We start from the raw sequence: 144,179 nt of genomic DNA, 5'->3' as shown, positions 1-144,179 counted from the left end.
GACTAAAACTACAACAACTAATTGATTCTTTTGATTTGTCAGATGACTTGCCAGGTTCAAGTTGGCCTAGGTCAAGGAAAGTTATTATTATGTTACCTTCACGTCGGACAAAGGTCGCATTGTACGAACACGCTAGTAGAAAAAAAAAGAACGAGACAATATACTGGTCCAAATTGAACCACGCAGATTCCCTCTTGACGTAATATCGCCCGGTTGTCAAGTATCACTACCATTGGGAATACCAGATTTCACAGCATTTGACAACTACCGTATTTGATAGTATCACTTTTATGTGTAACGATATGTTCTGTGAATCTCCTTATTCGGATCGTGTTTTGCAGTTCAAGAAAACAAGCGATCACGGTGTTTTCGCCTTGAACACGCGAGCGTGACCATGTCCTCATTGATTCACACATCCTATACCATTAATCCTTTATAATTCTACAATTATTTTTTATTGACACAAGGTGGTTAAAATTCGTCGCACTTTGATTGATCACGAGAAAGCACGGAGATCGTTATCATTTGTCTGTATGTTCGTTATTTGTTTCTCTTTCGAATCAAAACTGTTTTTCGCTTATTTCTACCGTCGTGCGTTTTCATTTCACTAAGAATTAGGTTTTATTTTTTTTTATTTCTACTACCCACGCAAAAAATATATCATCCTGAACAAAAATGGAACGTTCCATTTGAATACTAGAATATGATCTGCATAATACGACGTGTAAATCTAAAAGTACACAACATTCAGTCATACAGGGACTTTCGGTCTATTGAAAACAACATTAAGAACGCTCATTAAATGTAATATATTGCGATATGACACGAATACAGATAGAGACGATAGGACAATGGAGCGATTGCATATAATAAACATCGCAATTAGCTGCAATTAAAAAACGGTACAAACTTTCGGCCTATTGCAAACAACATTAAGGACGCTCATTAAATGTAATACATTGCGATATGAACACGAATACAGATAGAGACAATGTATTCAATGGACCGATCGCCATTGATAAAAAGCGCAATTAGTTGGAATGAACAACAGTTTCATATCTGCAAAGTATGCGTGTTTACTGTCACTCATAAACTTGTGATGCATGAATTATAAGTCGTTTACAAGCAATATTCAACATCCTCATTAATGTAATTTATTGCGACTTGAACAGGAATACAGCTAGAGACAACACAGTCAGTGAAGCGGGAGAAAGGTCATGAAAAAAAGCACACAATTAGCTGTGATGAAAAACATGTCAACGATTGCTATTTTTCTACTGCAATAGCTCCACAAAATAATAAATACATCCTATATCAAGGGTCAATGATTTGCTATTTGTCTACATATAATTCTGCATAGTTCCCGGTTGCCAACGTTCAGCCGTATGGTACCCTCTAACGACACCATCATACAGCTGAATACATGGCCAGCATACCTGCATATGAGCTTATTAGTTGTACAAGTACATGAGAAATTTAAGGCTTGTGTTGGGGTTTATCACGAAAGCTTTGTTTTCCTTCCACGGGAATGTAATTTCTTCAGTTCAGAAAAAAATAAATATTTTACACCACGTGGCGCCAGCTATGGCAAACAAAGCTGAAGCACGCATCATACGGAATTGAAGCTTCACAGGTGGATTCTTATTTTATTTCTACCATTGTCTTTCAGTTCATGCTATAAAGACATTATTGTATAGTTAGAGATAGTTTCAAAACAGTCCAAATACAAACTCTTAAACAACAATTCTACATTGCAATAAAACTGTACATCAAACACTGAATACAAAACTGTGCGAATGCACGCCATTGGATGAGATTTACATAAAGCGGAATAATTATAAGTTGGAAATGAGAAAAACTGAGGGGAAGTATAGTTATTTGCTCGGTTTTGTTATATTGAAATTACGCACATCCGGGTATATTTTCCTTCGTTCATTATGAGAACGTACGTCGATATTGAATGGTGTGAACGTATTGCAGAAAGTTAATGAGCTGTTTAATTTTTAAAGTCACTGTGGATGCCATTATTACGTAACGACTACTTACTGTGAAGGTAATTTTTAAGACATGTAACGTCACGTCTACTTACTGTGAAGGTGATTATTACGACATGTAACGTCACGACTACTTACTGTGAAGGTGATTATTACGACATGTAAAGTCACGAATACTTAAAAGGTATGTCGTTGTCTCGTGGTAGAGGACCGATCTGTATGTGGTCTACTTCAGGGAAACGCTTTGTTCGAAAATTGGGCAAGCAGTTATGGATTTATCTTGCATGTTGCGTCTACAAGTTTGGCAGAATATCATTGACGACTTGCTTTTTTACTGGAGGGGGAAATAACTAAAATTGTTTTCGCTTTCTACGGGTTTTGTACATCAAGAGAACTTTCAAATTGTTGTGTATTTCCATCGTTTTATTCATTACCGCTTCACACCGAACCAATTCTGTCATCGGATCGCTTATTTGAAATAAAGGATGTGTTTCAAGAGCGGGTCAAAACCTTTCACCAGTATTGAAGTATGTTACATTGTATTGCTTAACTGAAGAATGGCACCTTTTGATGTGTGAATTGACTCTTATCTATTTAACATCAATAAACCACCAACTATTATTTGTATCGGATGTCTTAATGTTTAAAATTACAAGAAAGGCAGAGACAAAAATAATATTATTATGAAGAGGGTGCTCAGCACTGCCAATTCACACCACACTTACGAGGAAATTGTCTCTCGATGAAATATTCATTGGGACGAGGCAGTATGCATGTGGTTTCTCCCAGCGATCATTTACAATTCTTCGATTCGTTTTTTCCCCAGGCGGAAGTGAAATAATCTCTCTTTTCCGGTTGTAACTTGTGTATAGTATACTGTTCTAGGCAAATAAGATCTTGGTTAGACCACACATACTTTCTCAGCAGCAGACGTATTTGGCACTTGCGTGTATACCCACATACTACAATGGACCATTACAGTGTTTATTAAGGTATCAGATGATCCTTGATTTTAAGCAGGCACATTACATTAACATTACAACAACTACATATTTAATTATACTATTCAATTATATTATTGACAATTCCATAATGTCTCTTACACAGGCATAGCTGGGCCAAAGCGAGTATGCAAGCCATCGCCGCTACACATTGTTTGTTTCATATATAAACACGACATATGACCTTTGAATATAATTAATCCCAGGGACGTAAAGACCAAGATATATTATTTACCAGGGACTTAAGCACCTAGGACAAATCGTACAGCTACCAGTCTACAGCTTTTTTTAAACATCAGCATCCGCAATTGTTTCGTGCACGTTACGGGATCTCGGCACGTGCCGAAATGTTTACCCTTTCATGTTTGAAGAGGGATTGCAGCACTGGGTTCACGTTTGTCCGGATCCACATCGAAACCCACTCGGCTCGTACAGAAATCACGCCGTCATTCGTCGATTTGTTGTTTGACTCAAACATGGAAAACGATACAGGTATGATGAAAAGTATAACCTTTACTCCTAACTACATTAAAGAAATCAATGGATTTCCATGTACGGTGAAGTATTGCCCAACTAAAGTAAACCCAGCCGATCTCGTGACTCGTGGCATATCAACACGTGATTTACAAACTTCTAATTTGTGATATAACATAAACTTAAAATATCGAAATAATCAGCACAACTTTCTACTATAAATGTGTGACATCACTATGCCAATATACGGGACTCTCACTTGCATTTTATTCACATTTCCTACTTTATAACGGTACGGTCAAATATGGCAACAACAGAGGTCAACTACACACGCAAATCTACCGACTTTGCACTCACTTGACACAACTTTGCGCGTCGTTTCAATAGCTTAAATCCATTATGTGCCGTCCGCAAAAACTAGTTGTACATTGGAAACATTCTATAAACTTAAAATATCGAAATAGTCAGCACAACTTTCTACTCTAAATGTGTCACATCACAATAACAAAATACAAAAACAAATGCTTGATGTCTTTTTAATGTTTGTGACGAAAGCCAAAAAAGTATTTCACCAGCTTGAGTGCTCAGGTAGTCTCCTATGCAATTACTAGTCACGCCCAATTGGTCTTAACGTTTCAGACAGTTCGATCACTTGACCAATTGGCTATTACGGTCATTTGAATTGTATTCGAATTGGCGGCCTTTTATTGTTTGGAAAGGTTTGAAAATTGCATTTGCTAGCATTTGTTTCTTTGGTAAGTTGACCTATGATTTCTACGTTCTGCATCAGTCAGTACGAAAATAAACGAGTATTTACGACATATTTATTGACTTTTTTCAAACATTTAATGATGGGTCTCGGTAATATAACAACATAGGTCGGATTTCCATGTAAATTTTCCAATTTTGAAATCACATTTCACAACTTTGTAAGCAGTTTGTTATTTATTTTTCGTTTTGGTGGTGTTATTATCTGCTAATAAAAGGGCTTTTCCAACACATTTGGGAATTTTTTGTATATTTTTAAATGCGGGGTCGATATAACAATGACTTTGTTCAAATATATTAGCAAACCCACCAACTTTTCAAATGCTTTTCAAATCATTTTAGGCTGTTTTAGAACATGTTACGATCAGGGCATGTGGTACTATGTCAATATACGGGACTTTCACTTGCATTTTATTCACATGTCCTACTTTATAACTGCACGGTTAGATATGGCAACAACTCAGGTAAAGTATACACGCAAAGCTACCAGCTTTGCACTCACTTTGCATGGCTTCGCACGCCGTTTTAATAGCTTTCATCCAATATGTGTCGACAGAAAAAAACTAGTTGTACATTGAAAATACATGCAAATTGTAAAACATCCAATACACTTAAAGGGGAACTAAATAGAGCCTATTTTGGTGTTTGTATTTATCAAGTTATGTATATTGATAATAAATTTGAAAAAAAAATTAAAAAAATGATTATCTTCAGAGTTATGATGATTTAAATATGAGAAACCATAAACCTGCGAAGGACTTCCGTTTGCGCCATCTTGCCATAAAAAAACGCCCTCATGAGGAATAAACAGGTAAGATAACAAAGCATGATGACGAAATAGTATCTGATTAAATATAAGCAACTTAGGGAGCCATAGCTGGCTGGACTGGTGAATTGACTTCTAGTCTAGGTTGTTTCGACTTTTACGTTAATGTTATTTACAAGCGTATCAACATACAAACATTATGGATGTGCGATTGATCGAAACAGGCATTTTTCTTTGTTTTTTGCCTGTCAAATAAATGCTGTTTCCAGTACTGCACTGTGCGGCGTGCAAATTATTCAAAGTCTGGATGCTGGAGTATGCTAACTTGAGTTCGTAGGGTGGTGATGGAAACATTTTCGTCCATGTATTCACGGGGCTGCACTGGCAAATCATGGGACAAGTGTCACAGGAACACCAAGCAGATTGTTCACAGACTTCCGTGTAATTTGAAATAAAACTTTCATCCGAACAAGGGGCATCGTCGACGATATACTCTCATCACTCACACTGGACTGATCTGATCTGAATCGTCACAGTATACCGTACTTCCCTGATCATAAGCCCGGAGGCATGAACACGGAAAGGAAAAGTAAGGGATGAGCTTGTACTCGAGGACCAACTCAGAAAAAATGATTTTCTTTTGGGGTTAAACACTGTAACCATCTTGCAAACAACGACAAATTATCCAAAAAAAATATTCGTTCACCACGCCGGGCTCGGGAAAATAATACTTATTTTTGAAAAAAAATGCGTCATTGATTTGAACGATACTTACAATGAAGAAACAAACATGTTCATAAAAAACACGCACATTTTATTACAATACGATTTACATACCGTCTGAATTTACGGTGAAATAATGGGTGGGTCTGTGAGGAAACGGTGGACGAAGGCGTTTATCATTATCTTCGTTTTGGTATGTTTTCGATCGTACGCAAACTCTCGATGCAAAACAATTTTCCACCATGAGGTTTTTCAGCACGATTTGACCTGGAACAACTTCCTTTGACATAACAGGTCATGTCTTTCATTAACCAATCAAAATGATGTGTCGTAATGATGAAATTTTCCGATTATTGACGATGATTTTTTTAGCGCAATGCGGAAGTGAATTACCGCAATGTTAAAATGCGATCTGTAGCACTGATTGCAACGAAAAAACGATGATTTTTCCCCTAAAAACTAGCGATTCGCAATTTCCGAAATATAAACGACGGTTAATAGTAACCGTGGGTAAACTGAGTGTGGAGGAAGAATTTAAACACCTTTCTCGGTCGCCAACATGTCTCATCGTTCAAACCCTAGGCCTTTCATGATAGTCTCAAAGTAAACCATGCCCAATATCCAGGTACACGCCTTGACGATCACATTTTTGTCTTTTCGAAAGCTACTACTCAAAGAAATATGGATTACTCCAGAATTGCAACATCGATGTTCATCCTGAATAAATGACAGAATAGAAACGATGCGAATCACGTTGTGTATGTTCGCCATGCACTCTGAACTTGAAATTAATGCGAGTTTTCTCATAAAACTAAAAGCATGAACCAAACTAACATGCCAATCACGATTATTATGAAATGAAACACACCTTTTACACGCATATTTTAAAGAATATCGTCGACACCCAGTAAAAACACTCTAGGCTTATAATTGTGAATGCCCTCAACTCGATAAATACCAAGTAAAAACATAGGAATGGGCTTCATACTCTGGAGGGGCTTACGATCGGGGAAGTACGGTACTTTAACGCAATTGGGCTTTCACTCTCAGAATACTGTGGTTCAAACCGTTGAGTGGAAACCCCAGAAAACACTAAACCAGTTGAAAAACACTAAACCTATTGAAAAAGACTAAACCTGTTGAAAAAGACTAAACCTGTTGAAAAAACACTAAACCCTTCGTAAAGGGCGAATTATGGATATACCATGATCGTTCAGTTGAGTATTTATGAAAAGAAAGCTAAAGAAAAATCCCTTTATGATCGAGGCCAGGGCCGCAGCTGATTTGGCAGCAGGACGCCCTCTATGTTATATACTAGTATATCGCGCCCCAAACCAAACATTTTATTTTATTTATATATTTACATATTATGAACACAGCAATTGGCATATTTTTAGATTTGAAATTCCTGAAACTACATTATGTCAAATTCAGTCGTTGTTGTAGATAAACATCGTGCACAACATCGTGACATGTCAGAGGAAATATTTAACAATACATCAATGCCATAGGTTTTAATCAAATATTCACTGGACGATTATGGTACACCCATAATACACCCTTTACCTCGGGTTTAGTGTTTTTATTGTCAGGTTTAGTGTTTTTCGACAGGTTTAGTGTTTTTCGACAGGTTTAGTGTTTTCCGGGGTTTCCACTCAATGGGTTCAAACGCATATTGCTCTAACCCAAGTTTTAAAAAGCACATTGTGCATATAAAAGTTGAGTTTATACTAATAGTACACAATGCTTGGCAGCATGAACGGCTATGTACAATGGCGTATACGAATGCGATCAGATACTAAAACGTCACAGCTTTGAAAAGTACCCGGATGTTAAATATAATGGCCTCCATGGCAAGCACTTCAATGCCTATCCAAGCTACAGTTATAATTAAAACAAAATTAAACCACTGCAATATTATTTCGAATACAGTTTAGGTTATGCACAACTATGAATTAAGGCCGCATTTAGGTTCGCTTTAAAGTATCAAAATAATCAGTACGACTTCCTACTATAATTGTCTAACATCACAATAATGAAATACAAAAAAAATGCTTTATGTGTTTTTAATGTATGTGACGAAAGCCAAAAAAGTATTTCACCAGCTGATGAGCTCAGGTAGTCTCCCATGCGATTGCTAGCCATGCCCGATTGCTCTTAAGTTTTGAGACAGTACGATCACCTGACCATTCGGCTATTATGGTCCATTACATTTTATATGAATTGGCGGCCTTTAATTTTTTGGAATTCTTTGAAAATAGCATTCGTTTGCACTTGTGTCTTTTGTAAGTTAACCTATGACCTCTACGTCCTGCAGCAGTCAGTACGAAAATAAACGGGTATTTACAACATACTTATTGTCTTTTTCAAACTTTTAACGATGGGTATCGATAATATAACAACATAGGTTACATTTGCATGTAAATTTGCCAACTTTGCAATCACTTTTCTCAACTTTGTATGCAGTTTGTTAATTATTTTTTGATTTAGTAGTGTTATAATCTGCTAATATTAGGGCTTTACCAACACATTTGTTCATTTTTTCTATATTTTTAACTGCAGGGTCGATGTAACAATGCCTTCGTTCAAATATATTGGCAAACCCACCAACTTTTCAAATACTTTTCAAATACTTTTCAAATCATTGTAGGCTGTTTTAGAACATGTTACGGTCGGCTCATGTGACACTATGCCAATATACGGTACTTTCACTTGCATTTTATTCACATTTCCTCTAAAACTTCACGGTTAGATATAGCAACAACTCGGGTCAAATATACACGCACAGCTACCAACGTTGCACTCACTTTGCGTGACTTCCCACGCCACTTTAATATCTTACATCCACTATGTGGCGACCGCAAAAACTAGTTGTACATTGAAAATACGTGCAAATTTTACAACATTCTGTACATATGACCCCAGCACGTAGGCGCCAGTTATGTAGCCTCAACGTCCACGTGTGGGGATAACAGTGATAAGCCACTGATTCAATCCACTTTTAAAATACATAAAATACATAAACAACCTCGGTCAGATTCCAATTTCTAAACTACTTGGACATGACCCAGGGCAAACACTTTAATGTGATAGGTCCGGGATGGATCAAGGCAGTTTCACAGTGACTCATACAAATTCACTCACCATCAACAACAATAATTGCACAATTATACACGTGTTGCAAGTATCAACAATAAACATGGCAAATCTGTATTCTCCACTCAAAAAACATTTCACAATAGCATAGAAATACAGGTAGTCATAAAAAACAATTAAAATACATCAAATGATAACCACTTTCAGCCCAACCCACTTTTATAGAGCTCTGAAAACAACAATCACTATCGATTCAGTCCCTCGTCATGTGTTACGTGTGTACTCACGGCAAAGTGCTCAACGCGCACGTAGTTTCCAGCACCAGGCTAGTCAACGACAAAAATCGGCGAATTCCAAGTTATCATCAAGTCCCGTCGATTACTCAGCATACCATCGATGGAGGGGCCCCTTAGCGAGTCTTCTGTCGGATCCAGGTCGGCCTCCTTCTTTCCTCAATTTCCGCCACTTCACTTGATTTTAACCACAGCTATGAAAACGCCACTACCACTTTCAAAATGTCGTTCGCGCGAAGAGACAGTTTGACAACCTCGTTCACAGGTCACACTTTATAGCCTCTCTCCTTCACGTTCCACACGCCATAAACAGCCCACACTTTAGTCGGCCTTTCAAATACATTACATTCATGACATTCGAACAGAATTCAAATTATCAAAGTAAAATAAAGATACATAATCAACTAAATTCAAACAAAGACTTCTCGTCTCATTGGAGGAAATAATTAACAAAACACAACCCCTATACTTAACACACACAGTGCGATTGTAATGCTAAACACAGTTATCAGCTGACTAACTAATGAATAACCATTCGAAACAAAACATATACGATCGCCACCATACGTTGTGTGGCCATAGGTAATTATAATCCCATGAAAACACAAACTCTACACTACAAAATCCTTCATCGCAAAATCAATGCGACAACCAAGGCGGTATTGAAAGCATTACCGTAAAACGCACAATGCCGTTTCAGTAACCCAAACACTCTTTTTACAGTGATTTTATATTATTTAAATTAGTAAACAATAACATGGACCATGTCCGGGTTATACTCTCCCCCCACAAATATGAGCATCCCCGCTCACTGCAGTCGTGAATTCTTGTCTTCGTGATCTTGTGTCTTGCCTAATGGTCCTCTTCGGCTCACCAGGATTTGGTGCCATTGGCCCCCAAATCTCCATCGAGTGCTCTTGAATCTTAGGCCCTCGATACCCTCATCTCCATCGTGCACCTTTGAATCTTGGTCTCCCGATTACCTCGTCGCTCCATTGAATGCCTTTGAATCTTGGCCCCTCAATCACCCTGTGTCTTCAGATCACTCCACTTCTACCAGCTAAATTACACACTTGAATCTACTATTTAATACTAACATGAATGCAACATATGCATAAAGTATAAAGGTAATTCGTAAAAGTAACAAAGTGTACTTGCACACTAAATAAAGCCTTATTAACATATTACACAATGTCATAACCCACATCTCTAGGGCCTAATTCCTTCCCTTCAAACCATCCTTTAGTCAAAGAAATCAGATCATGCAACATCTCTCCTGCAAATCTTTTCTGCTGTGACCATCCATAGCGCACAGGTGCTTTTCGTGGTCGGCTTGATCTCCTCACAGCTTGTACTTCATCTCCAGTCATCGCAGTCTCCGTTACAGTTACTACTTCAGTCTCAAGAATTATCACATCCTCATGGCAGGGGATTCTCTCTGGCATAGTCTTGGCCATGGTATCTCTAGAATTATCATCGGATGCAATTCGTCTGCTCTTGCCCAATGATGACATCACATTTTCACCACCTGAAGAACATGCCGCAGGATTTTCAGTACCTCTAGACATGTCATTGGGGCTACTAATGTTATTCATTTCTTCACTCTGTATCAAATCATCACTCACTGTATCAGGCACAGCTATCCTCTCTGACTCTACATCTTCCATATGCTCTGGTGTCTTAGTTTGCCACCAGTAAACAAGTTCCTCTTCACTAGAGGTGTCACTACTTGAACTTGTACTGACTGGTCTAGTTTTCATATGGGGGTTCCTGGTAGTCTTTGTGTACGTCTTCCTCATGGGATGCTCAGGGTATAGTATCGGTAATGCATTGCATGGTAAAAGTAAGTTCCGATGCAGCATTCGGGTAGCTCCCTCTCCTCTCTTTGGCTTGACCTTGTACACGGGTAAATCAGTTTTAACTCTCTCCATCACTAAATATGCCTCTTTCTCCCACTTATCTGCTATCTTAAGTTTACCCCGTAGGCCAACATTTCTCACAAGCACTCTATCTCCCTCCACTAGTATAGCCTCTTTAGCTTTCCTGTCATACCTCTTCCTATTGGCATCTTCATGCTTAGCAGCTTCCTTGGTGGCCACTTCATATGCCTCCTTCAGCCGAGCTTGCCACTTACTCACATAGTCATCAGATCCCTCATCCTCACTCCCTCTGGGTTCTAGTCCAAGATATACATGTATGGGTAGACGTGTATGGTGCCCATACATCAAATAATATGGGGAATGGCCGGTGGCATCATTCCTTGTACAGTTATATGCATGCACCATAGAACTCACATGTTGCTTCCAATTTTCTTTCTCCTTATTCTCTAGTGTGCCGATCATATCCATTAGTGTACGGTTAAACCGTTCACACTGAGAATTCGATTGCAGATGATACGGGGTAGTCCTAGTCTTAGCTTCTTGCATAATTCAGCAATAACACGCGACCCAAAGTTCCTGCCCTGATCAGAGTGAATTCGTGCCAGGAACCCGTAAGGAAGCAAGAAATACTCCATCAGAGCATCAGCTGTTGTTCTTGCTGTCTGATCCTTGGTAGGTATAGCGATAGCATACCGCGTAAAGTGGTCGGTTATTATCAGGATATCCTTAACACCACCCCTGGAGGGTTCAAGTGTCAGATAATCCATACATACAAGGTCGAGTGGTTGGGTAGACGTCAGATGTCCTAGAGGTGCTCTAACCCTGCCCTCTACAGTTATTATTCATCTCATACATCGTTCACAGCTTTTCACCTTCTGTTGGATGTCAGCCAGCATTTTGGGCCAATAAAACTGTGTGCGTAATAAGTCAGTTGTCCTCTCAATCCCAGGATGACCCATGTCGTCATGCAACGCTTCCATGGCCGTGCCACGATAAACAGCAGGCAATACCAGTTGGAAGTATTCATCACCATGAGGGTCAACTTGTCGTCGATGTAGAACACCGTTCCGATAACACAAAAATTCCCATTCTCGCAGGGCAAGCTGAGTCATCCTGTCCTCATTACCACGTTCTCGCAGAGTTGGTTTTCTCTCTCTGTCCACATACCAACAGACTCTCCCTATCACAGGGTTCCTTGTTGCGCAGTCCTCCAGTCCTCTGCTACCGCAGCAGGTAGGGATACTTGATCAGCCCACCTGTTTATGTCTTCACGAGCCTGTGCCATGGGGCTCGGTGACATTCCCAACACTTCAGCTGCAGGCAAAGCAGTCACCAGCTGACTACGGCTGATAGCACTGACTGTCTGCGGATTCATCTTTTTTCGCTCTCACTGGGTGGCAACCAAACCAACCAGTGGGATTGTACTTCATCATCCGTGGAATATCTTTGACTTGGTCTTCGTGATAATCTATCGGCGTCGCCGTTAAATCTCCCCGGTCTGTACTGAAGCTCAAAATCAAACAATGCCAGGGCTGACAACCACCTGTGCCCCGTTGCATCTAGCTTTGCTGTGGTTAGGACATACGTCAGGGGATTATTGTCAGTCACCACTGTAAACTTCCGACCATATAAGTAATCCTTAAATTTGTCCACTACAGCCCACTTCAACACCAGAAATTCCAGCTTGTGTGCTGGGTAATTGCGCTCACTTTTTGATATTCTGCAGCTGGCATAAGCTATCACCCTGTTTGCTGTACCATCATGCTGGTAAAGTGCCGCACCCAATCCCAATAGGCTAGCATCGGTGTGTAGCTCAAAGCTTTTGTTGTAATCTGGATAAGCCAAGATAGGTGGGTTGGTTAACCAATCAATTAGTGTATCGAAGGCTGTCTGGCACTCATCATTCCAGATAAAGGGGGGTTTCTCACATTCTCTCACACATCTCAACTTTCCAGTTCTGTTTACTCGCTTATACAATCCGTGCGTTAATTCATTCAATGGCTTGACTATTTTAGCATACCCTTGAACATATCAACGGTAGTAACCAGTCACTCCCAATAGCGTCTTAACCTCCTAAGCATTCTTTGGTATTGGCCATGTTCTAAGCGCCTCTATCTTTGCTGGATCAGTCTGCACACCTGCTGCAGATACCACATGGCCTGGGAATTTAACTTCATCTCGGAAGAACTTACATTTTCGGGCCTTAAGTTTCAGTCCTCCCCTCACAAGTCGTCTAAATACTTCACGCAACCGACTCAGATGCTCATCAAAATTATCTGCGTAGACTATGATGTCATCAAGATAAACGATACAACCATTATACAACATATCACCAAGGCATCTCTCCATAATACGTTGAAAACTAGCCGGACTAGTTGCTAACCCCATGGGCAGCTTTAGACACTCGTAATGACCCACTGGGCTTATAAAGGCAGTCTTTTCCACATCATTTGGGTCCATTAAGATTTGCCAATATCCCTGAGTCAAGTCACAAACCGAAAAAACTGTAGCACCCTTCAAAGCATCAAACGTTTCCTCTATCCTTGTTAGAGCATATGCATCTTTTATGATCTTGGCATTCAGATGCCTGTAGTCAATGCATAGGTGGGTACTCCCATCTTTCTTTCCAACCATCACAATAGGAGCTGCATATGGGCTGTGCGAGTCTTGAATTACCCCACTGTCCAGCATACCCCTCAATATATGCTTGAGTTCATCATATTGGGCAGGTGGCAATCGTCTATGTCTCTCTGCCACCGGTATATCATCTGTTAACCTGATACGGTGCGCTTCAATCTCACAGGTACCTAAGTCATTCTCCGACTTCGAAAAAACAGTCTGTTCTTCAGTGAAACACTTCTGTACCTCTTGAATCTGACTGTGTGACAATTTTGACTTAGTAAGGTCAAACCTCACACCATCTATTTCAAATGTATCTTCACCATCAGACACTCCATCCTCTGGCTGGCTCTGCATAATCGCTGACTGCTGACCAGGGCTACCAATCCAACTTACTGCTCTGGCTTCTCCAATAACCTGACCCGGCCTTACAATTATGTTTTTATCTGTAGTATTACTTAGGCGAACCGGTACCTGAGACTTCTTTTTAAGACATTTAAGAACTCCAGTTGTTGCACTAGTAGCAATGTTACTGGGAGTGTTTCTACTTGGCTCTACAGCAACAATGTATTCGTCATGTGCCGTGCCTCCTCGTACACTTCCTAAAACCACTCTGTCACTGTCTGGTCTGATGATTAATGGCTTCGGCATAGCAGCCTTCACATCACCCAAATACCCATCTTCTCCTATAAAACGCTCATGGGCTGCCAATATGCTGCATGTATTCCGTCCAACTTCCGACATTCTCATAGATTGCACAGTCTTCCCTCTGTAAGACAGTGTACTATTATTCATAAAACAATTCAAAAGGTTGGTGCCCGCAGTAACTGGTACATTTCTATTGTATTCATTATTGACGGCTACCAACACCAACGTCTCATGCTCCTCAAGCGAATCAAACAAAGCACAAGGAAATGCCACAGTCACTTCAACATATCCCAAATAGGGCAAAGCCTCTCCTCCGGCTCCAGTGACCCGGAAAGTCTCATCTAGTAACATCAAAGAAATCAAAGACAACTTTTTCTTATAGTAGTCTTAAGATATAGTGGCAACCTGGAATCCATTATCAATTAAGCAGGGTACCAAGTCACCATTAACATACACTGACTCCTCTGGGGCTCTGCCCACCAGTCTCTTCCAAACGTCTTCTTTCATCATAAAAGGTTTCCTTCCCTGCTTTGCTGCAATCAATTGTTTCACCTTATGTTTTCTGTGCCATGCCTTTGATCCTTGATTCACTGAAGGGGGTGGTCCCTGTTGTTCCTGTCCCAGTGTTGCCTTTCTTTTTGAATGAGGGCAATCAGGGGAAATGTGGTCTTTCTCTCCACAATTATATCAGGTTACTGGTCCCTTCCTTCTGACTCCGCCCCTAGAGCGACATTGTCCACGTAGGTGTCCCAACAATCCACACTCATAGCAGGGCCCAACCCTTGCTGGTGCAGTCATGTTCACGGCTGGCCCTTCCAAATACACTGGAGTAGGCTGAACCAATGGGTTTGCTACATCCAATGGCGGTGCCATAACAGGTGGTGCCTCCCTCCGACCTACCATTTCCTCTTCCAATTGCGACTGTTTAACCATCATTTTATCTATCTGCTCTTTTATGAGAGAAACAGCAAGTATAGTAGCCTGAAGATGTTTCATTATGTTATCAGATTTATGATCACTTACTGTGACTGTGCATGTTTAATGCTTGCTGTTTTGGTTTTGATGAGCACATTATAGCATAATATTAGAACATAAATCAGCTGTTCCCATCAGAAATGAAATCCAAAAAATCAACATTTCCATTAGGTATCAGGTCCATGTCATTAGCTTTTAAGAACATAAGCAGTACTACATTGTCAACCAATATAACATGCTAGTTTGCATCAAATAGTAAAGGGAACTCAGAGAACTATATTGTTATCCATTTCCTATGGGACCAGCATAACTATATTCCAACCAATGTAGCAATATGTAATAATCAATGTAATATGTAATAAGACTAAAAATGTAAATTCCAATTGTAGTGCAAAATTTGTTTACTGACATCACATAGGAGTCTCAAAGCACTACACAACCATTCAATAGAACTAGGCTAAATAGTACCTTAACCATTCAAGGGGCCATACATGTGAACATATTATTAAACAATAGCATGTGTATGCAACAAAAATTATGGCAACTATGTGATAATTGGTATGTTTAGAAACATGTTCGCAAATATTTTGAAAAATGTCATAACAGAATTTGGGGAAATAAAAACACAATAATTTGTCATGTATACATAGAATGTACGTTGCATTACTAAAACCTATCTGGCTAAACAGGGAGCTGACAAAACTATCTTACTAAATGAACAATGTTTCAATCTAACAAATCAGAAGATGTGTACCATTTCAATCTGACATGGTGCTGACTGTGTTATGTCCTCATCTAATGAGACAGAAGATGGACAGCATTTCAATAGAATGGGAGATTAACAATGCTATATATTCATGCAAAACGACAGAGGACTGACAGCATAACATTCCTGTCTAGAACCTTATGGGTCTGACAGTGCTGTGTCAATTAAAATAGAGATCCAACACTACTATTCCATGATCATATACTACAAATGTACTACACATCCATAAAATAGAACAGATAAACTAATAATGCTATGTTCCCCTTTTGAAGAAACAAATGGCAATGGTACATCTCTTATTAGTAACGCGGTGGATTACATTCTCATACAATAGAATGGGTGACCAACTTTGAAGAGACAATACTACTCACTCATTGGAAAGAACAAGAACTACCTATACATTCAAATGAGCAGGGGAGTTTAAATTAATACACCCCCCTTATGGTAGAAAATAGTGAAACAACGCTACTTTTTCATAGCTCTGCCGTTGACTTCATCTGGCATCTGGTGTCCGTCAGCCATCATCCACATCAAACTTATACTTTTTTTTACTTTTTTTTTGAAAATTACAAACCATTGATTCGCTACTTTGTGTTTATGTACCTTGTGTAGACCTCGCTCAGATTTGTTCATTTTGTGATGATGTCTTCACTTCTCCGATTTCGATGAATATTTCTGTAATTTTTTGTGTAATTGTTTTGTTAACAACCAAAGGTCCATTTATTTTGATATTATAGGTACCTCAGATTTGTTCATTTTCCAATGATATTTTCAGTTGTCTAATTGAAATGTGTCCACCAGGAAAAGATGATTATGAAAGAACGCCTGGCATCCATGGCACGATTTTATCTCCCAGAGGTGGACAAGTGAAGTCTTTGGGAATTTTTAGGACAAATACAATTCTGTGTATCCCATACCTTGTTTCTGTATCCATGTAAAGGGACCTTCATACTTGTTTACAAGATAGTCACTTGTGATGGGAAAAAGCTAGTAAGGCCCTTGGACTTGAAAGAGACAAATTTTAAAGAGGTTAGATTGTAAATAAGCAGTGGCTGGGGAACCACCATTTGTTTCTGACCGATTAATATTATCATTCTTCTGTCACTTGTTGTTGCTCCAGTGTCTCAAAAACTTCCAATGCTACAGTCACCAAACTTAGTATGTAGATAGATACTCACGTGAAGTTGTACACCTGAGTAATTTCAAATCGATTGATCACGTGACCTTGGTGTTATGTTAGTTTGAAAATTTCAATTGCCTTTCATTTGCATATTAGCTGGCGGAGCCAAACACCCTGTTTAACATTCAATGCATAGTCCTATGACTACCTATATTCAAAATTCAGCTGTTCTAACAAAGAAGATGAAAATGTGATGCATAATATTTTTTTTAATTGAAGCTGGAAATTCGAAACTTAGGGATTTGTCTAGAGAATAGAAAATCGTTCTCGGAATTGTGACGGGTCAACTGGTTTTGTGGCCATCTTGGATTTACCCTAAACTGGGAGTGACAATTTTGACCACATTCTGAGGACCTAGATTTTGAATTTCTTCTAAACAGGAAAAAGGTTTTTTTTACTTTCTCGGAAGATGAAACCTGCATTATCGTGATGATGCTTAAACAAGACATGCATTAATCTAATATTCTGATAAGTTGAATATTGGTGGTAGTTGACACATATCTTACTGTCATAGCTGGGAACCACCATAATTGCTGCTTGCAACTATATTTATCATCATTAGTTCACCGTTTTTAAACATTCTCATTTGAGAACAGTTGCACTGATAGCATTCAAATTTGGCATGTTGGTGAAGGTTTAGGAGTTGTGATGCATATTTTGAAATTAGACACACACATCACATGAACAAATCGTCATCATGGATTTAAAGCAAAAGTGCCAATGCCTAATTCATCATGGGAAAGGGAGAGGGTCCTTATTATCATCTCTGTATACTGAATAGCGATGCTTGACGGAAAATGCTAATCATAATTTTTGTTTTGAATTAAAAATTCATTCTAGAAATAAATAGCCAATGATGGTCATGGAAGTGGGGGTGGGTGTGTTATGTGACCTTATCAATATACATACCTATAATAGCTTAGCCACTGTTGTATATTGAAACAAGGAACCAGTACTATAATGAAGACATATATTTGATGACCATATATGGTCATGTGACCTCATTAATATGCACAATCGTATTATGCAAATAGGAACATGTAACCAGTGCTATAATGCAAGATTTGACTGAAATATCAGATGCCCATGTATGGTCATAATAATTATAGTAATCGCTGCATGTAATCACCTGTGGAAACAAAATCCGCAACTTCTCTCATAAAAGTTCACGGCCTAAAAATATATACATTTTGTGATGTAGCCAGAATGGGTTTTTAGTGTTAGTGTGATGACTTCAACTCCATGTACAATTTACTTTGGAGATGTGTGTCTTACCACTTCATGTTCACAATATATATCCACAAATATTTACAATATTTAATAAATTTTCCAATGTGGTTATTTTTCAGTTGTTTGTCTGGCTGAAGATGATACGTAACTCTTTCATACTGACTGATATTGATCCAGCTGCGTGACCAGAGCTCATTTTGATTGGTAGTAGAGCTGACTGAGCAAACAAATACAAAAATGAAGGGAATCAACACACTGTTATTGTTTTTGAAATTAAGCCTATTTACCCGTGAAATGTCTGGTATTATCACATATGCATACAATTGCTTATAATTTCTAAAAACGTAAGAGTTAAAAAAATACGAATTAGATAATTTTGAAAGGTATTTATTTTTTGTCATTTCACTTTTGTAAAACATAATATAAACATAAAAAATACTTTCTTTCATTTATAATACTATATCATATTAACACCAGGTATAAGAATCTAGCTCATCAACTAGTTCACTGGAATCACCAATATGTTATTTGCATACTTCGGTCACAGATAATGATTTTTCTCTTAGGAAACCTTATCGATTCAGCTTCACTTTAAAAACACTCTAATATATAGATGCACCAAAAACAAATGACACAATCAAGTAGGCTATTGATCTGTACATCGTTTTGTGAAGAAATAATTTCAGTACCTGTTCTTTTCTTCGCCCTACAGCCTCGTGAACCAGCATGTATTAGTATCACTGGAGAAATAAACGTGAACTATGCAATATTTGCCAAATATGCCATTTTTCTTTAATATCAACTGTTTTGTATTTTGCAGCTGCATTAGTCCACCAAGAGATTTTGAAGGAATGTAAAGCGATGATAAAAGATCAGGTTCACATCTCATAGAAAACATTGCTAGTAAATTGCCATGATGGTAACAGTTCTGAAATGCAACAGTTGAAGGAAGTACTACACAAGCGAAGAAATTAAATACCCAAGGTAATTCCATTTCGTACATGTATTCAGCATGCATATGCTGACTTATACTTTAAAAAGACCGTCTAATTAATTACAATATAAACTACTAATCTTCAGCACGAAAAACCAATGCCCAGAATATGTGACAGCATACTAACCTCCAAAGAGAAATGGGTTGGTAATAATGTGTGTTTCCCAGTTGGCTAGAATATTATAAGCTAATTAAGGAATTGATGGACCCTAAAGTGCAAGATGATTTTCTGAAGACAGCCACTAAATGTATACATGTGAGCTGATTTATTTATATTTGATCTGTGTAATTGCAAATAGTTTTTAGTATAAGTATATTCTTCTTGGCATTATCATTAGTCTACTTTTGAGAACAAGACATTTTTTCTATGTTATTGTACGTATTGCAGATTCACGATGATTCAGTTTATAACTTAGGACTAGTAGATGATATCAATATTTAATAAACAAGAGTATTAATATATTTTTTTATTTTCAATTAAAAAAATAGGATTGTTGATAGATAGTAGTAATGTTATACAAACTAAATATAAACTGTAGGATTATTCATGGTATCTTATATTATGCGGTTAATCAATGCTTTAATAATATTGCTCATCTGGTTCTTAAAATATCAGCTTGTTCACCTCAAAGGTGTTGTAAAAGTTGGGAAAGATGCTGTTGTTTTAGTACCGCAGTGGATGTGTAGTAGAATACTGGGTACATTTCTAGCATCAGGGGAGTTCATATAATTCGCAAAAAAAATACTAAAGAAAATGATCCATGAGCGACAAGATATTTTACGTGTATTCGATGAGACAACTAACAAAGATTTGGTTGTGGAGTTGTTAAGTGTATTTGAATTGCTGTTTCTCTTCAAATCTAATACTGAAGGCAATTCTGCAAAAGAAATCTTCACTATCTCTTCATTATCCCCAAAAGGATTTGACTGATATGCTGGAAATTGAACGCCATAATGATTACAGATTCATGGCAGATTATATGGGGATATCACATTTTGACAGACGAGTTATGAAAGAACATGTAACAATGAAAAACAATTGCGTGACAGAACAACTATTTGATGAGTGGTCTCGGATGTGATGTGGGCAGAAAGGAAAAGAGAGGGATGGAGACTATGCACCAAAACAAAATTTAAAACAATAGATCTACTACGTTCACTGTCTACTACGTAAGCACCATACAAAATCTACTTGAAATCAAAAAGAATTATCCGCAAAGTAGAGATGATTCAGAGGAAGCCATTGAATCCATGTTCAAAGCAATAACCATACAAAATACTACCATTTTATAGCAATTTTTTTATAGAATAATCTTATAACTAATGTAAAAAAGTGGAATCACAGTATAATATTGTCACGGAAAAGGCATTTTCTTTAAAAAGTATAAATATGCTAATGTGTTCATTTATTTTGCTAGTTTTTGTCTGAATCTCATAATACACATATCATACGTCACATGTGAAGTCAAAAGTATTTTACATGACTACATCATAACTGATTGCCAGAATATTAAGTCAATTCCTTTTTCGTAGTTTTTATTGTGAGCACGAATTTTTTGACCTTAAACAGTTTCAGTATGTAAACATGTATATTTTAATTCAATATGTATTTAGCAATTTCAAATAAAGTATATATAATTTTGTTCCAGTTGTTTAATTTCTAATTCAAGGAATCGCTCAACCTCTTCAACTTCCCTGAGATGTTTTAGGTCCTCTTCTCTTGCTGCAAGTTCATACTTTTGTCTCTTCACAGTATCAAGTGTTATTCTGTGTTGATTTACAATACAAAATAACCATATGGAGTTTCAATACTGTAAGTTTTACAACTAATTATACTTGAATGTATATGAATAAACAAGAAAAATAACATGCAATTGATTATTATTTTATTTATCTTCTATCCAGAAATATATTATATTTGACTGAGTTTAACCACTAGTTGGTTAAGTTATTTTGATTTGTCTATTAAAGTTGTCAAAATTTAAACATGGCAGTTTTTCTCACCGTTGCATGGTACATCCAGAGATTATGGGCAATACAATTAGAAATTTTAGTTTCTCACTTTTCCGGCAGAAGGGCTGGAATTTTGCTAATTAGTGCATTACCGGTTTTGGAGGAGAATATTCTAGTTTTGGAAGTTCAAGTAAAATTACCAAAGACGTTGTATCATATTTCTTATTGTCAACAATATCTGTGATAGAACAAGCTACATCAAGAGTTCATAAATGTTCATCTTTCTGCTAAATAGGATGATGATGCATAAAAGCGATGGCAAGTCATCGCCAGAAATGAACCATACAATTTTTGACAAGTAGGGATTTCCTGTCTATCTTAGTGCGGTGACTATAATTACATGCAAACTTGTTTAAGGCAACAGATGATGTCATAGACTTTAAAAGGCTATTGTTCAGTCTAATGTTTTTTATGTTAAGTAGTTCACAGCTTAAGGTTTGGAACAATAGTAAGCGAGGTAATATTTTGTTTCTGTGCTCACCTAACCATTTATCAGTAGGCAGTGTTCAACATATATCAGGCTATCATCATGCCTTACTGGCACTTAATGCGATGCATGTTATTCTGAAGGCAAGAAAACCCCACATTTATGTGAGTAAAAAATATGTCACAAAGAAGGTATACAAAATGATATGCGTAGCTGTGTGAATAAGCAAAGACTGGTGCAAGTGGACTCTGTTCACCTAAAAAGGCCTTCATATACTCAAAAGAAGAACTACTGTTATTGCTGTTGAAATCGTGTTTATGTAATCAATTAATAAAAAAAACATGCTTCAAGCATTTTAAACACTTCCAACCCAAGTGCACAAATCGTAGTGTAAATTATTCTAGTTTTAATCCTTCAATAATTCTCTCCCGTAGTTTTCCCTTATTTCCAGAAACTCCAAACACATTAACAGTAACAATCATATTAGCAGACTCTGTGGTTGCACTGCAAAATGATTGTCAATCACTCAAATCATTGTTAATAAGACTTTAACATTTAATTGTTTCTTCAGACAAACTGATTGACCTATTCACAAGTCCGACATGAGACCATACAGAGATTTGACTGCACATCAGATGTTCGCCGCAATTAGGGATGTCGGTGCAGCCGATCACAGCAGAGCAGACTACATCATCGTGTGTATTCTCACGCACTGGTCACGTGTTGGAGTACACTGTGCAGTCAATCACAGCAAGGCAGATTGCATCATCGTGTGTTTTCTCATGCACGGATCACGTGTTGGAGTACACAGTGCATCCAATCACAGCAAAGCAGATTGCATCATCATGTGTGTTCTCACACACGGATCACGTGTGCAGCCAATCATAGCAAAGCAGACTGTATCATCATGTGGATCACGTGTTGGAGTCCACGGTGTTGACGATAAGCACGTCAATATAGATAAATATTCTGGTTTGCTGAATGGACTCGCGTGCCCCATTCTCATCGTAAAACCAAAATTGTTCTTCATTCAAGCCTGTGAAGGTACAGATGAAATGGCAGCTTTGTAGAAACAGAGCAATGGCCCATCTCTTCATGATCCAATCTCTAAACCCACTGAGGCCGATTTCTGTCTATGTTATTCAACCGTTCCTGGTTACGTATCATGGAGAAGTATCACTGAGAGATATTATTAAATAAATATCTTAGTAGAAAATATACTAGCATACAGCGACCAGGAAGAATTATTATCTCACTAATGTAAACAAGGAGGTTGGCGACAAACTTGGCACACAGTGTACTTACTTGGAAAGTACGTTGAGCAAGAAGTTTTATTTCTATAAATGAGGTGAATGTTGCAAAATATGCACAACCCCAAATTATCAATAATATTTTCAAAAATACCAAGTCGATTGTTTGTGTGTGGGTTATATAGCCGTTAATAAGCTTCATTGAATTAATGCACATTGGGTCATTTGAAATCTATAATCGTATTCACAAGTGTGCAGCAGGGCCGACTTGCCAAACTCGGCCGTTACCTTAGAAACCTGCGTGCATGGCTTTTCATCGCTTTTCACTACGGAATTTCGAACAGACAACCAGATAGATAGGAATTTTTAATCGCTTTACACAACTTTGTACGCTATTTATTAACATTATACGCACAGTTCTTAAGGCCGTCTCTTAATACTGGCTTCCACTCGTCTTTTGAGTATTTTTTTCAAACTTTTAACAGTGTGCCCCAATACGATTATCAATTAAATAAAATTTCCAATCAAATCTACGAACTTTTCAATCGTTTTGCACAACTTTGCACGCTATTTTTTAGCATTATACATTATTTCCTAACTATGAACTGCTGGGTTCAGTGGAACAAAAACTTAGGTCAAGTTATCAGACAAATTCACAAACTTTCCAATCATTTTAAATTCATTTGAATTATAAAGGCAATATTTGTATGATTATCTACAAAAAAGAGTTTGTCATATCAGTCACAAAGAAAACACAATAAATTGAAAAATGTAATTTTAATGTGTGTGGAAAAGAACAAACACTTTCAATTAGTGATGGTCTCTCATGCAAGTACTAGCACAGCCAAAGATACTTGACATTTCTTGGTGGCAGATCACATGACCACGCTGCTATCGAGGACTGCTAAACTTGAATCAAAGTGGTGGCCATTTAATGTTTCAATATTAATTAATTTCGGATTGATCTATGACCTCCAGATTAATCGGACAATATTTCGGCAGCTTGAGGGCCGTTGGCTGGATTTTCATCGCTTTTATTAACTTTCCACTACGGGATTCGAACAGACATCAAGATAGATCAAATTTCCAATCAAATCTACCAACTTTTCAATAATTTTGCACGACAATGCACGCTATTTCTTAACTTTTTACGTTTAGCTCGAATGTCAGTCTGGTAATACATATCAGGCTCTCTTTCTGTCATATTACATTATACGGGATTATTCATGCCCTTGCGACACATTTTGACATCTGCTCAAATAATCTGCTCCAAGATTGTGACTACCTTTTAATAGCCATCATCAGGTAATTGAAACCAGTCTGTTTTAAAATCATTTAGTTTTACAGAAGAATTTGTGTCGCTATACATAGCTCGTATAGACTTGTACATTTTACCGTTAATTCCGTTAATAAGTAATTTGTATAGCAATGCGTCTCTATCGACACTGTCAAACGCTTTTCGTAAATCAATGAAAGCGGCAAAAGTTGATAAATCATGGGATATTCTATTTCTGATAATAGATGTCAAAATATAAATATGATCTTCGCAATTTCTATTCTTTCTGAAACCATTTTGCTCATCTACTAAAATATTATTATTTTCTAAATACCTTGTGATTCTGTTATTAAGCAATGCGCTGTAAAGTTTTGATAAAGTGGACTGTATGCTGATGCCCCTATAATTCATTGGAACTCGAGGGTCACTCGACCTCACCTTAAGAATTGGACAAATTAATGTTTTTTTCCATATGCATGGTACTTTTGCACTGTCAAAAAAAAAAGTTGAAAAAGATGCGTTAAAATGGCAACAGAACTATCATTCTTAAGCACTTCGTACGGGATTTTATCTACCCCAACTGCCTTCCCTGACTTTGCTTTTGCTACCACTGTCTTAATTTCTACAGTAGAGAAATTCTTATTTAATTCAGAATTACTATCATACAGTGGACCATCCAAATCATTTTCTAGGACCAATTTATGATGTAAAATATGTTCGTAGAAATTAGCGTCAAATCCATCTAGATCAGATTGATTATAAAGGGATGAAAAATCGTGTTTCCACTTATTTAAAACAATGTTATGATTACTTGTAATATGACCCCCGTCATCGTAAACTTCCATTGGGATATCTTTACGTTTGTAGTACTGGAGCAAGACAGCCCCCAACCCAACTTCATATGCATCAGTTTTATCAAAGTTTGGTAATTTTAATATTGGACCCTAGAGAGGGCACTCTTTAATTGGTCAAAAGCGAGTTGGTGGGAATTTTCCCATATAACCTTGTTAAAACAATTTTCTTTGCCGAAATTGCTGCTCCCCTACATGATTTAACAAAGTGAGGCAAAAACTTTCTATAATAACCCAAAGACCCAAAAATGATCGAACATTGATTTTAGTTACAGGACGAGCCTAATTAAGTAATGCAAATACTTTTTGCATCCACTGTTCTTAACTCGCCAGCTCCAACAAGGTGACCCAAGAATTCAAGCTGTGTGAACCCAATGTAACTTTGAAGGTTTGACGGTCAACCCCGCTTCTTTTAGTATTAATAGTGCAGTCGTTTTAAGTTCAAAATGGACCTTACTGATAAATAAATATGTATCAAGTTGAGTTTGGTATCATTGGAAGCGCAATTTTAAGCTGAGGAACATACCTAAAATCCACCGATATCCACCCATGGGAATTTTTTTGTCAATTTTACCAATGGCACTTGTTTTGCCTAAAATTAAATACTGGGAACTGAAACATGGAGTTCATGAAACATGATCGATTTAAAGTTCAAGTTGGAAAAATATACAAACACCTTGTTGATCTTTTTTTTAAAAATGATTCTGCTGTTATAATTGTGTATTATTTGAATTTGTCAGCTATTATTAATTTTATGCTATTCCACGCATGCGCAGTTGATGTTCTCACCCTTTAGCTGGATACCATCTTTTACGGAGCTCATAAAACTAATATTATTACAGTAAGTGGGCCCATTGTCGGGAAAAAGATGATCCATGGGCCTTTGGATTCTCCTTAGAACACATAGAATAGATTTAAAGGGCACCAATCGTCCTGCAGCGCGCATTTGACTTTTGTACACGTTGTGCACGTAATAAGGGACCCACAACGCATGCATAAATTCTTATTTATATACACGTAATTTGAACGCGTGCTGCGGACGACCGTCACCATTTAAAATATGCAACTGTAACCGAATCATGGCATACTAACGTATAGGAGCAGTGTTGTGTCATTCTGTTTTTTTTTTCATCAATCAATTTTTATTCACACAATAATTGTGTTACTTTTTATTCACATAAAAAGTATTTTGCTTATCCACCTCTATAACTGAAGTTATCATTTTTGCAGCTCATTGTGATGGCGTGCAATACTGAACAAGGGAACTGCATAATATGCCATGGGGAATTTTATAGTGTAACCAACAAAGTTGAACTTACAAAGAAGGGACTTCTCACCCTCATCGAATATAGTCAAAAACGTAATGATACATCTCTGTATAACAGCCTTACATCTAAAGCTCATGGTAATAGTTCTGTGGTCAAAGTACACAAGAACTGCACACGAGACTATACAAACAAGAGACGAAGCCTTCGTCAGTCTGATGACAGAAAAGACCTCTCAACACCAAAGAGATTGCGCTCACAGGATGCACATTTTCAGTGGAAAACAAAATGCTTCTTTTGTGCTGAAACCATTGATGAACGTCATCCAGAGATCCCTTCTCGTAAAGCAAGTTTTCTTCCCTTCAAAAATATTATTCTTGGACAGTGCAAAATACGAGGATATGGATTGGGAACAAATGTGGAAACAAGGTTGAATGGATGTTTCGATTTACATGCAGCAGATGCTGTCTATTATAAGCTATGTCACACACATGCTAAATAGGCAGCTTCCTTCATCTAGGCAGGTTTCTGAGAGTAGCAGGGGAAGAAAAGCAGATGCTACCATGCTACAATACTTAAATATGCTGTGCATTTGGCTTGAAAATGAAGCAGAAGAGGAGCTTTACACATTAAATAAACTTGCGGTAAAGATGTCTGAATTTGCAGACGGCGAAAGTGTATACTGTGCTAAATGGCTGAAGCAAAAACTTATTGATTGATACAAGGATTCGGTGTACTTTGCAGAAGAAGGCCGATTGAACATAGTATGTTTCAGGAGTACAACAATTTTGATTATCAATGAGAAATGGTACAGTGATAGAAAGAACAAGGTGCAAGATGAGTCAGAACGTATTGTGGAGACAGCTGCTAACATTATTTTGTCTGAGATCAGGGCCATGGAGTACAACAATGATCAATACTCTACCGTAGAGGACATATCAAGGCCAGAAAAACAGGAGTCATGCATACCAAACTGTTTGCAGAAGATTTTGAAAGTTCTTGTAAAATCACCTGTGAAACAAAAGAGCATTGGGCAATGTATTGTGTATTCTGTGTGGCCAAGATATGTCATACCTTCGATATTGTTTGGTTTGGGTGTTGAAAGGGACCATTTCATTGGTTCGAAGTGGCCCATTAATGAACTGAATATACTAGGATTTTCCATTTCCTATGATGAAGTAACACGTTGTAAACAAAATGTTGTACAAACATAAATGTGGAAGACATTTTGAGCTGCCATCCTGCTGGTAGTTTTACTCAATGGAAAGCTGACAATGTTGATCACAACATTGTTACAATCGACGGCAAACATACTTTCCATGGAATGGGTATTGTGAGTGCCACAACAGGCACATTTGGGATTGAGAGAATACCTCAATGGCATTCCATACCTAGGCAGAAATTGTTGAAAGCAAATAAAGCCGTTGCCAACAAAGGAGTCAATATATCAGTTCCTGTAAGCCTGGCTTGTCAGCAACCATATTTAGGCCCCTTGAAAACCTTGATTTATCATACATTCATCCAGTTGGCCTAGTTTGGCATTCTGGAAATTACTTCAGAAATATGAAGGATCTGAGACCAGGTTGGTTTGAATTCATGCAAGATGCAAGCATTGGAACATATCCACCAAAAGCAGGTGTCCATCTTCTACCAATAATAGACCTGAATCCATTTGACCAGCATGTCTTTACTCAACACTGTTGTTTGTTGAATCTCAAACCAAGAAACTAAATGTTACCACACAGTGCATCACATTTGATCAACTACTTTAGGTTAAAGCTATGAATGTTATACAAATCAAATCAATACACATCGTCTGCCGATTGGGTAGATTTCACACTTTAATGAGTTTCATGGACAGTATTGGTACTATGATGAGAGGATCAGGATTGGAAGAAGCACTGGAAACTGTCTATGGAGAAAATGCTGTTCAGCATATGATGTCAGGTAAAGCCGTTTCAAGAGCACTAAAAGGACACTTTCTGGTGGAGGCTGCTTTCACCAATAAGCTTGTATCACATTTCCTACCCCAGCAACTTAAGGACAACCCTGTTCAAGAAGACGATACAGAACACCAAGAAGGTTCTAGTGCCAATAGCAGCGATGACGAAGCTGATGAGGAAACAACAAACGGTTTTGCATTGGTTATTGATGATTCTGTAGCTTACAAGAATAAACTTTTCAATGAGGAGGAGACCGAAAATTTAACTCAATTATATGAATTAGTCAGAGCTGGGAAAGCCAAAGATGCTGATATTTTGGGGTCTGCAGAACTAAAAAAAACTGGAGACAAATTTGAGAGCTCTGAAGAATGACCTTAGTTGGGAAGTCGCGTACTGCAAAGCTCTGGCTTCAGTATATGGAATATGTTGAGTTGTTTAAACTCTTCATTCGACATGAGAGGACTGGAAACTGGGAACATCATTTGATTGAAGTCAGGAAGATGATTAACCTATTTGCTGCTACAGAACACATCAACTATGCCAAGCATTCCAGGCTTTACCTGCAGTTCATGTTAGATCTTCCAAAAGAATACCCATGGCTATACAACAGATTTGCTTGGATATCACACGGTTCGGTGAAGTGACAGGTTCTGGGCAGGATTATGGACTGATTTAATCATTGGGCAAGTGTTGATGTGGTCAATAAAAAGTAGAGGTGGTTTGACTAGAGGTCGTGGATTTACTGAATCTGTGCGATTGATGTGGGTACACAGTGTTCATGCATGTGGTGAAATTCATAATGCCATGACAATCCTCACAGGTCTCCAACATACAACGAGTGAACAACATATTGAGCTAGGAAATTACGGATAAAGTGAGACAATAGTGATTTATTGAAGATCCAGAACTGGTTTGATAAGTTTGAAACTTTTGATCCCAATGAACCAAATTTGAGAAGTATATTATCAGGAATTGTTGCCTCGATTGAAAGTAGGGTTAATTTTGATAACATTGAGGAAATAGGAGAGGCCATTCAAAAATCACTTGACAACATGGCTTTGCAAGATGCAACAATAAAAAGAAATAAACTTGCCAAAACACTAGAAAGTCTTAAAGTCAGTATTACAATTGACAACAAAACAGTGCACATCGATCCCATGGTTCTCATCGCTAGACTGATGCTTATACTTCAAAGGGAGGCTGATCCTTCCCCATACTTTGCTGATGAACTAACATCTGTTCCTACAGCTCTGTTCAAAGACAACATTATGAAAAAAGCCAACAAAGCACTCCTGACTAAAGCTTTGATAAGTAACACACTACCTGAAAATGCAAATACAGTGACAACAGAATATGTTCTCGATGGTGGAGCCCTACTGCATAGAGTTCGTTGGCTACCAAACTTGATCTATAATGATATAGCATATATTGACATGAAATTTGGCCACTGTTACATTGTTTTTGATGGTTATGAAAGTGGAGCCAGCACTAAAGACCATGAACACCTGCACAGAGCAGGAAAAACATCTGCAGATATCCAAGTATGCAGTGACTTACCAGCTTTCAATGTCAGTGAGCATTTCTGTCTAACACTAATAACAAGGCACAGTTTATTAAATTACTTGGTCAAGCCCTAGCAAATGACGGCCATCAAGTATAATACAGTAAAGGTGATGCTGAAACATTAATTGCATCAACAGCATTACAATTAGCTGCTTCTGGTAAAAGATCTACTGCGGTGGTAAATGATGCCGATGTCTTAGTCTTGCTCTTGTACGACTGGAATAAAGAAATGGCCAATATCTATTTCCGTTCAGAAGCTACGAAAGACAAAAATAACATTGTTCCAATTTTCCCCATTGAAACCATGTCAGATTCTCTTGGCAACAATCTGAAGTCTTTCATTCTTTTTGTTCATGCGTGGTCTGGGTGTGACACATCTTCAATTTTCGGTCAGGGAAAAACCAGTATGTTAAAAAGGCTAAAGAAATTAAAGCAACTACAGGAGACATGCTCTATATTTGGCAGTGATGTTGCTACACAAGGACACATATCTGAAGCAGGACTGGCACTGTTTGCGCTTAGCTATGGTGGAATTGCTGGAGACTCCCTGGCTCATTTGCGATATAAGAAGTATATCGATATGATTGCTTCAAGTAAATCAAAATTTGAGCCACGGAGGTTGCCGCCAACAGAGAGAGCGGCATATTTCTGCTGACTGCGGGTTCATTATTAAGTTCGAGTGTGGAAGACATTTGATAGTTGTCATGAAAACTCATTGGAGTGGGGCTGGAGAAATATTAACAATCGGTTGATGCCAATAATGACAGATAAAGATGTAGCACCGGAGAATTTGCTGATAATTATCAAATGCAAGTGCAAAATTAACTCGAAAAATGTGTGTGGTACAGACTCGTGCTCTTTTCGAAAAAGTGGGCTAAAATGTGTTGCAGCATGTGAAGGGTGCAGAGGTGATAATTGTTATAATGCTGAAGAGCCACTTGTTGAAGAAAATGACATTCAATAAACTATTGTATGACCAGATATTTTAGACATATTTGTATTAGAAAAAATGGTTGAGCTAAGGCTTCTATTTCTCAAGCATGTTCTTATTATACATCTTAAATAATTTTGTTTTTTCATACACTGTGATGTCGTGAATTCGGATCTCTAAAATATTATATGTCACATGATTTCTGGTTTAATTTTATGAGCTTCCAGTGAAAACAACTTGTAGAAATGGCATAAGCATGTTTCATCATTGTATATCTGTAACAAAACTTACATCCAGAGCTTTTACATAGATGACTTGCAAATCAATCTCGCCACGGCATCTATCTCGCTTCTAAACTTTTAGTAAAACGGGTGCCTTTAGTAAACTAGCCGACTTGGTACAAATTTATTCCCGGTTCCACCCTAAAACGACTGCACTATAAGGTGTTCTTCCCACGTTTCATTATAAATCAATATACCATCTACTAGGTGGACCAAATTCTCTACATCTTTTAGGACCAACCGCATTGTTCGACTAAAAGTTGCGGGACTATTAACTAAGCCAAAGGGTGTAACTTTATATTGGAAGAGACCCATGTGAGTTAAAAATGCTGTTTTTGGTTTTTTGTCCTTCGCCAGATAAATTTGCCAAAATCCCTTGGTGAGGGGCATTTATAATGTCTATACAATAATCCCTTATTTTCATGAAAACTTACTACTGTACTAGAACCAGTTTTGGCCAACTCACGGGTCTTTTTTAGTGAAGGGTCAGTTTGTTGCTCTTCACGCAATATTTTTCTGGTAACTGTTTTACCAGGTTCTTTGGGTACTATGAGAGGCCGTGTCAAATGATTGCGGGCCTTAACCTGTGCACGGGTCTCCACTCCGCCGACCTCTGTTACCTCTGATACCAGAGGGGTAGAAACCTTTGTTTTCCCCTTTTCAGGGCTCACATTGATGCTATCACTTGAATCACTCCCTTGAACAGAGGAACTGGGGACTATTTCCACAGTGCCCTGCTCCTCGAGGTTGATAGGGTTCGTATTTTTTAGGGGAGTTGCACCCATCAAATGTTCAGTTCTCGTTAAACCATCACTGATTCGAACTCCTTTTGGGTTCACAATACAATTGATCTCTCAGAAACTGTCGTATTTTTGTATGGGAATTGCGCCCTCAACCATCCCAGTTCTTTCACTACGTGAAATGGTGATAATGTACGCCAATGCAAATATTTATTTTCCCCTGAATACATGCAAATGCTTGAAAGCTTGGTGGTATGGTAGTTTGCAGTGCCATATTGCTTTTACACCCGATGATCTAGGGCCTATAAGTTTTATTATAGCATTGCAATATGGTCTGTCTATCGTTGTGTATAGTGTATGTGGTGAAGCAGTAAAGCCAAGTCTGATATTTTATTCGTGACGCCCCTTCTTTCTCACGGTACTTCTTTCTAGACAAATGTATCATTTGAGAATACAATCGTACATTATGACACACTACGTGAAATGGTGTTAATACATGCCAATGCAGGTATTTATTTTCCCCTGTATTCATGGCGAATACATACAAATGCAGGACAATACATATGAAAACAGGAAATAATAATAAATTTCTGTATTCATGCCGTTATTCAGATATAATTGCACTTTTGAAAATACATGGTGAACAAACTGTAAATATCAGTGAATAGTGTTTGTAAATACATGGCTTATTGACGATTTATTTAGCAATATTTCTACAAATATATATTAATTTGTATTAACCAAATGAAGATAAATATATGGCTTGCATATAAATTAAACACATCTGAATATCTGGATGGTTTAGAAGTGAGTAAGGTTTAACGGATGTGGGTATTACTTAAGATGGAAGTAGCGCCCCACCCCCGAGACACTATATTGTTGTGTACCACTAGTGGTGGAATTTCCCGGCACATTCACTGCCACTTGCTACACATGTTGGTATGATTAAACATATTTTGACTGTTTTTTAAATGTTATTCAATGAGGTAGGACTTTGTCTTAGATTTAATTTGATATGTGTCATCATTGGTTTGTTTAAAATGTCTCTAGAGGGAGTGATTGGGCCTGCCAGAAAGAGTTGTATGTTTTACCACAAATTCTGCGAACAGGACATTGAATGGTCATTCAAATGGCTAAAAACGTCAGCTTACTGCAATGATTGAAGGCATAGAACACTGCTGCCTTGACATTTACGCAAGTTTTTTCTATGGTTTCTGAATAAAAAATGATATAGGTGGCTGTGATATTTCATCACGTGACATAGCTTATTTCATTACTATGACAATAAAATAAAAGAATCTTGTAAACTGAATAAGCTTTCACATGGAATATTGATATATTGTCTAAGTGCAAATATGATTACATCATAAGAATGGGGGAGATAATTATGTAGCTATGATGTGTGTAGCATTTGTAGCTTCATGAGTTTTTGGTGGGAAGTACCTATTTTGTGGGATAATCTGGGATATAAAGTTCTCCCAAAGATAACATTCTCAACCTGCAGCCTCAACATTTTATGTCTGATTTCATATTCCAGTTTAATGCACTACATTCACAACTTGTAAATCAATCAAAGAGGAATCCATTTTCAGTATTTTTTCTCACTCCTTTATTTAAAAAAACACAACACTGTAATTATATAATAACTACTTGACTAATGAAAGATACAGTGGCTAAAAACAAAGTATCAAACATGTATAACCACATGCATGAGAACTTGCACATACCAATACATGCATTTCAATGGATTTTTGTACACAACAAAGTTGAGAAGGATGACACTTCATATTATAATTTTCAGATAATGCAAGAAAATGTGTTCCTTATAAACTCTTGTGGTACATGTGGTCTTACATCCAAACTACATTAATTTATTCAAAAATGTAATGCCCATCTGAGGTTGTTGCAAGCCAAGCAATTCATATTAGAGTGGCAGTCATTGTGGATGTAATGATTTGATTTACAATTTCTAGCAGATTTCAATAAAACCTTTATTGCTATGAGTTTTAAATGAACATAATCATGTTTCAAAATTAATATTTTTTATTTGATTTCATCATCTCATCAGTTTGGACTAACAATTCACAAAATAAAAACAACTCAAAATTAATTCAATGTGCAACTGAATCCAATAATTTAAAATCCAATAAGGTCTGTAATAGCACCTAATATGTCTTTACCACATATTTGGTCACATATGGACTATTTTGCCAAAACAAAATAAAATTATGTACAATGTATATATAAATTTTGGTCACACTATCCTGATAGTAAAGTATTAAAAATTAATTAAATAGGTAAATTTCTCTAAGTTGAAAATCAAAAGTATATCTTTCACAACTAAACATCTAGGTACATCCCTATTAAGTTTGATCGAATAGTTATTGAAAAAATAAATATGTAAATCAACACAATATTGCACAGTGCATGCCTCATAAGGAAAAAATAACATGCATATCTATACCAAGTTGTTCTATCCTTTTTATTTTTATTTATTTTTTGAGAAGATCAGAAAAAAAGATGAGACAGAATTGCAAGATATGACTTCAATACTTTGCCAGGACTATCACTATGGCTAACCCGAACTGACAGTGTCTGACACAGAGAGATGGAGCTCCACAAACATGGGCAATTTTACTGCCCCCATCCCCTCCTGCACTTAATAACAACAATTCCCAGCGCCAGCCCTGTACATGATATACGAAATTTAATTATTTAAATACTGGAGTCGATGGTACAACCACAGTAACATTTTCACCATTTGACCTACAATATGGAAATTGTATTTGGTGTTGAGCAGAAATGCAGTGCCCCATTATTCGTTGTATTGGAACAAAGGCACCACACTCAAAGTCTGTTCCCCAAACTTCAACATGTGATAGTAAGAGTAACATAGTAAGAGTGCATGGGATGTTTCTTGTACCAAGAAACCTCAGCAAGGATGTGAGACACTTTCTTCCTATTGCCATCCGAGTCAGTCAGCATAATCTCACTCCTAATAAAGTTGGTGATAAGCCCTGGTCTTGGCTGAGCACTTGCATCTATCTCAGACACATTACCAATCCACTTGGCAAGAGGAAGTTTCTCCTCTAGAAAACTTTGTGCAATAGATATTGTCACAGTACTTAACCCTCTTGTACTACTTTGCCTACATCTTTGTATACAACTCAGAGAGTTCAGATACATCATTTTCATCAATGTTATATGCACGCTCTGGTGGCAACACTACTATACTACAGTCTTCAGTGAAATTACAAAGACTAATATCAGGATTTACACAATTCAAGTACACTGAATGGCCTTGTTCAACTGTTTTCATCTGATGTAGGGTTCCTCTTGATCTATCATCAGTAAGGATATTCTGTATTTCACTGTATATCAAACACCTGCTGACCTTGCAGAACTCGTCGCATAGGTTGAACTGTTATAAAATGGTTCTTTTGGTGATAAGACCCCAGAATACCATTGAATCTTACGTATGAAAAGCACCAAAAACTATATACTGGGCCAAAATACTTAGGTGCATAAGCAAATGCATTTTCATTGTGCATTTATTATTTCCATAACTTGTGTCCCTTGTATATTTCTTCCATGGAGATTATCCTTGTGCAAAGCAACTTGCAAGCATCAACAAACAGTTGCCAACACTTGTAATGTTCTTTGGAAAATAACATCTTTCAGGGAAAATAACGAATATACACACACCCAATTTTTCCACTGATCAGCAGTGAAGCCTGAGAAGCCAGAAGCAATTTTGTTTGGAATTCTTCCAATATTTGAAAGGACTTTTAAGTTTGTCCATACGTACTTGAATCTCATCCATTCTTGCTGCATCTATAATTCCTGCTTCTTTCCATACTTTTGTTACATGTTTAGCGGTACCCAGAAGCAAATTATGTATCGGGTCCACAACATGAAAACGAACAGGCTTGAAGTAATGCAAAGAATTCAAACTTGTCCACCGTGCACCAAATTCTTGTTCAAGGTTTGACTGCTCTGTTGGATTCGTTGCATGTAATGTTTTCAAACCATAACACTTATGTTCACTTTCACTTCTTTCTGGGTATGTCTCAACATTAAAGTTTCTGTAATCAGCCTTTTCTCTAAAAGCTGCACATGGGAATTCGTTTAGGCATTTACTGCAACCTGAAATAAAAAAAAATAAGTACATATGCCTGGAAGGTTCATGACATATCATTCTTAGAAGAAATCACTTTTGACCAAAAATGTTAAAAATATTCACTAAAAATCAAAATTTGCATATTTTGACAAATTTAACAACTTTAATTGGGAATCAGTCCAAGTACATTTGGTCAAGTGGTTCTGGAGAAGAAGATAAAAGTGGACGTGGACATAGACAACGACGAATGATTAGTCATCTTTAATGACAGTAAAGCTTAAAAAATGTGATAATAAGTCCATTAAAACTAGGTGGGGTAGGTAACCTATTTTTGTTTTGGCTTGTTATGAGACCCTACCCCTCATAACTGAATCTAAACGCTGACATAACTTGTTCTAAGAAAAACCTAGATTTGTTTGTACTTTTCTCATATGACAGCAAACTTATTTCTGGTCAACTAGTAGTTGGTATCAAGCGCACTCTATTTTTCATAATTTTCTTATCTTGCTTAAAAAAGTTTGCTCTTTTCAAAAACATGTTTTACTATACGCATATAGTATAATGCCTGAAAACAGTCTGTTTTTTTCATTAGTTTATGCTTTTAATGTGCTATTAGGCTACCCAGGCCAATTCTGGTAAGCTAACCTACTGTTGCATCATGGCATTTAATTTGTCACAACTTAAAGTGCCTGTGCAATACCCACCCTCACGTTTTCCATTTTAGATCTATGCCCCACTGAAATGGGCAGTTATTGATTTTTTTGCTGAAAATGATTACTCGTATCCAAGTAAATTTGGGATATTTCTCGTGTTGTAGCCACGCCCACCTATCCCGAAACGGTCGACTGTTTCCGGATTTCCGACTCTCGCCGAAAGTGCGCCACCAAATGCCAAAATGTGAGAGGAAGTCATACCCCTGAGCCGTAATAACACTGGTCATTCAGTATACTTTTAAACGATATACATTTTTCGGTCGGCGTTTTTTGTTTTCTACTTTTTTTGTCTATTTTATTGTTTTGAGAGAGAGTTTTTAGATGTTGTGTTGTGGGCAGCTGCAGTGAAACGTATAGTCACAGTGTAAGTATTCACACGTTTCTAATCGATCCAAAGGTGCAACATCAGTGGAAGAAAGCCACTTAACTTCAGATTCCTTTTTTTGTGGAAAAACTGTTCTCGTCCATGAAAAAACAACTAGGTTTAAAAAGAAACGCCGACAACATAAACCTGGCGCAACACTTTTGAAAGAAATAGATTCCGGACCATGATCACCGAGGCGGATTTCAGAAGAGAGAGAGAGACGACCGGCAAGTGTTTCAAATCAGTTGACTTTTTTGCGATCCTGATTATCGTTTTATATAGACCATTTAGTCCCTGTTAAGTAAATGGTAGCAATAATTTTGACAGTGACACGAAAACGGAGCGTCGACAAACAGGAAATTACACAGCCCTTACACACTGCTAATTGTTTTCATTTTCGAAGGCTAAAAGTTTCTGAATTGTTTGGTGATTGGTGTTGAATGTCGAATTCACACCTTTGTTCTTTTTTTACCTCCATGCTTGCAGCTTGATCTGCGCACAGGGACTGTGATCTGCGTAATAATTTATGAAATAAGAATCCGGGCTTGGTCAATGTATTTCCACCAAATAAAGTTTTAATATGATATAATTATGACAATCACGCCATGGATCACGCTAACTCGAATCCACTCTGAATTTATCTGTATGTGTGTCGATCTCGATTATTGTTGTTATCCAATTAAACGCCGCTTTTAACGCACTTACCCTCGTCGTGACCCGACGCGTTCACCTATTTCAACAAAATTTCAATTTATTTCCACGCGGCTGTCATTTATTTAGTAACTGTGATTTGTCGTTTTTTTTATTACTTTATAGTGATCACTATAGTCTAATGTTTAGAATGTCAAAATATGTTCTCTTTTATTTTAATTTTGAAAGTTTTACTCAGACAATCGATGAAATAAAACAGTGTAGTGATGTGCCTAGTAACCTGCTAAATAACGAGATAATTATGACGTAAAATTCTATTTTGTCCAGCGACAGTGTACAAACGTGTGCCGGTAACTGTGACGATCACGGTGACTAGCTACACCAGAACGGACATATTTAGCATCTAACTCAATCCCATGCAACAAACAATGATGCTATGTGTTCATTATGGTCCATTCTTCCTCGAGGAACAAGTACATAAGTGAAAATTTAGTCAAAGACGAGAAAACAGCACAAGAATTTTGCCTTATTTACACGTATCGGCAAAGCAAGCTGCCATGCGATTTCCCCTTCTGACGTCACAAGGGGAATTTCTGTATACAAATAAGAAGCTAATGAGGAGCCTCGTTTTAAAATACACAAAAATAAAGTTGCCGTAGATTGAGTTTAAAACACATTGTTTCACTCAAATAAAATAATTCATGCTTAGAAACATAAAAAATAATAATATGGTTGTATCAATGGATAATTTTAGGCGTGAAAATAGCAGCCATTTCACAGGCACTTTAAATAACTTGGCCATTTTTCAGGCAAAATCCATCGATGTCGTCCTGGATTCAGTTAAGGGGTCAAATTCACCTATTTACAAAAGGCTTTCATAAATATAAAACATAATACAACTTTACTGTATTAGAAGCCAGCGATGCTGGAAACGCATGTACATAGAATTTCTCTAAAATGCATTAAGTCGTCTGAAATACTCTTGCTGTACTCACAGAACAAAGAATTATTCTTTCTTTTTATGTAAAAAAGCATGATTCCGCCATGCACACATTTTTCAAAAAATGTCTGTCATATTTTATCAATAATGCTTTTTATTCTTGTACTAAAAAGATGTAATGAAACCGGAAATAAGTTGGTGGAATAATTTTAACTGAAAATTTATAAACCAAATTGCGTTACATCAATACATAAGTTTAAAAAAGTGAAAAACAAAACATGCTTACCTATTTTTGAATTACTAGTTATCAAAACAACACTACTCTTTTTTTCTGGGGGGTGAGGTTACATAAATGGACAAGTGTTACGATTACTAACCTCGGAGTGCACCATGCCAAAGAAATCCTCTACATTTCCGAGTAGCTGGAATATCACTTGATATACACATCAGAACAGCTTTGTATATATTTCCCATACTGGAACCATCGTTCATTTTCACACCAATGAGAAGTTGTTGTAGTTCATTTGCTAGTAGGTTGTCTTTCTCTCCACATGTTGCAGGCAGCCACAAATCCAGGTCTTCTAACAAATGTTTTCAGTGATGTTATTAAACTTCTGTAACAATACACTTTCTTTGGATACAAATATTCTTGGCCATTTTTTCCCTTCACTTTTTTAAGTAACACTTCTCCACATGCCTTTTGACAGGATTGGTGCTGATGCTGAGGAAATGCAATATGCCAACATTTCAGCGACACTTTCTGACCATTAGATTTTATTTTAAAGCAGTTTTCAAATGGATAAATACTCTAGCACTTGGGACAGACAACATATTGTGTGAATGCATCTCTGTCAAGTCCTAGAAATTTCCTTATGGTGAATAATGTACCTGGTAAAACCTTGATGAATTTTGTAAGTCCATAAACGTTGAAAATTACAGCCACTGTCAGCAGCAGATGTTTGATGAATGTTACAAGGTATTGAATACCTCTATTAGACACTACATATATTTTCTGCCAAGAAAGCAGAAACAGCAATATTGCAGTCATCAGATGAGAATGATTTGCTGGTGTACCCCCGGTAGGATCAGGCTGATTTGGTAAATGCTCATTGAACTACATGGCCTCATAAATGTCAGCATCATCCACCCAGACTTCTGTATGCTTTTCATTTAGCAAAGGCTTATTCCCTGATGCGTCACGACCATTATTATCTCTACAGCTCTATAAAATAAAATAAAATAAAATAAAATAACATTATTAATTTAGAAATGTACAGTTAGTTGGCCAGGCCTCGTTTATTTTTTAATCTCACTGCCCAAATACCCACTTAACCAAATTCAGCATGAAAACAGCAATGTTGTTCATGCTTAGTTGGGCAGGTGAAACCTGAATAATTCCTGCCCATAGTTCCCTTTTCGGGCAGGTAAAAAGCCCCAATTTTGAGTCCTGTTGGCACTGAAAAAATATATAAAATTCAGATAAGATAAAAATGCGCATATGTTTGTCTAGTAATGAACAAGCTAGGCGGTCCAAACACAGCGCCACCAGAAGTGGGTCATTCAGCGTACACAACGCTTCACTCATTCAGCTTTTGCTTATGAACCGTTCGCACTCAATTGCATTTATTGCTGCAATTTAAAGTGATAATCTACAATGAATTCTCGACGACGCCTTGGTGCAACTGCACCAAGCATTCAGTTCTATAATGGAAGACAGACCGCCACGTTTATTTACTAATAGCACCAATAGTAGTCTCAATAGTGGCTCATTATACAATACCAGTAATCCATCAACACCACCCATGCAATATACCGATTTAGACGCACAGCCAGCCCAGTTACCAAGGTGACTAACTCCACGACAGCCACTGCAACAGCATATTCATAACGCAGCTACTGGATTTCCATCATCTGACTAGAATCCAGGTAGTGAAGAATTATTGTCTGTTTCTATTCTTGTGTCATTCTATAAGTATTCGTTACCGTTTTATTCATTGTTAAAGGTGTGAACAGACAATCTCAACAGCAAGTGTTCCTTTGTCTGAGTTTATGTTTGTTTGAGTTTGTCTTTGGTTTATACATAATTCCCTTGAAGTAGTGAAAATGGTTGCAAAAAATCATTTGGAAAGAAAAAATAAACCAAAATATGCACCCATTCTTTTAAATGTAATATTTTATAGAACTATTAGTAATTTTTCATGTAAATACCATTCGGTGATTCACAGTGCAAGTTTATTGAAGTATGCCTGGCTTCCTGTTTTATCTACTGATGAAAGGGTCTGTAAAAATGGTCTGTAACATATGTAAAACTACTCCCCTATAGTTCATATAGATGGATAGAGTAGATTGATGTAGTAATTAAACCACGGTAAAGTTTATTTTTATTTTTATTTTTTAAAGCTTCATTGATAAGTCAGTTTCCATAAATTTATGAAAATACAGTTCCCTGCATTAAGCTGTTTTCCATTAATTCATAAAAATACAGTCCCTTGCATTAGACTATATTTACAATATCATAAATACAGAAAAGTACACTGCTTGTATCAGCTTGTATTCATATGAAATATAGCAATAATACAGAAAAATGCAGGACTGCATTCAGCATGAATACAACTGAATGTAGGAAGTGTATTGTACCTGTATTAAAAGAGTGCAATTACATGTGAATACAGCATGTATTCACATTATATTAACATGAATGCATTGTAACATTCTCGTATATTTTAGTGTATTTTCTGTTAATACAAGTTAATATGCAGCATAGAGTCTGTATTTTCACGTAGTGTTTTTTTGAGCTTGTTGCCCCCTAGAACCGATTATTAAGTCTTACATGGGAGCATCTATACAAATAATGTTAACAGGCCCAGTATAATATGGAGTTTGTACATCTAAGCAGGCAATGTCTGCATATTTATTTGTTCCATCTATTAGGACAATAGGTGATTTTCCGAACAATTGCGAGATCTCGCGAGATGCATGAAAGACGCGCGTCGAACGTCTGCCGCAAAAATCGAACGATTTGATTTTGAACTAGAATTTCTTTATTTCGCAGCTTACATTGACCGGCCGATCTTCGACAGAGGAATATTGCTTCCGAATACCCTCACTTAATCGAAATTGCCTATCATCAAATGTGGACAGCACATTATTAAGCATGGAAATGTCCCCGAAATACTTTCGCGTTTGTCGAATCCCACGCGATGTTTGACGCGACTACGACGCTATGACCTTTGTTTGTCCTGTTTTTACGTTCGATTTCACGCATAACGCGTGATTCTCGCAGTGTACGGAAAATGGTCTATTGCCCGTCTTTCGGCAATAAATTGTGAGGAGAGAACCAAACCACTTTTCCACTTATGTCCGTTAGCACGCCCTCTAGCGACAGGCATAGAAACAGAACTCCGAAATTTGGCAATGTCCACACTCATTAATCCACTTATGGGGACCACGCGGAAACTCTGTACCATATCAGATTCCGATTTTGGGGCAGGCAGGGAATCGTTTTGCATATAACAAAGAGCTGTTAATCCAGCATCTCGCCCTTTTTGGGGTTTATTACTCTCAGGTTTCTCAATCATACTTGCACTAAATAACCGTTTTCCATCAATATTTGTTTTTGACCAACAATTGGCTTGCTTATGACCAATTATGACAACGATGGCAGGTGACTTTGGTTTCACCGGTTTGTATATTGGCGCCAGGCCGACTTGTCTGGCTGTTTTGGTTAAACGCTCTGGACACCAGTGAGCAGGTACAGCGAATATTACAACATTCGCTGATATGAACGTATACAACTCATCACCAAAATACTACAGAAATAACAATGAAATTAACTGACTAGAGTCCGACGACGTCTCCAAGGAAGCGACCGAAGTTCATTATAATATCACAAGTGTAAATAAACAATGTGTTTACAGTTGTACTATTGTACTAATAACTTAATAAAATATAAATATATATGTATCGATACATCTCATTGAAATTGGCATGAAATTCACCAATATAAATATCACTTCTTGACACATTCAAATTGTGATTACTTTTATGAGTGGTCGATAACTTGACCACTCGGCTATTATGGTCGTTTGGATTTTATTCGAATTGGCGCCAATTTAATGTTTGGAAATGTTTGAAAATTGCATTGGTTTGCACTTGTGTCTTTCGTAAGTTGACCTATGACCTATGACCTTTAGTGCTGCAGCAGTCACGACGAAAATAAACGGCGATTTACGACATATTTATTGAATTGTTTGAACTTTTTACGATGGGTCTCGATAATATAACAACCACGAGCACATTTTCATTTATATTTACCAATTTCAAAATCACTTTTCACAACTTTGTAAACAGTTTGTTTATTATTTTATGCATTGATAGTGATATAATCTGCTAATATAAGAACTTTTCCAACGCATTTGCTCATTTTTTTCTATATTATAACCGCGGGGTCGTAAAACAATTACGTAGTTCAAATATATCAGCAAACCCACCAACTTTTGAAATGCGTTTCAATAATTTGAGACTGTTTTAGAAGATGTTATGGTCGGCGCATGTAGCACTATGCCAATATACGAGACGTTTAATTGCATTTTATTCACATTTCCTCCTTTATAACTTCACGGTTAGATATGGCAACAACTCGGGACAAGTATACACGCAAATCTACCAACTTTGCACTCACTTTGCACAACTTTGCACGCCATTTTAATAGCTTACATCCATTATGTGCAAACCGCAAAAACTTGTTGTACATAGGAAGAACGTGCAAATTTTAATATATTCTATAAACTTAAAATATCCAAATATTCAGCATGACTTTCTACTATAAATGTGTGACATCACAGTAATAAAACACAAAACATGCTTTATGTCTTTTTAATGGTTGTGACGAACGCTAAAAAAGTATTTCACCAGCTGGTTTGCTCAATTAGTGTCCCATGCAATTACTAGCCAGGCCCGATTGATCTTAACTTCAGTGAGAGTTCGATTACCTGACCAATCGGCTATTATGTTCATTTGAATTTTATTCGAATTGGGGGCCATTTAATGTTTGGAAATGTTTGAAAATTGCATTCGTTAGCACTTGTGTCGTTCGTAAGTTGACCTATGACCTTTGGTGCAGTAATCAGTATGAAAATAAATCGCTTTTTACGACATATTTATTGATTTTTCGAGCTTTTAACGATTGATCTCGAAAATAAAAAAACAATATGTCGCATTTCCATGTAAATTTGCCAAGTTTGAAATCACTTTTTATAACTTTGTAAGCCGTTTGTTAATTTTGTTTTTATTTTGATAGTGTTATAATCTGCTAATATAAGTGCTTTTCCAACCATTTGGTCATTTTTTCTATATTTTTAACTGCGGGGTCGATAAAACATTGACTTAGTTCAAATATATTAGCAAACCCACAAACTTTTCAAATGCTTTTTAGGCTGTTCTCGAACATGTTACGGTCGGCGCATGTAGCCAATATACAGGAAATGCACTTGCATGTTACATTTCCTACTTTATAACTTCACGGTTTGATATGGCAACAACTCAGGTCAAGTATACACGCAAATCTACCAACTTTGCACAACTTTGTGCGCCGTTTTAATAGCTTACATCCATTATGTGCCGACCGCAAAAACTAGTTGTACATTGAAAATACGTGCAAATTTTAAAACATTCTATAAACTTAAAATATCAAAATAATCAGCACGACTTTCTACTATAAATGTGTGACAAAACAATGATAAAAATACAAAAAAATGCTTTTTCATGTTTGTGACGAAAGCCATGAATGTATTTCACCAGCTGGTGTGCTCAGGGAGTCTGAGAGAAAAATACTCGCCACACCCGATTGGTTTTACCTTTTCAGACAGTTCGATCACCTGGCCACTCATCTATTATGGTTATTTGAGTTGTATTCGAATTAACGGCCATTTAATGCATAGAAATGTTTAAAAATTGCATTCGTTAGAACTTTTGTCTTTCGTAAGTTGACCTATGACCTCTACGTGGTGCAGCAGTCACTACAAAAATAAACGGTTATTTACGACATTTTTAATGACTTTTTCGAACTTTTAACAATTGATCTCGATAATATAACAACATAGGTTACATTTCCATGTAAATTTGCCAATTTTGCAATCATTTTTCACAACTTTGTATGCAGTTTGTTAATTATTTTTTGCTTTGATAGTGTTATAATCTGCTAATATAAGTGCTTTTCCAACCATTTGGTCATTTTTTCTATATTTTTAACTGCGGGGTCGATATAAGAATGACTTAGTTCAAATACATTATCAAACCCACCAACTTTTCAAATGCTTTTGAAATCATTTTGGGTTGTTTAAGAACATGTTATGGTCGGCGCATGTGGTATTATGCCAATATACGGGACTTTCACTTGCATTTTTTACATTTCCTCCTTTATAACTTCACGGTTAGATACGGCAACAACTCGGGACAAGTATACACGCAAATCTACCAACTTTGCACTCACTTTGCACGCCATTTTAATAGCTTACATCCATTATGTGCCGACCGCAAAAACTAGTTGTAGAAATTACGTGCAAACTTTAAGACATTCTATAAACTTAAAATATCAAAATAATCAGCACGACTTTTTACTATAAATGTGACATCACAACAATAAAATACAAAAAAATGCTTTATGTGTTTTTCATGTTTGTGACGAAAGCCAAACAAGTATTTCACCAGCAGGTGTGCTCAGGTTGTCTGCCATGCAATCACTCGCCTCGCCCGATTGGTCTTAACTTTTGAGACAGTTCGATCATCTGACCACTCGTCTATTATGGTCATTTGGATTTTATTCAAATTGGCGGCCATTTAATGTTTGGAAATGTTTGAAAATTGCATTTGCTGGCACTTGTGTCATTCGTAAGTTGACCTATGACCTCTACGTGCTGCAACAGTCAGTATGGAAATAAACGGCTTTTTACGACATATTTATTGACTTTTTCGAACTTTTAACGATTGGTCTCCATAATATAACAACATAGGTTACATTTCCATGTAAATTTGACAATTTTGCAATCACTTTACACAACTTTGTAAGCAGTTTGTTATTTTTTTCCCTTTTAATAGTGTTATAATATGCTAATATAAGGGCTTTTCCAATATATTCGATATTTTTTTTATATTTTTAACTGCAGTGTCGATATAACAATGACTTAGTTAAAATATGTTATCAAATTCCTTTTCTCCTTATACAAAAAGGAACTGTTATAATTTGATTCTGTTTACTTAGAAACTAAAATTGTGATTTCATGCGGGGTTTGTTTGCCAGTCGCTAATCATAAATATTGTGTCAACATAGTGCAATCACCTGCAAATTTGAATGCAATTATTAATTATTAGAGACATCAATGTTTTATTGAGTTTTTTTTATTTTTTACGGAGTTTTAAAATTATATAATGTAGTTGGAATTATAATTTGTAGTTGGAAATCAACAATGCAATGTACGACGTGAACCAATTCCTGATGATGTATTTTGGAATCCCAAATTCAAAGATTATACGCCAATGATAATTCCAGCTACACCCGAGATTAAAGATAATACATAATCTACTTCTTCAGCTGTGAACTTAGATCTGTGTCTTGAAGTTTTCTTTGAATATACTACATAAGACAAGTTTTTAAAAACTCCTAATCAAATCTTGGCAGATAATCCGACTTGTCGTTTACCAGACTTTTCAACACTGATATTTCCACTACGGGATTCGAAGACAACAGGATAAGTCAAATTTCCAAACAAATCTAGAAACTTTGCCATCTCTTCACACAGCTATTACTTAACCTTATACAAAAAGGTTATATGCCCATCTGTTAATACTGGCTTTCACTCGACGTATGAGTAATTTTGGAAACTTTTAACTCGTGGGTCCGTCACAATAACCACTTAAATGCCATTTCCGATCAAATCTACAAACTTTTTCACAATTTTGCACGCTATTGTTTAACATTACACGTTGTGCTTATATGACGGTCTGGTAATACATATGGGACTCTCATTCTAATTGTGATTACTTTTTCTAACTTTTTAACTGCTGAGTTTGATAGAACAAGAACTTAGGTCAAATTGCCAGACAAATCAAACAATTTGCCAATCGCTTTTTACAATTTTGTTCGAGCTTTTCATAAAATTAGAATAAACATTTCTAACTACAATAAGCACTATTTTTATGAAATTACTTGCACATTTTTAAATTTATTTGAATATTAAAAGCATTTTTTTACGATTATCTACAATGAAGTTTGTCATAACAGTCACGACGAACACATATTAAAAAGAGAAAAGGTAAGTTTAATGTGTATAACAAATTTAAAAAAATATTTCACTTTGTGATTTGGTCAGACGGTATACCATTCAAATACTTGCACAGCCACAGAAGGTCAACATTTCCTAGTGGCAGATCATATGAAAAATCTGCTATCGAGGGATGCTGAAGTTTAATTTAATTGGTGGCCATTTAACGTTTCGAAATGTTTCAAAATTGATCTTGATTGCACTTGTAAATTTCGAATTTGACATATTGACCTCCAGAATATATTAGAACAATATTTTGGCAGTTTGAGGGTCGTTTACTAGGAAATGATTGAATGTTGCAATATTGGCTCAATCCCTGCATTGAATTCCTCACAAATTGCAATATTGGTTCAATCCCTCACTATTTTCATTTTTGTTTTTGACGTTATCTATCTTTTTTACCTCAGTAATGAATTTCACATATGGCGGGTTGTACCTCGTCCGGTTGTTTTGAGTTGGCTTTTATGCAAATGAAATAATTGTAATTAAATAAATGGTTGACGTGGAACGTCTTGTGACGTAGCTCCGCCCCGAGGATAGTATTTTGTCTGGTGCACAAATCATGTTTTTTTGTCAATTGCCAAAAAACAGGGTGTAGTTCATTCTATTCGTTTTAAGGGGAGTTCATTGATTATAATGTGAAAATGAACTTGAACTCCAAGTGTGTGATAATATTCACGTACCACCTCTGTGCCGTATATCAGCTATGTTAAAATAGTATCGATTCCTCATTATATATTCATAATCTATAACCTGTTGTCGCTGGTGGCGCTCTGTATAAAAGCTTTATCTTTTGACTACTTAACACTTTTGCTGGTTGTATATCAACTATAGTTAAAAAATACCACATACATTAACGGGTCAATAAGTCACGAAATATTTGCTTGATATTAATTCACATTCAATATGTGAATATATGTCATCTAATGATATCAGTATTCCACATTTCAGGCAAATTTCTGGTATATCACCATGCCGTTTATAATGATGACAAGTGAAATACAATTTTAGGATGACATTGGGCAATTCAACTCTGAATTGTCATAATTCAACAATGGTTACAAAACCTTTATAGGTATAGTGCTTTATTTTGGATAGATCTTTCAGGTGTACAACAATTTTTGTACTAACATTTTTGAAGAATATTTTCAAATCAGGAGCCCTTTCCCTCTACAGCAAGCAAAACAAGGAGGTTTTTCGAACAGTAAATTATTTTAAAATACTATCGATACCTCAATATAAATTCACATATTCTCCAACATTTTGTAACTGGTGGCGCTCTGCAAAAAAAGCTTTATCGCTCACGTGATTGTTTAAACATTTTGCTGGTTGTGTATCATCTCGACATTGAACAAAAACAACTACATAGAAACCCAGGTCAGTAAATCATTAATATGTTCTTGATTATATAGTATTCACGTTAAGAAATGTTATGTTAAAATCTTGCTTTTGATACATTCCCGTCACTATGTGTCATCCAACAATATCAACATTCCCTGACTCAGTAAGACATTTCATGGAAATTTCAGGTATTCCCACACATGCCGATAATAATGTTGGCGAGTAAAATAACTAATTTTTGGGTGAAATTTAGGAACCATTTATTATATTCCATGTTTGAGATGTTTGGCACCGATGATCAATTTTGTCATTGATTGCATGTGTAGAATACGATGTTACCATGGAAATAGACTCCTAAAAATTCTCTCGCGCGACAAAAAATTAACAATTCGACAATAGAAGCCTATTTTGCAAGTTTGAATTATTTAGGGCCAAATGACACATCATGTGTACCAAAAATAGCGAATTTGACATCATGTGGAACTGATGCCCAAAGAAGAGACTTCCAGTTCTAGATATTGTATGATATGTTTAAAACACATATATGTATATATGCGCTTGTTAACCGATATATATATATATATATATATATATATATATATGTCATGATTACCAAGTACAGAGCATGTAAAAAAGAGAATATGCACAGAAAATTACGTCAATCTCACTCCATATCTTCCCGTGTAAATTACAGGAGAATTTATCATCACACTAACTTTCTTGCCAATATTAATTCAACACCATATTAGTACATACGTCTATCGACAATTTAGATATTGTTTGCTTATTTGTTTGTTTGTTTTCAAAATTCGAACGTTTTCTTTAATAATTGATTACATTTAGTATTACCCAGTGACGTCACAACATTTGGTCTATGTTTAACTATAATCACTGATTTGTAGGCGTTTATAGTAATCGCTGTTGCCATTGGTTACAGGTTCTCCCATTCAAATCAACAATGCAGAATACTGGAATCATGCACCCTGGTAAAAGTAACGACTATGTAACTACCAAAGAGCCATCAAGCGTTCCTAACCCACAATTCATTGCGGACAAAACTGATGCCATACAAAACCAAGATAATAAATCGTCGAAAAATAAAACCTCGTATTGGAACGCATTCGTCGGTCTTTTCATGGGACTGCTTTCTGGTGCAAGTTTCGCGGTATCTGACATATTCGCGCTACTGTGTATCAAGTTGGGCTACTCGCCAGCACAGGCTTTGCTCGTGAAGTCATTAGTAACCATGGCAGCAGCGATGCCGTTTCTCATTTACAAGAAAGTTAATATTCTAAAACTGTCTCGGAAGGATACTTTGCTGAACGTTGTTAAAAGCTTAAGTGAAAATGCAGGTGACTTCTTCTACTATTATGGCTTGGATTTCATTGGAATGGGAGACACGACGTCAATTGTAGTAGGATCGTTGCCTATCTTCACACCTATCTTAGCACGTCTATTCATACACGAGCATTTCCGGTTTCATGACTGCATTAGTATAATAATCAACATTGCCGGAATTGTACTCATCGCACGGCCTGAATTCATATTTGGCGATACCACAGACGCACCAGCAATCGGATATATTTACGCTATATTAACTGGCCTCGGCTTAGCTATCGGCACTGTGTGTGGTAGAGAAATGTCCGATGGGCAATCTTTGCTAGTAGTTATATTCTATAACGGGTTATGTGGAGCTATACTTATGTTAATTCTAGTGTACCCGACGAGTAGTTATCGTATGTATGTATTGATACCTCAATATCCCATAACGATTGCATATATGGTTGCCATGGTAGCCTGGTATATTCTTTATCTATACACATACAACAGAGCGCTACAGCTGCTGAGTGCCGGCAAAGTAGCGCTGTTGGCCAACGGCTCCATGATTGTTGGTTTTATAGCCGATGTTACTGTGTTTAATAGGGAAATTGTTTACTTGGAATTCATTGGAGCTGCACTGATTATTCTAAGTGCCGCGGTTGTTTGCGTGCTCGTTTGGTTTGAAACAAGAAAAGAATTGAATGAAAACACTAAACTTATTAAGAATTAAGAATCCAAATGTAAATAATATTAGTATTTCATTGTAGAGTATAATTATGTTTTAATGATTTGATCCTCTCTAGTAACGGGATAAAGAGCACAAAGCGCAGTGATAATAGTTTGTGTCAAAATATGTTTACAATTAATCGTTTTAGCATTTATCAATACTATGAGAATGTTTTTCGGTTCACTGTCAATCTATTGTCCATTAAGACATTATTAAACACTTATTTCCGTCGACATTTCGTTGAAAGAGTTTTTTTCTCAAAAAAGTCTTCTATACTCTACCGTCTTCGGGTTCACTGTTCCAAATACCGTGGGTTTCATTGTCAAATCTCGTGACCTTCTCGCTTTCAACGAGATATTGGCGGTCATTCACGAATAAGGTGAATATTGTGAAATAAATGTCGTCATCTTGTAACCTTATCATGGCTGGCTGTAATATACTTCTTTTGAGTAGTGTGAAGACACCAGTATAATACCATTTCAGTCAACAACCAACCAATGATCAGACATGTAGTTCACGATATAATAACTCTTTATTAATACCGGGTTAATGGAAGCATCGTCTCGCAAGACAATCATAGCATTAGACAACCTAAGTACAAGATTACTAGCCCTTAAATAGGCCATGGCTCGTAAATCATAAGAAGGTTGGCTTTCATTTGGGAAAGCCAATGAAATATTTCTAAATGGTATATTCTAACTGTCCATCGCCATACATGGCTATTTGATTTCGGGTAAACCCTGGATAATCAACTTTGACATTCTAAACTAAATAAAATGTATACGCCTACGCATCGACTTACATTTTACACTATTTAGCTGTGAAAAACATCATGACACTGACACAAATAATAGGTGGTGATCGACTACACTGGACTGCACGGCAGTTAAATTAAAATGCACCTGAAGAAATATACAAAACAGACAACATTTATCGTCTCATCTTCAAAAAAACTCAAAGCGCGGTGGTCGTCGCGCAGCGCGTGTTCGAATTTCGTGTAAATAAACAATGTATTTTACACGCGTTGTGTACGTCGCTATGAGTCCCATATCGAACAGGACACGGCACGACGACCAGCGCTCTTTAACATTGTGTGCATATTGGCACGGGCAGAACATTGAATATTTGTAACGGATAAGAGAGCAATTGGAGGAAGAGATAAAATAACAACCTCTTTGATGACAGGCTGCAACAGTGCACGTAACATATTTTACATTTATATTTCTCGCATCCAGTGCATCAGTCTGCCACAAATAATTACTACCACGACAGAAAAGGTGACTATTACAAATCACGATTTGAACTATTTTTATCTGCTTTAAATACAATCATACCAGCTATATTTGCTGGCATTTATTCACTGCAATAAAAGAATGAGTTACTAAAAAACAGAATAAAATATTTAAAACATTAAGTGCACATTGACTAGTTTTAATTTCAACTTGGTTCTAATGTGAACCGCTAAATATAATGCATATAACCAACCAAATGACTGTTTTACTGATCCATCCTAGTCAGCACCAGCCCCATCTTACACACACACATACGTACAATTGCACAGAAAAAGAAAATCTATAAAACAGCACAATTGAGTCATAACATAGTTCTAATCTAGTTATATTTATATTGCTTTCATCCAAAGCAAAGAGGGAAAAAGTATTATATAAAATTATCCATATTTCATAAACATAAATAAATTGGAATTAATTACAACTAAGGACGCAAGTTTTTTCTCAGAATTGGAGGGAAAAAACAAAGTAGTTTCCATAAACAATCATAAATTAAAGGATGATTTCAGAAAAACATGAAAAGCAGCATGGGCGTCGACATTTGAAGAAAAAAATCAAACTTCACTGCATAGACTAAATTTAGAGGTTAATTATATTTTCCTTATAATATATATGGCAAAAAATAAACACTGTGTATGGTAGGATTTTAAGTGGAGACACTTGAAATATAGGTCATTGAGAGATAAAATTTGAAATGACATAAAGGAACACGCATCATAACCAATATTACAGTGACACATTGAAAGTCGTCTAGTGTGGGATTCAAACCTATGCCCCCCAATATGCAGGATTGATAAGCTAACCGACCAGTCGACTTCACTTGCGATGGAGCTATTTGGGAAATTGTCCATGGGAGTGAACTGTACTTACAAAACTTGTATACCCTTTATTGCTACTGGGTTTAACCAACAACTTTAAATGGCAGTGTTTGATTTACTTTGGTTTTGCTGTAGACTGTCGTCAGTCATTAGGCCTAATTTGTTAGTATACTGAATCGGAAAATGCTGAAGTCGTTTCCAAGAAGACCGAAGGCCTTAGGTCTGTTCTTCTCTGCATAGTTTCCTTGATTTTAATTATGCATGTAAGCGAATGACGTCACTGGTATAATAATAGGCGGAGCGTGGCTCAGCACGTCAGTTATTTTCCACTACCTTTCGAAGCATTAAGAAAGGCGTCTTTTCCTTGTAAATATCAATTCACAACATTTTGCTGAATTCCTTATATGCCATGTTTTTCCGGCACAGAGAAAGACATGTTTTATTGTTCATTTACTATATTTATAAACAACAGAGGTCAACTTTCTATTCCCGGTGTACAGTACGCAATAACGTGTCTGTGATTGGCTGGTCGCTTTGTGACGTTGCATGAACTGTCAATCCTTCTCTGTTCAGTACCGATGGAAAACTATTTATTGTCGCGTGAAGGCGTTTACAAGCGTTAATAGTCTGCAGGCCTCCGGTCTGCGCTGAAATGCCTTCGGCATTGCTTCTGCATTTTTCGATTTAGTATACTAACAAATTGAGCATGAGGAATGTCAACAGTCGAATTTTGTTGGTATGTCATGAGGTCACGGGGTCGGGTCAAATATTAAATCAAACACCCAATATTAATTAATATTTTTACTAATTTGAGGAGGATAATTTAGATTGATGGGTAGCAATATAGTTCAATACAACTTTTTGCATATATCAAGATAAATGCACTGTCACACGCAGCGTAATATTACCGTAATTGGTATAGTACAGGTGTGATGGTTCAAATACCAAAATGGCAACAGTAACAGAAAGACTTCCCTGGCGGCGATGATAAAATACGAACACGGAGCCAACAAATGAGGTTTCAACTGGTACTGGTATTATTATACTCTGCAAACATCAAGTACAATAACGCGGTAAAACTCCACTACTCCAATAACTAGATACTTAAACTCCAATACAATTCAACGAGATCTCCGATCTGAACTCAATGCTGAACAACTCCCATATATATATATACTACCACTGTCTATAAATAGACCATTACATCAGCATACATAATGAGCCTGGAACTTACTACAAATTTCTAGAATGTTCCATTACCTTCCATTGCCTCCTACAGTGTTCTATTACCTATTCAACCAGCTTCTAAAAAAATATAGAGTATTCCACCCAGACACAGTACGGTTCTAGAACATTCTCAGTGACACGGAAGTGGTAAATTAGTCGTATGCGACATACACAATGTCAGTCTTTCACATAAAACGCCACACATAAACTACATGAAAACATAATTTATTGAGCACAACAACATTTTGCTTGGTAAGGTTTGAATCTCTGCCAGTATCATCTGCAATAGTTCAGTGCAAAATGTGGCCTTCGCCACGCCCCCAATGCATATATACGGCTAGTATGGGTTGGGGGCGACAAAGACATGCACCTCATACACCACCAGAAGGCTGGAAATAGAAATAATAGATTCTATAAACTAACAAGTATTGTACAATAACTAAAAGCCCAGGACGTGACGTAGAGCTGGTCATAGAAAAATGTAGTGTTGTGCTGCCGAAGCATCGCCAATGCATTGTTTGCTGTTTGCTGTCTTTGGTACGTTATTTATTACTGAACACAACAATTTTAGTTGGTCGAACTATTTATGTAGCCTAACACTTGAACAGGTCACAAGTCGATTATTTGTGTTTTTTCTTTGTACGGTACGGAGCCCGGAGCTGTACAACTTTGTCCGTAATGCAGCTACAACGAGAAATTGTAATAGACAATGCATTGAAGAAAATATCTCCAGTATTGTCAGCCAGAGAGGGCGCACTTAAATATACTATATAGCATCTGCCTTGGTGTAGAGGTGAGGCAGGAATGCATGAGTGAAAAGGTTGTCAAAGCCTATCAACTTCACAAAAATTGAAACACACTGTGGAGAGTAACAAGTCACAGTGTAAATGGAAAGAGAGAAAACTTGACTAGATAATGTAAACAACGAGGAGAACAATTATAAGGATTACACCAGACCAAGAAAAAGAAATACAAGATGGCGGAAACACTGATCAACTAATTGGGGATGGTTTACAGAATAATGTGGAAACAATTGAAATAATCACAGGTATATAGTCGGATCACTCGGCATTCCAACTGAGATTGAAATCTTCCCATGCTAGACGCATTCCATGTGATATTTAGTTCCAGTCCAACACTGGATGAAAGGTGTGCAAATATATGAACGAAAACATTACAAATTTGAATAATCAAGATGAAAGGTCAAATTCAAGATATGATACATTTCTCTTAAATACAATAAGGAAAAGGCCAACAATCTTAAAGAGAAATTATAAGAATGTGAAAATAAAGTAAATACATTAAATGTAAGCTGCTCGGAAGTATCAAATGAAACAATATCAAATGAACTAAAAAACAAAATGGAATTGGATAAAAAATACAAGTACATAACAGAGGAGCAAATTATAAGATCAAGGACGAACCGGTTTTTAAAAATAATGGGATTGAACAAATAAATAATTTTTTAGTTCAATGAAAATAATTGCAAATAAATCAATTAATCAATTAAAATTGATCTGAATCATATATCAATTTTGTTTTACTACTTTTGCTACTTTAATACTGCAGAAGGGAGAATGGAATGTTTCTCAGAGTAGACAACCTAACATATAAATAAATATTATGGTTTCGATGTAAAATGTAAAAGAAAATGTAACGTGTGTTTATAATATTTGATTGCATATTTATAAATATTATTTGGGTTTCGGAAAAAGTTTTGTTTCTTCACTTACACCTTCTTTAGTTTCAAAGCATGTAAACACAAATGCAATGATAGAACTGAGAATTACAAGAACAGCACCGATTATTTCTAAAATAACTACTTGTTTATGATATACAATGATATCAGCTACAAAGCTGACAAAAATACTGATGTTCCTTAGAATTGTGGTTTTACTAACACTCTGTAACTGCAAAGATCTGTTGACGGAGTACAGGTAAGCAACAAACAATGCTACCATTGCTACTAGATATGTAATCGTGATAGGATATTCATATATCAACGTATATATCCGATCACTACTTGTAGGATACACTAGAATTAACGTGATTATAGTACCACATAACCCATTATAGAATACAACAACTATCAGAGAAAGATCATCAGACATTGCTCTAGAGCAAACAGTACCAACAGACAGCCATATTCCTGCTAAAAGGGCGTACACATATCCGAGGAAAGACGAATATGTGTTACTGCCAAATATGAATTCAGGTCGTGATATTAATATGATACCAGCAATATTAATGGCAATACCAATGCAATCTCGGTTTCTAAACTTCTCTTGTATGAATATGCTGGCAAACACAGGTGAAAAAATTGGTAATGTTCCTGCTGCTATTGAGCTTGCATCTCCCATTCCAATCCCATCCATGGCGTAGTAGAAGGCTAGGTCTGCTCCGTTCTCACTAATACTTTTCACAATGTTCAAAATAGTGTCTTTCCGTTTGAGTTTCAGAATATTAATTTTCTTGTAGACAAGCAACGGGGTAGTTATTGCCATCATCATCAATGATTTGACAAGTAAAACCTGTGATGGTGAATAACCAATCTTGACACATAACAGAGCGAACACATCTGAGATAGCTAGAGTTGCACCTGACAGTAATCCCATTGTAATTCCTAGCAGTACTGTCCAGTAGTTGTATTTCCGGGGTACGCTTTCATCTTTTTGAATGACAATATTTTTGTCGGTGATAGATTGTAGTTTCAGGAAAATGTCAGACATCTTGTTATTTTGTTTCAGGTTTGGAATACACCGAATTTGTTGGTGAATGGCATCTATTTCCGAGAGCGGAGTTACATGACTTTCTACCTTGACTATACGCACATGTATCATGTATTGCTATGCGCGAGCTGCCAGCTGTAGAATGCCGATGGAAGAGCCTGTAAAAACAGATAAATTCGTGAAAACAGCTCAAACTCAACAATGAGAATCCAGGACAAGCAAATTGATATATGTCACACGTGTAGGAGTAATCTTGGCATACTGTTAAGAAGAATTTCAACAACTCGTCCAAATCAAATTTTTTGTAGTTTTTGTTGTTCGTTCGTTTGTTGACTGCTAGACGGTGAAAATATCACAATGTTCACTCCCGAGAATAGATAAATGAATTACAACTTTTACTATCATCCCATTAATCAATGAGAACTGTAAAAGTGTAGAAATAAAGTAATAAAACTGACAAAAATAGTAAATATTCGACCTAGTGGTTATGAAAGATGACGCTCCACATGAGGGATAACAAACCACATCCTAGTTCATACACATTCTCAATATGAAAAATATGAATGTTAAACAAAATATTACGGCAAATAATCAGTTCCCATGGAAACTGGTGCATATGTGTTAAAATATTCGATTTCAACACAACTTTCGAAAGATATGAATCCCAAATTGGTGTCAAATAAAAGGTTTTGAATTATACATTTGACAAAATATTAATTTATTCAAATTAGGTCATTCGATAAGTATTAATACTATTATACAGTCAAATAGTTGACTACGATACTGCTGGCAATACAATAACTCTGACCCAAGTAAATAAGCCAATACATTTCATTCATTTTTTTCTTTCACACAGAAGGTACATTAAGACAGCTAGACATCCCCAGCCTACTCTGTGTAAAGGACTCATCCATCACTGATGCTTGCCACACTTCTGGAAGCTGAGTCACTTAAGTAAAGATGAGACTCAGAATATACCATCATGAACAGGCTTTAGGTACTTATTATTTATTCGATCACAATATACTCAATACTGCTTAGCCTAGTACAACTGGCAGACGAATTGGGCCAATCACACACCCTTGTTGCAGCTGATATCTGTGTAAAAGCGAAAGTAATTTACTCTGCCAAACCACCACACTATGGCTATGGGTGTTAGAGGGATATACTTGAATATAGCTATTATTACAAGTATTGGGATTCTGTACAGTGATACTCTCCCAACTCGTTGAATTTGATGTATATGTTGTTGGCACTGATCGTAGAACTCTTCAAGAAAATCCATATGCAAGAGGTGTTCGAGCTATAATGTTAGTACCAGAAGCTCCATTTCTTAACTTCTCGTTTGGCCATGACGTCCTGGATCAGTAAACGAGGGGGACATTTTGAAGCTTTTGACCATGCCCAGAAGCTGGCATAAATGCAGCATGCCTTTGCTGTGAAAGATGCAACATCTGCCATCATATTCTCAAATGAACTGGACAATCATCTAGATATAATTGTAGAAGTGATTGTGATTTCAAAAGGGCTGATCGAAAGTCTGAAACACTTGCTTACTGGGACACCTTCTTGAATGGCGGTGATATACTACTACATATGATGAGAGCTGAGCGTGTAGAAAATTCTCAATGTTGTATGTGAAACAATTCATTGGTAATGTGAAGCTTGTAGACATGCATATTCTATATATATATCCACATATTTTGCAGATATGCAATCATAGGATCACCCTGAAAGATTGATGGTAACTTTGTTGCCAGAAGGTCAGCCAACTACATCTTCAACAGTGTTTCAACAGACCAAGGCCTGGAACAGACTGTTGATAGATATAGAAAATAGCAGTGTGGTGGGCTAAATGATGAACGCAAAGTATGTAAAATCGTGAAAACAATTTCTAAATACCAAAATCCATTCGATTATAAGACCATTACTTCACAGCTGATCAATATTGCTATAGGATAATTGGCCTCAGTAGATTTAAGAAGAAGGCTAACACTTCCTCACAACAAGACTGCTGCAAAACTCTAAAACAAAAGTTTTGGGGATCCTGAACCTCGTATAAAAACAATCACTTTTTTGCAGACATGATGACAAAAACGATTGACAAGTTCATGGTTCATTCGGAGTAGCTGTTTCATCAAATTCTTGTTGTTTCTAAACAGCCAGGCGTGAATCTGCAAACATTCCTTGAAATGAAATTGCAACAGTGCGCACTCAACTCTTCTATGATGATTTACCATGAGAAAATGTAAAAGTCCGACACGCTCGAGTCAACATGTGAATAGGTACAAAGCTTGAGAACATGGCTGGCCACAACATATATTATTGATGAAATGGCACTCTTACAGACTCTGCAGGAAACACGTTTCAGAACGTTTGGTGACTTGGGGCAACAAGAAATGCAGAGTTTGACAGGCATACTGAATGGTTACTTTGGTCTTATGGCCACAGAAATAGTTTTTGGCGGGTATGACAACGTTCAAACAATCAAGCATGCTGAAAGACAAAGACGTGGTGGAGAAACAGGAGTCACCTATGTGATCAAAGAGAGTCGAAATGTACTCAGGTACAGAAACTTCATGAAGGTTACTGGTAACAAAGCAGCACACTATTGTAGGGAAAATAGGAAATGATCTATGTCTATGTCTATCTGCAACACATGCCCTGACTGGCTGTGATAGTACAAGCCGCTTGTTCAAATTTGGAAAGCGTATAGCATATACTAAACTCGCGACCAATAATCCTGCAGCATTGACAACCTTTGGAAACTCAAATAGTTTGAATGATGAGGTTTATGCAATGTGAGCATATATTCTAACTTTGAAAGGAAAAACAAAAGTATCATGTACAAATCTGAACAGGTTGTGATATGTGCTGGCCAGATAAGCAGACAAGTCTGCTGGTCAGTTACCACTGACTGAAGACATCATGTAGACAGCATGTAATGTGAGCCAAATACCAGGCAACGATATGATGTCCGAGTCATGACGGAATACTCTGGGAACCATTTGGGTATGTTTGTGTAAACATGTGTAATTTCTATGCTAGCGAAACATAGTGGATAAGTTGTTTTACGAATGATCAGTCTAATAGAGTTATTATGGTACATACATGTACAAGTTGTTGCAGGATTATTGATATGATGTCCGAGTCATGACGGAATACTCTGGGAATCATTTGGGTATGTTTGGAAACTAGAAGATCAACAACTTATGCCAGTTATGTACACTGAAGAAATAACTCCAACAGAAGTACGATATCTAACACACCTTTACTGCACCGACAAAGACTGTAACATAAACAGTGTCAGTGCCATGCCATGAATATACAGCACCAGTCGCGATGTTGAGTCAGACAGTGACAGTATTGATTAATTAAAACTAACAATTGATTGTTTAATTGTGAATATTGGGTTTCAACTTGTTTCTAATCACGTTGTATTGTACGAGCTGTATTCTGTTTCAAAGGAACAGTTATGACAAACTAAATTATGAGAAACAAAAAATCTGAATATATGGTCGATTAAAATATATAACATATGTACAAGTATTTGTTCAATTTGTTAAAATCGGAGACACAAAACACATATTCTGTACTTTTTCATGAATAGTTTTTGTTTTAAATACAACATACTTGTTATATTTTACAATGATTGTTTTATTTTATCTGAAATAGTGTTTAATTGAGTCGAAAAAATCATAAATTATAAATCCAGAAAAAACATAATTAATGATAATCATTATGCAAAGTTATGCTAATTGTCATACATTTTCTTATCGATGAATACGATTATTACTGCAATTTAGTTTGACACTAATTTTACATTTCCATCCTAAGAATCAATGCAGTTTTATGATAAAATTAACCTTACAACAGTGCAGCTCAATGTTGTATTGGTTGTCTTTGAAACAGGCCATTTAATGTTAGTGACCCAACTATTTCCTCTACGTGCAAATTTTTTTGAAAGTTGAGATGTTTGAGGCCAATAAAATATAGGATGTGGTTTCATGTGGGTGTTGCTCTCATTTTTGGGCTCATAATGGGAATGATCACTGGTATAACCACACTGCACGAAGTCTTGTCTCACATGCTCATTTGCTAATTGCAAATGAGTCTTTCATTAATTCTCTCATCAAATAAAATAAAATTAATAAAAGTAGACGATTTTTCACTTTGTATATGTGTAACTGTGTGCGAATTCCATTTAGAATATATTAATGCGTTTTCTTTCGTTTAAATTTAAATTATGTTGCTATCAAATACATGTGAGATCATTGTTGTACATTGTTAAATTAACACATATCTTATCTAAGCCGCACTTCATGGCACTCTATAAATAACTATAAATAAGGCATCTTCATAATTGTCTTGCATTGATATTTAACATGTTCATTTGGTGAAAGTATTATTTTGGCATATATATAAAAGTTAAGCCATTAAGCCAATGCCACACAAGTACCAAGTACAGTGACTGTGATACATCTCCCTTTGATAGCAAATACATGAAAAAAAGTAAGAAAAAGCGGTGCATATTCAGCTTTAGTTACTGAAAATAAACCAGCATTTTAAGTTGCTTACATATATGTCATTTTTCTGACTACGTGAAAAACAGATATAACATTATAATGTAACACGGTGGAAACTCGACATCGATCCATAACCATATCCATATTATATCTTACAAGACAGACAAGATTATAGTCTATCACTAAACGTGGCATATGTGTAAACCATCATATATTCACTAGTTTTGGCAAAATATATATTTCTGAGACGTATATATAAGTCTGCTTTGGACGTTGGAATATTTTACAGATATAGTCGTATGTAATTGCGTTTTTTTATATACACAGCCTAATATTAGTTCGCCAATGCTGGAATTCTAATGAAACACTTTTCCAAATTTAACTTTATCGGCATTTATGCGAATACACAAATTAATCATCACATGCTGATTAATATGTTTTGCCTTTAAACGTTAATGTTTTCTTTGGGCTAAAAACAGAAGAAAAAAACAGAATACTAAATATAGGTTTTCATGTTTTTTCATGCACGAAATATAAACAGACGGAAGATTGAATTGTTTTCCCATCAATCAAATTAATCCCGCGTTATGTCATGTGACCACTAGTGAGCTCACATACATTTACTGTTCCATGAACAGCCTCAAAACCACAATTCAACAGCATTTTTCATTTGTTATATTTATGCCTGGTGTTGCATTTGTATAGTTCAACATATAAACATTGTGATGTGTTTATTTGTATGGAATATGACTACTGGCGGATCAACCAGGTAATTGGGCCCACCACCTATGGAGGAGGCAGGGCACAAGGGCAGCCATGGTCGTAATAAAAACACACATTCCTCGAGGTCAGCGCTGAGGTGGGTATGTATTAGAATTGCCACAGCTATCCAAGTAACGAACAAAGGAAACATAATTAAACTCAATGCTCACTATCACGTACGATTTTTTATGTCACTTTTTTATGTTAACTTTATGTCAAAAAACAATTGAATTTACTGCAACACGCCATTGGAATTCCCTTCCTAGCACAATTAAAAATGAAATAAACAGACAAAGTCAGTGAAACGACGAAATGTCTACTATAATTTCATTTCATATGTTTTTATTTATATATATATAAACACATATATATTTGTAAGTTTATTGTTACTCTTCTGACTTTGTATGATTGAGTAATTGACAAAAATGCTTCAATCAGTATATTTTCTTTTATCTCTTTTGTTAATTTAATACGTTGAATCTATTCAATTATTTAAATGTACAACTACCTGTATATAACTTAGTAATATTATTATTTACTGTTTATTTTGTTCATTCTTTACAAAGGTTCATGGACTAGACTAGTTCTAGGGAACTATTTTCGTGATCCTCACTATAAACAATTTATATAAATATCTAAAAATATATATTTATTTAAAATTCAAATTATACACTTATTTACTTAATTTTATTTACTCATTTGTTTATATATCACATTTATTTGTATATTATTATATGTATATATGGTTATAGTGAAATAAACTTCATCCATTCATTCATTTGTTTTCAAATGTTTAATAATACACCATTTAACATTGACCTCTACTCATTACTTATCAGGTATGCTCACAATTACATTCACTACGATTATTGCAAAACACTGAACCTTTCTAATAGCCTTTTTTTCAGAAAAACCTATAAGTAAACCAATGGCTTTGTTGTTAGATGCTCTACATTTTGTAGTTGATATTGTAGGTTCGACCCCTTCCGATGGCAAACTTCTTCTATAATCGAAAGTCTATCTCCTCGTCAACTTCAGACGTTGCACCTCGACTGACGCTGTTCAGCACTAGTCAAAGAGCAAGATTTTATTTACCATAACGGCTAACAAAATATGCTACAGTTACCCAAGTAAGACAATGCTGATTTCCAAAATATGCTAAAGTTTTCTGTTGCAATTACACCCCGCATATGACTACAAGTGACCATTTGACCAATCACAGTATACACAATTAGACATCAAATTGTCGAGTGTGACGAAACATTAAAAGATACAATCTCAGAGTCAACAAACTAACATATACACATATACCATAGTCTAAGTGTAAAATCGAAGAAAATGTTGTAATGGTGATTACATACGTTTTAAATATGCAGTTTCAGGTGTTTTTATTTTTATTTGGGTTGCCGGACAAGTTTTGTTTCTTCGTCTATTTTGTCTTTGGTTTCAAAGCACGTAAATACAAATACAATAATAGAACTAAGAATTACAAGAGTAGCTCCGATTATTTCTAAATTAACCACCTGTTTATCAAATACAATTATATCAGCTATAAAGCTGACAACAATAGCGATGTTTACTAGGATTGTGGTTTTACCAGCACTCTGCAACTGTAGGGATCTGTTAAAAGAGTGTAAGTAAGCACCAAACGATGCTACCATTCCTACTAGATAAGCAATCGTGATAGTGTATTCAGGTATCAATGTATATATCCGATCATTACTTGTAGGGTACACTAATATCAACATAATTATAACACCACATAACCCATTATAGAAAATTACAACTATTAGAGAAAGATCATCAGACATTGCTCTGGAACAAACTGTGCCAATAGACAGCCATATTCCTGCTAAAAGGGCGTACACATACCCGAGGAAAGGCGAATATGTGTTACTGCCAAATATGAATTCAGGTCTCGATATTAATATGATACCAGCAACATTTATGACAACACCAATGCAGTCGCGGGGTTTACACTTCTCTTGTATGAATATGCAGGCAAACACAGGTGAAAAAAGTGGTAATGTTCCTGCTGCTATTGAGGTTGAATCTCCCATTCCAATCCCATTCATTGCGTAGTAGAAGGCTAGGTCTGCTCCATTCTCACTAATACTTTTCACAATGCTCAAAATAGTGTCTTTCCGTTTGAGTTTCAGAATATTAATTTTCTTGTAGACGAGCAACGGGATAGTTATTGCCATCATCATCAATGATTTGACAAGTAAAACCTGTGATGGTGAATAACCAATCTTGACACATAAAAGAGCGAATATATCAGAGATAGCTAGACTTGCACCTGACAGTAATCCCATCGTTATTCCTAGCAAAGTTGTCCTGTAGTTGCTTTTCCGGTGCAGTGGTATGCTTTCTTCATTTTCCTTCACATCATTTCTTTCAGTGGTAACTAGTAGTTTTGAGAACAATTCAAACATCTTGTTTTCTAGGTTGAGGTCTGTAATGCACAGTATGTTAGTGAATGGCATTTATAGGTACATGAATTACAACTATCACGTTCTTGTACGCACATGTATATTCAATATAATGCATGCATTAATTATAAGCTATAAATATTCATCACCTGGTAACTACAACCAGAGAATAATACAACAGTCGAAAACTCTCAAGAAACTGTATCTAAGGCTTTTGTTGAGACTTACCAGAACAGATTACCCTTATGACATGGGTAAATGTGGTTGTTTAGGATTGTCTCACACTTATTTCACAACGTTAACCATTTTTGCTGACTCTTGGACGTTCTGAAGATTATATTTCTTTTCACTAGTGTAAGGAAAATCAAACATATTTGTTTTCTATTATCTTTTTTTTACTTCTTAGAATCTATTATCGTTTATAATGTAGAATTGGGTGGTACATAAAGTAAAAAGAACACATCGTTTCTTGAGTTTCGCCCTCTTACGACATGGGTGGGTGGTGTTCAAGTAACCCAAGATCAAATAAGATACCAGCATAAGTTATCACTGTACAGTCATTGAGATTAAACCTTTTAAAAAAACGGATGTGTGAAAATTACTAGTTTTCCCTTTCCTATTGTAGTTGTGTTGTCTATTCCAATCCTATTCATGACATGATCTGCTCCATTGTAACTAACACCGATAGCAACATTCAAAATTCAACATTCTGTGCGAGTTTAAGAAAATTATTTGTAGATAAGCATTGCGATAGTTATTGCCACCATCATCAATGATTTGACAAGTAAAACCTGTGATGGTAAACAACCAATCTTGATGAACAACAAAGAAAAGCAGTGATAATAGACCCATTGCATTTCCCACGAATGGTGTTTAGTAATATGAGGTTATCGAGAGGATACTGCAAAATATGCACGAAGACAGTACAGCGGGAGTATCGATCGACGCTGTCTGAGTGCATACTTTGCACCATCCTCGTAATAACCTTTTTATTATTATATAGTTTTCCCTCCAAGGAATACATCATGGAAATGCCGAAATCCAAAAAGTTTAGAACAGAGTCAGCGAACATCTTTGTGTGGAGTCCGGTCAAACCCTGGTGGCAGCCATGTTTGTTTTTATTATTAGAGGACGCTTACGCGCGTAATCATTCCATATTTGGAGTTCGCATTCCCTTATATGATAGGATGAAAATGCCCCGTAAAATACCGCAAAATTAAGGCACGCTGTAACTTATGGCGTTACGGTGACAGATGTATGATAATATTGTTTATTGTTCACTATCATCACTCGAAATGTTATTTTCTTGTCGGTAGCAAGAGACAAACATATTATTTTCGCTGGTAAATAAAGTAGAAGAAACATCGTTCCGTAAGTTACGCCCTTTATCTTCAAAGCGTCCCTGTGACATATAAAGATGTAAGTGTCGCAATTCACAGCGACGGTGACTGTACACGTCACAAGTTGTCGTTGTGTGGAATATTGCTTACGTCAAAGACGTCACACAAAAGCTTCGTCGCTAGGGGGCGTGACTTATATAAACAATTGTCAGTCTCTGCTAAACTACATACTTGTGTGTTCGGTTTGCGTTTTGTGGAAGCAAATATGTTCAATCATATATACAATATTTTAGGCATACATTTGCTCATTATATCTGACAATGTTATAAATACAAAACACAGCTTTTAACAAAAGAAATGGTTTAGGGAACAGGTTTAATTGGTTAACATAGTCCTTATGTATAGCAGTAATTTGTGTTCCTAAGATCTGATAAAGTTTGTTGGCTGCAAAGGACAAGGTGACGTCACTGTTATGAATCACTTCTGAATCACTTCGCCGACTTACTATGTTCTATTAACGATAGCAATAACTACAACTTTGTCATGTTTGGAATATCCATATTGAATTTGAAAAGTGGTATTCAAAGAATAACTTTAGGTAAATCAACAGAAGCTAATGGTATACTTGCGGACAATTTGATATATTCTGATACTAAAGTATTATCCATTATGTCTTGTGGTCATTATTGTTCACTATGAGTCACGCAAATGTCAGACACCATAATGGTTCTTAATGTAAATACATCCGGCGATTGGATATTATTAAATATAGTTTTATTACTATTGCTACCAGTATTTCTAAATTATATAAAATTATGATTTTGTCTAGATGTGATATGTATTTGACTATTGACCATCAATTTTGGTTTAAAATAGGCCACTCAACCGATGCGTTTATTTTTTATTTTAAAATAGTTTATTATTTTTTTTTATGAATGTTATAACAGCTTTTGATAGGGTTAATCCTTGTACGGTTTTTCCAAAGGCTGTTGATAGGAATATGCTTATTTTTATTGTTAGAATGCTAATCTTTTTATATCGAAATCAATTATTTTCTGAGCGATTGGGATCCACTACGTCTGCACCTTGTGAATTTGAGTGACGTCAGACAAGGTGGCAACTGTATATGGTTGGAGCATAGAAGGTACTCATGTTAGGACCTTCCATGGGTGGAGTGAGCAATCACTTAGTAAATAGACAAGTTGGTTGTAATTTGGGTGGTTAGTGAATGAACCATCGATTTTATGCGGACAACATCGTGGTGATCTGTCCTTCTGTTAAAGGATTGTCTGGTTGATGAATGTAGCATGTATGCATGTAGTGTTATTTTTAATCCTGTTTCTATTTTTCTACTTCCATCACAATGTAGAAAAGTATTCAGCGTATTTCTAAAGTACACTGTTTTTATGCTAGGGCGCAGCCTTATTCATGGATTTGCCGACTGCTCATCTATCGAACCAAAGATTTTTCAGGGTTGTATATTGTCCACCCTGATCTAATTATTGTATAGCAGGGTGTAAAGAGGGTCGGCATGGAGTATTTTCATAAGCTGTAATCAATCGCATTTATTATCGTAATTTAATGCAATTTAAATAAATAAAAAACGTAAATTCGTAGACATGGGCAAGGTATAAAATGTAATCAGTTATTTTATTCGTCCGTAATTTGTACAAATTGATAATGATATTTATGTTTATGACGACGAAACTGATGAAATTAAGCAAATTAAGAACACATAGAGGTATGGCCAAGGCCAGTATATGTACCCAAATAATGTTACTAATAATTGTATTCACTCATCTACTTTGTCATGTATTGTGTAGAATGTGAACAGTCTGAAAACTAAATGGACCAATCCTGACTTTCTGTTATTCTTATCTAAATATGGGGCTATGACATTATTTTTCTAACTGAAACATGGAGCGCACCTGAAAGCAAATTTGAAATTAATGGTTATGAAAGCTATCACAATTCACGTATAAAGCGCATGCGCTATGGTCGTACTTCTGGTGGCATTAGTATCTTATATAAAACAGGGTATTTTAATGAGGTGAAATTGTTAAACAGTGAAGCGACTGATAGTATTGTCTGGTTTCTTTGCAGCACTGGTGATTCGAAATATTGTTTTGGCATTGTTTATTTTTCACCCCAGTATTCTAGCAGTTATTCTAATGAAATAAATTTTCAAATTTTGGAAGATAAATTGGCAAATAATATATCTAAATATCCGGAATATAAATTGTTTTGTTGTGGCGACTTTAACGGCAGAACGGCAACGAAACCAGGCTTTACTGAACAAGATAACAGGGATTTTTTCGCTGATCAAGTAAATATGCCAGAACCAGAGTTACCAAAAAGGTCTTCCCAGGATCGTGCAATTAATCCATTTGGCCATTTATTACTAGATTTATGTAAAAACTCTAATTTAAAAATTCTTAATGGCCGATTATTTGAAGATAAAGGACTAGGCCATTTTACATGTATTAAACCTACAGGTGCCAGTGTAATTGATTACGTCCTAACATGTTATGACAATTTTGAACTGTGTAGTGATTTTTCCATAGTTAGTAGACCCGATTCTGACCACTTACCAATTATATTTACACTGAAAACTCTAACCCAAAGTGAGAACAAATCCAGCTCTTGGTAGAAAGATTTCACACTTATTTCAAATATGGGAAATACTATTGAAGCTGCTAATATTTTATCTGATTTGTTATTTAACGCGGCTGATGGCATGAAACGTAAATGTAAATTGCCACAGACTATAAGAAAGTTTGATAAGAAAAGTAATTGGTTCGACGATGACTGCAAATATATGAAGCAACAGACCAGGAAAGCCCTAAACCAGTTTCGAAGTTGTACATCTGTTGTTAATCTTGTTGTTAAACTATATTACTCACAGAAATAATTATCGTATATTGCGAAGCGACAAAAAGAAATTAATTAACAATATCAAAGAACGTGAACTTTACATCTCTGCAATCAATCAGAATACAAAGGAATTTTGTAATTTATTAAATAGTAGGAAAAGTGGCCCATCTACAAAAATCCAACCATGGCATGTTTATTTTTCTCAACTCTTTACGAGTACAGATTTGAATTATGGGGATGATAGTAACATGTTTTTAGAAGAAGTTCAAGACTATCTTGATAATTTATTAATTTTGCCAGAGTCAAATGCAGTTATTGACTATCAGATTTTAGATCAAGCCATTACAATTGTGGAATTGGAACATGCCCTTAGTCGGTTAAATGCAATTAAGACAGCTGGTATTGATGGTTTATCGCCGGAAATATTTAAGCATATTCCTATGATTTTTAAACAATTACTTGTTAAACTTTTCAATACAATAATTAATACTGGTATATTCCCTCCACAATGGGTGCATGGTTTAATTATTCCTGTCTATAAGAAGGGTGAAAGAGATTCAGTTAATAACTATAGAGGTATTACATTATTGCCTTCGATTACAAAAGTTTTCAGTGATATTTTATATCATCGTCTGCTTAATTGGGTGAACTTGCACTATCCTATTGTGGAAGAACAGGCTGGTTTCCGTAAAAATTATTCATCAGTTGACAATCTATTCATTTTATCAACCATTATTGATCGTTATTTGTCATTAGGAAGTAAATTATACTGGGCATTTATAGATTTTGAAAAGGCATTTGATAGGATTAACCACACCTTATACTTTTATAAACTAACAAAATCGGGAATGGGTGGCAAACTATTTAAAGTATTGATTCAGAAGTCCATGTACCAAGATATCAGGGCATGTGTTCGCTCCCCGGTAGGTATTTCTGAATTGTTCAAATGTGAAGTAGGAGTCCAACAAGGCAGTGTTTTATCGCCACTCCTTTTCTCTCTCTTTGTAAATGATCTTGGCGAATCAATACAACACAGCCACGCCGGAGTTTATATAACGCCTATAAAATTATTTTATTTGTTATTTGCAGACGATTTGGCAGTTTTTAGCTCTTCCATTATGGGTTTACAACGTCTTCTGAATAATTTGGATCTATATGCAAATAAATGGAGACTAAAAGTTAATATTGAAAAATGTAAAGTAATGGTATTTAGGCGTGGGGCAGATTGAAATCAACTGAGCAATGGTGGCTTGCAGAACATAAACTAGAAGTTGTTTCTTATTATAATTATTTGGGTATAGTATTGTCGAGTTCTGGGCTTTGGAACGTCAGGATCGTTGTTTGCGATTAAGAAAAGTATTTCGCAATTTGACGGTATTGATGTAAATATTGCATTTAAAATCTTTGATGGTAAAATCCTACCAATTTTAATGTACGCTAGCGAAGTCTGGGGCTTTCACAATGGCAATCAAGTTGAAATTATACAAAACAAATTCTGTCGATTTATATTGAAAGTCTATCATAATGCACCAAATTTGGCTATAAGGGGGAAGTTAGGTAGGTTTACTATTAAAACGTTTAGACTAATTAGGATTATTAAGTACTGGCTTCGCATTTTATCATTACCTCGACACAGACTGGTCTATTTATGTTACATGTTTCAATACCATGAAGCAGAAAGGGGTAAAAAGTGTTGGGCCCTGAATTTTAAAATGTTACTTCTTTCTTATGGCCTGGGTGAGGCATGGTACAACCAAGGGGTGGGGAACTCTGAATACTTTGTTAAGCTTTTCAAACAGCGATGCTTGGACATTGATATTCAAAATTGGCAAAGTGGACTTGAGCTATTTCCGAAGCTGTGCTTTTATAGAAAATTTAAATATATATTTGGTCAGGAGAATTATTTTAAAACAGTCCAAAAAAACTGTTACAGGGAAGCATTGTGTCGCCTAAGAATTTCTGCCCATTGTGTACGTATTGAAACTGATAGAAAATTCCATAATACACGCACAGAAAGAATTTGTATTTTATGTAATACCAATTGTGTAGAGGACGAGTACCATTTTTGCATTATCTGTCCGTTTTATCAAGAGTTGAGATCTAAATACATCCCAAGTTATTATTATACACTTACCTCACCCGAAAAATTTATATCACTATTACAATTACAAAATGCAGTAATCTTGCGTAACATTTCTAAATTTATTTTTCTCGCCACAAAAAAACGTAATACAATTATTTTGGTCTGACACTTCATGTTCTTTTCATATTAAATTGTTCTTTTTCAGTCACTGTAAAATGACATTGTCCTCTGTAACATGTTATGTAATTACAATGAGTATACCTTAAGGCCGGAGGCCTACAGTATTATGAATAAATTTATTATATTATTATTATTATTTGTACAAAGATATTATTTTTTGTAAGCGTATAAAGCATTTTCCAAATAAATGTCGTAATTAGTACGCAATTTCCAATTTTGATTCTTAAATATAAAATATCAATAATATTATAAAAATGTACAATGTAATTAGAAATTTGCTTTATCTATAAAGTGTAAAAAACTATTTTCACTGTAAATGAAACTTTCATTTATTTCCTGTAACCTGTACCAGCTATCGCCCTAGCCCCCCCCCCTCCCCTCCCCTCCCCTCCCCTCCTGTGAATATAATGTAATTTGAAATGTGTTGACATCACCTGTTTGAAATGTTAATCTGTAGGAACACACCTGGCTGTGACTGAATACATTTGTACCGAACTTGCTCGCCCTCTATCATTCTCCCAGCATTCCAAGCTTTCCATGCATGTAATAGTAATAGTACTAAAAATTTTCTACGAAACTTCGGGATTGTGATAAAACCACACTCTTTAAAAAGCGGTGGTCGTCGCGCCACGCATGCAGGAAATGTGGGGGTACGAACGAGAAGTTAATAAACCTTAAAGCGCGGTAGTCGTCGCGCTGCGCATGTGTGAGATATATGGGTCCAATATAAACAAAGATGGCGACTTTGACTGTTTCGCAGACCAACGAGTACGAACTGAGACGTTTCCAAATTTTAATTAGGTAATTTTCATGTGATTGGAAGGTATCGAAGGAGTCACTGTCGGTAATCAATGCAAGTCGCGCCCAGGTCAAACCTCATACTTGTGATTTCCATTTGAAGAACGCATTGGATTGTGGGAAAATCAATGTTTATCAACACAAATGTCACACATGCGCAGCGCGACGACTACCGCGCTTTAACTATATAATTTCTTTGGTGATTGGAAGGTATCGAAATACTCACCAGTGGTTATTTGTGCACGTTGGGCCCAGATCAAAACTCGTACTCGCAATTTCCATTAGAAGAGTGCACTCGGTTGTGGGAAAATCAATGTTTATCAACACAAATGTCACACATGCGCGGCACGACGACCACCTCCCTATAAATTAACTGTAATTTAGTTTGATTCAAGAAATTATGCCTTGTCAGTGAATTCCACTGTTTTACCTCATATAGCCCGAAAACACTCATGAACTCAATGCAGAAATGGGGCTATGGGTGAAACAAAACAACAAGGACCTCTATGCATTACGTCAGCATATTTAATAAGCTGAACATCCAATGATATTACGTCATATGTATGCGAGATGGTGAAGGATGAGTACGTATATCAGCAATTCATGTCCGATTTCTGAGAAGGCAATAGCGCCATCAGCGTGAACAATGCGACTTTAAAAGACCTTTTAGTATTACGCAGCTACGGTGTTTCCCAATGTGCGCGCATAACGTTTTGGGGTGTAACGTAGCTGCAAGCGTGATAATGAGCTCGCGGGTGGACCAATAGACCATTTTCCGTTTACTGCGAGAATCACGCGTTATGCGTGAAATCGAACGTAAAAACAGGACAAACAAAGGTCATAGCGTCGTAGTCGCGTCAAACATCGCGTGGGATTCGACAAACGCGAAGTATTTTGGGGGACATTTCCATGCTTAATAATGTGCTGTCCACATTTGATGATAGGCAATTTCGATTAAGTAAGGGTATTCGAAAGCAATATTCCTCTGTCGAAGATCGGCCGGTCAATGTAAGCTCCGAAATAAAGAAATTCTAGTTCAAAATCAAATCGTTCTATTTTTGCGACAGACGTTCGACGCGCGTCTTTCATGCATCTCGCGAGATCTCGCAATTGTACGGAAAATCACCTATCGACGTGACAATAAATAGACTTCCCTTTTATCGAATATCAATAGACTGACAGGTTTTTATTTGAACCATGAAAAAGGGAAAAATGCGGGTGTCATGGTAGCCTGACATGTAGCGCCCTCGCCGACCCACCGGCATCAGACCTCACTATGCAAGGGAGCGACTCACTCGTGCTCGTCAGCCTGCAGCTAGTGTCATGTCTCATTACCTCCGGGAAATTGGTATATTAACGGTATTGGGGCCTTCAAGTGTTGGAATTCTGTAAAATATTTTGTGTACGATCATGCCAAAATTGCAAAGGATGAATCATACTTTACGTTTTAGGGACTGGTCATTTTCTTTGGCCGGGGTGCCGGGGAATCTGATTTCGCAAAAATATGAAAAGAGTCTGGGTTGCAACTTAGACATTAGTAAAAGAAAACTGTTTCTCTTAAACACTTAAAAGATTGTGCCATTGATATACGCAACTGTACTTTGGGCCCTGTACTCTACGAGAAACAATTCCAATACTAGTATGCCTATATTTCAAATGGAATATCCTACAACATTTTTACGTCATTCGTGAATGCGGTACAAGTGTGCACACAAGCAAATGTCAAAAGGTCAAATGTAAACAAATTATACACGGACCTATATTTTTGAATAAAAGTGATATCACTGTATATGAGTTTTGCGACTCTTTGAGAAAATAGTGAAACACGACCCGTTCAATTAAAAAAAAAAAACTTTATTTTTTTGGTAAACCCGAGGTAATAAGGGGAGTAGAGGTGTGGCTTTTGACACTTTGTACATGAAATTTGAGTTCTATGAATGAATTCTGTCGATAAAAATAACTTGTATGTGGTGCGAAATTCCCTAAATATCGGGTATAAAACGGGCTGTGAAGCAGGCGACAAACGTCCGCTTTGCCTGGCGACATTTCGCCTCTAGAGGGCCAGTCAAATGATGTCATCAGTGAACAGTGATAATTGAACCCATTCATCCTAGTACGTCAATCCCATAAAAAGGCTACTATGAAAGACCTTGTTAACTGACAAGTTAAAAGTTGAAACATGTCGAGGTGTTGTGTTATGAATGCCATAACGATTCATGTTTAGTTTTTCGAAATCCCAAATAAAAAATCACGTTGTTGGTTGCGAGAAATTGGCAGAAGAACTAACCTGAAAGTGTTATCATGATTGGTTCTCCCACAAGCATATTATGTAGCGCGACAACGTTTGCATTTTTATTTTGAAAACTGTCACACAAGGCGGGGCACCCCCTCGGTGGGGGTCACTAGTAGGAACCTACTTAATTGTTTCTTATTGGACAAGGAGCCCGTTTTAGCACGACTTGAACTAGTGTATATGGACTTGTGTTATGCTCAGTATGTATTAACTACGTGTTTTTTTGTCAAATGAAATAAGATGCGTGTTTGTAACTTTGTTTCATGAGGGATGGGTTTGTATTTTGAATTTGTTGCAGGGAATGAACTTTTACCCTGATTTTCACCGCAAGTGAGTGGCCGCATCCCTTATAGAATTAATACAATTCACTAGGACGGAATCAAAGTCTACACCGATAAAGCCCCTTTCACAATTGGTGCCAAACAGACTACAACGGCTTGCGACTCGAAATTTTTCCCGTTGTACGACTCGTTGTAGCCTTTGTACCACTTATTGTACGATCCAGATGCGACAAAATGGTCGCATCTCGGTCGGGGAAAAAAACCGTGCTGCTCCGATATTTTGAGCGAGTGACGCGATGAAAAATAATAGCACGACAAGGCAGTACGAGTGTTGTGCGATTTTGCACGCACTCGTAAGACCCCGAACGAGTGTTGCACGAGTATTTTCATGTCCTACGATGATGCGTCCTGTCGTACGAGTCCGTTGTACCACCCTAAGACTATTGGAAGACCTGTCTTGCCCCCTTTGCAACGTTGTACGATTTTTTTTCACCCCCAATATAAGCTCGAGAATTCCTGAGCTTTCATCCCAAATGTCTGGACCATCCATACTGTAAACATGGCTGCTGCTCGACCAATAGCTCCTGGGAGGCTCTTGCATTTGCTAAGACTGAGAAGGCACTGTATACTAAATAAATATAATATTTGTGTTTCAAAACATGCATGGTTACAACAAAAATTACGATTCTATATTATTATTAATAATAATCCTAATATTACACTGGACATATGGTATGCATCCATGCGATTTAATTGTGTCCGATGTTACAGCGGCCGTCACCGCAATAATTGGACTGGGTATCACCCAGGACAACCATATGTTAGCATTTGTTTCACTAAATGATCCGAAGTGACCTGAGCCATCGTATTTATAGGCCAACACCTCGCGCGACAGGTGGTGCGGTGTGTCGCACAACGGGTCGTAGCCTTGAACGATCGGTTGTAGTAGTCGTACAACGGGTCGCTAGGTCGCGCGATATATGGCGCTACAAAACGCATATGTCGTGCGACTTGGTCGCATCATCGTTCAACCGTTGCAGCCGTTGTACGACTGTTGCACCCGGAAACATGAAAATAATGGCACGATTACGTCTAACGACTATTGTATCCTGGTGCAGTGGTCGTTCACCTCTCGTACGATTTTATATATTGCTTGCGACTCACAGACAACACTTCTACATCAGGACGGAGAAAATATTTTCGAAAAAAAAAAATTATCGCACGAGTGAGGCGCCAATTGTGAAAGGGGCTTAAGGCTTGGCAGAACTATTCTCTCCCAAACTGATTCACCTGCATTTCCATGATTGGTTTGCACTCACGTTTTATATGAAATTGTTATATTACAGTGCATTTCCCCTAAGTGTATAAACACTATTATGTGTTTCCATATATCATGGTACTTTTCTTTCCCAAAACAAAATAAATCAAAACAAGGCAATCGCGCACATGCGTTATTAGATCAAATTAAATTGTTTTGTAACCACCATCCAGTTCACAACTATTTCTGTATTAAATAATGTTTTATTTAGCCACAAATACGTTCTACTACATTTTTGTATAATTATACTCGTTTCGGAGAATTCTAACAAATATCCGCTTGGTTGAAAGCAAGCATACTATTCCTATGACTGAACCAGTTGGACGTCTAGTAGTAGTGCTTATAAGTGAATTGAGTCGCACATCGAAACTATATATACATATATATAGTGCTCAGGATATATTAGCGAATTTCGTTGTGCAATTAATCATGAAATCGACAGACCAGACCATATATATATATATATATATATATATATATATATATATATATATATATATATATATATATATATATATATATATAAATATAGTGCTCATTTTTATTCGTATTCAAATTTTTACACCTCGTCTTTCAAACAGAAAATTGTATTACGTGTCCGAGTCGAAATTATTATAAAACAGGTAAATGAATTACAAATTCCCCAGCCCGTTCATTGTACGATACTTATCGAACACATTATACAACCACACATTGAAATCACGGCGGCGATTTCGGTAGTTTTGTGTACCATTGTACCATCGCTGCCCTAAACAAATCGCATTAGGTTCGATAGCGTTCATGCATTTGAGTTGTGACCATGCTTTATCACACTCCCTTACGCTGTATAAAGAGAGTTTTTTTTTTATTTAATTGTATTTTACCAGAGGTACATTACTTGGGGTTTGCAACTACGGTGACATGATACCAAGATCCCGTTACAATCTCACTCTCGCATAAGCGTTCCAACTCAGAAAAATGCGAATGCGCATGCCCGAGGTAACTAAGATACTGGGATGTCCAGGTGGATCAAAATAGATGCTCACGATATGACGGATTACGATGTTTTCTGTACATTTTTGATGTATCACATTTTTTCACTTTGAATGTGGTAGTACATGTATTATTGTTTTATTACAAACCGCCTATGTCATGTCAGAAGGTCGTAGCATCAGTCTCGCTACCTACGAGATGAGACTTGAATGGTATCTTGACATGATGTCACCATACAGTACTATGCGAGTTGCAAACCCCAAGTAATGTACCTCTGGTTTTACATAGTACACTGTTGTGTTACTCGTGACTGTGTTTAAACTGTTTTATTTAGCTGTAATGCCATGCAAATTTGATGAATAAGAGTAGGTCCATTAGAAACGATTACAGAACAACTGTGCGAAATAGTTTTCCTTGCCTTAGTTTTGTGTTATTTTTTGCTTGTTTCCAAGAGTAATTTGCTGTAAAATTTGAAATATTTTTCTCTGGGAATTAGGCGTGCACGCGTGGTATTGATCCCTGCAGGATGTTACCAAGGCAAATTTTTTTTGTCTAATTCTGTTATAATTCTGATACTCTGATATTCTGATAGAGTATCTTATCGTCAACCCCCTAAATGAACTTTCAATTCTGCTGTGGCTGGTAGATTCTTTTTAAATAGGTGATTTTCCGTACAACTGCGAGATCTCGCGAGATGTACGAAAGACGCGCGTCGAACGTCTGCCGCAAAAATCGAACGATTTGATTTTGAACTCGAATTTCTTTATTTCGTAGCGCACATCGACCGGCCGATCTTCGACAGAGGAATATTGCTTCCGAATACCCTTACTTAATCGAAATTGCCTATCATCAAATGTGGACAGCACATTATTAAGCATGGAAATGTCCCCGAAATACTTTCGCGTTTGTCGAATCCCACGCGATGTTTGACGCCACTACGACCTTTGTCCTGTTTTTACGTTCGATTTCACTCATAACGCGTGATTCTCGCAGTGAACGGAAAATGGTCTATATAATATATTGTAAAATATATATAGTGAAAAGTTTAACCAATAATGTTTGACACACTTTGACTATCAATGGTATAACTTTGTTTTTGTTGCAGTATAGAAATGCATCCACGCAACATTCCTAGTTAGGATTTTTCCACCAAGAATCAACATCTCCAGAACACCCGTTGTGATGTCTGGCGCAACTAAAAATGTACGCATAGGGAAAAGAAAGGCCCTGTAGCTGCAGCAATGTGTGCGCGAATAACAGTTTAATTCGAAATCCAGTTTGTTAGTTGCACAAATACAAACATCGCGCCGTGATTATCGACAAAACATTCATAATATTAGTACTAACATTCCATCAACAAGGGACAGTGCGTTACTTTACACTTGTCAATGATGACTACGCCGAGTGGTCGTTTCGCTCTGCCTTGGTGTTACCAGTCAGATTGACCTGCTCACCAACCTACCGGTTACTAGCGGGTGCGGGGGCATGCTCCCCCATACAAATTTTGAAATGTAGAATATAGAAGGAAATATAGAAGAGTTCCAGCTTGATTTTGGAGGGTCGATGCCCTGCCCCAAACATTTTTTTCAAGGGCATTTTTTTCTGGTCCAAGCTTTGTGACACCTTACTTGGAATGTCAGTTTTCAAAAAAAAACAAGCCATGCATGGCACAGTTCCAGTTAGTTATCAAATTTGAGATATATAGTTATGTTTATAGTAATATAGCTGGAATATAACCATGTCAGGAATATGATTTTTTTAACATTAAAATGATTGACATTTGTATCTGACCGTCAAACAAGTACTTGTCCATATTGAGATATTGCTCTGGAACAGCATTCAAAATCAGCCATTTTGAATACATGTATATATATATATATATATATAACATGATGTATAACGAATATATAAAATTTGAATATAATCAGTCAAAGTGTTTAAAGAGATATGGCTCTCGAAGCCCAATCATTAAAACAAAATGGCCGCCAGACAGCCATTTTGAATCTGATCTGAAAAATAAATGTGCATCAGAAACCTGTAATGTACAAAATCCATCTATAAATGCCAGAAATGCTTGATATTTGATGATTTTTTTAGCACAAAAATGGCCACCATTCGGCCATTTTGAATAGGATCGTCAAACCAATATATCTGTCTATCTATGACATGATGTACCGGTATAATGAATATTTAAAATTTGAACATAATCAGTGAAAGCAAGTCAGACATGTGGCACGAGAACCACATTCGTTAAAACAAAATGGCCACCATTCGGCCATTTTGAATCTAATCTGAAAAACAAAATTATTTGCATCAAGGTCCCATAATGTCTAATGTATACACCAAGTTTGAAAAAAATCCATTTGTAAACAGCCGAGAAATGCTTGATTTTTATGATCTTTTAGCACAAAAATGGCCGTCATTCGGCCATCTTGAATGAGATCGTGAAACAAATTGACGTGCATATAATATCATGTATGATGTATGTGTGAAGTTTGATTGTGATTGGTCCAGGCATTTCTAAGATAAAGGTCCGGACGCACGCACGCACGCACGCACGCACGCACGCACGCATGCACGCAGAGGTCAAAACACAAGTCCCCGTTTTCGGACTGCGTCCAAACGGGGACTAAAAAAAATCGCCTCGCCGCCATTTTTTTCCTGGCCTTATCATAGTTTGTATATACCAAACAAACAAACCTGATCAAATATCAAGTATTTTTTAACCTTAGGCCAGACTTTTTTTTTTCTTTTTTTACATTAGATTTGTGCGATTCTCAAAGAATTATAAGTGAGATCATTGATCGGAGAGAAGAAATAAAATAAAATTCCATGTATAACCTTGTTTCTCATCTGCGCGAGACTTTGGTACTTTGATCATGATAAGCCCACAAAAATGCAACTTGGGTTTGTTATGTGGCGGGCGAAAAAAAGATGAAGATAAAATTAATTTTTTTTAGCAATTTTTTGCACTTATAAGTCGGCGGGCGCGAGAAATTATGCTGAAATAAAATTTTATTTTTATTTCATTTTCGGCTCTTGTTCATTCGGCGGGTTCACGAAACAAGGGATAATAAAAGTCTGGCCTTATCAATCTGCATGTAAAAAGGTCCCCTGGAATTATGACCAAAAGCTGGAGGTATTTAAGTAGATCATAAAGTTTTTGTTGATTCATCAAAAAAGCAATGTACGTTATAAGGAAAATTGTAAGGGAGATTGACAGAAAGATTATTGTTTTTCTGATTAATTTTATTTGAACGCCCTCTGTTGAAAAGGACCTAAGGTTACCTGCATCAGAACTGAACTGAAGTCACTCTGTGGACTACGTACGGTAATACCGGTAAGCAAATACAAATTTTATTAGAAACACAGATTTTATTTACTTCACATGTACTTGGACTAAGAATGACAGACTACACTACGCAATTTTCTCAGACTTGCAACAATTCGTTTCTCACAAAAGTTGATCAAAATGTTTTTGGATCAATAGGTTTTGCCAACAATGGAGTCAACTTTCACTTCTGCGGAAGATGCAATTATAGCAGAAATTGCTCCAACATGTCAGAGAATGTGGAATTCTTCATTAGATAGTCAAAGAGGGTCTTTTAGGTGAATTTTCGCTAGTCGGAAGATCACAGAAAATCAACTATTTCTCTTCTTTTTCATCATTTTTGGAATCCTCATCAGTTTCCACATCCATTGTTTCTTCGTCTTTCTTACTCTCAGTAGTTATTTTTTCTTTAATTTCAGATTTATCATCCCCGTTATTTTCCTCCTCAGCTTTATCTGACTCCTCAACCTCCATTTTCTCTTCATCCTCGTTCTTCTTCTCTTCATTCTTCTCCTCCTTCACGATTTCCTTTACTTTATCTTCCTTCCCTTTTTCTCCATCATTCATTTTATCTTTCTGTTCTGCAGTCTCCTCTTTTTGCTCCTTGCCCTCTCCATCTTTAGTCTCATCTTTTTCCTCTTTACTGACAGCATCGTCTTTCTTCGCTTCATCGTCCTTTTCTATTTTTACTTCATCTTTTTTCTTCTCTGTCGTGGAAACCATCTCTGTGGTTTCTTGAGCTTTCAACATTGGTTCATCAGAGTCTGCTTGTTGTTCAGGTATCACTTGTTTTACTGGCTCCACTACATTGTGTGGTACCGGTGGTGGCAGTGGTTTTAATAACTCCTCCCAGTTAATTTCTATCTTCTGCTCGCAAAGCTGAAAATAAAAGTTTACGCACACGAGTTTAAAAACAACAAAAAGCTCAGTAAAAAGAGTTAATAATTAAGACCAGAAATTAATCTGGAAGCGATATCATACTTGGCCAGTCTAAACATTAAAGCGGGAGGGTCATCAACTGCGCACATGCGATAATTGAGTTCCAAGCGACGATAACACACACTAAAAACACAAAGACTCATGGTAGACGCTTGTTTGTAAACAATGACACGCTATGGCCATCTGACACATGCGCAGATGACGACCCCCCCCCCATCTTTAAAAGGTTTTATAGGTTTGAAGAGTATGCAAAATTGTCTGAGTTGTTCTTTAGTCGAAATAAAAGTTGTCAGTGAATGAGTGGGCAAGTTTGCTAACTTGCTACCCCAAATACTTCTGGAACTTGCTGTAAATACTTTCAATAACTCCAATCCTCATATGAATCCGAATATAAATCCTCATATGAATCCAAATATGAATCCGTATATGAATAGGAATCTGAGGCCAACTACAGTTCTGTACACAAATTCACATTACAACCTACCTTTTTCATTGAATGCTGAAACTGTTCACTACTTTCTTCAAATTTCCTTTTCTTTGCCTCAAACTTCTCTTCAATTTGTTGGAGTTCACTTTCTAGCTTTTTCTACAGTGTAAATTGAAATTGAATATAGGTCATTAATATGCATGGAACATTTGATAAACAAAAGCTAAAGAATGATATTAAGTGAACCACTAATTTTTTTGCAACTCAACAGGTGATGCACGAAATGCTGGAAATGTGTATGCAAATTAGCTCATCAATATGCATAGATGTTATTAATTAGGCAAGAAGACTCACAATGAAAAAAAAACCAAACATAATTTACAACTAAGTGGAGCATAAAAGACAGTTAATTTCAAAATTAGCTTATTAATATGCATAGATAGATGATTTTAATCAGCAAAAGTTTTTAATATGCAAATTAGTACATCAACTGCAAGTTAGTTTTGCAATATGCAAATTATACCTGCAAATATGCCAATTTAATACAGTAACATGCCAAACAGAACAGCAATGCGCAATGTTCTCCCCAGAAAAATGAAATAGAGTATCGGTTAATTTACATAATAATAGACTGTTAATTACTTCTATTGTGTTCATTGTAATACTAAATTGGTTCTATTGTTTATCCATAATTGAGAACCCCTACTCTTTAATGCCCTGGGGAGAACCCTGAATGCGTTCATCAGTTCAGCAACATACACATTAGTATGTAAATTAGCTCATTAATATGCACGCTTAGTTTACCTGATGAAGCATGAGTGACTGTACTTGACGTTTTAAGACCTGCATACGTGCGTTGGTAACCACTGATCGTGGATCAGGGACGACTGCATCACTCAAAATCTCGTTAATTAACCGATGATTTCGAAGATAGCGAGATGCTGATATATGCTTCACTGTAAAACCATCTTCTCCATCTGAAAGATCAAAGATAAATAAATAAGCTGGAAAGTAAGATTTCAAGCAAGAAACGTTTTTTTATTAGGTTATTAAAAGTGGGGTGTTAAAAATTTATCTGTGATTCATACATTCATAATCAGATTCTCCTTGGGAAATAACCTATTGGCTAATTTATATAACAATTGAATATGTTAATTGTCTAGGTAAATAATTAAAAAGATGGAGGACCTCCACTCTATAATGCCCTGGGATAACCCTGAACTTATACATCATCTGAAAGCTTAGATATAGTACATACAGTATGCCATACCAATATACCTCCACTGGATGACCTGATAGTGAATTTTGTAGGTCAAAGGATTCTAAATTGGTTTTACTGTTCGCAACATTTCTAACTTCACATTCATGTTTTATCAACAAAATAACCTACTGTAAAATCTGTATAAGAAGCTGCGGCTTCTATTAAAATGGTACAATGCAACAGAGGGAATGCGGCTTCTATTAGAGCATCTACACATATGGGAAATGGTGAATTTTTGTTCTCAAAAGAATGGGTGCCATTTATATTAGAGATACGGCTTCTAATACAGGTTTTACAGTAATTAGGAAATCAGAGACCACAAGATTTTTGTTTGTGCCTCAATTCACCCATACAGTCATATACAACTTTATTTTTTTATTTTTTCTTGAATTTTTTTGAATCCTTACAAAATTACTCATGTTCAAAGCACTCTGTTCGACAACCATTCTGAACATGTACTTTTCTTTAAAAAATATGCTGCACTTAAAATTGATTAAATTTATCAACCATTTTATTTGCAATTTGGTATTTTAACTAGCCATTTTTAACATTTTTGAGTTGTTTTAAATGTAACTTTACCTGCATCTTCGTGGTCCTCGGCTGGCTGGATACTCATTCTGGGTTCCGGTTTGTTTTCATGTAACTGACCATCTTCTGCTGCTTGTTGAGCTAGAGAGAGAAAAGACACAGATTAGTAGGTTAACAATATTTCATGTGCACTTAAACCAGCACCATACGTGAGTGGGCTTGAACTTCAGAGTTGAAGGCATAAATTTTCAAGGCAAACTTATTTGGCATCACAGCAATGTTGTCTCAGTGAAGTTCAAGCCTTACTATACTATGAAGAATGACTGATCACTCTCCAAATCGATACAATTTTGAAAAATGTTTAATACACAGCTTCCCAGACCACTTGGCGTTACTGTGTTCTGAAAACTAATTGTTAGCATCCGGCCTATATTTAAAATTACAAGGCCTGATGAACCACAAAGTTCACACGAAAAGAGTTCTTTTTGTACCCCCCATCCCTAATCCTACCTTTCAGCACTCCCCATTTAATTGCACATGCACCTCCAAAGGACATCTATAGTTATCTAGAGGGGCATATACAAATGAATTGGGTAACTGGGAGTGAGAGTGAGAGTTAGGGTTAGGGATGGGGGGTACAAAAGGAGCTCTTTCCATTCACACATCCTAGCATTTTAGAAGAAGGACAGAAGTTGCACAACACCCCACCGCCACCCCTTTGTCAAATTGCAAGCAGCTCTCATTGAGTTTTTATACATAGTACAAACATAGAACCTTTAAAAAAGATTAAAAGTGAAATTACAAGGCCGACTGTAGTTGGCATCGCTGTTTAAGCAAGTTGACTGACTGAAAGCAAAAGATGTTTTATTCCTACGAACAACTGTTGGTTGACTTAACATCAGCCGAACGTTGCAACTAAAAAATGGAACAACTACTACCGTATTATCAACGTAAACTACAGATGAGCATGTAATAGGGGATTTTCCGTACAATTGCGAGATCTCGCGAGATGCATGAAAGACGCGCGTCGAACGTCTGCCGCAAAATCTAACGATTTGATTTTGAACTCGAATTTCCTTATTTCGTAGCTCACACCGACCGGCCGATCTTCGACAGAGGAATATTGCTTCCGAATACCCTTACTTAATCGAAATTGCCTATCATCAAATGTGGACAGCACATTTTTAAGCATGGAAATGTCCCCGAAATACTTTCGCGTTTGTCGAATCCCATGCGATGTTTGACGCCACTACGACGCTATGACCTTTGTTTGTCCTGTTTTTACGTTCGATTTCACGCATAACGCGTGATTCTCGCAGTGTACGGAAAATGGTCTATGTCACCCTAAGTCTTTAGCAGAATCCTTACCCTGCGCAACTCATTAATCGCTACTTACCTCGTCCTTTTGCTACAATCCATGCCTGGTACGCTGCTGAATTATGATATGCTTTCATCGCTTCGTTATAGTCAATCTGAAAAAAAAAACAGTATCGCCAGTTATGAGTCATGTGATCAGAGAACGTTATACAAAGTTACAAAGCTGTGCACTGTTACAGTCACATACTGAGTGCATTTATTAGGATCCTAGGGTAAAATTCTGTAAAATACTTTATTTTAGCTGGAATAAATTTTTGCTGAAAAGACTTTTTAGGTGTTTTGTATTGAATTTATTTTCACTGATGTTTGATGAGTTGAATGTAAAATATAGGAAAAGAGGTAAATTTGCTGGATTTTATTTTCACTGAAGCATTCTTTCAGCGAAAATTAATTCCAAGCGAAAAATAAAGTATTTTACTGTATTCGACAGTCCGAATTTATGCACATTGCAGAGAAAACAAATCAAGGATTCACCGGGTTCTGACCATGTGATTTCAATTTTTAAACAGAAACAAAAATGCTAGCAAAGAAAATTCGAACACATGATTAAACAGGAAACTAAAACGATCGCCAGCATTGATCGTGTTGAACGGCATTACAAATGTAAACCCACAATTCCACAATATACTGTAAAATACTTTATTTTAGCTGGAATTAATTTTTGCCGAAAAGCCATTTTTTGTGCTTTGTATGAAATTTATTTTCACTGATTTTTGACAAGTTACCGGTAAATGTAAAATATAGGAAAAAAGTGTATTCGCTGGATTTTATTTTCACTGAATCATTCCTTCAGCGAATATGGCGAAAATTAATTCCAAGCGAAAATACTGTATTCTACAGTAATACTGTAAACTTCATTACTTTCGCTAAAGGAATGAATCAGAAAAAATAAAACTCAGTGAAAATACTTTATTTCCTATAATTTACATTCTACTCATCAAAAAACGGTAAATAAACTCTATAGAAAACTTTCAAAATTTCTCTTAAGTGAAATTAATTATTAGTATTTTAGAATAGGTATAATGACAGTTGGCTTGTAAGAGCTGTTCCAAAATTCTTTGAAAAACTTAAAGTTCAGCTACAAGTACAAGGTCCTCATCTATTATTTCTGACATTGTAGGACAATTACAAATCATAGAGATACAGTACAATTCAATACAAATCATCATAGCCAGCCTAACGAAAAAAACTAAAACTAAAAAACAAAAACAAAAATAAACATTTCAAACATGAACAGATTGATTGATCAGCTTAGTCTCAAATATCACCATTTCTACAGTTGATGGTTTCCATGGATATGAGTGAAGGCAACAGATCGGACAAAAATTGGCGACATAAAACCAACCTTTTCTGCTTCGTACTCATCAATGAACACTTGTTTTTCATCTTCGGTCAGCTCTCTCCACATCTGTCCAATTATTTTACCAATCTCCCACAGTTTGAGTTCGGGATTCTCTTGTTTTACTTTATCCCATACTTTTCTACTGTATCGCATATACGGCATCAATGGCTTATCTGGGGGCTTCGGTGGTTTGGGTACTCCTTTCTCATGCTGTGGGTATCCAACAAAAATAAATACTGTTAGGGGCTTATCTGGGGTCTTTGGTGGTTTAGGTACTCCTTTCTCATGCTGTGGGTATGCAACAAAAATAAAGACTGTTATGGGCTTATCTGGGGGCTTTGGTGGTTTGGGTACTCCTTTCTGATACTGTGGGTATGCAACAAAAATAAAGACTATGTTATGGGCTTATCTGGGGGCTTTGGTGGTTTGGGTACTCCTTTCTCATGCTGTGGGTATGCAACAAAAATAAAGACTGTTAGGGGCTTATCTGGGGTCTTTGGTGGTTTAGGTACTCCTTTCTCATGCTGTGGGTATGCAACAAAAATAAAGACTGTTATGGGCTTATCTGGGGGCTTTGGTGGTTTGGGTACTCCTTTCTGATACTGTGGGTATGCAACAAAAATAAAGACTATGTTATGGGCTTATCTGGGGGCTTTGGTGGTTTGGGTACTCCTTTCTCATGCTGTGGGTATGCAACAAAAATAAAGACTATGTTATGGGCTTATCTGGGGGCTTTGGTGGTTTGGGTACTCCTTTCTCATGCTGTAGGTATGCAACAAAAATAAGGACTATGTTATGGGCTTATCTGGAGGCTTTGGTGGTTTAGGTACTCCTTTCTCATGCTGTTGGTATGCAACAAAAATAAAGACTATGTTATGGGCTTATCTGGGGGCTTTGGTGGTTTGGGTACTCCTTTCTCATACTGTGGGTATGCAACAAAAATAAAGACTATGTTATGGGCTTATCTGGGGGCTTTGGTGGTTTGGGTACTCCTTTCTCATGCTGTTGGTATGCAACAAAAATAAGGACTATGTTATGGGCTTATCTGGGGGCTTTGGTGGTTTGGGTACTCTTTTCTCATGCTGTGGGTAAGCAACGAAAATAAGGACTATGTTATGGGCTTATCTGGGGGTTTTGGTGGTTTGGGTACTCCTTTCTGATACTGTGTGTATCCAACAAAAATAAGGACTATGTTATGGGCTTATCTGGGGGCTTTGGTGGTTTGGGTACTCTTTTCCCATGCTGTTGGTATGCAACAAAAATAAGGACTATGTTATGGGTTATCTGGGGGCTTTGGTGGTTTGGGTACTCCTTTCTCATGCTGTGGGTAAGCAACAAAAATAAGGACTATGTTATGGGCTTATCTGGAGGCTTTGGTGGTTTGGGTACTCCTTTCTCATACTGTGTGTATCCAACAAAAATAAGGACTATGTTATGGGCTTATCTGGGGGTTTTGGTGGTTTGGGTACTCCTTTCTCATGCTGTTGGTATGCAACAAAAATAAGGACTATGTTATGGGCTTATCTGGAGGCTTTGGTGGTTTGGGTACTCCTTTCTCATGCTGTTGGTATGCAACAAAAATAAGGACTATGTTATGGGCTTATCTGGAGGTTTTGGTGGTTTGGGTACTCCTTTCTCATGCTGTTGGTAAGCAACAAAAATAAGGACTATGTTATGGGCTTATCTGGAGGCTTTGGTGGTTTGGGTACTCCTTTCTCATACTGTGTGTATCCAACAAAAATAAGGACTATGTTATGGGCTTATCTGGGGGCTTTGGTGGTTTGGGTACTCCTTTCTCATGCTGTTGGTATGCAACAAAAATAAGGACTATGTTATGGGCTTATCTGGAGGTTTTGGTGGTTTGGGTACTCCTTTCTCATGCTGTTGGTAAGCAACAAAAATAAGGACTATGTTATGGGCTTATCTGGAGGCTTTGGTGGTTTGGGTACTCCTTTCTCATACTGTGTGTATCCAACAAAAATAAGGACTATGTTATGGGCTTATCTGGGGGCTTTGGTGGTTTGGGTACTCTTTTCTCGTGCTGTTGGTATGCAACAAAAATAAGGACTATGTTATGGGCTTATCTGGGGGCTTTGGTGGTTTGGGTACTCCTTTCTCATGCTGTTGGTATGCAACAAAAATAAGGACTATGTTATGGGCTTATCTGGGGGCTTTGGTGGTTTCGGTACTCCTTTCTCATGCTGTTGGTATGCAACAAAAATAAGGACTATGTTATGGGCTTATCTGGGGGCTTTGGTGGTTTGGGTACTCCTTTCTCATACTGTGGGTATGCAACAAAAATAAGGACTATGTTATGGGCTTATTTGGGGGCTTTGGTGGTTTGGGTACTCCTTTCTCATGCTGTGGGTATGCAACAAAAATAAAGATTATGTTATGGGCTTATCTGGGGGCTTTGGTGGTTTGGGTACTCTTTTCTCATGCTGTGGGTATGCAACAAAAATAAAGATTATGTTATGGGCTTATCTGGGGGCTTTGGTGGTTTGGGTACTCTTTTCTCATGCTGTTGGTATGCAACAAAAATAAAGATTATGTCATGGGCTTATCTGGGGGCTTTGGTGGTTTGGGTACTCCTTTCTCATGCTGTGGGTATGCAACAAAAACAAGGACTATGTTATGGGCTTATCTGGGGGTTTTGGTGGTTTGGGTACTCTTTTCTCATGCTGTTGGTATGCAACAAAAATAAAGATTATGTTATGGGCTTATCTGGGGGCTTTGGTGGTTTGGGTACTCCTTTCTCATGCTGTTGGTATGCAACAAAAACAAGGACTATGTTATGGGCTTATCTGGGGGTTTTGGTGGTTTGGGTACTCTTTTCTCATGCTGTTGGTATGCAACAAAAATAAAGATTATGTTATGGGCTTATCTGGGGGCTTTGGTGGTTTGGGTACTCCTTTCTCATGCTGTTGGTATGCAACAAAAACAATGACTATGTTATGGGCTTATCTGGGGGCTTTGGTGGTTTGGGTACTCCTTTCTCATGCTGTGGGTAAGCAACAAAAATAAGGACTATGTTATGGGCTTATCTGGGGGTTTTGGTGGTTTGGGTACTCTTTTCTCATGCTGTTGGTATGCAACAAAAATAAGGACTATGTTATGGGCTTATCTGGGGGCTTTGGTGGTTTGGGTACTCCTTTCTCATGCTGTTGGTATGCAACAAAAATAAGGACTATGTTATGGGCTTATCTGGGGGCTTTGGTGGTTTCGGTACTCCTTTCTCATGCTGTTGGTATGCAACAAAAATAAGGACTATGTTATGGGCTTATCTGGGGGCTTTGGTGGTTTGGGTACTCCTTTCTCATACTGTGGGTATGCAACAAAAATAAGGACTATGTTATGGGCTTATCTGGGGGCTTTAGTGGTTTGGGTACTCCTTTCTCATACTGTGGGAATGCAACAAAAATAAGGACTATGTTATGGGTTTATATGGGGGGCTTTGGTGGTGTGGGTACTCCTTTCTCATACTGTGGGTATGCAACAAAAATAAGGACTATGTTATGGATTTATCTGGAGGCTTTGGTGGTTTGGGTACTCCTTTCTCATGCTGTTGGTATGCAACAAAAATAAGGACTATGTTATGGGTTTATCTGGAGGCTTTGGTGGTTTGGGTACTCCTTTCTCATACTGTGGGTATGCAACAAAAATAAAGACTCACTATGTTATGGGTTTATCTGGAGGCTTTGGTGGTTTGGGTACTCCTTTCTCATACTGTGGGTAAGCAACAAAAATAAAGACTGTCATGGGCTTATCTGGGGGCTTTGGTGGTTTGGGTACTCCTTTCTCATACTGTGGGTATGCAACAAAAATAAAGACTCACTATGTTATGGGTTTATCTGGAGGCTTTGGTGGTTTGGGTACTCCTTTCTCATACTGTGGGTATGCAACAAAAATAAAGACTCACTATGTTATGGGTTTATCTGGAGGCTTTGGTGGTTTGGGTACTCCTTTCTCATGCTGTGGGTATGCAACAAAAATAAGAACTGTTATGGGCTTATCTGGGGGCTTTGGTGGTTTGGGTACTCCTTTCTCATGCTGTGGGTATGCAACAAAAATAAGAACTGTTATGGGCTTATCTGGGGGCTTTGGTGGTTTGGGTACTCCTTTCTCGTGCAGTGGGTATGCAATGAAAATAAAGACTACCGGTATGTTATGGGCTTATCTGGGGGTTTTGGTGGTTTGGGTACTCCTTCCTCATGCTGTGGGTAAGCAACAAAAATAAAGACTGTCATGGGCTTATCTGGGGGCTTTGGACATTGGTGCTATGTTACGATATAAGTTGTTATGACAAATATTCCCGTTCCTAGTTGTTACATTTACTGTATTTTTTTAGTGCATCTCCAATATAAAGGCATGTACTGTATACAGTTGATGGTATAACTTTACTTTCAAGCTATCAGCTGGGTTTACTTTCTCATAAAAAAACTTGCAATTTTCAAAGAGAGCACTATTGCATGCATATTACTAATATGAGACATATTTATGCAAATTTCTCGGCACAATTTAAATACATGTATGTGACAGTTTTGAAAACAATCTAAGGTAACTTTCAGTCAAGTAAATGTAGAGTTACAGTTAGACTGTACTGTATGATTTCAGAGGTACATGTACATTACTTGGGGTTTGCAACATGTATAGTACTATGACAAGATACCATTCAAGTCTCATCTCTTAGATAGCGAGACTTAGGCTATGACCTTCTGACATGACATATATCAATGTTCAAGGTTTGTAATAAAACGCGTCTTACCACGATAGTGAAAAAATGTAATACACTGTACATCGAAAATGTACAGTAAATATAGTTCTTGTAATCCGTCATATCGTGGGCAGCTATTTTGATGCACCTCGACTACCGAGTAACCTAGTTTAAGTTACCTTGGGCATGAGCATTCGCATTGTTCTGAGTTGGGAACGCTTATGCGAGAGCGAGATTGAAATGAGATCTTGGTATCGTATCATGTCATGCTACTAGCAAACCCCAAGTAATGTACCCCTGATGATACTCAATATATGATCTTTGTTGAACCGGGGGATACCCCTAACTACTTGTGTCAGTGATATTTCATATTGACTTAGAGGGCGCACTGCTCTTGTAGCAGTGATACTGTGTGACAACTCTAATGCTTTTTTAACTGCAGTTGAGTTTAAGCTGCTCTCTGATTGGTCTGACTGTTAGGTGTAGGGATTGGGCAGCCAATCAGGTATAATATTGTAAATAGATTTGAATTGACTCTAAAAATTACCCAACAAGACTCACTCTGGTATTAGGAACTCCAAACTTGATAGAATGGAATGCTGGATGGTTGTATTGGTTAGTCACACCTGAAAACAGACAATCAGAAAATAATTTTAAAGATGTATGTATGCAACACAGGGTTCTCCCCAGAGCATTACAGAGTGGGGGTTCCCCAACTGTTTAATTTTGGATAAACATTATTACCAATTTATCATAACAATTAATACAATATATGTCATTTATATACTATATTGTTAGGGAAATTGGCCAATACAATATGTAATTTTCCAGGGAGGAACACTGCAACAGATCTGGTCAAACTGAAAAATACTTTATTTTCGCTTTGATTTTATTTTCAGTTTTTGCTGATGGAATGATTCAGTGAAAATAAAATCCAAGGAATACACTCTTTTCCCCAGATTTTACATTCGACTCGCCAAAAATCAGACAGTGAAAAAAATTCCATATAAAACACCCGAAAAGTCTCTTCAGCTAAAATTAATTCCAGCTAAAATAAAGTATTCTACATTACTATGTGTTCTGTCACAAATGATGAGACAAGAAAACTTGGATGGGAAATGTACAACCGGTGTTGGCGTCTATGCACAATACTGTAAAGGGGGTAATTATTCACTGGGTTTTAATTTAGCTTATTTCGCTGACTGGAGAAATGCGCTAAATTAAAACACAGTGAATATGTAAAATTTAGCATAGAACACATTATCTAAATGACGAAACCGTGAATTTAAAACCCACTAAATATGCCTGAAATGGTAAATCAGTGAAATTTAAACCCAGTGAAAATTAGTCATTGTACAGTATCAGAAAATTGTCTCTGGGTTGTAGCTAATTTGCATACTGATTAAAATAATGTACATGAAATCATCATGTAAATTTGAGTTTTGAATGAGGGGCACCTAAGCAACTGTGAAGTCAAGAGTTATAACTCTCCACACAACAATACATCAACTCGAGTTTATACCTTCTTTTTTAAGGGCATTTTATTATGTGCTGCCCTCATGGTTGATGATAATATTGTGTTTGTATATATCAATCTCACCAGTCGCAGACGACAAATTAATGCTCAATTCATTATCAGGAATCACGTGATATTTCAAAAAAAAATCCAAAAACAACTCCAGAACTTATTTTTGAGCCATGTATATGAAGAGGTAATATTTTTTTTTTAAATGATACTGATAGTGTCACAGGCAAAACCGGAAGTACAAATAAAACCTTCTTTGCGACCGATTTAACTGGTTATGTACACTAAAACACATAAAAATAAATAAATAAATGCATAAATTACAACTTACGTGGTGGTGGTGTCCCGGTTATAGTACCGGAACGCCCGACATTTCGGTAACCCTGGTACGACATGCTCTGAGATCGGCTGTTGGGGATCCCGGTCGGCATCGCCGCTGTTTTGCTTAACGATTTTTACAACTAACGCAGATAATCACGTTATCAAAACTTCTCCAGAGGTCACACAAAGGTTGGTACACAACCCCCGTTCGGCTGATTTCGTTTAAAGTGTGACCAGCTTGATCTAAAAACGAGCAATCTTGATATAAACACAACCCGCAAACAAAGAAGAGTTCGCTTCACAAAGCTTGGGAAGCCCCAATGCAATCCCAGAATGCACAGCAAAAAAGACTCTCAAGACAGTGTTAAAAACACATAGTAATGTAATACCATTTATTTATTATCTAATTCAATATGGTTGGTAAAACTTTACATATTTCATACAAAGCGTTATCAACGCCATCGAAAATCATTAAAACATTACCCGGGATGATACAATTAAAGAACCAAAGAATTTCATCTAAGTGTCTTTTCTCACTGAGTTAGGCGGTTCACATGAAATGGCGGCGATGGCGGTCGTCTTTCAAAATGTTGATTTTGCTGAGAGCAACAGATTGTGATGCGTTTGAAGAGAATCAAAACAGTGTTTTTTTTTGTTATAGCCGACTGGAAGTATTTATTCTGAAGAAAGTAGCGTATTTTACGTGATTAAAGCCTTTTTTGACGGTTAAATATGTAAGTTGTCGAACACAGTCGTGATAAAAAAATTTATTATTATTGTGCTGTTCGATCGACCAGAAGAGTTCTGTGATGTGATCGAAAACATTTATTCAACAACAACAACTGATGATGATGTATAATCATGGTTGTAAACAGTGACTAACCAGGGTCAGTTGTAGACTTACGATTCATCTATACCTGTTGTTGATCATGGTGGTTTCGATTGACGTTGACATTGGGGTGGGGGAGGTGACTGGCCAGTTTACTTAGCTATTATTGTTATTACTGTAGTCACATTTGTATTTTTAAAGAAAAAAATTCCTTTTGTACCCCACCCCTAACACTAACCCGATGTTAATTTTAATATGAATTTTTATTATTGTAACGAATTATTTGGAGATTGTGGAGAATACTATTAATTTTTTATGAAATTCCTATAGAAATTGTTCCAAAAATGTAAGTTTTTTGGCATTTCGTAACCAGATTTTCTGAAATCCGATGATTTTTCTTGAATCTTCTGCCTTCATTCTTTATTTAATTTCAATTAATACATATATACATTCTGTTCTAATGTTAGCTCGGCAAAGTTCAAGATGGCTAACGTAATATTTGTAAAGGCTGCCGTACAAACAGATGAGTTAAGAAAATCATATAAAGTAAGTCAAAAATGAATTAGTTTTTGGGTATTTTCACCCTTAATAATGTGCTTTTGATGATGTTCAATGTTTGATGAAGTTAGGGTATCTCAACGCCGTATTTACTTAGATGAAAGACATTTGAACTATAAAAAAAAAATTCAAGTTCAAAATCAAATCGTTTGATTTTTGTGACAGACAATTTGTACATACCTTTCGTGTGATATGCTAGATCTCACAGTGAACGAAACATCACCTATTCTCTTGTCTCAATGTCTTTATAGAAAAATATAGAATTTGCCTTGAAAATAGACGTCCCATCAGCTCTTAGTTTAAACCATGATATAATGTTCCTGGTGAGGCGATGGGGGGGAAAAGTGTCACTGGAGCATTTATGACTGTCATTGTTTTTGTTTCAGGCAGTGGACAGAGCTGGCCTCCCCTGTCAGATGGTGTCAACAGAGGATATCATATCTAAGACTGAAAAGGACAGTTTTCTTTATGCATGTGATCCATTCGAAGGAGAAGCATTTGAACATCTTGTTAAACTGGGATGCCGGTGAGTATGACCTTTGACCCTTGTAATACTGTAGAATACTTTATTTTCGCTTGGAATTTACTTTCGCTATTTTCGCTGAAGGAAAGATTCCGTGAAAATAAAATCCAGCGAATATACTTTTTTTCCTATATTTCACATTAAACTCATCAAAAATTAGTGAAAATAAATTCCATACAAAACGCCCAAAAAGCCATTTCAGCGAAAATTAATTCCAGCGAAAATAAAGTATTCCACAGTACTTACTGTGGCTGAACAATCTAGTTGGCTATTTCACTTTATATCTACCTAGATTTATATCCCCTGTTGATGAGTTTTAATTATTTGGTACATTTCCCACGTATTGTACAACCATTTAGTTGCACTTGCATTTCATTTCTCTATTTTTATGTTTTTAGCCCATATTCACTGGTTTTTGGTTAAAAAGTATAATTGGCTATTCCACTTTATATTTACACCCCTCGTTAATGAATTTTCAATTATTGAGTACATTTCCCACATATTGTAAAACCATTTACTAGTAGTTTCGCTGATATTTATTTTTTCTAATTCCATGTTTTGAGCAAATATTCACATGTTTTTAAACTCGCATGTTATTGATTTAATTTAGTGCTTTTTGAATATCATTGAAAATATTGAAATTAAAACCAAGTGAATATTTAATGCATTTACAATGCATGTCCAAGTCGTACGTTGCTTTACTTGCAGCCAGTAATGCACTATAAAATGGCGAAAATCCAAGCTTTCCATTAAAATAATTTTATACTATAAAATACTATATTTTTCACTCAGAATTTATTTTTTTTGTATTTTTGCTAAAGGAATGATTCATCTCTTCAAAAACCAGTGGAAATAAATGCATACAAAACACCCAAAATGTCTTTTCAGCAAAAATTAATTTCACCTAAAATAAAGTATTTTAAAGTACTACACATCACTACAAATTACCCAGAATTCTCTATGATTTGTTCCATTGGACCAATGCAGGGATGAGAATTCTCGGCGGATCCGCGTAATTCCAAGCCCCTAGGGTCGATTATCTGAAACATCTAAATCCGAGGAGAAAATTTTTTTGGGGGGTGGGGGGGGGGGTAAGAATACAAATCGTGTTTATTCACCGGTAGTAAATACGCTGTTGGGTCATTGTTGTCTGCTGCAAGAAGTCTGTATCAGTGTATGGTCGAAGGGAGACAACTTGCGATGTCTCCAATGCGGCATGTTCGCGACTCTTTTCAGTACAATCGTAAAATCCGAAGTGGTTTCTCCAAGTGTTCGAAGTAATATGTAACGATTAACACGATTGGCTGGGTTTGCTCTGAGTGAGCTGCCCTGTTGCCCAGCAGAACCAGTGGCTTGGACGTAGACTCGGAAGTTGTTAACGATGTCAGCTTGGACCCCGGCTACTTTACTTTCAGCTGAAAATTAAAATTCTCATTCTGATTCCAGCCAATGCTGGGGATTTCCTTAATCTAAGAATTACATAGTATGGTTATTATAAACTAAATTTGGTTTCCTGTTGACAAAAAAACACTACTACTCAAGTAAAACATCAAATTATTAAGGAATTTAAAGAAAAAGCAAAAAAGAAAAACATTTTGAAAAAAATGTACGTTTGCAGAATGCTAACAGTCAACTTTTACCAATCAATATTTAACTGGTACATACAACAAAGGATTGTGGGTAATTACAGGCAACATGTACTATTGTAGAGTTCAGTCTTCATCATCTGCAGTCAGAATTCTAGGGATTTTATTTTTCTGCCATAAGCATTTCGAGGTGTACTGATAACAAGTGGAATAGCCCTTTTCACATACAGTTTTAACCTTTTCGCTACCTGTTCAATCTTTTCATCAAAAATTCACAAAATAGTTCTGTTTATAGTCTGCACTTTTCTTTCAAAAGATTGGGACAAAAAAGGACAAATTTTTTGAATAAAAACTGAAAATTGACTCAAATTTTGTCTGTTGGCTCCTAAATTAGGGTTCATTGACAGAAATATTGAAGAAAAAAAGTGCAGAAAAATTTGGGTGAGAAAGTCTGATGATAAAAAGGTTGAATGGTGTGTGGCCAGAAACATTTCTTATTTTTTTTCTCTTTGCTTTCAAATTAGTATTGTTGGACCGCTATGTATTCTACACTGTATGAAACGAAGCGAACCGATTCCAAAGACGGATTCACCGGTCTATAACATCACTATGAAAGACTGTATAGTCAGTTGTTCTAGTATTGCTAAGGCTCGTAGGGTAAGTCCATAGTCTAGAATCTATGAAGCATTTCGAATAATGAGTAGAATGTCACATAGATGTTATACGGCATTCCATACCGTGTGATGTTTGCATAAATTTAAATAGATAATGAGATATTACTAGCATTGTACCTAGGCTTTAGTGGAGCGGTGTATAGGAACACTTCATAGATAAAAAGCTATATTAGGCCAGGCTTTTTTTATTCCTTGTTTCTCGAGTTTTTATGAGGCAATTTTTTTGAGGAGAGCGAAAAAAAAATAAAATTAATTCTTTTTTTCCATGAGATTTGTGTGATTCTCAAAGAATTGTAAGTGAGATCATTGATCGGAGAGAAGAAATGATAATGAGATATTACTAGCATTGTACCTAGGCTTTAGTGGAGCGGTGTATAGGAACACTTCATAGATAAAAAGCTATATTAGACCAGGCTTTTTTTATTCCTTGTTTCTCGAGTTTTTATGAGGCAATTTTTTTGAGGAGAGCGAAAAAAAAAAAAATTAATTCTTTTTTTACATGAGATTTGTGTGATTCTCAAAGAATTGTAAGTGAGATCATTGATCGGAGAGAAGAAATGATAATGAGATATTACTAGCATTGTACCTAGGCTTTAGTGGAGCGGTGTATAGGAACACTTCATAGATAAAAAGCTATATTAGACCAGGCTTTTTTTATTCCTTGTTTCTCGAGTTTTTATGAGGCAATTTTTTTGAGGAGAGCGAAAAAAAAATAAAATTAATTCTTTTTTTCCATTAGATTTGTGTGATTCTCAAAGAATTGTAAGTGAGATCATTGATCGGAGAGAAGAAATGATAATGAGATATTACTAGCATTGTACCTAGGCTTTAGTGGAGCGGTGTATAGGAACACTTCATAGATAAAAAGCTATATTAGGCCAGGCTTTTTTTATTCCTTGTTTCTCGAGTTTTTATGAGGCAATTTTTTTGAGGAGAGCGGAAAAAAAATAAAATTAATTCTTTTTTTCCATGAGATTTGTGTGATTCTCAAAGAATTGTAAGTGAGATCATTGATCGGAGAGAAGAAATGATAATGAGATATTACTAGCATTGTACCTAGGCTTTAGTGGAGCGGTGTATAGGAACACTTCATAGATAAAAAGCTATATTAGACCAGGCTTTTTTTATTCCTTGTTTCTCGAGTTTTTATGAGGCAATTTTTTTGAGGAGAGCGAAAAAAAAATAAAATTAATTCTTTTTTTCCATTAGATTTGTGTGATTCTCAAAGAATTGTAAGTGAGATCATTGATCGGAGAGAAGAAATGATAATGAGATATTACTAGCATTGTACCTAGGCTTTAGTGGAGCGGTGTATAGGAACACTTCATAGATAAAAAGCTATATTAGGCCAGGCTTTTTTTATTCCTTGTTTCTCGAGTTTTTATGAGGCAATTTTTTTGAGGAGAGCGGAAAAAAAATAAAATTAATTCTTTTTTTCCATGAGATTTGTGTGATTCTCAAAGAATTGTAAGTGAGATCATTGACCGGAGAGAAGAAATGATAATGAGATATTACTAGCATTGTACCTAGGCTTTAGTGGAGCGGTGTATAGGAACACTTCATAGATAAAAAGCTATATTAGACCAGGCTTTTTTTATTCCTTGTTTCTCGAGTTTTTATGAGGCAATTTTTTTGAGGAGAGCGAAAAAAAAAAAAATTAATTCTTTTTTTACATGAGATTTGTGTGATTCTCAAAGAATTGTAAGTGAGATCATTGATCGGAGAGAAGAAATGATAATGAGATATTACTAGCATTGTACCTAGGCTTTAGTGGAGCGGTGTATAGGAACACTTCATAGATAAAAAGCTATATTAGACCAGGCTTTTTTTATTCCTTGTTTCTCGAGTTTTTATGAGGCAATTTTTTTGAGGAGAGCGAAAAAAAAAAAAAATTAATTCTTTTTTTCCATTAGATTTGTGTGATTCTCAAAGAATTGTAAGTGAGATCATTGATCGGAGAGAAGAAATGATAATGAGATATTACTAGCATTGTACCTAGGCTTTAGTGGAGCGGTGTATAGGAACACTTCATAGATAAAAAGCTATATTAGGCCAGGCTTTTTTTATTCCTTGTTTCTCGAGTTTTTATGAGGCAATTTTTTTGAGGAGAGCGGAAAAAAAATAAAATTAATTCTTTTTTTCCATGAGATTTGTGTGATTCTCAAAGAATTGTAAGTGAGATCATTGATCGGAGAGAAGAAATGATAATGAGATATTACTAGCATTGTACCTAGGCTTTAGTGGAGCGGTGTATAGGAACACTTCATAGATAAAAAGCTATATTAGACCAGGCTTTTTTTATTCCTTGTTTCTCGAGTTTTTATGAGGCAATTTTTTTGAGGAGAGCAAAAAAAAAATAAAATTAATTCTTTTTTTCCATTAGATTTGTGTGATTCTCAAAGAATTGTAAGTGAGATCATTGATCGGAGAGAAGAAATGATAATGAGATATTACTAGCATTGTACCTAGGCTTTAGTGGAGCGGTGTATAGGAACACTTCATAGATAAAAAGCTATATTAGGCCAGGCTTTTTTTATTCCTTGTTTCTCGAGTTTTTATGAGGCAATTTTTTTGAGGAGAGCGGAAAAAAAATAAAATTAATTCTTTTTTTCCATGAGATTTGTGTGATTCTCAAAGAATTGTAAGTGAGATCATTGATCGGAGAGAAGAAATGATAATGAGATATTACTAGCATTGTACCTAGGCTTTAGTGGAGCGGTGTATAGGAACACTTCATAGATAAAAAGCTATATTAGGCCAGGCTTTTTTTATTCCTTGTTTCTCAAGTTTTTATGAGGCAATTTTTTTGAGGAGAGTGGAAAAAAAATAAAATTAATTCTTTTTTTCCATTAGATTTGTGTGATTCTCAAAGAATTGTAAGTGAGATCATTGATCGGAGAGAAGAAATGATAATGAGATATTACTAGCATTGTACCTAGGCTTTAGTGGAGCGGTGTATAGGAACACTTCATAGATAAAAAGCTATATTAGGCCAGGCTTTTTTTATTCCTTGTTTCTCGAGTTTTTATGAGGCAATTTTTTTGAGGAGAGCGGAAAAAAAATAAAATTAATTCTTTTTTTCCATGAGATTTGTGTGATTCTCAAAGAATTGTAAGTGAGATCATTGATCGGAGAGAAGAAATGATAATGAGATATTACTAGCATTGTACCTAGGCTTTAGTGGAGCGGTGTATAGGAACACTTCATAGATAAAAAGCTATATTAGGCCAGGCTTTTTTTATTCCTTGTTTCTCAAGTTTTTATGAGGCAATTTTTTTGAGGAGAGTGGAAAAAAAATAAAATTAATTCTTTTTTTCCATTAGATTTGTGTGATTCTCAAAGAATTGTAAGTGAGATCATTGATCGGAGAGAAGAAATGATAATGAGATATTACTAGCATTGTACCTAGGCTTTAGTGGAGCGGTGTATAGGAACACTTCATAGATTAAGAGCTATATATGTAACATGCCTTTAAAGTGGAGGGGTAAGCACAGAAATTGTGTCCCAAGCGATGATGACAACTTGCGCTAAAAACGCAAAAGCATGGTTAGACGCTTGTTTGTAAACAATGAAACCCTATGGCCATCTGACGCATGCGCAGGTGACGACTCCCCCGATTTAACATGAAATACATGGTATAGGGGTAGGATAGGATTGGAATTAAAAGTATGGTTCTGTGAAGTTTTACTGATTGTTGCTTGTATCAACCCATTGTTGTCTATACCTTATAAGGATATCATGAATATGTATTTACATGTATATATAACCCATGTGACCTTAGAGTTTCAGCCAATCAAATCAGGTCAATCTTTATGTTCATCCCATATATGCTAAGCATTCATCCTGTACTTCTTTATTCACAGACTGAAATTCATAAATTGGTACAGTGGATGGGAGGTGTTATTTCCAAGAATTTCACAGACAATGTCACTCACTTAGTGGCAGCTGAAGTAGGATCGAAGAAATACCATGTAAGTTTCTATAATTATCTAAGTATAAACAAAAGTTTCTTGAAACAGTTTTTGAGAATTCTTCCGACCATAAAGCTTGTTGTGATTGACTGATTCATTGCAAATGGTGCATGGAGTACACGCGAACTATAGTGCCTTCAATTCAGCAGAGGTAAAATATCAGTGTTCTCATACGTGGGGTGGAATTGTTTCATCAGTTTAGAAAGTACAAGACCCATCTACGTGGAACTGCAGTACAGACAGAAATGTTGTAGTTTGTTTCCTTTATAGTGGAGACAGTTTACTCAAATGTTTATTATGTTTGATTTTTTTTTTATACACTTATGAACTGTCGCTTGTACTGCACAGGGTATTTGCATAATAAATTTCATGAATATTTATAGTTGATGATAAATGTCATGAATTTTCATAGATGGATAATAAATTTCATGAATATTCATAGATGGATAATACATTTCATGAATATTCATAGGTTGATAATACATTTCATGAATATTCATAGATGGATAATAAATTTCATGAACATTCATAGTTGATAATAAATTTCATGAATATTCATAGTTGATAATAAATTTCATGAATATTTATAGTTGATGATAAATGTCATGAATATTCATAGATGGATAATAAATTTCATGAACATTCATAGATGGATAATAAATTTCATGAATATTCATAGGTTGATAATAAATTTCATGAATATTCATAGTTGATAATAAATTTCATGAACATTCATAGATTGATAATACATTTCATGAATATTCATAGGTTGATAATACATTTCATGAATATTCATAGATGGATAATAAATTTCATGAATATTCATAGTTGATAATAAATTTCATGAATATTCATAGTTGATAATAAATTTCATGAATATTCATAGTTGATAATAAATGTCATGAATTTTCATAGATGGATAATAAAGTTCATGAATATTCATAGATTGATAATAAATGTCATGAATATTCATAGATTGATAATAAATTTCATGAATATTCATAGGTTGATAAATACATTTCATGAATATTCATAGGTTGATCATAAATTTCATGAATATTCATAAATTGATAATACATTTCATGAATATTCATAGGTTGATAATAAATGTCATAAATATTCATAGGTTGATAATAAATGTCATGAATATTCATAGGTTGATAATAAATGTCATGAATATTCATAGGTTGATAATAAATGTCATGAATATTCATAGGTTGACAATAAATGTCATGAATATTCATAGGTTGACAATAAATGTCATGAATATTCTTAGGTTGATAATACATTTCATGAATATTCATAGGTTGATAATACATTTCATGAATATTCATAGGTTGATAATAAATGTCATGAATATTCATAGGTTGATAATACATTTCATGAATATTCATAGGTTGATAATAAATGTCAAAAATATTCATAGGTTGATATTAAATGTCATGAATATTCATAGATTGATAATAAATTTCATGAATATTCATAGATTGATAATACATTTCATGAATATTCATAGGTTGATAATAAATGTCATGAATATTCATAGGTTGATAATAAATGTCATGAATATTCATAGATTGATAATAAATTTCATGAATATTCATAGATTGATAATACATTTCATGAATATTCATAGGTTGATAATAAATGTCATGAATATTCATAGATTGATAATACATTTCATGAATATTCATAGGTTGATAATAAATGTCATGAATATTCATAGATTGATAATACATTTCATGAATATTCATAGGTTGATAATAAATGTCATAAATATTCATAGGTTGATAATAAATGTCATGAATATTCATAGATTGATAATACATTTCATGAATATTCATAGGTTGATAATAAATGTCATGAATATTCATAGATTGATAATACATTTCATGAATATTCATAGGTTGATAATAAATGTCATGAATATTCATAGGTTGATAATAAATGTCATGAATATTCATAGATTGATAATAAATTTCATGAATATTCATAGATTGATAATACATTTCATGAATATTAATAGTTGATAATAAATTTCATAAATATTCATAGGTTGACAATAAATGTCATGAATATTCTTATGTTGATAATAAATGTCATGAATATTCTTAAGTTGATAATACATTTCATGAATATTCATAGATTGATAAATAAATTTCATGAATATTCATAGATTGGTAATAAATATCATGAATATTCATAGGTTGGTAATAAATGTGATGAATATTCATAGATTGATAATACATTTCATGAATATTCATAGATTGATAATACATTTCATGAATATTCATAGATTGATAATAAATTTCATGAATATTCATAGATTGATAATACATTTCATGAATATTCATAGGTTGATAATAAATGTCATGAATATTCATAGATTGATAATACATTTCATGAATATTCATAGATTGATAATACATTTCATGAATATTCATAGATTGATAATACATTTCATGAATATTCATAGATTGATAATAAATGTCATGAATATTCATAGATTGATAATAAATTTCATGAATATTCATAGATTGATAATACATTTCATGAATATTCATAGGTTGATCATAAATGTCATGAATATTCATAGGTTGATAATAAATTTCATGAATATTCATAGGTTGATAAATACATTTCATGAATATTCATAGGTTGATCATAAATTTCATGAATATTCATAGATTGATAATACATTTCATGAATATTCTTAGGTTGATAATAAATGTCATGAATATTCATAGGTTGATAATACATTTCATGAATATTCATAGGTTGATAATAAATGTCATGAATATTCATAGATTGATAATACATTTCATGAATATTCATAGGTTGATAATAAATGTCATGAATATTCATAGGTTGACAATAAATGTCATGAATATTCATAGGTTGACAATAAATGTCATGAATATTCTTAGGTTGATAATACATTTCATGAATATTCATAGGTTGATAATAAATTTCATGAATATTCATAGGTTGATAATACATTTCATGAATATTCATAGGTTGATAATAAATGTCATGAATATTCATAGGTTGATAATAAATGTCATGAATATTCATAGGTTGATAATAAATGTCATGAATATTCATAGGTTGATAATAAATGTCATGAATATTCATAGATTGATAATACATTTCATGAATATTCATAGGTTGATAATAAATGTCATGAATATTCATAGGTTGACAATAAATGTCATGAATATTCATAGGTTGACAATAAATGTCATGAATATTCTTAGGTTGATAATACATTTCATGAATATTCATAGGTTGATAATACATTTCATGAATATTCATAGGTTGATAATACATTTCATGAATATTCATAGGTTGATAATACATTTCATGAATATTCATAGGTTGATAATAAATTTCATGAATATTCATAGGTTGATAATAAATTTCATGAATATTCATAGATTGATAATAAATTTCATGAATATTCATAGGTTGATAATAAATTTCATGAATATTCATAGGTTGATAATACATTTCATGAATATTCATAGGTTAATAAATTTCATGAACATTCATAGGTTGATAATAAATTTCATGAATATTCATAGGTTGATAATAAATTTCATGAATATTCATAGGTTGATAATAAATTTCATGAACATTCATAGGTTGATAATAAATTTCATGAATATTCATAGGTTGATAATAAATTTCATGAATATTCATAGGTTGATAATAAATTTCATGAACATTCATAGGTTGATAATAAATTTCATGAACATTCATAGATTGATAATACATTTCATGAACATTCATAGATGGATAATAAATTTCATGAATATTCATACATGGATAATAAATGTCATGAATATTCATAGGTTGATAATAAATTTCATGAATATTCATAGGTTGATAATACATTTCATGAATATTCATAGGTTGATAATAAATTTCATGAACATTCATAGGTTGATAATAAATTTCATGAACATTCATAGGTTGATAATACATTTCATGAATATTCATAGGTTGATAATAAATGTCATGAATATTCATAGGTTGATAATAAATTTCATGAATATTCATAGGTTGACAATAAATGTCATGAATATTCATAGGTTGACAATACATTTCATGAATATTCATAGGTTGATAATACATTTCATGAATATTCATAGGTTGATAATAAATTTCATGAATATTCATAGGTTGATAATACATTTCATGAATATTCATAGATTGATAATAAATGTCATGAATATTCATAGGTTGATAATAAATTTCATGAATATTCATAGATTGATAATAAATTTCATGAATATTCATAGGTTGATAATACATTTTATGAATATTCATAGATGGATAATAAATTTCATGAATATTCATAGGTTGATAATAAATTTCATGAATATTCATAGGTTGATAATAAATTTCATGAATATTCATAGGTTGATAATACATTTCATGAATATTCATAGGTTGATAATACATTTCATGAATATTCATAGGTTGATAATAAATTTCATAAATATTCATAGGTTGATAATACATTTCATGAATATTCATAGGTTGATAATAAATTTCATGAACATTCATAGGTTGATAATAAATTTCATGAATATTCATAGGTTGATAATAAATTTCATGAATATTCATAGGTTGATAATAAATTTCATGAACATTCATAGGTTGATAATAAATTTCATGAATATTCATAGGTTGATAATAAATTTCATGAACATTCATAGGTTGATAATAAATTTCATGAACATTCATAGGTTGATAATAAATTTCATGAATATTCATAGATGGATAATAAATTTCATGAATATTCATAGATTGATAATACATTTCATGAATATTCATAGGTTGATAATAAATTTCATGAATATTCATAGGTTGATAATAAATTTCATGAACATTCATAGGTTGATAATAAATTTTATGAATATTCATAGATTGATAATACATTTCATGAATATTCATAGATGGATAATAAATTTCATGAATATTCATAGGTTGATAATAAATTTCATGACTATTCATAGGTTGATAATAAATTTCATGAATATTCATAGGTTGATAATAAATTTCATGAATATTCATAGATTGATAATAAATTTCATGAATATTCATAGATTGATAATACATTTCATGAATATTCATAGATGGATAATAAATTTCATGAACATTCATAGGTTGATAATAAATTTCATGAACATTCATAGGTTGATAATACATTTCATGAATATTCATAGATTGATAATACATTTCATGAATATTCATAGGTTGATAATACATTTCATGAATATTCATAGGTTGATAATACATTTCATGAATATTCATAGGTTGATAATACATTTCATGAATATTCATAGGTTGATAATAAATTTCATGAATATTCATAGGTTGATAATAAATTTCATGAATATTCATAGATTGATAATACATTTCATGAATATTCATAGATGGATAATAAATTTCATGAATATTCATAGGTTGATAATAAATTTCATGAACATTCATAGGTTGATAATAAATTTCATGAATATTCATAGGTTGATAATAAATTTCATGAATATTCATAGGTTGATAATAAATTTCATGAATATTCATAGGTTGATAATACATTTCATGAATATTCATAGGTTGATAATACATTTCATGAATATTCATAGGTTGATAATACATTTCATGAATATTCATAGGTTGATAATAAATTTCATGAATATTCATAGGTTGATAATAAATTTCATGAATATTCATAGGTTGATAATACATTTCATGAATATTCATAGGTTGATAATACATTTCATGAATATTCATAGGTTGATAATACATTTCATGAATATTCATAGGTTGATAATACATTTCATGAATATTCATAGGTTGATAATAAATTTCATGAATATTCATAGGTTGATAATAAATTTCATGAATATTCATAGGTTGATAATACATTTCATGAATATTCATAGGTTGATAATACATTTCATGAATATTCATAGGTTGATAATACATTTCATGAATATTCATAGGTTGATAATCAATTTCATGAATATTCATAGGTTGATAATACATTTCATGAATATTCATAGGTTGATAATACATTTCATGAATATTCATAGGTTGATAATACATTTCATGAATATTCATAGGTTGATAATACATTTCATGAATATTCATAGGTTGATAATACATTTCATGAATATTCATAGGTTGATAATACATTTCATGAATATTCATAGGTTGATAATACATTTCATGAATATTCATAGGTTGATAATCAATGTCATCAATATTCATAAGCTGATAATCAATGTCATGAATATTCATGACGTAACAGTGATGTAACTGTGTGGCTTCACTTTTTTTGTCAGGTGGCAGTAAATTTAGGGAAACCTGTTATGTTACCAGAGTGGGTTGAGGCATCCTGGGAGAGAAGTAAAACAAGGTAGGCAGATTTATCAACTTTGTATTTAAAAAAAAGTAATTTCCAGTGAAATATTTGTTGGTTCAGCATTTAGTTTTATCTGACTCATGAAAAACAGTTTACAGTTTCCAATAATGTTGCTATGACTAACATAGTGTCTGTAATTACCCATAATCCTAAGTGGCATGGATAAACCACTAGCCTAATTGTTGAGACTCTCCTGAACAGTGTAACAAGATTACCCCTACATGTGCAACATATATAAATTTGGTTGTTCAGGATTACTTCATAGTTGAGTTTGTGTTGTTTTCTCGACTTCACCTGTTTCCATCAGCTCTTCGATCGGCATTCCACAACAGCTCATGCAGAGCCCATAGGAATACATGATGTAGTGGTAGCGGTGTGCGTCTTAGCAATAATTTGTTATTTATTTTTCTTAGTTAATTTTGAAGAAAAAAATCCCAACATTTACTAATGACAGAGTAATCACAGGAAAGATTTATCAGAATATCTTCTTGAAAAAAGTTTACACAAATTGTTAAGGGCACTCTTTAAAGATTATTTGTTTTCCTGTGTGTTTATTTCACTTTCAGATACTACATCCAAGCCACAGACGAGGAATTCTCTGAGTTTATATGCCCTCCTTTCAAAGGATGTGTAGTCTGTGTAACTGGATTGGACAGACAAAAAAGAAAAGATATTATTACACTTGTCGAAGAAAATGGTAAAATAGATTATTTTGTTATTACAGTGGCCATTCCGTCTTATATCTGTGTTGATGAATTCAGACATTGTTACAGAAAACAATTTTGATAATAACATATACTACTTTATTTGCAAGATAGTGTTTAGCTATTTCATGGCCAGCTAGCGCAGCTATTTCATGGCCAGCTTGGATTTCCACCATTTTATGGTGAATTACTGATGGACTAATGTATTATTGTAAAAACAAAATTCTGATGTTGTTTGTTTTCAAGGTGGTACCTACTCCGGTGAATTAATACAAACAAAATGTACGCATCTTATTGTTGATAGTCCGACTGGTAAGTATTGTCATGTTTTTGTTCACTTTATTACATATAATAACAAACTGTTGCCCATATTTGGATGTTTTGGATGTAAAATACTTATTTTTCGGAAATTATTTTTCGATGTAAAGACTTTTTGGGTGTTTTGTATGGAATTTATTTTCACTGATTTTTGATAGATGAATGTAAAATATAGGATAAAAAAAATATTCACTTGATTTTAATATTTTCACTGAATCGTCGTTCAGCGGAAATAAATTCCAAGCGCAAATAAATAATTTACAGTACATTATCAGTTGAGAGAGTATTACTCGATTCCATTCCATAGGCCCTGAATCTGTATAATATTCAGTTTATAAATGTAGTCATGCCAAATCAGTTATCAATTTGTTGCAGGGTTTGGCGTGTAAAAATAAAATCATTGTAATATATGTGTGAGCGAAAAACAAATCATATAAATATGTATTACTCGGTTACATTAAATCATCGTCTGCATGTTTATTAGAAAGTTGCATCGTCAGTGATTTGAATTTTAGGGAGAACACTGATAAAAAATATTTAAAGTTGATTATTATACCTTATGTTTAAGAGCATCACTTTGATTGGTCAGAATGTGGTCACATGGAGGTGAATAAACTCATTAATGACTCTAAGTGTTTATTTATTTGGTATGATGAAACATATAGTTTCCTCATAGTGGGTCAGTATTTAGATTTAATGACCCTCATAGGACTGTGCCTTGGTCAATAATTTTCCATTTGAATCATTAAAACTAAATATTGACCTCCATTCTGGTAACTATGTGTTTAATAATTGTTTCTCCTTACAGGCCAGAAATATGTGTTTGCAAAGAAATGGAAAATAATATGTGTCACATCTAAGGTATGGAATCGACTCATCTTTTAAACTTTTCACCACCAGACTTTCTCACCTAAATTGTTCTGCACTTTTTTTCTTATATCCTTCAATATTTCTGGAAATGAACCCTAATTTTGGTGCCAACATACACAATTTTAGTCAATTTTCAATTTTTTACTTAAAATCTGTTATTTTGTGAATTTGTGATGTAAAGCGGGAACTGGTGGTGGTGAAAATGTTCTTAATTACCCACCATAGACTCCGGTCAGTCAAAATTACTATTTTGAACTGTAGGCATTGATCTGCGATTCAGCCAACGACTGAGAGAGAAATCTAGGTCAGGGGAAGCCCCATGACCTCATAGATTTTCTTCCACGTCAGGCAACACATGACCGAAGCAAAGAGGGCCGTGCCGTCTTGCCTTATGATCACTTCTGTTTTTCTCTGTATATGAGGACTAAGCCAATTGCTTAAGACATCCATGTAAAGCTAAATTGAATGTGAAAAAATGGTGGCTGCAAACAATGTGTTAATAACTGAAATATGATATTTAATAAATGTGTAATCCCTCTTCTGTTGTTGATAAATTCATTTGCAGTGGTTGTATGATAGCGTTGCGAAGAACACTTGTTTAGATGAAACATTGTATCCAGTTGAGAAAGAAAACGGTGAAAATGTGGAATTTGTCAGACCAACGTCAACGCCGAAACGAATGTCACGTCAAGTGAAACGTGAGTTTTAGTTTTACGTTTGTCTCCTTGCACAAAAAAAAAAAACTTGGTTAATATTTAGCAGCTACAATTCCAGTCAAAGTCATGTAAGGCTTTCAACCCCCATCCCTACCCTCCAGCACTCCCATTTAATTGTACATGCCCCTCCTAAGGACATCTATAGTTATCTATAGGGGGCATCTAAAGTGGGAGTGAGTGTTAGGGATGGGGGGGGGGGGGGTACAAAAAGAACTCTTTCTCCAGGGAGTAGCACAAGTTCTCTTCAGCATAAATGAAGATAATTTATGTTTGTTCACAAAACCCTGATAAAAATGTATGATCCCAAACTAGTTTTTGCACAAAACATATATCCAACATCGATGAAAATGGTGTTCAGTTTTTATATTTGGTCACCTTATAACAAAAATTGCAGTGGATGCAGCCTGAGGTGATTTTTAACCTTTGAGCACCATGTGTCAACTTTATTCACTTTTTACCAAAATATATTTTTTTTTTTTTACATTTTGATCACTGCCTGAAGCTAATTGTAAATTTCTGTATTTTCTCTATTGACCACCCCCCCTAGTTTTCTGAAATTTTCAGTGAATTCAATCATAATTTTGGATTGCTTCTTGTTTCTGATTTGAAATTTTCGCATTTATGTGGGAAAATAGACTAAGAATGAATCTATTTTGTGGATGATGCCTGAAGTTGACTATGGTAATCAAATAGCTTTTGAAATAAATTTCAATAGATCATAGAAAATGTGCAAAATATTGGTGAATTAAAACGATATTGCTTAACGTTTTAATTAAGTATCTAATTTATTTTACAGTGTCTAGTACTGACAGTATGGGAATGGCAGACATCAGTAATATCAGTGTGAGCTCAGTAGCACTGGTCAATGACACGGTGATGTCCCTAGATCTCACTACACATACTGATAATATGTTCCTTGATGGATGCAAGGTATGGTTTACTCAGCTGGATTTATTCAATTTTTATGCATAACACATTTGTAGAAATGACCCAAAGGTCACACATCCTGGCACTTGAAGGTCATACATCCTGGCACTTGAAGGTCACACATCCTGGCACTTGAAGATCACACATCCAGGCACTTTTTGGGGGTATTATTGTTTTAAAGCAGCATTAATAACCAATATTATACCATAGTCTTTGCAATTTTTTTTTAAACAATATACATCATTTGTACATGTTCTCTGACCCTCCCCCCTTTAATAGTGCTCTATTGTTTCTGGAAATGAACCCTGATTTTGGAACCAACAGACAAAATTTGAATCAATTTCAAGTATTCACTTAAAATATTTTGCTATTTTTGTCCCAACATTCTGTAGGAAAGTGTAGACTATTTTGTGAATTTGTGATGAAAAGGTGAACATCATAATGTCTACTGCTTCCAATTGTAATTTGAGATTTCTGCAGCAAATAAAGTCTATTGATAAATTGTTATTTATAGTAAATTTGTCTTTTAGAAAGTATGCAAGATATGTTATAAAATTGTTTGAAGACATTTTAAAATTTAGGAAATACTACCAAGTGAGGAGAATTTGATTTTTTTTAATTATTTAACAATTCACATACCTTAAGTTCATATTGGGATCTTCATTGCATATCACAAATTTCATTTTAAAGCGGGGGAGTCGTCGCCTGCGAATGCCTCAAATGATCATAGCGTGTCATTGTTTACAAACAAGCATCTACCCATGAGCCTTTTGCGTTTTTAGCATGTGTTGTTATCGACGCAGGTGACGACCCTCTCGCTTTAATTTTTATCAACTGGATATTTCATGTGAATGATGGCTGTACTGTCTTAGTGAAGTTAAACTTTGTGAATTCCATCCTACCTTGCTCACCCTAACTCTACCCTAATTACTAACTACTCTGAATCAACTTTAATGTGTTGAGATATTTCATATTCACATGGTATAGTCTGATTTTTGTTCTAACTGGGGATTATATCTTTATAAAATTTAAATTAAAATTTCGAATGTTGGCAATTGTTTTGGCTCCCCATTTGATTGTACATGGATTCACAAAGATTCACTGTCATTCTGAATTGTTAATTTCAAGTAGATTCGGAAAATGGTGAATCAAAGAATCATCAGTTACTTTTCTGCAAAAATGCAAGACCTTCACATTTATTTTTTCAGTAAATATGTTTATGGAAAGGTTTTTCATTCTGATACAAAGCTGTGTGATCATTGGACAGCGATCTCATGTTGTCTCAAATCCCAACACTTTTAATCTGATTTATGGATTATCTTAATTCCTAGATATATTTGTGTGGATTCACAAATGAAGAGATGGATAAGCTACAGAGAATTATCAATATTGGTGGTGGATCAAGATTCAAACAATTGTTGCCGAGTGTCTCTCACGTTGTCATGGGACCTAAAGACAAGAACACCATAAAAACTATCACACAAGAAAAATTTAGGTAAGGCCTTCCATTTTTGGAATGGGTTTCTGTCCTGCGTCTGTCGTCCGTCTATCTATCTATCTGTCATGAAATCGACCAATTTCGGATTATTGCCATCAAAATAATTGATGAAATAGTTTCGGGACCCATCGACATTAGAAAGGTAGAAACTTAAGGCGAAAAATAATGAAAAAAAAACGGCTGTTACGACCCGACCTGATTTCAGTTCAGACTATTTTAAAATGGTCATTTTGGGTCAAAAATTCTATTTTCGACTTCTCCTTCAAAACTGGTAGTCTGAATGCTTTGATACTTGGTGTGTATGTACCTTGTGTTGACATCTACTAGATTTGTTCATCCCATGGCCATATCTTTAATTCTCTAATTTTGGCAAATATTTTTGTCATTTTTGGTTAAAAATGGAATTTCAACTAACCACTATTTCCAATGCTTTGGTGTTAGGCATACATATGTTTATTATTCCATTGACAACTTTGTGTGGTTGTTTGGCGATATTTCATTTAAAAGTACAAATTTAAACGAAAAGTTGTGGCATATACAGCACTAATCTTTTGTACAATAGCCGTTGAGCAACATACACGACATACACCAATTGCCTTCAACTTTTAAATTGATTGTATGCCATAATTCTTGCTGGCAAGCTATTTCCAATATTGTGCCTGATTGGCTGTGAAACAATAATCAATAGCTGTCAGACCAATCAGAGAGAAGCTTGTTTATTGTATGATTTTGTCAACATATCAAATTCCACCATGTGTATTTGTAGTAACATTATGGAGTAAATATATCTATTTAGCTACATTTAGCTTTTTTTGAAAATTTTTATTCCAAATGGACAAAACAACTACTTTACTTGTGATCGTGATATTTGTTCATCACTTCCTGTTTGGCCAAAATATCAAAAACATATGTAAATATGATGCTGTATCATAGAGTTGTGATTCAGTAATCTCTATTTGTTTGTCAGTTAATAACTGACTGATGATTGGAGGCGATGACGTTTAGTTTAGTTATTTGCATAATAATTTTGATACATTGTATGGAACATCTGGTGAGTATTTGGACTCAGTTCCGTGCCTAGTAGTTGAGCAATAAACATCTTATTTACAAGTGCTCCTCTCCTCTCTAAATATTGTTTCTAGTTTGTGATTGAACAATTTGATAATTTTATGTCATTTTATAATCTCTAATTGTTTGTCAGTTATTAACTGACTGTGATGATACGAGGATGTGATGTTAGTGTAGTTATTTGCATAATGATATGATTGTATGAAACATCTCGTGAGGACTTGGACTCAGTTCCAGATATCGTAGTTACAAGTGCACCTCTCCAGGATATGGTGACCAATACTCACTTGAGTCACTCTACCGTGAGAAGTCAGTTCTTAGTTTACACTGACCAAAAAGGATCAGACATGCTCTAAAACTTGTTGGCTCTGCCAAGTTCTAGGCTTTGATCCCCAGAATCCAACTTAAAGGGGAACCTTCCAAGCCCAGGGATTGCACCAAAGAATCATGGGATACTATTGTTTATGTTGTTTACAAAGTTAATCCATTATTTGTTATCCATTGTATATTTAATCCAGAAAGTAAATTTGATGTGAGATTAGGCTTAACTGGAAGTGCCCCTTGTGTTAGCTTGTGTTAGAATTTAACAAACAATGTATTTTACATGCATTATATATGTCGGTATAAGTCGTATATCGGAACACAGCGTAGCGTGATGATGACGACCACCAGTATCTTTTAAATAGTTTAGACAGCTTCAACCTTAGATTTCTGTGATAGTAGTAAATCTGCATATTGGAATAATTATTCTCATCAGAGACTGTCATGTTCATTTCAGACTATATGTAGTGACTGAACAGTGGCTGGTGGATAGTTATAATCAAGGCAAGAAGCTAGAAGAGAAGGACTATGAGTGTTTTGATACATCCAGGTAAGGGCATGGTGTATGTGCTCTTTTCAAAGCACTATGTTAATATGTTAGGGTCGTCACCTGCACATGCGCTGGAATTTTGTCCCAAGCGACGATAACAACACATGCTAAAATTTCAAAGACTCATGGGTAGACACTTGTTTGTAAACAATGACACGCTATGGCCATCTGACGCATGCGCAGGTGACGACTCCTCCGCTTTATACAGGCTGTGCCATTTAGCTACTATTATATCTTGCTTTTAAAACTACTTTACATATCTCTTAATTGTACAATGTATTACTACCATTTGTTTGTAAAAATATACTGTAAAATATTTTATTTTTGCTATTTTCGTTGAATTGAAGACGGTAGTTCACTTGAATACATCTCGTATTAGTAGCACTTGTTTGTTATATTTATGAAATCTTACGAAAATATACTGTAAAATACTTGTAATTTATTTTATGAAATCCAGCGAATATGCCTTTTTTCCATGGTAACCAACTGTTGGCTCCAGATGTGCATGGAGAATTAGGCGTTCCAGTCGACAGTAAATTTTATACAAAACACCTTGAAAAAGTCATTTCACTTTTCAGTGAAATTAATTCTTGTTAAAATAAAGTATTTTTCAGTAACTGACAACTGGTAGAACGTGGTGCATAAAAGATATCAAATATTGAAAACATGAACAGACAATGAGAACATTTTCAACGACCGTGTTGACACTCTGATGATCAATGACAACTGTCCTGATGATTTACAGTGCTTGTGCTGCTTTAAAATTAATCCCTTGAAGTACCAAATTTGTTGGTGCCTCACTGTGCATGTATCATGTTGCATATGTTGAAGAATTTTTTTTTTTAAATTTCTTTAATTTTGAGCAAAACTAACTAATTTATTATAATTTGGTTACAAAATTTATAACATTTAACAAATTGGAAAATAAACATGTAGCTGTCTAAGTGATTTTTGCATGAAATCAACAATTTCTTATATAAAACAACATACTCTCTTAAACATATTTTGCACAGGTAAATAAATTTTTGTTTTTGTTTTTGCAGTCTTGACCAGGATGAAGAACACATGAATTCTAGCGTTGTACAGAAAAAAACGAATGAAGTCAAAGAGAAGAGAAGTGCAAAAGAAGACATTGACATTACCTGTGTTGAAGACGATGATACCACGCTGATGGAAATGTACCTACCTCAGAATACAGATGAAGGTAAAGGCATACAACCAGTGGCTGGATTCTGTTGCTACTTCACCGCACTTTTGCATCGAATTTGTGTGATGTTCCGTTCGCTATATGATACCTAGATTATCCTGCAAGATAGAGAACTCGTAGCAACGCATATGATTCGTATAAAATACATTGTTTATGAAAAAAATTGAATACGTGCTGTGTGACGACCACTACCCTTTAATAAAATCTGCCGCGCTAATAATCGAACATCACTAAGTAGATCTGAAGCTTTATTGGGATTCAGTTTTCATCTTCGTAACTCATTGAGTGCCATTTTTTTACCGCTGCCCAAAATTAGTGTAAATTTGTTCACATTTTCTGTAACTTTCACTGAATTCAGTTTTAATTTTGAACCAAACAGACTATATATGACAAAACTTCTAGTTTTTGACCGAAAAATTTGATAATTTTATGCTGAAAAGAATAAACAATATATCAAACTATTGACTTTGGTGCTCAAAGGGTTTCGGTCTAATGCCACAATTACTCACTGAATTCTCTGTTCAACATTTGAAGACAACTATATTATCTTCTGAGCATATATATTTCTTCATTTATTTATTCAGAGCAAATTCCACATCCTGAACAAAATGCTGATGCTGATGTCACTTTGGAACATGTCCCTATGACAACAAAGGATGGAGAAGACGATGATGTGACTTTTAAAAACCTTCCAGATAATAATGATCCAGATGATGGAGATGAAACGATGGAGCCCGGTGGAGGAGAGGAGGTTAAAGATGAAGAAGAAGAACAGGAAGAAGAAATAATGGAAGGTGGAATGTTCAGTGGGAAGAGTTTTATTATAGATGGTTTTCCTGAAGAACAAACTGCTGTCTGTGTGGAACTAGTGGAGCAGATGGGAGGTGAGTAAAGTGATACACTGTAGCCTCGCTATAACGAACTCTTTGGGGGACATACAATTAGTTTGTTTATTGAAATATTCACTATAATGAAGTACATAATACATTGGGTTTGTTGTGAGCGGAAGACACGCTATGTGTTCATTATATCAGGAAGTTCATTATAACGGTGTTCATTATATCAGGAAGTTCATTATAACGGTGTTCATTATATCAGGAAGTTCATTATAACGGTGTTCATTATATCAGGAAGTTCATTATAATGGTGTTCATTATATCAGAAAGTTCATTATAACGGTGTTCATTATATCAGGAAGTTCATTATAACGGTGTTCATTATATCAGGAAGTTCATTATAACGGTGTTCATTATATCAGGAAGTTCATTATAACGGTGTTCATTATATCAGGAAGTTCATTATAACGGTGTTCATTATATCAGGAAGTTCATTATAACGGTGTTCATTATATCAGGAAGTTCATTATAACGGTGTTCATTATATCAGGACGTTCATTATAACGGTGTTCATTATATCAGGACGTTCATTATAACGGTGTTCATTATATCAGGAAGTTCATTATAACGGTGTTCATTATATCAGGAAGTTCATTATAACGGTGTTCATTATATCAGGAAGTTCATTATAACGGTGTTCATTATATCAGGAAGTTCATTATAACGGTGTTCATTATATCAGGAAGTTCATTATAACGGTGTTCATTATATCAGGAAGTTCATTATAACGGTGTTCATTATATCAGGAAGTTCATTATAACGGTGTTCATTATATCAGGAAGTTCATTATAACGGTGTTCATTATCTCAGGAAGTTCATTATAACGGTGTTCATTATATCAGGAAGTTCATTATAACGGTGTTCATTATACTGAGGTTACAGTGTAGTGTGTTTACTCAGTTACCTTAAAAACAATTTTAGATTCAGATTTGTAAGATCAAACTTTTTGTAATTTCAGTTTTTAAATTTTGCTATATCAGTCTAATTTCAACTTTTTAACTGTTTAATCAGTAATTTGATTTTTTTCAATCATTACTCACCAACAAAAATAACTAATTGGATTTTTTTTCAATCATTACTCACCCATAAAAATAAATTCTAAGTTTTATACCAGTTACTGTAGATGAATTTATGTTTGAAATTCTTTTCCTCTTGAGAAATTAGTTGATGTTATAATTCAGTGAAAATACATTTGCATACAGATCATCAGGAATAAGGTTTGTCATGGTCATAAACTCTTACTGAATATAGAACTGACGGAATCAAAGAGTGCTTTACAGATGGACCTCTCAGATTTGTTTAGATCTCCAATTCTCTGATTTTGATGAATATTTTTGTCATTTTCGACACAAAGTGATACTTTTGACTTCTTGTTGAATGTCACTTTTGGCACTTGTTTTTCAAAAAAATTTCCGTAGACCTCAATCCCCCCCCCTCCCATTTTTGATATCCTGATAGGATGAATCCATAATACTGAACATGACGTGTTCATTAATTCGGTTCATACTTACTTAACTACTATTATTCTGTCATATACAATCATGGATATTTGTTGAATATGATATGATTTTGATTTTATTTCATGAATTGGGCAAGAATTAAACAAAATCCTCCTCTAAAAGTTGATAAGGCGGCACATGTTTTAAACAGACATGCAAGTCTTCAAAATTACTGTCATTCACACGTTTATTTAATAGGTAGGTGTTAGTTAGCAGTATGCCCTCTTGAGGCGGAAAATGGTAGGTTGTTACCACATTTGGTAATATGATAGATGGACAAATAATTCAAATTACATTTCCCATGATGCATTGGTGTAATCTCTAGGATTGCATAGCCACGCTTAAAATCTGTCGGAAATTAGTTTGATTTGTGTGAATGAACATTCAAACATGTTTTACCATATCTTGTGTTGTCTCTGCAGGCAAAGTGAAAACAGATATTTCCCATGATCCTGCTGACTACTGTATTGTCCCAACCATTGGTAACTATGACAACCTGGATGGGACTACCATGGTAACCAACTGTTGGCTCCAGATGTGCATGGAGAATGAGGAGTTCCTTCCAGTCGACAGTAACGAGTTTTTCACACCGATAGCTATTCCCGATGATTGTCACCCACTTGACGGCTGTGTCCTGTCAATCAGGTAAACTTGTGTCATGCAGTCAGTTATACAAAATGACGACATGACCATTCTGTTTCCTCTAATCTATTTCAATACGTGATTTTACGTTCAACTGCGAGATCTCGCGAGTTGTGTGAAAGACACCTGCCACAAAAATCGAACAATTTGATTTTGAACTCAGATTTCTTTATCTTGCAGCTCACATCGAAAGGCTGATCTTTGACAGGGGAATTTTGCGTTTGAATACCCTTACTTCATTGAAATTTACCAACATCAAATGTGTACAGCACATCATTAAGTGTGGAAATATCCCCCAAAATACTTTTGCATTTGCATGAATCTCATGCGATGTTTGTCGCCACTATGACGTTATGACCTTTGTTTGTCCTGTTTTTACATTCGATTTCACGCACAACGTGAGATCTAGCAGTCTATATTAAAGTACGTCAGTGGTCTCACACACAAAGAGAAATTTCATTTCAACATCAAGATTTTATTTTTCATCGTGTGAACAGTTCCAAACTGTTTGATACAAGTCTTTTGATTCAACTGAAAAAAAAGTGACGATCAGTTTTATCTGCATGGAATCTTTGCAATTTGACGCCTTCTTGGTATTCATGGAAACTAAATTTGCAAAAGTCACTTATACTTGTAGGATTTCTAAAGAAAATTTCTCTGCTACATAATTTTTTCACAAATTTGCAAATTCACAAAAATTTATTTGGTGATACACTGTAACCTCAATATAATGAACACCGTTATAATGAACTTCCTGATATAATGAACACATACATGTAGCATGTCTCCCGCTCACAACAAACCCAATGTATTGTGTGCTTCATTATAGTGAACATTTCACTATAACAAACTATTTGTATGTCCCCCGAAGAGTTCGTTATAGCGAGGTTACAGTGTATTAAGCCAATTTACTGTATTTGTTTCTGGGCTGTACTGTGCAGCTACGATTTTTACATGATTTTATAGCTAGCTACTGTAAATTAATTAATTACACGAACTCATTGTTTCCTTGACAAATTTGTGAACTTAAAACCCCAGGGAATATGCTCAAAATTTGTATATATATATGGTCTTTATTTATAATAGAATATATAAATTATGGCCATCGGTCCATAATATCTACATACATTATTTAAATTTGAAAATAAAATTACAATTTTTTAAACACTTGACAATACTTGTAGCTCTTTTCGCAATTTCATTGCGTGAAAAGTAAAGGCTCCCAGTTTTTTAAGGAGATCTGTATTTTTTGTACTATATAGGTAAATTGTAAGCTGGGTCTTGTAGTGATCTCAATATGAATGGTTTGTTAGACCAGGTGTCCTTACTATTATGTAAAATTTCAAAATAGTGAAGTTAAGACAGAAAAGATTTATCACAGTAAATCATTAATAAATTGGGGTGTGATGATTTACATTCATGCAAGTCATTCCTTTTTGTAGTTTTTAAAGAGAAAGGAGAATGTGCTTTTAAAGAAACATGTGCAAAATAATCAAAACAGCCATTTTGGAACATTTTCCGCAGGAATTTATCAAATCAAATCATCAAATCAAATATTTTATTTTACCTAATAATGTACACTTGTAGTTTACAAAACAAGAATCAATTATAAATAGGTAAAATAGGAACCAGAAATAGCCGTTGGCTAATCTAGTCTGATTCCTCAAAAAACAAAATGAATTACACTATCTTTGAGGGTGAGTTATAATAATCTGAACCTGTAAATGAAGCTAATAATAATAATAATAATAATAATTATTATTATTGTTATTATTATTCAATTCATTTTTCTTTCATTTTTAACTTAAATAATTTCTTTGAGGTAAGGTCCTTTATTCTGTGGTAGCTGGTTCAAGAGATTGGGGCCAGTATTTTTAATAGAACGCTGACCTACATTAATACGGTACTTTGGAATTATTAAATTTCCTTTGGTTTGAAACCTAGTATAAGTTTTGGGTACATGTTGAAAGAGTTGGGATATAGAATTAGGAAAATGTCCATGAATACTATCAAAAACGAAAAGGGCTAATTGGAACTGGTGTTGTTTGTAAATACATTATTCTATACATTATTCTATGGATAACTAATCCATTTCTCCACTTTTCAAAATTCTTCATTTTTTGTAGCAGCCATATGTAGCCCTCTTAATACTACATATCATCTTTTTATCATAAGTCAAGGAACAAAATTTTGAATGTTTCTGCTATAGGAACCAATTGTAATCTACTGGAAACATGCATTTTTGCTCAGTTTTCAAGGTTGTTTTGTGGAAAACTTAGTTACAGGAACTCCTCTTGCTGGATAAATGGTTTTACAGTATATGAAATTCTATAAGCAACGATGGTTATTATTTTTTTACAGCCAGTTTGCAGGGACCGAACGTGAATGTCTGTTTCATATCTGTGAATACCTTGGTGCTGTGGTTCAAGACTATTTTGTTCGTAAGGCACGCAAAGGCGTACTGGCAAACACTCATCTCATTCTACAAGAACCGCAAGGTAGCAAATACGAGGGCGCCCTCAAGTGGAAACTACCGGCCGTTAGTAAAGGGTAATGTTTATATTTAAATGCATAGGCTTCTGCTTCTAAAAACAGCTACTGTAAGATACTTTATTTTGGCTGGAATTAATTTTCGCTGAAAAGACTTTTCGAATGGAATTTATTTTCACTGATTTTTGATGAGTTGAGTGTGAAATATAGGAAAAAAGGTATATTCGCTGGATTTTATTTTCACTGAATCATTCCTGCAGCGAAAAATAGTGAAAAATTAATTCTAAGCGAAAATAAAGCATTTTACAGTAATATAATCTAACATGTTGGGAAGTCAGTCTTTTTAACTGAAAGTACCGTGTATTACTCGCTGCTCTGTTTACAACCGATGATATACCAACTCAAGTTGGCAATGTAAACTGTATACTATTCGTTGAACAAAATGAAATGAATCATGATGTCCTTTGAAGACACCCAGTAAGGTTGCTATACATAAGCAAGGCCATTTAAACTACATTTCCCACAATGCACTGGCGCAATCCCCTACACTGTAGAGCTATAGTTTAAAGTGAGAGGGTCGTCACATGCGCACGCTCGGGAATTGAGTCCCAAGCGATGATAACAACACACGCTAAGAACGCAAAGGCTCATGGGTAGATGCTTGTTTGTAAATAATGACCTGCTATGGCCATCTGACGCATGCGTAGGTGACGACTCCCCCCGCTTTAACTTTATATAGTATACAGAAATTTCATGGCCAGCTTGTAGTGAATTACTTGATTCAAGTAAAGCTTAAATTTGTGTGCAGTATTATTCCTGTTTTTACATATTTTTTCTACAATTTTGTTTCATCATTTTGGACCAAATGAACAAAATTCCTTATTGATTACAGGTTTGGAACATAATGTTTAGAAAAATCGGTGAAAAATATAACATACTGTAAAAGGGTTTTAATTTTGCTTATTCCGCTGGAAAATGTGCTGAATTAAAACCCAGTGAATATGTGAAATTTAGCATAGAACACATTATCTAAATGATAAAACCGTGAAATTAAAACCCACTGAATATGCCTGAAATGGTAAATCAGTGAAATTTAAACCCAGTGAAAATTAGTCACTTTACAGTATTTTATTTTATGAATGATGTGAAAGTTGACTTTTGTGTACAAAGGGTTGACCTTTGACCTCTGTTTTTTTTTTTTTTTTTTATTTCAGATGGATATTGGAGTGTGCCAGAGTTGGTGAGAGGGTGTCAGAAGCGGATTACATTGTGGGGGACGCTAGAGGAAATATAAAAACTAGGACAGAAAAAAAAAATATGAATGCAAGCGCAGTGGAAAAAACAAAACCATCGATGGCTGTGAATGATGACGTAAAAATGACTTCTGAACCGAGTGCTGATGTAGATGGTATGAGTTGTGAGGCGATGAACACGAACGCAGATGTCGAGGGTGTGAGTGATGAGGCGGCAGTGAATGCAGTTACTCTATCGGACCGTAGAAAGAGCGGCGTACATTGTGATTCAAACATGCAGGTCAACACGAACATGGATAAGAGTGTAGTCTCACAGAATACTGATATAAGTAATACGGCACATTTTAGTAAATCGCGAATTATTGTTCAGGACAATGACAATGGTGTCACAGAGCCAACTCCCCAGGATGTGAAAATGTCCGACGACACTCAACAAGAAACTGTTTCACACAGGGCAAAGACTCCTGTTGTCGCTCCTGTGTCGTTTGGTAGTGCCACTTTGCTGTGTAAAAACGACTTCAGACCTTCTTTTGATTTAGTATGTATAGATACACCTCCGGGACAGAAAGCGAAAAGTCAACGTCGACGAAAATCCAGTCTGGTGAGTATTAGGCCATTCCAGTTGCTATCTGCTCCCCTCTGTGTTTTTACAGCTTTTTCACAAATAGACATAGCATTTGTCCACACCTGTATATATCGTACTCGACAGCGTTAGCGCCCATGCCCAGGCAAGCGCCCACCCCCCAATTTTGCGCAATTTTTATATTCGGGGTTACATTCGGCAAAGCGCCCACTCCTTCAAAATGCAACTAATTTAAAACTTGGTCTTGCGTAACGAATCTTGGTAATCGTTTTTATATGATACAGCGTGGATATCGACCACTGTGAATATGTTGTGAATGCGTAGATCACGGTAACTGTGCATATACTACGCTTCGACAATGACAAGTAAAATGCGGTAAATATTTCATGCCATATTCAGTTTACATGTACCTCTCAAAAAAAAATAGTTACCAGTTTTATTTTTAAAAACCATGTTGTTTATTCACTGAAATCAATTCCAACAGATTGTACTTCGACATCGATAATTCACTTCCGCATTGCGTTACCAGAAAGTCGTCGGTACAACACAGCATTCTGATTGGTTAAAAACCAGCTTGACCTATTAGGTCAAAGGACGCTCCTGCAGGTCAAATCTGCAAATGCATCAGTGGAGATAATGATGAGAATTTTGACTTTGACTCTAATGTTTTTAATTTCGTAAATTCTGGTGGTACGTAATTAATTTTTTAATAAAATGTGCATATTTTTTGTGATCATTTCTGTTTCTTCATTTGTAAAAATCAATGAAGATGCAACTATTAAATTACGTAATTTGATTTTTCCTCAAAGACGTAATCTGTCACATGATGAATCAAAACTTTCATTTGCACTCTTTTTCGAGGGGGGTGCTTGGGTAAGCGCCCACTCCTAAAAAAATCATGATTTTCTGAGTTGAGGCCCCTGGGCGCTAACGCGGTCGAGTACGGTATATATAACCACGTGACCACATTGTGAATTGTACCACACCATCCTGATAATTTGGCTTATTGAGGCTACTAAGTTACTTTAAAAAATGTAAATGAAACACATGCAGGAAGTCCGAAGCGACGATAACAATGCATGCTAAAACGCAAATGCTCAAGGGTAGACGCTTATTTCTGAACAAAGACACAGAGTGGTTGTCTGTCACATGTGCAGGGGACGACTCACACAGTTTAAGCCTGAATTTCTGTTCATTTGCACACTTGTATTTCTTCGTTTACTTTACAATTTTGTTCCTACTCTGTTTTGTACATTGTATATTTTTATCTTGTTTTCCCTTCATCGTGTTTGCAGCCGCTGGATGTAATGTTTACAAATCAACTGAAACGTGCCCTGGAAAGAAGAACCAATGGGAAGACAGATGCTATAAATTATCACCATGACAACAATGATGACGATGATGATGAAGAAGTTTTTGTCAAACAAGTATGATACAAATTACTCTTTCTCTTTCAGTGATTTTTGCCCAGATAGTAGTTTGCGTAATTCAGAAAATATCTAAATTAGGCCAGACTTTTATTATCCCTTGTTTTGCGAACCCGCCGAATGAACAGGAGCTGAAAATGAAATAAAAATAAAATTTTATTTCAGAGTAATTTCTCGCACCCGCTGACTTGTTAGTGCAAAAAAATGCTAAAAAAATATTATTTTTATCTTCATTTTTTTACCGCCCACTGCATACCAAATCAAAGATGCATTTTCGTGGGAGTATCATGATCAAAGTACCGAAGTCTCACGCAGATGAGAAACAAGTTTATACATGGGATACAATTTTATTTCATTTCTTTTCTCCGATCACTGATCTCACTTTCAATTCTTTGAGAATCACATAAATGTAATGGAAAAAACGAATTAATTTAATTTTTTTTTCGCCCTCTTCTAAAAAATTGCCTTATAAAAACTCAAGAAACAAGGAATAAAAAAAAATCTGGCCTTAATAAAAAATGTGATCCTAAATTGCCTGAATACATACTTTTGCTTATATTTTTTCTCAGGAGAGAACTGGAGTTCTCAATGGTGTAATTATCTGTGTCAGTAGAAAACTAATTAAGAAACAAAATGAATACAATAACATAGCGGCTGCTCTGAATGCCGAATACTTATGGACGTACGACAGTAGGTGCACACACTTTATACACCAGGTGAGTGGATGGCGCCCTCTATCAGCTGCAATGAGCCATTTTCCAAACTTCTTGAGGTCCCATGTTATGCGTGAAGTCAACATAAAAACGGGACAAACAAAAATTATGTTGTCATAGTAACGTCGAAACATTGCATGGGATTTAACAAACTATTTTTGGGGGCACTGTAAAATACTTTATTTTAGCAAGAATTAATTTTTCGCTGAAAAGACATTTGGGGTGTTATGTATGGAATTTATTTTCACTGATTTTTGACGAGTTGAATGTGAGACATAGAAAAATAAGTATGTTTGCTGGATTTTATTTTTACTGAAGCATCCCTTCCGCGAAAATAGCGAAAATAAAGTATTCTACAGTATTTTCAGGTGTAATAATGTGCTATACATATTTAATAATGGTCAATTTTGAATTAAGAGTATCTCAACATCATATTTACCATTCTGAAAAATCAACATTGTGCTATATAAAAAAAAAATCAGTTTAAAATAGCAACAGACATCACTAGCTTTTACTTATAATTGTAAGATCTCATAGAAGTTTGTAAAATCTTTCATGAAATCTTTTATTGGAAATGTGTGGGTTTTTAATTCTTAATACTGCAAAGTGCTTTATTTTCGCTTGCAATTTATTTTTGCTATTTTCGCTGAATAGATGAATCAGTGAAAATAAAATACAGTGAATATACCTTTTTTCCTATATTTTACATTCATCTTAAATCATTGAAAATAAACTTAATACAAAACAATTAAACAGCCAAAAAAACATTTCAAAAAATGTCTATACCTATGTCTGCAGACTAGACTAGACTAGACTAGACTAGACTAGTTTGGAATTCAAATCGAGGCATATTAATCACCTAATTTGCATAACTTTCATCTTTTTTTTTATTTCCAGGGAAGGAGTAACGATACCAGTAAGGATTATAAGTTAGCCAAGGAACAAAAAAAACATATAGTGAGCCCTCACTGGCTGTCTGCGGTAAGTATTCATCACAACACTGGGCTTTCACTAGCCTTTTCACCACCAGTTCCCTCTTTTTATCACAAATTTAAAAAAAATAGTCCTGTTTATAGTTTGCACTTTCCTTCAAAAGATTTGGACAAAAAAAGCCATAAGCCAAAATTGTCTCAAATATTGTCTATCAGCTCCTAAATTATGGTTCATTTCCAGGAATATTGAAAAAAAGAAGAAAAAGATTGAATAAATCACAACAAAATAGCGACAGACATATTTATAAGATAAAACCCACATTAATTATTTCATAATTTTACCAACATTTTGATCAAGACATGTAGCAATTGTATCCAGAATTATCAAAGAAAACATTATAACCGCCCTGACGATATACCTACTACTCGCTCCTTAAAACTTAATCCCCCCACAGGTTCGGGGTACATTTATCTGTTAATCCCCACCATAGGTGTGAAAAGTTGCGTTGGGCTGGGCAGTGAACTAATAATCACTGATAGCATAGTTCAGAGACAAATATACCAAAATTAGCATATCACTAAGTAATTTACAAGGGGGCGCTATTTTAGGAAAAGTGTTAATATTTTTGGAGCGAGGATACCGTCGGCGAATGCGTAATGATAAGAGAAATAGGTTCCATCAAAATTTCCCCGGGAAAAAATTATGCTGCTCAAAGGGATAATTGAATGTTGTCTTTTTCTTTACAGTGCAAAGATGAAAACAAACACATTGATGAATCGCTTTATCCTCATACATACAACCCAAAAATGAGTCTGGTAAGTGATCTTGTAATTATATTATGAAAGCATCACTCTGATTGGTCAAGAAAGGGTCACATAGAGGGGAGTCATGAATAAATTATGCAAATTACCTATTCAGTCACTACTGATTGCATCCTTACAATTCCAGATTTACGTTTCAGTTGAACATGTGAATGTTTAAAACACCAAATTCTTTTTTGGGCACTATTAAAGGCCCTGTAGTTTTTTTTTCAACAAATTTTGTAAATTATGCCTATTTATTTTAAAACCCCAAAAAAACAAAATAGAAAAATATATGAAAATGGCAAAATGTTATAAATAAATAAAAAAATATGAAATGAAATGAAAAAATGAAGTTGTGATTCAGTGGTAACCAGTGTACTATATCTTATGAACGGGCGGGGGTCGTTGCACCACACATGCTCGACATTTGTGTTGATAACTATTCTGATGAGAACCAAGTTTGAAAATTGACCTGGGCGCTGTCTGTACTAATTGCTGCCAGAGACTCATTCAATACCTTCCGATCACCAATAAAAACACTTAACGTCTCAGTTTGTACTCGTTGATCTGTGCAACAGTCAAAGTCACCATCTTTGTTTATATGAGACCCATATATCTCGCGCATGCATGGCGCCCTTCAACTCATAGTAGTTGCTAACATAGGAAGCAATGCATGAAACTAAGCTTTGTTTACATGTTTACTTTGATTTAACACAGTATTTATCCTGTCATGTATTGTAGTCATGTAGTTACTTACTATATACCGATTGAATTGCACTTTTATATTTTACAGTCTGTAGTTAGCAAACAAAGAAGGTCTACCAGAGCCAGCATCAAAGCCGAGACCACATACTATAGTGACGATGACGACGATAACGCTGACGGCGGCAAGGAGGATTTACCACAAGGAGATACACTAGAAATACAACAAGACTTCAAGAGACAATTTGATGAAATAATGACATCTGCATTGTGAGTATTTCTAATTCTGTAAATGCATTAAAGCGAGAGGGTCGTCTACGTATGCGTGGGAATTAAGTCCTAAGCGACAATAACAACACAAGCTAAAAACACAAAGGTTCATGGGTAGACGCTTGTTTGTAAACAATGACATGCTATGGCCATCTGACATGTACAGGTAATGACTTCCTCGCTTTAATTATTCACTGATTTTTATTTTGCTATTTTCACTGATAAGTAAAATCTGCTAAATTATATCTATGTGAACATGTAAAATAGCAATAGAACTCATTATTTTTCTGGAGGATTCGTGAACTTAAAACCCAGTGAATACATTCAGCAAATGTTAACATGCTTGCTGCTCTGCATCTAAACACCTTAATATGCTAATAATGTGTATAACTTTCTAATAGACCATTTTCCGTACACTGCGAGAATCACGCGTTATGCGTGAAATCGAACGTAAAAACAGGACAAACAAAGGTCATAGCGTCGTAGTCGCGTCAAACATCGCGTGGGATTCGACAAACACGAAAGTATTTCGGGGACATTTCCATGCTTAATAATTTGCTGTCCACATTTGATGATAGGCAATTTTGATTAAGTAAGGGTATTCGGAAGCAATATTCCTCTGTCGAAGATCGGCCGGTCAATGTAAGCTACGAAATAAAGAAATTCTAGTTCAAAATCAAATCGTTCGTTTTTTGCGGCAGACGTTTGACGCGCGTCTTTCATGCATCTCGCGAGATCTCGCAATTGTACGGAAAATCACCTATTGATCAGTGATTGAACAGCTAAACATGTTAACTTGCAGGACTACTAAAGGCACACGGCGAAAGAGTAGAAGACTTAATAGTGAGTACATGTATGAGTCTTATACTACTGTTGAGTATTTTATTTTCGCTGGAAAGGCTTTTTGGACGTTTTGTATGGAATTTATTTTCACCGATTTTTGATGAGTTAAATGTGAAATATAGAGAAAAAAAGTATATTCGCTGGATTTTATTTTCACGGAATCATCCCTTCAGCGAAAATAGTGAAAATAAATTCCAAGCGAAAATAAAGTATTCTACAGTATGTCTGAAATCAACTACTTGATGTGCTTGTCTGTCTAGATACAGCCACATGATACACCTTGATATTCCTTGCGTTGATATCCCACAAAGTCATATTACTGGTAGATTCTGTCATATTACATGAACATGTGACATATTTGCAGTGTGTGGCTGATGATTGAATGTAACTATTTAATATATTCACCACTGTATCATTTAACAATATAATAATAATAATAATAGTTTATTATGCAACTGTAATCTGCTGTGGATACAGTAAGGTAATTATAGTGTAAATTAAAGCAACTAAAAATAACTACAAATTTAAAAGTTCTAATAACTACAAAAAATCAGAAAGTAATAAAAATACAGTAAATAAAATAAAGGTAAAGGTTCTCCTTACCCAGGGGTTTACACAGGCAATGCTTTGTATATGGTATTTTTAAGATATAGAGACAGAGCAATGTTATTTTCCATAATTTTTAAGAATATTATGTCTTTGTTCTTTTCACTGGAGGTAATTTCACAGTTTTTCAGGAGGATTTTTCTTTCATTTTCAAAATGTGAGCAGCTCAAAAGTAAATGCTCTGATAACTAAGCAATCATTGCTGTATATCATCCAGTCCAGGCTAAATTACTGTGGAATACTTTATTTTCGCTGGAATTAATTTTCGCTAAAAAGGCTTTTTGGGCGTTTTGTATGGAATTTATTTTCACTGATTTTTGATGAGTTTAATGTGAAATATAGGAAAAAAAGTATATTTGCTGGATTTTATTTTCACGGAATCATCCCTTCAGCGAAAATAGCGAAAATAAAGTATTCTACAGTAAATTGGATGATGGGTATCAGCTGTCTGTCTTTTCAAAACATAAAATATAAAAAAAAAAATTAATATTTTTTTTTTTTATTTTTTTTTTTATTATTTACTAATATGAGACATATTTACACAGATTACTCAATTTACATAAAGTAAAAAACACAAATTGGAATTATTGATAACAATCATACTCATTTTAGAAATTATACTTTTTATGAAAAGGCAATGCATGCTGATAACTAAACCTTTTCACCACTAGACTCTCTCGCCCACATTTTTCGGCACTTTTTTCTTTTAATTCTTCAATATTTCTGGAAATGAACCCTAATTTTGGAGCCAAACAGACAAAATTTGAGCCAATTTTCATTTTTTACTCAAAAAAATTTACTATTTTTGTCCTAATCTTCTGAAGGAAAGTGCAGACTATAAACAGGACTATTTTGTGAATTTCTGATGAAAAGAGGTAACTGGTAGTGAAAAGGTTAAGGAAGTTAAGTTACGGCAGACTGTACTGTATGGTAATGCTAAATTATGTGTTTCTTCTACAGACAGTTCTAATAGCAATACTGGAACCACTACAGACCAAGATGAGGAAATATCCAGATCCAGTGCCAGTAGTAGAGAAGCAAGTAAAACTAGTAAGTCAAACAACACTAAATGTTGCCTTCTTGTAACGTACCTGGCTCTCTTGTCTTCAGTTAAGCGCCACCTTCAATTAGGCGCCAGTGCCACAAAAACATCGTATTTTACACCCCAATTAAGCGCCAGACAGAGTTGAAATTTTAGCACTTAATGATCATGAATTTGGTGCCGGCGGATGACTACCGGTTACCGATTAGTAGCGATAGGCCCTTACTGTTGCAAAAAATTTGGTTTTGTTTCTAACAAATTTTGAGTTATCAGTCTATAATCTCTTGAAACATGTCTCTTTGGTCTACTGTAGAAGTAGAAATTATTCGAGTGATTTTTAATTTAGCGAATTTCGTAGTCCATACACACGAAATTAAAACGCGAACTACACAAAAATGTTCTGTTTCAAATGAGCTGTTATCACAGTAAACAGTGTTAAATTATTCTTTAAATGCTCAGTTTACTTCCCAAAAATAACTAATTTCTTGATTTGAAAAAAAAAAATCATGCCGTTTTCCCATCAAAATCAAAGCCAAAAGATCGCAAAAATCAGCAAATCTCTTCCGTGTTGCGTTCATATATTATTAAAATTAGCTATGGTAATTTGATCATGTTGGCATCATCCAGCAGATTGATTGGTTAATTAACGACTTGACCTATCAGGTCAAAGAACAAGTTTCAGGTCAACTCCTACACAGGAAGCATGGCAGACATCGTATCGCATCAATCGTTTACATGCGACCGGAATCATTCGCTTACGATGAAATTAAGTTGAATTTTACTTGCATTTTATTTTTTGTACGTTATTATATTTGCTACTGAGTAATAATCGTAACTGTGGAATGCAGCATGACCGGATTTTGCTACCGTGATCATTTACTACTAAGCGATTCATTTGTGTTTGTTTTATTTTTCTGTTGATCGTACGACAAACTGTGAATGTTTTCTAAAGGATGATAATTTTTGTATAACTTTCTAGACTGTCTGAAAACAAGTCATTTACTCAGTATTTAAGATTAAAGCTACAGTGACTATTAAGCGTCTGACTGTAATGTAAAATATTGCCAATAATATATCACCAGAATGGAGCAAGAACAATGGCTTGAAACAGTTACCGGTACTAGAACTTGAAGTTTTTGAAATAAGCGCCATTTGAAACTTTGTTCTTCTTGATATTGATTGATGTAAATGTTCCTGGAATCAGTGCTCGCAGAAGATCAGGGCTTTGTATCAGGATCATACATACTGGGTTACAGGTGTACATGTATTTCATATTTAGTGGCTGTTTTGGATGAAGTCCAAAGTCAGGGATGATTAATTTACGTCCAAACCCATTTTTCAGACCTGCTTTGACCAATCACATTCAAAATGAACACACCGACCATGTATGATATGGACTTTAATTTTTAACGTCTTGATCAAGAATTGCTAAATTCTGATACTTAAATGTGTCTGGGAAAGTGAAGTTTTTAAAACCAAGTAGTTAAAATGCATCATCACAATTTTGAAAATTTCGAAAATGATGCAGATACAACTACACAGTTTTGGAAATGTTGACTCATCTGAATCTTCATTCTTATTTTTGCTAAAACTTCAATTACAATCTATAGTTTCCTTATTCTAGTATCATTATAAATAAAAAAGTTTAAAAGTACAAGCATTTCATCACTTCCAAGGTTTTAAAATACACCAGATTGCATTTGTGGGTGCCTATGTGCCATATAAAAATACAATTGTGGTGTGGAATGTCAAACAAAATTTTAATATTGTTGTCATTGTGGTTTTGTTGCTAGGTTACCATGTCATTGCACCTGAGCATTCCCAGACATTGCATATAACGTGGGATGACCCTACAGGCAGGTAAGTAACAATATAGCGCCCTCAAATAAAAATATTTCTTGGACCAACATCAATTTACTGACTACTGTATTTGCTCTATTAGTTGCTCAGTCGCTTCACATATAACTGAAGAGTTACTGTGGTCAAAATAAATGATATTGTAATGCTCCAGTCAATGTCAACCCCGACCCCTCTCACCTCGGGCGATGCGGGACAAATGTGGGGCATTAGACAGGGTTTACCGTCAAACCGTGCCCGTGGAGGGGGGAGGAATAGCCGTGTTTCGTGTCCCGTCATCGCTCGCATCGCTAGTACTCTGCTGATAGCAAGCATAGCGGACAGTGGCGATTTGTGGAAGAAATGTGGGGGTTTGTTTTGGGTGGGGATTTGTCTATCCATCTTGCCCCAGAAGATGGGGCATTTCGCAAATTTTACAACAATAATTTCCAAATCCCCCACTAAACCCCGAGGTGGGGAGGGTGGGGGTTGACATTGACTGGAGCATAATGAATCAATAGACAAAAATACACCTCGCTTCTTCACTGGCGAAAAAAAAAAAAAAAAAACATTTTACCACTTAGTTTAGTAAGAAGACAAATTCTTGGCACCTGATTAACGAGAATAAGCGATGAGGATTTGAATTCTAGTCAATGAAGCGGTGAGAATGCAATTGTCGAGAATTTTGCACACTCGCTAATAAAGTGGAGAGATTAACAATAATTCTTGCTGAAGTGTGAGAAAGTGTCAGTTTCTTGCTGTAATTTTGTTTTTACTAATCAGCTTACAGTTATACCATTATAAAAGTTCAATGTTTCATCCAGTCATTTTTATAACTTAAGCTTTTCACCACTAGACCTTGTCACCCAAATTTGTCTGCACTTTTTCCTTATATTCTTCAATATTTCTGAAAAGGTGTCCTAATTTTGGAGCCAGAAGACAAAATTTAAGTAAATTTTCAGTTTTTACTCAAAATTTGGCCAATTTTGTCCCAATTTTCTGAAGGATATTGCAGAATATAAACAGGAATTTGTGATGTAAAGAGGGAACTGGTTTTGAAAAGGTTAAACTAATACAGGTAGATGATACCATAATATTATTGCATTTAGCCTTTCTGCAATTCTGAATCTTGGCCGTTTATGAATCAATTTTGTCTTTGTTAAAACTTAGTTCATACCTTTGTACGAGTCATTTTGTTGTTATATCACTTCTGTTTACAATCTCATCATGAGAACTGCGTCGTTTCCTTTTTATTAGAGAGGAACGACAGAAAATAATGGAAAAATTACAAGGCGGGGTCGTGAATGCAGAACATGATGACAACGAGGAAGATGTCGATGAAGAAGAGGAAGATCACCATGACGATAATCAAGAAGATAACAGTTTGGAAGAACCAACCACACCGGAGGCTCCACCAGTGAGACTACTGCTTACAAAGCCGGCTGTTGCGCTAGCTCCAGAGGAACGTGTTTATAAACCACCAAGGATTTTACTGTCGTCGATGACGCAGCAAGAAAAGATACAATATGGTGCTTTGATAGAAGAGTTAGGGGGTACTGTGAGCGAGACGCAGTACTATGATAGGACATGCACACACGTGGTTGTCGGTAAGTGCCAGAATACAAGCAATTTTCTTGAGATTACTTGTTAGTTCCCATTCACCTTTGTACGTCCATTTGTCAATCCGCATCTGTATCACAGACATGCCTGGGTCAATTTCATTCAAACTTCACGCACACATCACATGTTATATCATACATATGTGCATACATTTGTTTCATGTTCCAAGTTGAGATGACCGATTGGTGGCCATCTCGTAATTTTTGTTTCCAGATTTGAATTAAAATGATGATTTTTTCATGAATGTTGTTTCTGGAGCCATATTGTTGCTTTTGACATTTCGGTAAAAATAACTAAATTAGGTGTCCAGTTCTGTGGTAGTTTTTATTTTTACAACTTTAATATGGTATACCTTGACCAAAAATGTTCTGTTGCACTGAGTGCCTTTGGGATATCTTGAATACAGTGTAACATCCACAAACACAAAACTATTTTTCGATTATTTCCATGCTAAATAACATGCTATACATATTTGATAATAGTCAATTTTGATGAAAAAAGCTAATCTCAATGCCATATTCCTCACTGAAATGCATTTCAACGTTATTATAAAAAAGAGAAATACAAATTTTGTTTTTGTGACAGACATTTGATCCATCTTTTTTACATATAACATAAGTTCTCACAGTGAATGGAAAATCGCCTATCGTAAGATCACAGTAACACGAAGAACTGGTAATCTGGATCAGATGTTTTAATTGTATACTTGTATGTGTTTATTTCAGGCAGTCCCACTCGCAATGAGAAGTACTTGGCAGCATTAGCGTCTGGTAAATGGGTCTTACATAAATCATATCTAGAAGCGTGTAGACAGGCTGAACACTTCATTGACGTGAGTTTACAATTACTGTGACGAGGTGCAAGATATGAGTGTGGTATGCTAGATGTCATGTTAGAAAAGTTGTTGGTTACATCACCCCAGAGGTCTACTAAGATTCCCTTGGCTGATTATTCAGATACTCCCAGCCGTTTACTTACTACGCTGACTCTGTCACGTAATGATGAGACTTGTTGATTACCAATTATTATTATACATCTGTCACCCTAACGTCATAAGTTACAGCGTGCCGTAATTTTGCGGTATTTTATGGAGTATTTTCAGCCTACATTATTAGGAAATGTGAATTCCAAATATGAAACGATTACGTGCGTAAGCGTCCTCTAGTAATAAAAACTAACATGGCAGCCCCCAGGGTTTGACCGTGCTCCATACAAAGAAGTTCGCTGACTCTGTTCTAAAATTTATAGATTTCGGCATTCCCATGATGTATCCTTGGTAGGAAAAGATGTATAATAATAAGGTTATTATGAACATACCTCAAAGTATGCACTCAAACAGTACGCTGTTGCATCGACCTCCGCTGCGCGTTGGTTGATACTGCTGCCGTACTGTCTTTGTGCATACTTTGAGGGATGTTCATAATAACCTTATATTAATGGCAGAAATAAGATAAATAGTTAAAATACCTAGCTCGAAAAATTAGTTTTATTTTCATCAAACCTTCTTAAAAAATATATATGATAAATTCTGCATAGAAAATGGCTTTTTGTGTCCTAGGTCACGTGATTAACACAAACTTGCATAATTGGGTGCTTACACGATACAACCTTCACACGAAAGCCATATCCAGTCAATAATAAATGAATGAAATGAACTGAAATAAATGCTATTCTATTGGTAGGAATACGAGCATGAGTGGGGCAACGCTACTGACCTTAGTAACCGTAACCCACAGACTGTCAAGTTAGCGCTGGCAGCAACACGATGGAGACAAAGACTTGATGAAGACAGAGAGGTAAGATTTGTATTTTTGAATTCTCACTTGTCCATTGAAGACTGTATTCTTGTTATCTTTTCCATTGCATTGTTGAGATCTCAATTATATGTATGATGGTTATTGGAAGAGTCTGGTGGCTTTTGTTAAAATCGTTTGTATCATCGCTGATATAGGGCATGGTAGATGAGAGGAAAATGTCTATCATCATTGTCATCTTTTTTGACTCATTTTGTTGTAAAAGTTTCTTTATGGTTACAATAACTTTATTAAAATAAAGTATTCCACAGTATTATTTTAACTAGTTGGTGTCTTGACCAAGTTGTTTTCAGTATTCAAGTTTAAACTTTTTATTAAACATATATGTATATATTTGTTTAATGATCTTCTATAAGATGACTGATAGTGCCAAAAATGATTCAAAGTTAAGCATTTCTGCTCTACTGGAAATGGATCTTCATTATACATGGATAAATTTTATTTAAACTTGATACATTGAAAATCATGAGACCTTGATTTACATCATTGTTTCAAAACGGCCGACCGGTGGCCGTTTTGCTTTTCAAAAATGCTGGTCTGGTGCTATACATACATGTGTCATGTTGTCGTTGTCGTCACTGAAAACAATAATGACTAGTACATGTAATTGTATTTTTTCACTCTCTTTCTCTTTTAGGCCAGTGATGGCGGTGTTGTTGGAGCATTCAAAGGATGGAAAGTCTTACTGTGTGTAGATGCCAACAGGGAGGCTGGCTTTAAACGCTTACTAGAAGCTGGAGCTGCACAAGTATTATGTTCAAGGTAAAACACAGACATATAATCAGTTATGTCATCAGTGACCCAGATCAAGTACCAATAAAAACACTTACCCTATCACAGTGCCTGTTAACATTAGAAAATAACATGACCTTTCCTCACTTAGAAACAGCAAATCTTGAAGCAGATGGTGGGTTACCTCATCTGATTAAAATGCAAAGTAACTAGGATCTCCTTCTGATTTTAATTCTTGTTTCCAGATAGTCAAAACTGATCCTAAGAGTCGGGTTGGGTCTGCTTGGCAACAGCCAGAAAGAGTGTTACAGCAAGTCTCAGAAGTATTTGGACAGCCAATTTTCAAACTCGGTAGTGAATTGGCTAACTGCTTTGGTTTTGACTGAACAGTTGGCTTTCGAATCGCGCTGGCGCCGACTCGTGGTCGCGTTCACTCTAGGCGAGTCTATATTGCATTAGGGATCATAGTATGCTTTTTACGTAGCCGAAACAAAACGTTCCTTGGCTGGCGAAAATGATCCAAACGATTTGTTGGGGTAACATTAAACCAACCGCTAATAAAATTCGACTTCATTCATTGTTATTGCATGGACAGTCCCTTGTATACGAACACCTCATTACACAAAGAAAATAGAACACTTCCCCTGGTATATTTGAAAGCAAAATCGCCATCCATGTAAAATATGACGACCGTCCCCTACTGTAATTTAGATTCACCCAGAGTGGGCGTGACCACAGGACGGTGCCAGTGAGATTCGAAAGCCGACCATTCAGTCAAAACCAAAGCCAATTCACTGGCGAGTTTGCAAATTGACTGCCCCAATACTTCTGAGACTTGCTGTAAAAAAAAAAAAATAAGTCAATATCCCTAAGTTAACTTTTGTGGCGGATACGTTGATATCGCAAAACTAGGCGTTGGGGTGTTCTTTTCGTCACATTAAACGAACTGATTAAACATGCGGAATTGTTATTGAAACGGACATCGATTGCGTTGTGTTTTCTTGAGTTAAACAGACGTGAGGTATAATTCAAACTTGTTTATTTGTACTCAACATGAACATCAATACGTTGTACAGCAAATACTTCTTGATATAAAATATAGATCGCTAAATAATAGCTTCATGAGGAGTTGACATCGTAGAGAGCATAGAAAGGAGGGTGTGCATAACGAGCATCAAGTTGCGAAGCTACCAAGAAGGAATTACAGCGATGGCCTGAATCGGACTTCTCACAACAGTGCTTTGCCTGGTTAATGTAGTTGTCAACGTTAGAGCGACATTTGTCTTGGTGACAGCTAATCAGAGAAGTGCCAAACACGTGTTTGTACTCTAGAATATATCATGCCAAAACGTTCCGAAAATAAAACAACGCTAATGATTGGCGCATACAAACGAAACGTAACACTGTCATTCCATATTAGGAGTGACACGTGACTACCACGAGGCAGAACTTTGGTGGGAATTTTGGGCGGTAAACAGACAAGTACCGCGAGAACGCAATAGGAAACAATGTAGCGAATGTTTGGATATAGCGTCACGGTTGCTACAGAAACCGATCTAGTCTCTCAGGGCTCAACTCGTGGTTATCAAAACAATGTCTGGAATTACAACCTAACTTAGAGAACATCATAAAGAAAGTGAAATTTTTTCATGTTAGATAACTGCGCGCGACAACTTCAGGCACCATTCACAAAATAGTTCCATTAACATTCTGCTCTTTTTCACATAAAATTTGATTATTTCAAATTATTTGACCTAAAACTAAAAGCAATGTCACATTTTTTTTTTTTGGTCCAAAATTAAGATTGAATTTAGCGAAGATCTAAAGCAAATTTACATTTGACCACTAATAGCCTGCTATCACTTGCATAATAACCCATCCCAAATTAATATCCAAATTAGTATCTGACTGGCCTCTGATGCTATAACAAAACAATACTTCTATCTTGTATGCTGATTGAACAGCTTAATTACTTGTGGCCGACTGGTGGCCGACTGGTGGCCGACTGGTGGCCATTTTGTTTCTTGGTTTCACACATCTGGGGTCATTTCTCAAGTACTGACAAGTGTTGACATGTGAATGTCTTGTTTTTTTTTTGTTTTTTTATCGAAGATTGTTGCTTGAATGCACTACTTTTTGAAACTTTGCATATACATGTATATGTACTGTAAAATCTGTATTAGAAACCGCGGCTTCTATTAAAATGGTACAATCCAATAGAGGGGGTGCGGCTTCTATTAGAGCACCTACACATATGAGAAATGATGATTTTTTGGTTCCCAATTGTTTAAAAAGAATGGGTGCGACTTCTATTAGGGATGCGGCTTCTAATACAGATTTTACGGTAATCTCATTTTCAAACTCACTGAATGTTTGTAATTGAAAAAAAGTTCAACTGAAAATAAGCATGGATTTGAACGTGGACTGCCATGCATGGCTTGTTTGTTTTATGATTTTATGGGTCTATTCATTTACAAACACCCTATGTGTTCTTTTTTACACAGGAACATTAAAGCTTATTATTATTGACCTAAGTAGCCCTAAATTGAAGTAACTACCTCGAAACCACTCAAAGTCATAGCTTTGCCATTGATTTTAGGGGTTCAAATTATCGTTCTATTTTGAGGTCCACTGGGAAGATTAGACTACCATAAAAGTAATACCCATCTTAATATAAAGACTACTTAATAGTGATACATGTAGTACTAAAACAATGTAATTGCCCTATCAGCCACTGATGGCGCTGTCATGTTCAGTATACTTCTACACTTAATTATGCTTTTATTTTTGTATTACAGACCTCCATTTACCAGTTCAGAGCATGCCACGCATGCATTTCTTGATATGGGAAAGATTAGAAAGTCAAAGTTAAATGTAAGTACATTTCTGTCTTGAATCCTCGAGGGGCGGACATCCGGGCATTTTCACCGCCTGGCAACCTTCGCGGTGAAAACAAAGACCAAAAACTCGCAGAAAACGGTACTTTGGGATGACTGTTGAGACTCTTCTGAACAGTGTAACAAGATTAGCCCGACGTGTGTAACATATATAAATTTGGTTGTTCGGTATTACTTCAAAGTTGAGTTTGTGTTGTTTTCTCGAATTTTCACCGGCTCGACCGACGTTCCACAGCAGCGCGCACAGAGCCCATAGAAATGCATGTACAGTGGTGCGCGTCGTAGCAACGTGGAACGTCTTATGACAAAACTCCGCCCTCGAGGATACATTATTTCTGTAAATCATGCCCTCTGGAGTTAGTGTTTCTCTGAATGTCAAACATGACCACTTTCTCGGAAGTAGCGAAACTGGGGTGCAAGAACGACGCGCGTCCGTGTCATGGGGCAAATACAAACATGTCAGTCTGTTGTCAATCGATAAAACAGAATCTCATTTTTGTTGCGTTGATTGGTACACCCGCAAGCGCAATGTCACGCATGCAAGTTTATGTTACACCCCAAAACGGTATGCTCACGTATGCGAAACGCTGTCTGTAGCTTATAAGAATGAAGTCAATGTTAAATTGACCTCGGTGTTTGGCAATGTTGTCATTCGTGATTTAGAATATTGTATTCGTGTCTGCTCCACTGTGGTCTCAATCATCAAATTTTAATGAAGCTTGGTACATAAAAGTTAGTTCTTGGTTATGAAACTTATCCATATTAATTACCTAATTTGCCTCCTACTTGAATTTATTTTCACTTTAGGGATGATTCAGTGAAAATAAATTCAGCAAATATACGGTACCTTTTTTTCCTATATTTTACATTTAACTCATCAAAAATCAGTAAAAAAAACATACAAAGACCCCAAATAAGCATTTATTGGCAAAAATTAAATCCATTAAAAAAAAGTACTGTGAATATACTTTATTTTAGCTTGAATTAATTTTTGCTGAAAAGACTTTTTGGGTGTTTTTCTATGGAATTTATTTCCACTGATTTTTGACAAGTTGAATGTAAAATATAGAAAAAAAGAATATTCGCTTGATTTTATTTTCACTGAATAATTCCTTCAGTGAAAAATAGCAAAAATTAATTCCAAGCGAAAATAAAGCATTTCACAGTCAATTTTCAGGTTATTGAAGTAACTTTTTGTTTGTTTGTTTTTTTTAGATGTTTTTGTGCCCAGTGATAGTTTCAGGCAATGAACATCACTGTTGTCTCTTCTCTGTTTCTTTCATGTGAAAATTACAAGTATGGGTGCTGACATACATACATGTATAGTGCATTTTGTAACTGTTTGTGTTGCTTCCATAGGTGGATATAGCAGGTTTAGTTGACTGTGGTGTGATGTGTCTCAAGGCAGAGTACATTGCAGAGTACTTAATGGTAGATCCTCTACCATCTGCGCATAAATACTACGTAGACGAAGCCAGAGAAATTATCCAAACAACCAATAGGTAAGGTAAGACTATCATTTGATTAAATAGATTGTTCATTTGTTTAATGGTCACCAGAGCGCCCTCTAGTCTCAGGGCGGACATCCGGGCATTTTCACTGCATGGCAACCATCACGGTGAAAACAAAGGCCAAAAACTCACAGAAAACGGAACTTTGGGATGGTTGTTGAGACTTCTCTGAACTGTGTAACAAGATTAGCCCTACGTGTGTTACATATATAAATTTGGTTATTCAGGATTACTTCATAGTGTGTTGTGTTGCTTTCTCGAATTAGCTGTTTTCACCGGCTTTTCGATCGGCGTTCCACAGCAGTGGCACGAGTCTTAGCAACGTGGAACGTCTTGTGATGTAGATCCCCCAGAGTACCAATATGATGCCCCACTGACACAAAAAGATTTGCTTGCTTGTTTTGTCTATTCACTCGTGCATTGTTCATGCAAACGAAAATAATACATTGATATAGTAGTCTTAAAAACCATCTTGCAATTATTTTTAATTTGGTGAAATGAAATTCACATTTTATAAACAAAATTAATGTAAAAACATGACCACAAGATTTGTGTATGTAACTCAAGTCACATACAGTCACATACAACTTTATTTTTTCCCCTAAAAGACCGTCTTTCTCAGCATTCTGACTTATCATGATTTTGAGAATTATCATTTTAATAATAATGATCCTTACAAAATTAGACCTGTAGAGGGCGCTCTTATAAAATCAGTTCTGTTTGAAGGCACACTGATGGTCACATGTTATTTACATCACTGCCGTCATCAAAATTCAACCATGCTGTCAACTTTGATTCTTCAATCTTTATTGAAATATTGTTAAAAAAATTGTTGCCTTGGTAACTTGATCTCCTTCAAATTTTTTGTATTTTTTCTTCTTTATCAGCTCTGAATTCTCAGCAGGTACACCAATAAAAAGAAAAGCAGTGGACGATGAACCAAGTGAGTCAAAGCGAAGCAAACGATATTGAGCAATTATACTTACTGCTTTCGTGCTCCAGTCAAGCCAAAGAATATTCTTCCCAAGTGCAGAAAATAAGCAAGCTGTTTAGTGATTGGTTGAAGGGTTTGATATTTGGGTTGAGTAACCAATCAGAGACATTCTTGTAAAATCAACATATAATGGTGTTGTGAATATGCTTACAATATGATTTACCCATAGCCAATATGATTTAATAATTTATAGGATAATTTATATTTTTTGTCAATGAAGTGGAGAAAATTTCTGTTCCCGCCAATAAAGTGGCAAAAAAAAAAACAATTTCCAAAACTGTGAGAAACCTTTTTCACCAATACTGTAAAATGACTAATTTTCACCGGGTTTAAATTTCGCTGATTTACCATTTCAGGCATATTCAGTGGGTTTTAAATTCATGGTTTTATCATTTAGATAATGTGTTCTATGCTAAATATTTTACATATTCACTGGGTTTTAATTTAGCGCATTTTCCAGTCAGCAAAATAAGCAACATTAAAACCCAGTGAATAACCAACCCCTTTACAGTAGTTCTGGAAAAGGTTCTGTTGAGTACCAGAAAACTGTAAAATACTTTATTTTCACTGGAATTAATTTTCGCTGAAAAGGCATTTTAGGTGTTTTGTATGGAATTTATTTTTACCAATTCTTGACGAGTTGAATGTAAAATATAGGAAAAAAAGTATATTCGCTGAATTTTATTTTCACTGAATCATCCCTTCCGCGAAAATGCGAAAAATAATTTCAAGTGAAAATAAAGTATTTTACAGTACAGTATATGCAGACGATTTTCATCCTACTAGTGACTTTTCAGTGATTCGTTGTGAATCCAAATTATGTGTATAGCCAGAACAAAGCCTCTGGGAAATCATTTCAACTCAACAGTCGCAAAAAATAAATCTGATACTATTTTATGTTTTTTCTTATTTTTTTTGTCTGTCCCATCAAATGAATTCATGAATCACATCATATTATGTCGTACTTTTATGATGTCATTTTAAACAAACTCTATTGGCTGTCAGTCAAAACCAATAAAAATGAAGGATGACTATGATTTTCGGCCACTACTGATGTTTGTTATATTATGAAAAAATAATTATTGAAAGAAAAATAGTTCAAAAAATATGAATTGGTTATATATTTTTGTATATTGGCAATAAAAAGGAAGATTTTCATATTTATTTTTTTTGCAAAAATTTCGTTTGCAATCCCATAATGCAATGGACCTTACTTGCATAAAATGGCCGCCAAAATCTTGTCAAGAGCAAGACTCACATGACTTGTTTTCTGACCTTTAACCTTTTCATCACCAGACTTTCTCGCCCTAATTTTTCTGCACTTTTTTCTTATAATTCTTCAATATATCTGGAAATGAACCCTAATTTTGGAGCCAACACACAAAATTTGAGAAAATTTTCATTTTTTATCTTAAAAAATTGACTATTTTTGTCTCAATAGTCTGAAGGAAAGTGCAAGACTATAAATGGAACTATTTTGTGAATTTTTTTGATAAAAAGAGGGAAGTGGTGGTGAAAAGGTTGAATAGTTTTCCATTCTCTTCCGTCTTATCCATGTAATCATAATATTTAGAACAGTGGATGTTGACAGGAGAGAATGTAACGTTATATGAGAAGTAAAAACGTAAAGATCTCATGATCATTTCTGTCTAGTGCTTTTTGTGAAATTTTAAGAAGATTTCAGTGATCATTATCGTCAAAAGTCTGTTTTGTGAGAATTCATTGAGATCTCGGCGGCCATTTTTGTCTAAGGTCTATTTTGTAAGATTTTAACGTGGTCCAAGTGACCATTCATCTCTGGTGTGTTTTTGTGAGATTTCACAAAGATCTCAGTGATCATTAAAGCGAGGGAGTCGTCTCTTACACATGCGTCAGATGGCCATAGCGTGTCATTGTTTACAAACAAGTCTCTACCCGTGATCCTTTGCATTTTTAGCGTGTGTTGTCATCATCGCGCGTGCGCGCGCAGGCGATGACCCTCCCGCTTTAAGCATGTAAGGTGTATTTATGTAAGTTTTACTGAAGTAGCAGTGTGTTATCGCTTCTGGGATGTACTTAAATATTTTTTACTCAAACAACTAGCCGAGCAATTGGTGCGATAGACATCATGGAATTTTGTTCACTTCATTCTAATCATAACCTGATTGGTTATCTCCCTTGTATTCTGAAATGACAGTGTAATAATACCTGCTGTTTTTTCGTGTTTAGTTATTTTAGATATATACAAATCGTGACTTCTTGTTTGGCGTTCTGTTTACAGTGAATCCATGTTATTTTGAAATCACAATTATATTATAGAAAACAACATTTTGTATTTTGTCAACATCTAATGAAGGTAGTGTCTGTAGGCACTTTCAATTCAATTGACCAATGACATTGCAGCTAAAGTAGCTACAACCAATCAGAAAATGTGTTACTGATTTCTTTTGAGTAAGACTCTCTATAATTGGTTGACTTAAGCTGCTTGTCTGAAAGATTAATCAGATTGAAAAAACTGAGCTACTGTATCTAAGAATATTCCTTAAATTATCTAATATGCAAATCAATTAATTTATCGATATAATATCCTTAAAAACTATCTTTATACATGAGATGTGGTTGTTTGTTGTTGTGATTAATTTCATAACAAATTTGTACTGAATTTAATCATATCTAAATAGATCAATAATACTGCCCTCTAGTGGTCACTCAACTTTTTTTAATATGTTCAGAGTCCAACTAACGTAAATTACACAAATCTGTAGTTGAACACTGCCATTTGTAATGTACGTTTTGTATTTCTCAACTATGTTAAATTTTAAAATTTATCTAGTCATAGCATTTTGCTGGTAAATAAATTTAGCGTTTGTATGTATTCCTTGCTGTTGTTTTTGTTCTTTGGTTTATATTCTCCGGAAAGTACAAATCCAAGCCAATTGTCCTGTATCAGTTCAGTTTTTTTTTTTTTTTGCCAGGCGACAGTTCCGGACATTGAATGTCGCTGTTGTCTCTCCTGATTTTTTTTGTATGTTCAAATTGCAAGTGCTAGTGCTGACACATAGTGCATTTGCCACAGAAGTCATATTCATGTTTGGGACTACATGACAGGGCTGTGCGGCCATCTTCCTATCAAATGGCAATTTGTAATGCACTATCCTGGCGTCAACCCGGCTCGGTCGAACACAAGCATCTGCAGACCTTAACCAAGGT

The 144,179-nt window shown here is 35.4% G+C and overlaps 5 protein-coding genes and 1 pseudogene across 5 annotated transcripts; 2 read left to right on the top strand and 4 right to left on the bottom strand.

Annotated features, from left to right (window-relative positions):
* Positions 1 to 35,315: 35,315 nt before the first annotated feature.
* Positions 35,316 to 45,237, bottom strand: LOC144342130 (uncharacterized; annotated as a pseudogene).
* A 3,140-nt stretch (positions 45,238 to 48,377) lies between these two features.
* On the top strand, positions 48,378 to 50,860 carry LOC144342129 (solute carrier family 35 member G1-like). Its single transcript, XM_085494240.1, has 2 exons — positions 48,378 to 48,430; positions 49,332 to 50,860. Exon 2 carries the CDS (start codon positions 49,353 to 49,355, stop codon positions 50,442 to 50,444), a length of 1,092 nt encoding a protein of 363 aa, XP_085350366.1. The 5' UTR covers positions 48,378 to 48,430; positions 49,332 to 49,352; the 3' UTR covers positions 50,445 to 50,860.
* Positions 50,861 to 55,469: 4,609 nt separating this feature from the next.
* On the bottom strand, positions 55,470 to 56,504 carry LOC102806579 (solute carrier family 35 member G1-like). Its single transcript, XM_006824480.1, has one exon. The coding sequence runs from the start codon at positions 56,502 to 56,504 to the stop codon at positions 55,470 to 55,472; it is 1,035 nt and encodes a 344-aa protein (XP_006824543.1).
* A 6,682-nt stretch (positions 56,505 to 63,186) lies between these two features.
* On the bottom strand, positions 63,187 to 64,227 carry LOC102806695 (solute carrier family 35 member G1-like). Its single transcript, XM_006824481.1, has one exon. The coding sequence runs from the start codon at positions 64,225 to 64,227 to the stop codon at positions 63,187 to 63,189; it is 1,041 nt and encodes a 346-aa protein (XP_006824544.1).
* Positions 64,228 to 79,698: 15,471 nt separating this feature from the next.
* LOC100369794 (SWI/SNF-related matrix-associated actin-dependent regulator of chromatin subfamily E member 1-like) lies at positions 79,699 to 92,438 on the bottom strand. The gene is made up of 8 exons (XM_002741099.4): positions 92,139 to 92,438; positions 90,844 to 90,908; positions 85,572 to 85,778; positions 84,246 to 84,321; positions 82,901 to 82,990; positions 81,865 to 82,037; positions 81,118 to 81,219; positions 79,699 to 80,573 (listed from the first exon to the last, which is right to left on the bottom strand). Exons 1-8 carry the CDS (start codon positions 92,236 to 92,238, stop codon positions 80,010 to 80,012), a joined length of 1,377 nt encoding a protein of 458 aa, XP_002741145.1. The 5' UTR covers positions 92,239 to 92,438; the 3' UTR covers positions 79,699 to 80,009.
* A 236-nt stretch (positions 92,439 to 92,674) lies between these two features.
* LOC102805170 (DNA topoisomerase 2-binding protein 1-A-like) lies at positions 92,675 to 143,844 on the top strand. The gene is made up of 33 exons (XM_085494730.1): positions 92,675 to 92,862; positions 93,425 to 93,503; positions 93,902 to 94,041; positions 96,149 to 96,281; positions 100,162 to 100,269; positions 106,626 to 106,699; positions 107,272 to 107,402; positions 107,656 to 107,721; positions 108,536 to 108,588; positions 109,163 to 109,295; positions 110,110 to 110,243; positions 111,572 to 111,735; positions 113,585 to 113,677; positions 114,721 to 114,881; positions 115,469 to 115,768; positions 117,702 to 117,924; positions 120,283 to 120,471; positions 121,626 to 122,265; positions 123,543 to 123,674; positions 124,244 to 124,390; positions 125,285 to 125,368; positions 126,067 to 126,135; positions 126,917 to 127,095; positions 127,898 to 127,938; positions 129,505 to 129,594; positions 131,380 to 131,446; positions 132,680 to 133,029; positions 133,768 to 133,874; positions 134,725 to 134,838; positions 135,494 to 135,618; positions 138,387 to 138,462; positions 139,845 to 139,987; positions 140,884 to 143,844. The coding sequence occupies exons 2-33, from the start codon at positions 93,441 to 93,443 to the stop codon at positions 140,966 to 140,968; spliced, it is 4,614 nt and encodes a 1,537-aa protein (XP_085350856.1). The 5' UTR covers positions 92,675 to 92,862; positions 93,425 to 93,440; the 3' UTR covers positions 140,969 to 143,844.
* Positions 143,845 to 144,179: the final 335 nt, after the last annotated feature.

Source organism: Saccoglossus kowalevskii, chromosome 20 (genome assembly GCF_978046115.1).
Source record: "Saccoglossus kowalevskii chromosome 20, keSacKowa6.1, whole genome shotgun sequence".
In the NCBI taxonomy this organism is placed as follows: Eukaryota; Metazoa; Hemichordata; class Enteropneusta; family Harrimaniidae; genus Saccoglossus; species Saccoglossus kowalevskii.
Note: the sequence above shows the minus strand (reverse complement) of the source record. Positions and strands in the feature narration are given on the sequence as shown.

Bases quoted from the DNA above. Each gene is read 5' to 3' on its own strand.
- LOC100369794 (XM_002741099.4), bottom strand. From the start codon at position 92,238: ATGCCGACCGGGATCCCCAACAGCCGATCTCAGAGCATGTCGTACCAG. The intron at 84,322-85,571 runs GTTGGTTTTATG...TTTTTTTTTCAG, and splicing joins ATGAGTACGAAGCAGAAAAG to ATTGACTATAACGAAGCGAT. The intron at 81,220-81,864 runs GTAAACTAAGCG...TTTACACTGTAG, and splicing joins AGTCACTCATGCTTCATCAG to AAAAAGCTAGAAAGTGAACT.
- LOC144342129 (XM_085494240.1), top strand. From the start codon at position 49,353: ATGCAGAATACTGGAATCATGCACCCTGGTAAAAGTAACGACTATGTA.
- LOC102806695 (XM_006824481.1), bottom strand. From the start codon at position 64,227: ATGTTTGAATTGTTCTCAAAACTACTAGTTACCACTGAAAGAAATGAT.
- LOC102806579 (XM_006824480.1), bottom strand. From the start codon at position 56,504: ATGTCTGACATTTTCCTGAAACTACAATCTATCACCGACAAAAATATT.
- LOC102805170 (XM_085494730.1), top strand. From the start codon at position 93,441: ATGGCTAACGTAATATTTGTAAAGGCTGCCGTACAAACAGATGAGTTA. The intron at 108,589-109,162 runs GTATGGAATCGA...ATTCATTTGCAG, and splicing joins TAATATGTGTCACATCTAAG to TGGTTGTATGATAGCGTTGC. The intron at 127,096-127,897 runs GTGAGTATTTCT...GTTAACTTGCAG, and splicing joins GAAATAATGACATCTGCATT to GACTACTAAAGGCACACGGC.